The sequence below is a fragment of the Gossypium hirsutum genome, chromosome A11, assembly GCF_007990345.1.
Source record: "Gossypium hirsutum isolate 1008001.06 chromosome A11, Gossypium_hirsutum_v2.1, whole genome shotgun sequence".
Lineage (NCBI taxonomy): Eukaryota > Viridiplantae > Streptophyta > Magnoliopsida > Malvales > Malvaceae > Gossypium > Gossypium hirsutum.
In genome coordinates, this window is record NC_053434.1 from 118882024 (window position 1) to 119003138 (window position 121115).

General features: G+C 33.8%; 12 protein-coding genes and 1 long non-coding RNA gene across 20 annotated transcripts; 6 read left to right on the forward strand and 7 right to left on the reverse strand.

Moving 5' to 3' along the window:
- The first annotated feature begins 15596 nt into the window (after positions 1-15596).
- On the forward strand, positions 15597-16302 carry LOC121209439 (uncharacterized). The gene is made up of 2 exons (XR_005904586.1): positions 15597-15797; positions 16074-16302. It is a non-coding gene; the product is annotated as an uncharacterized lncRNA (long non-coding RNA).
- Positions 16303-19257: 2955 nt separating this feature from the next.
- Positions 19258-21170, reverse strand: LOC107962633 (cytochrome P450 89A2). The gene has a single exon (XM_016899095.2). It carries the CDS (start codon positions 21023-21025, stop codon positions 19496-19498), a length of 1530 nt encoding a protein of 509 aa, XP_016754584.2. The 5' UTR covers positions 21026-21170; the 3' UTR covers positions 19258-19495.
- Positions 21171-24355: 3185 nt separating this feature from the next.
- LOC121209440 (protein MAIN-LIKE 2-like) lies at positions 24356-26248 on the forward strand. Its single transcript, XM_041080083.1, has 2 exons — positions 24356-25238; positions 25328-26248. The coding sequence occupies exon 1, from the start codon at positions 24413-24415 to the stop codon at positions 25067-25069; it is 657 nt and encodes a 218-aa protein (XP_040936017.1). The 5' UTR covers positions 24356-24412; the 3' UTR covers positions 25070-25238; positions 25328-26248.
- Positions 26249-34175: 7927 nt separating this feature from the next.
- LOC107962643 (cytochrome P450 89A2) lies at positions 34176-36320 on the reverse strand. The gene has a single exon (XM_016899105.2). It carries the CDS (start codon positions 36076-36078, stop codon positions 34552-34554), a length of 1527 nt encoding a protein of 508 aa, XP_016754594.1. The 5' UTR covers positions 36079-36320; the 3' UTR covers positions 34176-34551.
- Positions 36321-44530: 8210 nt separating this feature from the next.
- Positions 44531-46496, forward strand: LOC107962663 (tubulin-folding cofactor A). The gene is made up of 4 exons (XM_016899137.2): positions 44531-44691; positions 44978-45138; positions 45464-45550; positions 46218-46496. The coding sequence occupies exons 2-4, from the start codon at positions 44986-44988 to the stop codon at positions 46317-46319; spliced, it is 342 nt and encodes a 113-aa protein (XP_016754626.1). The 5' UTR covers positions 44531-44691; positions 44978-44985; the 3' UTR covers positions 46320-46496.
- Positions 46497-46662: 166 nt separating this feature from the next.
- Positions 46663-50587, reverse strand: LOC107962651 (uncharacterized). Of its 2 annotated transcripts, XM_016899124.2 has the most exons (4): positions 49988-50390; positions 49390-49521; positions 47818-48485; positions 46663-47626 (listed from the first exon to the last, which is right to left on the reverse strand). In XM_016899124.2, the coding sequence occupies exons 3-4, from the start codon at positions 48423-48425 to the stop codon at positions 46936-46938; spliced, it is 1299 nt and encodes a 432-aa protein (XP_016754613.1). In that variant the 5' UTR covers positions 48426-48485; positions 49390-49521; positions 49988-50390; the 3' UTR covers positions 46663-46935. The 2 variants fall into 2 exon arrangements, with proteins under 2 accessions (XP_016754613.1, XP_016754606.1); XM_016899117.2 differs by lacking the exon at positions 49390-49521 and having other exon boundaries at positions 49988-50587.
- An 8314-nt stretch (positions 50588-58901) lies between these two features.
- LOC107904264 (glycine-rich protein A3) lies at positions 58902-60487 on the reverse strand. 2 transcript variants are annotated; one of them, XM_016830584.2, is made up of 3 exons: positions 60456-60487; positions 59511-59818; positions 58902-59292 (listed from the first exon to the last, which is right to left on the reverse strand). In XM_016830584.2, exons 2-3 carry the CDS (start codon positions 59788-59790, stop codon positions 59114-59116), a joined length of 459 nt encoding a protein of 152 aa, XP_016686073.1. In that variant the 5' UTR covers positions 59791-59818; positions 60456-60487; the 3' UTR covers positions 58902-59113. The 2 variants fall into 2 exon arrangements, with proteins under 2 accessions (XP_016686073.1, XP_016686065.1); XM_016830576.2 differs by having other exon boundaries at positions 58902-59295.
- A 2909-nt stretch (positions 60488-63396) lies between these two features.
- On the forward strand, positions 63397-67421 carry LOC107962673 (RNA polymerase sigma factor sigB). Its single transcript, XM_041080085.1, has 8 exons — positions 63397-63579; positions 63729-63839; positions 64817-65004; positions 65376-65981; positions 66068-66298; positions 66401-66541; positions 66659-66859; positions 66974-67421. Exons 2-8 carry the CDS (start codon positions 63761-63763, stop codon positions 67262-67264), a joined length of 1737 nt encoding a protein of 578 aa, XP_040936019.1. The 5' UTR covers positions 63397-63579; positions 63729-63760; the 3' UTR covers positions 67265-67421.
- Positions 67422-68065: 644 nt separating this feature from the next.
- On the forward strand, positions 68066-71614 carry LOC107962677 (chromo domain-containing protein LHP1). Its single transcript, XM_016899155.2, has 7 exons — positions 68066-68697; positions 68880-68905; positions 69011-69097; positions 69192-69971; positions 70797-70857; positions 70953-71156; positions 71343-71614. Exons 1-6 carry the CDS (start codon positions 68389-68391, stop codon positions 70998-71000), a joined length of 1311 nt encoding a protein of 436 aa, XP_016754644.1. The 5' UTR covers positions 68066-68388; the 3' UTR covers positions 71001-71156; positions 71343-71614.
- Positions 71615-72072: 458 nt separating this feature from the next.
- LOC121203095 (4-hydroxy-tetrahydrodipicolinate reductase 2, chloroplastic) lies at positions 72073-79874 on the forward strand. 6 transcript variants are annotated; one of them, XR_005904588.1, is made up of 11 exons: positions 72179-72494; positions 72647-72747; positions 72855-75110; positions 75809-76046; positions 76356-76489; positions 76575-76649; positions 77082-77183; positions 77376-77485; positions 77583-77670; positions 77987-78167; positions 78915-79874. XR_005904588.1 is itself a non-coding variant. In XM_041080087.1 (10 exons), the coding sequence occupies exons 2-10, from the start codon at positions 74907-74909 to the stop codon at positions 78923-78925; spliced, it is 1017 nt and encodes a 338-aa protein (XP_040936021.1). In that variant the 5' UTR covers positions 72073-72494; positions 74900-74906; the 3' UTR covers positions 78926-79874. The 6 variants fall into 6 exon arrangements, 2 of the variants coding, with proteins under 2 accessions (XP_040936021.1, XP_040936020.1); XR_005904587.1 differs by lacking the exon at positions 72647-72747 and having other exon boundaries at positions 72073-72494; positions 74900-75110; XR_005904590.1 differs by lacking the exon at positions 72647-72747 and having other exon boundaries at positions 72073-72494; positions 74900-75110; positions 77987-78140.
- Positions 79875-90602: 10728 nt separating this feature from the next.
- LOC107962704 (TMV resistance protein N) lies at positions 90603-98638 on the reverse strand. The gene is made up of 9 exons (XM_016899188.2): positions 98008-98638; positions 96625-97726; positions 96486-96526; positions 95590-95830; positions 94320-95451; positions 94051-94250; positions 93206-93954; positions 92844-92873; positions 90603-90808 (listed from the first exon to the last, which is right to left on the reverse strand). The coding sequence occupies exons 1-7, from the start codon at positions 98493-98495 to the stop codon at positions 93211-93213; spliced, it is 3948 nt and encodes a 1315-aa protein (XP_016754677.2). The 5' UTR covers positions 98496-98638; the 3' UTR covers positions 90603-90808; positions 92844-92873; positions 93206-93210.
- Positions 98639-118539: 19901 nt separating this feature from the next.
- Positions 118540-119196, reverse strand: LOC107962723 (TMV resistance protein N-like). The gene has a single exon (XM_016899209.2). It carries the CDS (start codon positions 119194-119196, stop codon positions 118540-118542), a length of 657 nt encoding a protein of 218 aa, XP_016754698.1.
- LOC107962713 (disease resistance protein RPV1) lies at positions 119036-120873 on the reverse strand. The gene is made up of 2 exons (XM_016899199.2): positions 119849-120873; positions 119036-119622 (listed from the first exon to the last, which is right to left on the reverse strand). The coding sequence occupies exons 1-2, from the start codon at positions 120334-120336 to the stop codon at positions 119337-119339; spliced, it is 774 nt and encodes a 257-aa protein (XP_016754688.1). The 5' UTR covers positions 120337-120873; the 3' UTR covers positions 119036-119336.
- Between the last annotated feature and the right edge of the window lie 242 nt (positions 120874-121115).

A 121115-nucleotide genomic window follows, 5' to 3' on the forward strand; every position in this document is an offset into this window, starting at 1 on the left:
AGAGGACCAGATGCATATCGCCACATGGAGACCGAAACAGAAAAAATCATTAAGACGCAGTGCTTGGTACGGGGCTAAATTGAAAACCTCAGAGAATTAGGTGGCCAAATTGCAAAATCATAGGAAAAAGGTAACTAAAGCACTAAATTGCAAAGCACTGGAGAGGTTGAGGGACCAGGGGGACAAATATCCTAAAAGCAGAAACATACAAATCATAGTTAGTGGCGCGTTTCCTTTTGACTTTTCAATTTTTATTTTAAAACCATTTAACCTTTATATATTTTTTCTGAAAAACTGCTCTCAAACCCCCCTTTTTATCTCTTCCTCCTTTCTTCAGTTAAGGTTTCAACACCCATCATCGCCGGCGGTTCACCGTGCCGAACGGAGAGGGGAGCGGCCACGGGGTAGATCCGGTAAGACTCTTTTCTTCCTTGATTCTTTTTCGTTTTAAAGTAAGTTAATGAAAAAAAAATAAAACAAAGCAAGATAAACAGAAAGATTGAGATAACAGAGGAAAAAAATTGAAGTTTCACCTTCTAAGCTTTTCTTTTTCTTTTGTTTTTGATACAAACTTTTTGTACATCTCCCCCTTTTTCGTTTGTTGTTTGGGTGGCTTTTATATGGCCTAATTTTTATATACTTTATTATTATTTTCTATTCTTGCTTCTGTTTTGCTTGTTTTCAGGGCATGGGCATGGACGGTGGGGTGTGTGATGGTGCTGGTGGCAGACAGCATGGGAGAGTGGGAGTGGTGCTGGTGGCAGACAGCATGGGAGAGTGGGAAGAGGCAAGTGGGAGTTTAGGGTTTTGGGATTGGGCTTGGATGTTGGGCTAGGTTAATTTTAGGTTTTGGGTTTGAGGATGGGTTAAATGGTTTAATGGGCCTGGGTATTTTGTAAACGGGCCAAAATTGGCCTACAACAGCTGCCCCTCTTTGCTTATTGTCGTGTAACGGGAATAGAGCAAAGATACAAAGAAAGGCCAATTTTGCTCGGTCTCGCTAAGTTTTGACTTCTTTTGGTGATCTTCTCATCCAGGTAGTCTCTTTTTAGTCCTCCGTATCTTGTAGCTTTGGTTCAATCCATTACCTCTTCTGATATATGCTTTGTGGCTTCAATCTACTTCAATGTAACTTCAAGGATATAAGCTTTGTAACTTCGATCTGCTTTACTGTGACTTCAGAAATATAAGATTAACAGCTTCAATTTGCTCTTCTGTTGCTTTAGTCAGATAAGGCTTGTGGTCTTCTCTTCTGTAACTTTAGAAGGACATCATCTAATATCCTTGATCAGCTCCACTGCAACTTCAAGGAAACAAATCTGGTGACTTCAATCAGCCCTAATCTTATTCTTTACTCGATATGTGATCCTGAGCTCAACTCATTCAGCGTGTCCTGAGGCTCAATTCACCTCTCGCAATATGAGTTGATTTTTGAAACATACAAAAAATTGACAATACCTAAGTATGTCTTGAAGCTCAACTCGCCTCTCGCAATACGAGTTGATTTTTTTGACAACACAATTTGAAATTACCTCAGCATGTGAACCGAGGCTCAACTCACCTCTCGCAATATGAGTTAATTTTTGAAAATAGAAATTGAAAATACCTCAATGTGTCTTGAGGCTCAACTCATTTCTCGCAATATAAGTTGATTTTTTTGAAAACAGAAATTAAAATTACCTCAGCGTGTCCTAAGGCTCAATTCATCTCTCGCAATATGAGTTGATTTTTTTAAAAATAGAAATTAAAATTACCTCAGCGTGTCCCGAGGCTCAATTCATCTCTCGCAATATGAGTTGATTTTTTTTTAAAAATAGAAATTAAAATTACCTCAGCGTGTCCCGAGGCTCAATTCATCTCTCGCAATATGAGTTGATTTTTTTTGAAAATAGAAAGTAAAATTACCTCAGCGTGTCCCGAGGCTCACCTCACCTCTCGCAATATGAGTTGGTTTTTTGAAAATAGAAATTAAAATTACCTCAGCGTGTCCCGAGGCTCAACTCACCTCTCGCAATATGAGTTGATTTTGAAAAACAAAAATTAAAAGGCTTAACTCACCTCTCGCAATATGAGTCAATTTAAAACATAAACTAAAAATACCTCGGCGTGCCCCGAGGCTCAACTCACTTCTCGCAATATGAGTTGATTTTTTTAAAAAATTTAAAAATACCTCAACGTGTCTTGAGGCTCAACTCACCTCTCGCAATATGAGTTGATTTTGAAAAACAAAAATTAAAAGGCTTAACTCACCTCTCGCAATATGAGTCAATTTAAAACATAAACTAAAAATACCTCGGCGTGCCCCGAGGCTCAACTCACTTCTCGCAATATGAGTTGATTTTTTTAAAAAATTTAAAAATACCTCAACGTGTCTTGAGGCTCAACTCATTTCTCGCAATATGAGTTGATTTTCCTTGGAAAGCATGAATATTAAACATCAAAATACCAAAACCAGTCCTTTGGTAGAACTCGGGTATCTTTTCCTTTGATTCAGTGCGACTCTCATTCAAGATTTCTTGCTTTACTGGATTACCTGTATATGCCATGCATGATGTCACCATGATATGCACATGTTTGTCTTAAATGCCTTTATGCCTACATGATTATGCAGTGCTCCTTAAGCATATTGGTCGTATGTCATTTTCGCCATGATTGTTGAGGATCTGCGTTCATTGCTTTGATTCTCGACCTTCTCTTCAGGCCTCATACCTGTCTTCGAGCTTTACGAGTAATCGACGTTTCTCAGATATCACCCTTTTTGCCCTTGGTTAAACTTTGTTCTTGCTTTGAAGATCTTGCACTTATCAAATTCTTATCCGGGTAATGCTTGACATTTCTTTTGTTTAGAGTATGTCATTTCACTATTTATCTTTAAATAAACACATAATGAGATGCATGAAAATGGTCAGGTAGGGACACAAAGGATATCTCATATTCCTTTATTTCAAGTGTGGCAAACAAAGAAAGTTAACCAATGAGAGTAAAAATGTCAAAAGAAAGAAAAGGTCGTATTCAACGGATACAAATGCTCTAGATATTCAACACATGAACTCTTCCACGTTCCTCAATCAATAATCTTTTCGAGCATGGCTTCTTGCGTAGAAAATTTCGAGCCTTCAGAAGTGCTTCAAATACTGTAGTCTCACTACTTGACCTATCATTCGACCGCCAGGTTTGTTTCATTAGGACGCCCTCTCGGGTTTTCATCCTAATCTTTTTGTACTAATCAAGACGCCCTTTTCGGGTTTTCGCCCTTTTTTTTTTAGATGCCCTTTTCGGGTTTTCATCTTAAGCATAATATTTCTTCACCGCATCCGAATTCACCGGATTCGGTAACTCCTTCCCATCCATCTCGGTAAGGATTAAAGCTCCTCCTGAGAATGCCTTTTTTACAACGTATGGTCCTTCCCACTTTGGTGCCCATTTTCCTCGCAGGTCTTTTTGTATTGGGAGAATATTTCTCAGAACGAGTTCTCCTTCATGGAACTCTCTTGGTCGTACCTTCTTGTCATGGGCTGCGATCATTCTCTTTTGGTACATTTGCCCATGACAAATTGCCCTTAGACGTTTTCTTCAATGAGATTCAACTGATCATATCGAGCTCGAACCCATTCTGCTTCTTCTAACTTTGATTCCATCAATACTCGCAGAGAGGGGATCTCAACCTCGATAGGTAGCACAGCTTCCATTCCATAGACTAGAGAGAAAGGAGTTGCTCCCGTAGATGTTCGCACAGATGTGCGATATGCAAACAAAGCAAATGGAAGTTTCTCGTGCCAATCTTTATATATCTCAGTCATTTTCCCAATGATCCTCTTAATGTTCTTGTTAGCTGCTTCAACAGCCCCATTCATCTTTGGGCGATAGGGCGAGGAATTATGATGCTTTATTTGGAACTGCTCGCACACTTCTTTCATCATCTTATTGTTCAGATTCGTGGCATTATCTGAGATGATTCTTTCAGGCAAACCATATCGGCAAATGATTTCCTTTTTCAAAAACTTGCACACTGCAGTCTTCGTCACATTGGCAAACGAAGCGGCTTCAATCCATTTTGTGAAGTAATCGATAACCACAAAAATGAATCGATGTCTATTTGAAGCTTTTGGAGAAATTGGCCCTATGACATCCATGCCCCACATAGAAAAAGGCCACGGAGAAGTCATGACATGAAGGGGTGAAGGGGCTACATGAATTTTATCGCCGTAGATTTGACATTTGTGGCATTTTCTGGCAAAATTGATGCTGTCACTTTCCATTGTCAGCCAATAATAATCGAGTCTCATGATCTTTCTGGCCATATTGAAACCATTGGCATGCGTTCCGCAAATTCCCTCATGGACCTCTTCAAGTATTTTTCTGGTTTCAACATCATCCACACATCTCAAAAGCATCTGATCCTTTCCTCTTTTATACAGGATATCCCCATCAAGAACAAATCCCGCTGCCATTCTTCTAATTGTTCTTTTATCGTTCTCATTCGCTTGTTCGGGATACCTTTGATTCTTGATATATTCTAAGATATCATGAACCAAGGCCGTCCGTCTACTTCTTTCTCAATGCTACAACAGTGTGCAGGGACCTCGTATATGCTCATTTTGAGGGGCATTATTTCTGCTTCTCTACTTGCTTTGAACATTGAAGCCAAAGTGGCTAGGGCATCAGCCAGTTGGTTCTCTTCTCGTGGGAAGAAATGAAAAGTTATTTCTTTGAATTCCTTGATCAATCCAGCCACTAAATCGCTGTACTTAATCAATTTTGAGTCCCTCACTTCTCATTCTCCACGGATTTGGTAAATCACTAGGGCTGAGTCCCCGTACACCTCCAAGATCTCGATGTTTCGTTCGATAGCTGCACGAAGCCCCATGATACAGGCCTCATATTCTGCGATATTATTGGTACAGAAGAAGTTCAGTCTTGCAGTGAACGGATAATGATTCCCGTCTGGTGATACCAGGATTGCTCTAATTCCATTCCCTAAAGCATTTGACGCACCATCAAAGCACATCTTCCATGACTTCTCTTTTGATGACTCGGATTCTATTTCTGTGATGCACATTAAGTCTTCGTCTGGGAAATCGAATCTTAAAGGCTCATATTCCTCTGTCGTTCGAGTTGCTAAGAAGTCAGCTATTGCGCTCCCTTTTATTGACTTCTGACTTACATAGGCAATGTCATATTCCGAAAGGAGGAGCTGCCATCGTGCCATTCTTCCTGATAGTGCCGGCGATTCCATCATGTATTTTATTGGGTCCAGCTTTGAAATTAGCCATGTCGTGTGATACAACATATATTGTCTGAGTCTCCGAGCTACCCAAACCAGAGCGCAACAATATTTCTCAACGGACGAATATTTTGCCTCATATTCAGTGAACTTTTTGCTGAGGTAGTAGATCACCTTTTCTTTCTTTCCTGACTCGTCATGTTGTCCCAGTACGCAACCCATTGAACTTTCGAACACTGTCAGATACAAAATTAATGGTCTTCCCGGAGTTGGCGGTACTAGCACTGGAGGACTGGACAAATATTGTTTTATCTTATCAAAGGTCACTTGGCATTCCTCGTTCCATTCTCCCGGGTTATGTTTTCGAAGAAGCCAAAAGATTGGGTCGCATTGGTTGGTAAGTTGAGCGATAAATCGGGCGATATAATTTAATCTCCCTAAAAATCCTCTAACTTCCTTTTACGTGCGCGGAGGTGGTAATTCTTGGATGGCTTTTATTTTATCTGGATCAACTTCGATACCTCTTTCACTGACAATGAAGCTTAGCAACTTTCCCGAGGTAGCCCCGAATGTACATTTGGCTGGATTAAGTTTTAGCTGAAACTTTCTCAGCCTTTCGAACAACTTCTTGAGGTTCATTACATGCTCTTCTTCTCCTCGAGATTTAGCAATCATATCATCGACGTAGACCTCTATTTCTTTATGCATCATGTCATGGAATAACGTCACCATAGCCCTCTGATATGTTGCCCCAGCATTCTTTAACCCGAATGGCATCACCTTGTAGCAGAACGTTCCCCACATTGTTATGAAGGTAGTTTTCTCCATATCCTCAGAAGCCATCTTGATCTGATTATACCCCGAGAATCCATCCATGAAAGAAAACAATGAATGTTTTGCTGTGTGGTCCACCAACGTGTCAATATGTGGCAAGGGAAAATTATCTTTTGGGCTTGCTCAATTCAGGTCACGATAATCCACGCACATTCGTACTTTTCCATCTTTCTTTGGTACCGGGACTATGTTAGCCACCCATTCTGGATATTTGGAGGCTTATAGGAAGCCAGCATCAAATTGCTTCTTGACTTCCTCTTTTATTTTCAACAGCATTTCGGGCCTCACCCGTCTTAATTTTTGCTGGATGGGCTTGCATTCTGGCTTTAATGGGAGCTTATAGACCACTAAATCTTCTTCTAGCCCTGGCATGTCCTGGTATGACCACGCGAAAACATCTTTGTATTCGCAGAGTAAAGTGATCAAACTACGCCTAGTAATTTCTGAAATAGAAGTCCCAATCTTCACTTATTGTTTCCTCTCTTCAGTGCTCAAATTTATTGTTTCTACAGATTCTTCATGAGGCAGAACCTGTTTATCCTCTTGTTCCACCATTCTTAACAATTCAGGAGACGAGACATAATCTTCAGCATTTTCTTCGGCTTCAAATTCTCCTAAGCAAACAGCCTTCTCAACATCAATTTCAAGATTCGTAACGGGCTTATTCATGTCGTCAATATCTGAGCACCTGAAAGTTGAATGGAAAAGGAAGCTATCGGGGGACATCCAAGTATTGGAAACAACAAACAAAATGTTATGTCATGGCAATGAGGCAAATGTAAGGATAGGCTATGAAATGAGAAAATGATTATGAAATTAGTGATAATGCGAAAAATCATAACAAAATACATCTTCATTGAAATTCATTTAAATGATAAAGAGCGAATGCAAACTCTTACAAAAAACTCTATTATATCTAAGGACACAGTAGAAGGTTGATGTTTGGCATTACTCTGAAGGCTTATAAACTACAAGAAGCTCCTCAGCAATCCAACTGTTCAACATGAAACCAGGAGGGCAAGGGCGTATCCTCGAGACATCTTTACTTGCACCAGCTTCTTTGCCAATGACATTTATACTAGCATTCTGAAAATCCTTTTCAATTAATCCCAGCATGTTTCGTGGATCCTCTTGTCCAGGGTACATCATTCCCGCAGATGTAAATGTTTTTGACAAAGGAGGGTACTCTATTGGTTCCCATTCTGGTTCTCGGCCCAAAGTTCTTGCAATTCTTCTCTCTTGATCTTTCTTCCACTGTCTTCTTCTTTGGCGCATGTCAGGCTGGAACCCCAAACCGTGTCGGGCCTTGTGGTGCACTGGCTTTAAAGCCCTCACTATTCCTTGCAGATGTCTCCCTAAACCTCTTCTCGCACGAGCTCCCCTTCCTACGGTCAACTTGACACCCATTCTGGTATTTCTCGACAGTTTTGGCATCGGAATTCTATTTCCCTCAGCGACGAAAGTGGCATTGATGAATTCAAGGGATCGAAAGGAACATTCCACTGCATCCTTGCTTACTTCCAGGTATGGCGCATCAGCAGAGATAGATGCGATGATGTCTTCTTCGCCCTCGACTGTGACCAAACAGCCATCCATGATGAATTTCACTTTTTGATGGAGGGATGATGGGACTGCTCCAGCAGAATGAATCCAAGGTCTTCCCAAAAGGCAGTTATAAGAGGGTGTAATGTCCATGACTTGGAATTCGACCTCATAGATGTAGGGGCCCACTTCCAAAGGGATTTCGATCTTTCCCATAACTTTACGCCTCGTCCCGTCGAATGCCCTTACCGTGGAATGACAGGGCTTTAAGTAGGACAAATCTATCGGTATTCTGGAAAGTGTAGCCAATGGCATAACATTTAATGCTGACCCATTATCGATGAGTACGTTCGGTATTATGTAGCCCTTGCAGCGGGTCGTGATATGCAGCGCTTTCACCGAACCACTACCATTTAGCGGTATCTCATCATCACTAAAAGAGATGAAGTTGTCCGCATTCAGATTGTTTACCCACCTATCAAGCTTTTCGACAGATATGTTGTTGGCCACGTAAGCTTGATTTAACACCTTCAATAAAGCGTTCCGGTGTGGCTCTGAATTTAACAGTAGAGATAGAACTGAGATTCGTGCTGGCTGCTTGCTCAGTTGTTCCACCACACTATATTCGCTGTGCTTAATAAATTTCAAGAATTCTTGAGCTTCTTCCTCATTCACAGGCTTTTTAGTTTCTTACACTGGTGGAATTTCTTGCTCGACTTCGACCTCGTGCATCACTGCTTTCCCTTTTTGCTTTGAGTCACTACTTTTCTTTACCGGTTCAACTTCTTTAGAATAGCATCGTCCACTTCGAGTAAAATGACCTACCTCCCCAACATCTTCAATTATGGCTTTGGACTTTTCAACTTCCGGTGTAACGATATTAACATCATATCTCCACGGTACTGTTTTGTTATCCTTATACGGGAAAGGAGATGGTACTTCAATTACCATCTGTGGTTTCAATGGCTCTCTCATCGCGTCGTAATAAATTACCAACGGTCGATCAGTACTATAAGGGGGCCCTGATGATTGGCTATCAGAGACGCATACTTCTCTTTCGTTGGCATCTTCACTCTTGTTAAGGACCTTGATCTCCTTATTATTCATCCGGTCTTGAAGTAACCTTTTAAAGTCCTCGCACGACTGAATGTCGTGCCCAACAATCCCATGAAAATTGCAAAAACTTTGACCTTCTTCTCCAAAAACTCTATCAGAGTGACAGAGCAATCCTTTCTTAACTAATACCTCCCAGATTTTCTGCAGAGGCGTCCTTATTTCTGCCACACATCTTCTAACCTTCCATTCATCCTCTTTCCCCACTGTGCTCACATTCCCTTCGGTATGGTTAGGGAACGAGTTCCCCGTGGTGTTACTAGCACTATCAAATCGTAGGATACCCGCGTCAATGAGTCCTTGAACTCTCCTTTTGAAAGCGAGACAGTTCTCAGTAGAGTGCCCTTGGTTCCCTGCGTGGTATGCACAACTAGCGTTTGGATCGTACCACTTTGGGTATGGAGGTTTAAGGGGTGCCATGTAATGGGGAGAAATTAGCTGTTTTTCTAAAATTTTTTGGTACAATTCCCCATACGACACAGGGATGGGGGTAAATTACGGTCTCTCGGGATTATGCCTTGATAGTCTTGGTTCGTTTCTGGGTTGGCTTTGGGCGGGTACCGTGTTTTGTGGGAAAGTGGTGACGGGTCTTTGGTTGTTCGTGGCGTATACGGGGCAGGACAGATGTGGTGCTTGGTAGTAAGGGGTTTGAGGGGGATAATAGAAATTCGAGGGTGGATAATCTCGAGGTCGGGGTTGATTAGGATACGAATTGGGAATGTAACGACTCCCAGTTCCCACCATGAGGGCTTCTGGCTCTTTCTTCCTTAAGGGTGCTGCTTTTCTTGAGCCTTCTGATCCTTCCATTCTACCGCTCTTGACGGCATTCTCTATGAGTTCACCGGATATTACAATATCCGCGAAATCTTTCGTGGCACTTCCCACTAATTTGTCATAAAACGGTGCCTTTAAAGTATTGATAAAGAGAACGGTTATCTCCGTTTTTCTTAGTGGGGGTTCCACTTGAGTTGAGACGTCTCTCCATCTCTGCGCATACTGTCTAAAGGTCTCTGATGGCTTTTTCTCCATCATTTTCAAGGTCATACGGTCTGGCACCATATCCGATACACGCTTGTACTGCTCGCAAAATGCTGACGCCAAGTCCTTCCAGGATCGAATCTTTTCTCTACTAAATTGATTGTACCACCGAAGAGCTGACCCTGTTAGACTATCTTGAAAGCAATGTATGAGTAGTTTATCCTCGTTCAAATAACCGGTCATCTTTCGACAGAACATAATGAGATGTGCTTTTGGGCACCTTGTCCCATCATACTTCTCAAAGTCAGGCACTTTGAACTTCGGAGGCAAAATTAGATCAGGTACCAAACTGAGTTCCTTGGCACCTAGTGCGGAGAAGACTTCAGTGCCTTCTATTGCTTTGAGTCTTTCCTCTAGACTCCTATATTTTGCGTCATGGTTATCCAATTTCAACTTGGCTACCTCTGCTGGGTCATCCAGATCTGGAACTAGTGGATTAGCAGGACTAGCCCCTGGGTTCGACGCTAACATTCCTTGCCCCAAATTAGTGGGTGGAGCAAGTGGCATAGGTCAATGTTCCAAGCCAGTGGGTTCCTCTTGAGTATACCCTCTTTGTATTGTATATGCGGGCGGTGGAGTGAATCCCGGGGGATAGAATGGATCCTGATCATGGTGAATTCTTGACCGAGGTTCCATAACATCGAAGTTCTGCATGGGTCCCTTTCCTTTGACCAAAGTTGTCATCATCTCCATCATTTTAGCCATCTGATCTCTTTGCTCGAGCGATTCCTCTCGAGATCTCACCATTAGGTCTCTCGTCTCTTGTTGCGATTTGGCCAGTTGCTCTTGTAATTCCTTTTGAGCCCTTTCCATCCTTTCAATTCTCTCATTGAATTCATTCTCCATTACTCTAGCTTGTCGGCGCGTTTTATACGGATGACGTGGTTCCAGTCTTGAAGTCTGGCAACTGCGAATTGTACGTTTTAATCTCAGCGAACGAGTATGGGATATGCAATGAATGAATTGATGCATGAATGAATGCATAAGTGTCAAATGAATGTAAGTTATGAATGAAATGCAAGAAATTGGTGTTGATTTCAAGATAGCCCCATATTTAGGCATTTCATTTATCAACATAGTCTATTACACAAAGTTCTCATTTTTCCAACAGTTACACAAATTTCCTAGCCACATTGCCTTGTTTCTTCACTTGCTTTAAAAACTCTGATATGCTCGATCTTTGGCTCGGAGGGAATTGGCAACTGAGAACTTCGGCTTCATCTGATAATTGAACAACTTGCATAGCCGCTTTACGAATTTCATTGATCAAGAAGTCAAGTTGCATTTCTTTTTCTTTGAGAGTTCCTTCATACGCGTGAATGTCCCTATCGTACTGCTCACTCTTTTCTTCTAGAGCCTTCAAGAGGTTATCTAATTGTTGTTGACAAGATTGCAGCATATTTTCAAGATCTCGTGTTTTCCTTTTTAATTCTTGATGTTCAGACTGACTATTCGCCAATTTTGCAGTCACTATTTCATACTTGGCGTTCTTCCTTCTTAACTCTATCACAGCGCGCGCAGCCTTTTCCTCCTCTTTCTTTGCTTTTCCCTTCCAAAACTCCATTCCTCCCTTGATATTGCTAATTTCTTCCTTCCATTCTGCTGTCGACTTGCCCAACCCGCTATTCTTTATAGTGTTTCTTAATTTCTTGTTTTCCAAATGAAGGTCCCTTAAGTCGTTTCTCACAATCTCGGCTTCTTTTTGTACTTTTTCAGTCCTGGACCTTTCAACCTGAACTTCAATCTTCAGTTGATAGTTTTCTTCTTGAAGGGCACTAAGGTCTCGAGACACCTTGGCCTTTTCTCGTTCGAATTCTTGTCTTGCCATTTCTAGCTCAGACGGCGTTTCCTCCGAGAAAGGATTCTGGATGGTGTAGTTTGTTGATGAGATTTGCTGACTATTTACCCATTGTTTCCTCCATATGTCGTAATCTTGGGTAAAGGTATCAACATACAAAGCTAATTCCATGAAATGAATTTCCTTTCAATACTTTGCAGTGTCTCGGACTCTCTTCATATATCCTTCACCCGCGAAAGCGAACTCGAACTGTGCTAATCCTCCAGTTGCGGGAAGGAATTGTCGCGAAGAAAATTGCCTTTGGACTAATAGCGGAGCATATCCAACTCCTCCCCATAACCCGAGTAAAGGTACCCAATCTTGGCTTCCACATTTGTATAGCAGAACTGAATGACGGATCCAGGGTGCTCTCCATGTTATATTCTCGGCGCGAAGATTCTGAAAAACTGATACCCAATGTTGCTCGGTGACTTCCTTCGGCCATTCTTTATTGAGGTAAGCTTCTAGCGGGGAGAATGTTTTAGAAAACATATGGAACAGAGTGCGCTCTACCTTCCAGAAGTGACTCAAAATCCAAACATTGAGCAACTACGCGCATCCGATAAATCGTCCCTCCCCTTTTCTTCGACAACTACTCAGGGACCTGAAGGTCTCGGCTAGGATGGTCGGGACAAGGTTGATTCCTTGTTTTAACCTTTCGAAGAAATCAACTACTGCAACTTCGAGATGTCCGAGAACTTTTGGGAAAATGACCAAGCCGTAAATGGCCAAAGCGAATAGATTTACCCTTTTCAGCATGTTGGGATGGTTCAGAGCCAAATCTCGTAGGGAGGACCATGGAATGCAAATGGTTTCATTCTTCTTCTTTATCTGTTTTTCGGCCCATGCATCAGTCATGTCTGTCAGTCTCACTAACTTTTTCTTGAAGGTCATCGGCTTAGGCTCCTTCACATATATTTTACCGAATTGTACATTGTCGATGCGGAGTAAAGCAGCATACTCTTCTATGGTTGGAGTCATGTCTTCTTGATTGAAGGTGAAACACTGATAAGCTGGGTCCCAGAACCGAACCATGGCTTGAATCAACTGTTCGTCTACACGGATGGTGATCAGGTGAGCTATATCTCCATACCTCTCAGTGAAAGTGTCTCTAGTGTCTGAATCCCACTGATTCCAAATTCGAACCAAATCCTCAAAGTTATTTTGGCGACCATTTACAGTTATATGTTCAGGCAAATTAGCGACACACCCTTCCACTAGACTATCCCTCTTTTCTCTCTGAATTTTTAGAGACCAGTCCCGAACCACGTCATTCTTCTCGGTTATTTGTGTAATTGACTCCTCCATCAGAAACCCGTTTTTTTGGCAACCAAATTTTAATCAACACCTTCCTAATATGATGCCTATGATACATGATGAAAATAAAAGTAAAAACAAACAAACTTGGTTAGTAAACACAACAAATATAATTTGAAAAACAAATTAAACTACCCAATCCAATTATTTTGCATAAACAGTGTAAATGAAAAGCAAAACGCATTTTCCCCGTGTACTTATTTTGATGACTATAAGCAGACAGAGGTTCGGCATGGCTCTAATTGGATAGCTCGTATGGTTCACTATATGCGGTTTTGGTTCTAGGTGGGTACTCGAATCGTCTGCACTGTCATCTACTAAGATTAGTACAGAGCCTCGGTCATGGCCCATCATAGGCTTACGAGATCAATTCGAGGGATTACATTTACTTATGCCTATGCGGAGGGACAAGTTAACTCACGAAAGCATAAGTCATATGTAACCCGAAAGTATTCACTAGCCTGTGCGGAGGAACGAGTTAACTCACGAAGGCGTAGCGTTTACTTTCTCTTAACAGGGACGGAGCCCGGGTATAGAGCTCATGTTATGCAAAAAATGCAAGTGCACGGTGTGTGGGGAGAAACTTGTAAACCTTTACGTTTTATTTAGAAAAACTAAACCAAAAATAAAACCGCAAAAATTTAAAGCTGAAAAACAACCTGATAAAACAAGTTAGAATATATACAACACGATGCAAATGCATGATTTTTTTTTGAAAACAAAAAATTTAAGGATCACGACTAAATGTTAATTTGAACAAGAAACTTTGAAAATTTTGACAACGCGAGTTTAATTCCAGACACGACTCTCAAAAAGGGTCCCCAGCGGAGTCGCCAGCTGTAGCGACCTAAAAATTGGGCACGGGCGCTAGTCGAAGTAATTATTGAAAATTTGAAAACTGAATCTCGATTTTATTTGAAAAAGGAGTCGCCACCGATCTTTTTTTTTCGAGGTGTGATCGGACACCTAATAAATTCTCTTTTTAGAAGAAAATTTTATTTTTAAATTTTCTAAAAAAGAGGTAATTTTAGGTCTACGTAAGAATCCAGAGAAAATTCGAGTTCGGGAGTCGGTTACGCGCGAGGAAGGTATTAGCACCCTCGCGACGCCCAAAATTGGTATCTTGTTAAACATGTGCTGTCTTAATTTTCAAAAATGCTAGTTCAATTTAAATTCCAATCGTGATCCAATTTAAAAGACGAGAACTTTCAATTTTTGATTTTTGAGAGGGATATACCGTTTTAACAAGAGCCGACAAATTCCATCCAACATAGCGATGAAATTTACGACTTAACGTTAAATCAGTGTATTGCCTCGATTAGTAATTAAAACATAAAAAATATTCATGAAATAAGAATTTGAAATAAATCAAATATGCAAACAGTGACATTTTCAAATGAAAAATATTAACATAATACTAGAGCAGTAGCAAAACAATAATAATATTTAAAAGGGAAATAAAAACCAAACATAAACAAATATAAAGTACATTTAGTAATAATAATATAAGGTAATATATACATAAGATAATATGCAAAAATATAATATATGACATATATACATGATGTATGAAAATATAATGCCTAATAGACATATATATGCAATATTACTAAATATATACATACTAGATACAAATACACATAGTGTAATTGAACATATACAATAATATTAGGAATACTATGGACAAGGAAAATACATTTATACTAATAATAGTAAAAGATATATATACACCAAATAATAATATAATAAGTAGCAATAGGGAAAATAATAAATACAAAATCAATAATGCAACATACACAAATAATACAAATAAGAAAGGTATATACATACGGATTATAAAATAAATGTATTAAAATTAATAATAAATACAATATGGGTAAAAATAAATATATACATGATATATACATAATGTGGTACTAAGAAAATATATATATAAATAATAGTATTAGAAATCATATAGTATAGAGATATATAACTGATAATATTAAAATATATACATAATATTATATATAAATTATTCATATAATATATATTAAAAAAATTGACTATTAATACGTATTAAAAATATATACGGGGGGTAAGCGGCATTCACTAATAAATATAATAATAACCATGTAATACAATACCAAAAGGTAAATATAATAAAATGATATTAAAATAAAGGTATTAAAAACAGTAATATATATATGTATACATCTAACAAGGATATATAATAATAATAATAATATTGAAACACAAAAGCCATTATAATAAAAATATTAAAATAAAGTAATAGAAACATTACTACATATATATACATACATGAAGATATACACTAATGTACAATAATAATAATAATAAAAATAAATAATATTATTAATAATATGAAAATAACAAGGATATTTAGATAAAAAAACGAAAAACAAAACGAAAACAGGTCTAAAATTAAACTAAAAACAAAGTTTAAAAAGAAAATAAGGAGGAGAGGACCAGATTGCAATATGCGCGCAACATGGGAGGACCGAAAACAGAAATATCCCCAATCATTAAGACGCAGTGCTTGGTACGGGGCTAAATTGAAAACCTCAGAGAATTAGGTGGCCAAATTGCAAAATCATAGGAAAAAGGTAACTAAAGCACTAAATTGCAAAGCACTGGAGAGGTTGAGGGACCAGGGGGACAAATATCCCTAAAAGCAGAAACATACAAATCATAGTTAGTGGCGCCGTTTCCTTTTGACTTTTCAATTTTTTATTTTAAAACCATTTAACCTTTATATATTTTTTCTGAAAAACTGCTCTCAAACCCCCCTTTTTATCTCTTCCTCCTTTCTTCAGCTAAGGTTTCAACACCCATCATCGCCGACGGTTCACCTTGCCGAACGAAGAGGGGAGCGGCCACGGGGTAGATCCGGTAAGACTCTTTTCTTCCTTGATTCTTTTTCGTTTTAAAGTAAGTTAATGAAAAAAAAAATAAAACAAAGCAAAGATAAACAGAAAGATTGAGATAATAGAGGAAAAAAATTGAAGTTTCACCTTCTAAGCTTTTCTTTTTTCTTTTGTTTTTGATACAAACTTTTTGTACATCCTCCCCCTTTTTCGTTTGTTGTTTGGGTGGCTTTTATATGGCCTAATTTTTACATACTTTATTATTATTTTCTATTCTTGCTTCTGTTTTGCTTGTTTTCAGGGCATGGGCATGGACGGTGGGGTGTGTGATGGTGCTGATGGCAGACAGCATGGGAGAGTGGGAAGAGGCAAGTGGGAGTTTAGGGTTTTGGGATTGGGCTTGGATGTTGGGCTAGGTTAATTTTAGGTTTTGGGTTTGAGGATGGGTTAAATGGTTTAATGGGCCTGGGTATTTTGTAAACGGGCCAAAATTGGCCTACAACAACTAATATCAAATAAATTATTTGTAATTGTGTTAAAAAAAACAAGTATTGAATAATTAAAAAAACAAGTTACTGGAAAATCGATAAACAGAAGCAGTTTTCTACCGGAAATAAAGGAAGGAATGAAGGAGGCGATAGAGAGGAGAGCACGGAAAATGTCTTACGGAAATTGAAAGGGTAAGACATTTTCCCTAAAATGTAACCCATTTTCCCTTGCTTTGGAGTTCATTTTCCAAATGGAAAATGTTTTCCGCCAATCAAACACTGGAAAAGTTGGAAATGATTTTCCGGAAAATCAATTCCGTCAATCAAACAGACCCTAAGATTCATTAATCAAACCTACTAACCTCCAACCATATGACATGTTTCAACTTATACTTGTATAGGCTTATATTCATATGTGGTCCAAATCTCGTTCTTCCAAATTGGAATGAACATTGTTGGATTTGCTTCGGCCAACCCAAGGATGTGTCTTCTAATTAATTTTGTGCCTAACTTTGAATCATCTTATGAACGAATATTTGTTACACATTTTATGTGGTTGATAGAAGTCTAATTAGATTAAGATAATTTTAGAGTTTGTGTGATTCGAATCCTGTTATTTGTTGAAGAAATAAATGCAGTGGTAATTAAATAAGTTGAAGTCTGTATAGACTTATACTTTTACTATTTAACTTTGATTAGAACAACCCTTAAATAAATGTAGTCGAAACTCCTCTTGTATCGTTATTCAACATTAGTGAATTTCTTCTCATTTGACCGTGGTTTTTTTCTTGAGAGGGTTTCCATATGAAATCTGTGTGTTCTTATTTTTCTTTTCTTATTGCTTTACGATCATTCTATTGTCATTATCGACATTTACACTTATAATGGACTATTCAACTTCAAATTCGTTAGTAGATTGCAATAAATTGATTGATATTTATCTAATATTTACTTCTCGCACTATCTCTATATCTTTTACATTACTTGAAAATCTATAATGTGTTAATTTATTTACGTGGTTGGGAGATTTGTAGGCTAATGACTTAGTAATTGAAATATAATTAAATATTGATTTAAAAATGATAACTGCAGTTTAATTTCCTTGATTTGTACTCGTGTTGTTAATTTTAAGTGGTAGATATAGGTTAACATAAATTCTAGTGGAAGGTGAGTTGAGTACCAATCATCCACTCTCCGCTAGCGATCTAATCAAGAGGTTACCCAAGATTGATTCTAGGTAAAACCCTCCAATTGAAGATCTTGATAACCAAAGGCGAAGCTGATAAATGTGATATATCACTTGGAGGAGTTAGGGAAGGTGCGACAGTGACACTTTTGCTTTTGAGCATTCCGTCCAAACTTGGTTCTAGGGAAAACGACCAACTAAGGACTACATTGCACTTCATATAAGGTTAGGTAAATTGCAATATTCTACTTGGAGGTGTTGTTGAAGATGTGCAAGAGACAACTATACTTTGCAAGCACTTTGTTTAAATATGGAGACATATCTATGTAACATAGATTATTAATTGCCATTAACCGAAGGTGAGTCTTCACCATTTCATTTTATGTATCGAGGTTGTACAAGTAAAATAGTCTTTTATTATTATATTATGTCTACTTGCAATCCAATTGTGCATTCCCTTTATTAATTGCTAACTTATATTAGTAAGTTGGTAGTTAGTGAGTCGAGTTAATTAGTTGAAGTCATTCATATGTTTTTTTCATGGATTCGATCCTCGAAATATTTCATTGTAATTATTATTTGGCAATGATATTGTACACTTGTAGTTTTCGAGCTATTAGTGGATATTTTTTTTTACGTTAAACTAAATATTTTTTTATGTTAATTTTTATATGCTAGCTGCTAATTAGCAACAACGCACTGATATGAATTGTTATATTTATGGAATTTTCACATATGTTTCCTTCGTAATTGAGTGTCCAAATTTTCAAGTTGCAATTGCAATTGACATAGAATTTTAAACACATAAATGGTTGGCATAAATTCAGTAACTTTGTAATTAGTGGCAGAGCAAAAAAGAAAATTTTTTGGGTGGAATTAAATTGTATATTTTTACTGTAGTAAAATTGTAATTTCACTATTTTAATATTCTATATCTTTATAAATTTTAAAGGATTAAATCAAATTTTTATTATTTTTTAGAAAATTAAAGTATAATTTTATTATTACTAATTCAAAATTTTATAAATTACAAAGAACCTAAATAAAAAATTTTCTATTTTAGAGAAACCGACCCCTGTTAACCCTTGGGTCCACCAGTGTCTGTAATCCATTGACTCTCTAATATTGTAGTTAAATAACAAATACTGTTTTATAAGACAACACAACTCTTTTTTTTATGACATATTCAACATTTGTTAATAACAATAATAGCATAATATTGGCTAAAATAACACTTACAAATTCACTATAAACATTTAATAAACACAATAACAACAATATTAACATAATATTAGCAAAAATAACTTATGAAAACCTTAGTAACACTCATAACATAAAAATGAAAAAGAAAAATACTTACATGATAAATCAACTTGTAGTAATTTTGAAAGTAATTGGATTCGGTTCAGGATTAATTGGTTTTGAGTTGAGTTGAGTTATATTTTTGTACATTAATATTTTGACGATTCAACTCTTAAATTTATTGATATAATTGTATTTGTCGTGCATATAAATTTTCGAATCAATTTAATATTTTTATCGTACCGATCTAAAAGATTTTATATACTAATATTTATTAAATGATTGAAAGTTTTTTTATATAAAATAATTAATTAAAAAATTTTAAAATTATATCAAATTTTAATCAATTCCTACCCAGCAAATTATATCCCAATATAAAAGCCGTTTCTACTCAACTCGACCACTGTTCAGAATGTGGTTGAAGGCTTACAGCAGTAACTGAGCAAACAAATCAAAAGCAACGTGCACCATGCCTTTGACTAAAATCATCAATTTAATCCAATCCTATGTAGCATTCAAAATAAATTAGGAGGCATACCATTGCTCATGACAATCAGTCCAAGTGGCGGTTTGATTGGCGATCAGGTTTCTTTACATGTAATAGAAAATATAAGAGAAACATACTTTTAAGTACTAATATAGAAAACAGACATACTTTACATATCAAATTGCACCCCACCCCCCCCCCCCCAAAAAAAAAATGAAAAAAAGGTTAAGTATCAATATTTTAAGTAAAAGGCCAATAACTTAACTCTTCCTTGGTGAGATGTGGGCCATCAATGGAGTCTTCATCACAATGGTAAACTCCTGCTTCTCCTCCAAGCTGATCTCATCATCATCCGTGGCTTTCCATTCAAATTTCCAAATCAAATTAGCCACAAAATACTCAAGATGAAGCAATGCCAAGCCAAGTCCAGGGCATATTCTTCTCCCTACTCCAAATGGCATCATCTTAATCTCCCTACTCCCTGTTATATCAAACACTTCCTCACCCATGAACCTCTCAGGCTTAAATGCCATTGGATCCTCCCACACCTTTGGATCCCATCCCATATCTGCCACCATGAAATTGATATTTGAATTCTTGGGGATCAAAGATCCTCCCAAGATAGTGTCTTCTGTCACACAATGAGGCACCACAAAATGTGCTGGTGGGTGCCTTCTTAGCCCTTCCAAAATCACTGCTCTCAAATAAGGCATCTTTTGTAAATCCTCTTCTTTGATATCTTCAACACCATCTCCCACTACCTGTTTGATTTCATCCAATAATCTCACTTGAATATGAGAGTATTTCACCAAATTTGCCATAACCCATTGCAAAGCAGTGGAGGTTGTATCAGTACCAGCATTGATAAACTCTGAGGCCAAAGTGACCATTTCAGCTTCATCAAGTTTCCTTTTCTCCTCTGGTAATTCCAAATCCAACAAAGTATCAACATATGCCAACACATAATCATCACTTTCCTTATTGCTCAATCTCTCATCTTTACCTTTCTTTCTTGCTCTTAACAAAGGAATCAACACATCTTCACGTTCCTTGCGTAACTGAAACAACTGTTCCCACCGCTTACGAAGCAAAATCTTGGTCACTCTAGGCCAAAAATTAAGCACACCGAATCGTCCAAAACCATTAACCGCCCTTCGTTGAAGAGCTTCAATCTCTTTAATCTGTTGTTGACTAAGTTTATCACCAAAGCACATGAAAGCCAACAAACAGAACATAGCATATCGAAAATGAACCAAAACCTCAACTGATTCTCCACTTTTAGCCTTTTGCTGTAAAGCATCAATAAGAATATCCAAAACCCATTTACGAGCATGAGAATACGACTTTATACGCGAAGGATGGAGGATTTCCGAAGTCAAGTTCCGACGAAAGAGCCGCCATGTTGGTCCATAAGAAGCGGAGTTGATGTTATGTTGGTTGCTGGTCAAGATCTTGCTAGTAGGGAGAGCTTTGGGTCGGTCTGAAAACAACGAACCGTTTTGGATTAAAGCTTGGTGCGCAAGAGAACGGTCGAATACAAAGATGGAAGGACGACGACCGATATAGAGAGTGACTATAGGACCAAGGCTTCGGCTATGGTGGCGGAGGCTTTGTTCAATATGAAAGAAGGATTTGCGGATCCATAAGAGGTTGCCGATGAAGGGAAAAGTGGGAGGAGGAGATGGAGGAAGGGGGTAGCGAAGCCTTTTGGAAGAGAATAAGAGGTTGAAGAAAGCTTTGAGAAGAAGAGAAATGGAGATAGTGAGGAGGAAGAGGAACCAAGTTTCCATTATTTTGGGGGGTAAAAGCTTTAAGTTTCAGAGATGAGAGATGATGGGAATTTCGACTGTCAGTTTGAAGACTTCTATGGCAGCAATGTCTCCGTTTTATCTTCTGTCTTGTCATGGCATTGGATCTTTTGTGAAATTCTTTAGAAGCTTCTTGTGCTTGAATTTTCATGCCATCCAAGTAAGAAAATTCTTTTTTTTAAATAGTAATAATAATAATTTAAAATAATTATATATGGAAATAAATAGCATAAATATATTTTTAAACAATAATTTCTTGGTAGTTATGGATTGATATAGAATAAAAGTTAATTTTATAGGTTAAAATGTGGTTTAGCTACTTGCAATCTTCCTCCATTTGGAAGGTAGTCTTTCTATTTTTATTAAATAAAATTCGATTATTCTAATTTAAAAATACAAGTTTAATTATTAATACGGTCGGAATTCTTTTATTCAATTCAGGTTGATTATAATAATATTTTTCTTGTTACACGGCTATTAAATGGGTATTTATTTATTACAAATATCAAAATAGTAAATTTAATAGAAGTTTAATGGGTTAATAATTAGATTAAAATTTTTAAATCTGAAAAATAAATTAACTAAATTTCTAAAAATAAAAATAGAGAGACTGCATTTTAAATCTACAAAAGCACAAAGATTTCTATCATATTTTAATCAAAATTTTATCAGAATGATCCTAGAAGATACTTTTTAGGCTTCCATAAAAAAGTTCTATTTCATTTTTTTGTTAATTTTTTTAAATTATTATAATGTACTTTCTAGGGTTTTTTTACTATAATAATATGAAAAAAAAATTAAAATGGGATATCCTTAAGATTATATACGAAAATGGATTATTAGAAGTGATGGAGGGTGGTGCATAGGCGGCACCACCTTCAAATCTGACACAATTTCAGTTAAAAAAATATTTTCAGTTAAAAAAAGAGTAGGACAAAAAAATAATAATAATAAAATATGGGTGGAGGGTACCCCACAGCTGACTCCTCTGCACCGACGGGACTCGTCACTGCCACCGACGGGACTGGTCTCAGACATTTTTTTTTATTGTGTTTGGGGACCTTAAAATAGTCCCCAATTTCTTTGTGTGCGTGAGTGAAGAAGAAGAAAGGGGGAAGGAGAAGAGAAAGAGAAGAGATGAAGAAGAAGAAGGAGTAGGCGGCATTGGTGAGGGAAGAAAAAAGAAAAAGAAAAAGAAAAAGAGCAGGAGAAGAAGAAGAAGAGGGAGGGAAGGAAAAAAAGGTAATTTTTTTAAGGAAATAATTTTTAATTGATAATTTAAGGAAATAAATGATTTATATTAATTGTTGATGTTATTATTGTTGATTGATTTTGATTTAATTTTTAAATTTAATTTTTTGCAAGGTATATTTTGGATAAAAAGAGATATTAAGGTATGTTTGTATTTATTTTAATTTTTATATATATTCATAATTTATTTTTAATTTTTATTGAAGTAAAAAAATCCTATCTATGTTATGTAGAAAAATATTTTATTATTATTTTATTTTATTTATTTGGTAAGTGTGTTTTAGGTTAATTAGATATATTTTTTATTAATTTTATTTGGCATGTTATATTTTGATTTTTTTATTTTTTTATGTGATGAGTTTTTTTACAAAAATAGTATAAAAAATATTAAAAGAATAGCTTAATAGTATATTTTAAAAAATATATTTTAAGAAATTAGAAAATAAAAAAAGGCCAAAATCAGAGTTTTTTTACTAAATTAATATAAATAAACTAAAATAATACATATGAAACATTATGTACTAAAATAATAAAAAAATAAAATACGAAAATAGTATATTTTGAAAAATAAAATCCGAAAATAAAAAAAAACGGCCAAAATCATAATTTTTTACTAAATTAATATAAAAAAACTAAAATAATACATTTGAAACATTATGTACTAAAATAATATAAAAAAATAAAATACGAAAATAGTATATTTTAAAATAAAAAATCCGAAAACAAAATAAAAAAAGGCCAAAACCACAGATTTTTACTAAATTAATATAAAAAAACTAAAATAATACATGAAACATTATGTACTAAAATAATATAAAAAACAAAATACGAAAATAATATATCTTAAAAAATAAAACCTGAAAATAAAAATAAAAAAGGCTAAAATCAGAGTTTTTTTTCTAAATTAATATAAAAAACTAAAATAATACATTTAAAACATTATATACTAAAATAATATAAAAAAATAAGATACGAAAATAGTATATTTTAAAAAATAAAATCAGAAAATAAAATAAATAAAACGGCCAAAATCACAGATTTTTACTAAATTAATATAGAAAAAACTAAAATAATAAATGAAACATTATGTACTATAATAATATAAAAAATAAAATACGAAAATAGTATATTTTAAAAAATAAAATCCGAAAATAAAAAATAAAAAGGGCCAAAATCAGAGTTTTTTTCTATATTCATATAAAAAAACTAAAATAATACATTTTAAATATTATGTACTAAAATAATATAAAAAACATAAAATACGAAAATAGTATATTTTAAAAAAATAAAATTCAAAAATAAAATAAAAAATAAACGGCCAAAATCAGAGTTTTTATTAAATTAATATAAAAAACTAAAATAATACATTTGGAACATTATGTACTAAAATAATATAAAAATAAAATATGAAAATAGTTTATTTTAAAAAGTAAAATCCGAGAATAAAATAGAAAAACAAACGGTCAAAATTAGAGTTTTTTTATTAAATTAATATAAAAAAATACAAAAATAATACATTTGAAACATTATGTACTAAAATAATATAAAAATAAAATACGAAAATAATATATTTTAAAAAATAAAATCCGAAAATAAAATAAATACCAAAATATATTGAACTACATGCCGGGTATATTATATATATTATAATTTAAACCAAAATATTTTACTTATTATCATTTTAAAATAATAATAAAAATATTTGTATTTGAATTGGGTATATTTATTTTTTTAATGTAGTATGACAAAAAATATGCTGTCGGAAAAACGGTTTGGTATTTTTTTTGTAATTAAAAGCAATATATATAAAATTTAGTTATTTTGACAAATATTTAAAATCCATCAAACATTGAAATTAATAACCGAAATTTATTTGAAATTGCAGGTATGGCAACGGCTTCATTGATTAAGGAAGATCCTCACATAGCTGACACAGTTAATAAAACGGTAATATATTGTTATTTGTTACTCACATGTTCCATTTAAAATGATTTATGTAATTTACGCAAATAAATTATGTTATTATAACTTATTTCTGCAATTTAACATTGTCAGGAATCGTACAGCGTATTAAGGGGCCGGGTGAATGGTTTAGGATATTCCCCGGATGCACAACTGATGCCGTACTTGGAGCTAGCTGGATTCGGGTCAGCAGCATTGATCCGGACGTTTGATTTGCGGTATGATTTAATATCCGCATTGGTTGAGTGTTGGTGCCCGGAGACCCACACTTTTCATTTGCCGTGTGGGGAGTGCACTGTCACTCTGGAGGATGTTGCACTGCAACTTGGGCTCCCAATCGACGGGAGTCCGGTAACGGGCGTAAGTGCGTTAGCTAAGCCGGCTGCACTTTGTTATAGCCTCCTAGGAGCCTCGCCCGGCAATGATGAGTCCACTTTATCGGGTTTGAAATTTACATGGTTGAAATCAAATTTTCAGCATTTACCAGATAATGCCATTGAAGAAGAGTTGATGTGCGCAGCTCGAGCGTACATTATGCATATTATAGGGGGTGTATTGATGCCTGATGCGAACAACAACAGGGTTCATATCATGTATTTACCTCTATTAACTGATTTGCATAATGTTCGCTCGTATAGCTGGGGCTCCGCAGTTCTGGCTATGTTGTATCGTGAGCTTTGTCGGACGACAAAGCCTCATGCTGCAGACATAGGCAGATGCCTTATATTGTTGCAGTCATGGGCTCTTTATCGGATGCCATTCTTGGCATCGGTTAGTCACCAGCCATATGTATATCCACTAGTTAACAGGTGATAAAATTTAACTTGTTATTAATTGATAGTTTCTTTATAATGATACTATTCTAACGATACTATGTTTATTTGAAATTTGTTTTCGTAAATGGAGTATTCATCCGGGTATCGGGAGGTCGTACACTGTCCCGATATATCGTTTGTTGATTGAGCAACATGCCGGAGAAGGGGTAAACTATTCCAATATTCGCGACATGTAATTACTTTATATATCTTACTCAAACCGTGTGAAATTTTAACCATGGTATTAATCGTGCAGTTTATTTGGATGCCATATCGTAGACCAGAAATTGTGGCCGTTATACCATCTTCTGCCTACATTCATTATCAATTGTGGTGCACTAACGCACTAATTATCAGTTTCAATGTAGTCGAGTGGTACCATGGGGATCGAGTATTACGACAGTTTGGTTGCATCCAGTATATCCCGGATCCGCCAAAGGAGGTGGGGAAGGTTCACGGCATCAACAAGAGAGGGAAACATGGAATGCATTGGGGGGTTGTGCACCGGAGGTATATTGCGGTGTGGGATAATCGGATGGGTCGAAGACCTCGGATGGATATGTCTTCCGATTTGCAACCATCGCCAGAGTACATGCAATGGTACTTTAGTATGGGAAAGCCATATTTACTTGGTGCCCAGTCGACTGTAGTCCCCCCACACATGCAGCGACCTGGGGCATACGAGCCAGTGGCCGATATAGAGCCCGATCCACAGCCAGATCTCAAGCCCGAGTGAGAGGTGGAACCGGAGGCACAGCCTGAGGCTGAGTCTGAGCAATCACATTCACATTCGGCTGATACTTCTTATCATTCGGATTTCTCAGACAACGACTATTTCCCGGGCTCGTCAGGGGGCGGATACCATTACGGGTTTGATATCTTTAGGTCGTCTCCATTGCAGCACAGCACTTCTCTCGGCCTGTATCCCCCTCAGTACAGCACTAGCCTCGGCCCATATCCACCGCAGTACTCCACTCCTCCTAAGATGTATCCGCTGCAGCATGGCACTCCTCCTGGCTCAAGTTCATCGATGCCATTTGAGCCATATGATTTTTCTTCCATGTATCAGACACCCTCACCTACGACTGAAGAGGATGTTGGTCGTCATGATCACCCACAACGTGAACGTCGACCTCCGAATAGGTATACCCCTAGGACCACACCATCTAACCATCAACTTTAGGGGTTTATTGGGTTTTGATATTAAAAAAGTTTGTATTTCTTTCTATATATTTAATTAGATTAATTGGAACTTTGAAAATTGTAACAAAATTTGACCATAACGTAAATAAGATTAATTTGGACATTTTGAACATTAAAACAGTAAAACTTAACAAACTTAGTATTGTAATATAAATTAAATACATTACAACATTAATCTAATTGGAACAAATTTTGCAATATAATTTTTTTATATAAATTAAATATATTACAACATAGGCTCAATTCCTACCCGATCGTGACGATTGTCCAATATGATAGTTTCGCTGCGGGCATTTACTCCGATTATGACCAGCTAACCTGCATAATCCATAACGCTTACCATCGAATTTCTCCCTAATGTCCATCTCATTACGAATTCTGGATGATTGCGGACGACCTCTCGGATTCCTGCATAACCCTCTATCTGGGACAAGTTCGAAAGTCGTCGGAGGCACCTCCCACGTAGACAAGTCAGGCAGGACGGGGAACTCATTTTTCCAGACACGTAATGTGCGCTCGAGTGTGTACACATCATCAACAAATTGTTCAACATTAAGGTTTATCTTAGCACACGCTGCCACGACATGCGCACATGGATAATGAAGTGTTCGGAACCTCCTGCAATCACACCATCTGTTACGGAGATCAACTCCATATGACCTAGGTGGTATACCGGGTCGACGACTGATGGTCTCTATAACACGAAATGTTTCATGGCGTCGTGAATATATTTCTACATTCATCGACCTCGCCATCCTACGGTTTGCAACCATTGCATCTCTGACATCTTCGACAAACACGTATCCCGCCTCTATCTGGTTGACTTGTTGCTGACCCATTCTTGGCATCAAGGTTGCCAACCTGTAAAATGTAGCCGAAAAGACAGATTAAATCGGAAGATGTCGTGTTTTCAACAACACAGCATTGACCCCCTCCACTAAGTTTGTGGTCATTTGACCATAACGAAAGCCCTCATCAAAACTTTGAGCCCATTGCCATGGCTCTATAGTACCCAACCACTGTTGGAAAGATGTGTTCGTTTGACCCTCCATGTCACTCTCAAGTCGAGCCATTCTTTGGCGAAAAATATGTGGCTCCAGCTCGTGCGCTGTATATGTATTAAAGAAAGATAAGTTACAGTATTGGCCTAAAGCATTAAAACATATGTTGAAAAGATAAGGTAATCATTTACCCATTTTTACAACTTGTCTCTTCCAATCTGCATTCTTATAATCTCGATAAAAGTTAGCCGCGATATGCCGGATACAGTAAACAGATTTCCATGGTACACTGGAACGCCTAATGGCGGCAATTAATCATTTCCCTCTATCGGAGATGATACAAATATTATCGTTGCTAATAACATACCTCCGCAAATTGGTAAGGAAGAATTCCCACGATTCCATATTCTCTTTATCTACGATGGCAAATGCTATCGGGAGCACATTCCTGTTGCCGTCTTGAGCAACCGCAAGAAGTAAGATCTGTGTATATTTTCCATATAGCCACGTCTCATCTACTTGCACAAACGGCTTGCAGTGGGGAAATGCACGCACACATGGATCAAACGTCCAGAACATCCGATGGAAAATTCTTTTTTCTGGCTGTAATTGGTCATCCGGCCCGTAATAAGATCGTGTCTGTAACTCAATGATAGTCCCAGGTACGTACTCCCGCATAGCAGCTATCCATCCTTGTAACTCGTTATACGATGCATCGAAATCCCCATACAATTGCTCTATTGCCAATTGTTTAGCTATCCACGTCTTTCGATATGATACTCGATACTAAAACCGTGCCTGCATTTCGGCAATCAGTACTGAAACTTTAATGGTCGACATGTCCTTCACCATTGGCATGATAAACGTACAGATAGTTTTAAAATCAAGTTTTCCATGGTCTTCAGTCATACATATTGATGTGTACGTGTGAGGCCCAACAAATTTACGTATCTCCCACATCTGCGATTTTTGAATAAATGCAGCTCGTACACACCAATTACAGCCTTCCGCCGACTTCCAACACTCTCCAATAAATAATGTCGGTTTAGACACTGTAACTTTGTAATCCACTGATATATTCATGTTATACTGCTTAATAGCAAATACACACTCTTCTTTGCTTTCGAATCTCTAGCCTACCAATAACTCCTCATGATTAGAATTTACCGTCAGCCGGTGAGCAGGAAGTATTTTAGGGTACTCCGGATACTCAGCCTCATGCGCCGCATCGGGGTCTATGAGCGACATGTGTGGCTCATGGTTATTGTGTATCATAATACGTCGCATCTGGTTCCCCAGTGAAGACGCGTTAATGTTTTCATCGTCATTCACATCTTCATCGTCAATATCATCAGGGACATCGTCCACATCGGGATCACTATCACTATCGACCTCTTCATCACAATGATCACTATTTCCGTATCCATCATCACCAACCACGTCAATATCAGGTGTAACATTAAGATCGATATCGATCCCACGTATAGTCGATTCACTATCAACGTACGATATTGGAGCCACCACGCACGGTTCTTTAGTTGCATGTTCTTCACCATATGCAATGAGATCTTCATTCTGCTCTATACCAGCTAACTCAGCAAATAAGTGAATCGGTGAATTTTTGTCACTCCCATTCCCACAGTAAAGAGTTATTATCGTCTCCACGTCTTCGTCGTCTACAAGTTCCATTTCGGTGAATTTGATAGGATCTGTCGAAACTGGAAACTTGTAGAAAAGTTTTGAGATCCTTCTTCCACAACGTCTAACAATTTTTGCGTTAATTCTTCCCTTCATATCATCCAATGAGACATTTCTATTAAATCTCATTGCTATTTGTTGTCGACATTCAAATATGCATCCAACGGTAGTTGTTAAGATGATTCTATCGAAATAAACGCATAAGAAAAACTGATTATCCATCTTCAATACTCAATCTTTTAAAAAAATTAACAAAATTTCTCAAAACAATTTCGAACAATAAATAAATTACTTAAATACAAAATTAATTAATCAATATGCAATTTTTTTCATTCATAAGCCCATACTTTTTCAGTTCTAATTTTGTACATGAACAACACTTATTTTTACATTTAACCACTTATATTGAGTTCTACATTTTCTTCCATCTCCGATCCCGTATCTTCATCTGGGAAATTCTCTACAATCCAATTTAGAAATTCTTGATTCTCTTCATATTCATCTTTTACAATCCAATTTGGAAATTCCTCGGGATCTTTTTCCTCTTCAATCTTTATAACTGGTATTGAATATATAAGTTCTCTTGGTAATTTCCTAACAACTAATTTATCCATCCATGGTTTGTCAAACACATTTTGCTTCCCAATTAACTTTCGTGAATCTATACTTTGTCTCGCTATTTTCCTTGCTCCATAAGATATTATAAACTTCGCGAAGTTTATAACTAGATTCCAATTGGTTCGTGGTACCGATGTCTTCCAAAGTTCGTCTAAAATGATTTGATGCTCCTGTTCTATTAATGTCCCTCTAAGGGTTAGGTATTGCACTTTATTGTTTCTAATCATTTCATGACCCATCCATAACACTTTTTGCATCTTTTGATTTACGGTAATAATGTGTTGAACAATGTCTTCTTCTGGTTTCATTCTGTAATCTTAGACTTCTCTCATCATCTTATCAACTTTCTCCCTTTGTGCTAAACTTATTATCTCATCAGGCAATACCAAATATGTTGCCATTTCTAACAATATGTATAACAAAAATATTTTTAGTTGTTATCACTAATTAACAATTACTTTATAATAGTTTTACTAACATAAAAACTTTCAAATATATTTAAAAAATTTAAAACATAAAATTTACAATAAACACATAATTAATCTAAACACAAAACTTACTAATATTTCACAATAAACAAAATAAATTTTAAAACAAAACATAAAAGTAACACTAAACAAACTATATAATACTAACAAAATAATTTTTTCTTATCATAATCTATTTTATTTTAAAAAAATAACAACAACAAAATTACCTTTTCTTTTCTTTCTTCTTCTCCTTTCTTTCTTTCTATCTTCTTCTCCTTTCTTTCTTTCTATCTTCTTCTTCTGTAAATTTTTCTTTTTTCCAATCTGATAGTCGAATGGAGGGGAGGTAGGGTGAATATATACTGAAGGGGGTCAAGGTTGTGGAAAAGGCACCACTGGTGCCGCCTGTGGGGTACCCTCCACCCATATTTTATTATTATTTTTTTTCGTCCTACTCTTTTTTTTAACTGAAAATGTTTTTTTTAACTGAAATTGTGTCAGATTTGAGGGTGGTGCCGCCTATGCACCACCCTCCATCACTTCTAATAACCCATTTTCGTATATAATCTTAAGGACATCCCATTTTGTTTTTTTTCATATTATTATAGTAAAAAACCCTACTTTCTAACACTAGATCAATTTTCCTTTAAAATATTTAAGTGTAATTAGTATTGATTAATTATGGTATAATGTGTTTAGAATTTTAAATTTTTGAGATTTATTATTTTAGGGAAAGGATTAAATTATGGTTGAGGGTTGAGGTTAATGTTTAAAGCGGTGTAAAATTTAAGATTTACTGTACGTTTGGTTCACTGTAATGGAATAAGGCTGTAACTGAATAGAGCTGTAATCAGTAATTTAATTGTTTAGTTGAATGGAATGGAATAGAACTGTAATAGTATTATTGTATTTGGTTGAATTGAATGATGTTGTAATAGCATAAGGAAAAAACTGAAATGACCAGAATACCCTTAGCAGAATTTTGTTAGGTAGATGATTATTGTTATTGTTATTAAATTTTAATAAGAATTTTATTAAAAATAATTTAATAAAAATAAATATTTTAATCATATTTTAATACAATAGTTATTAAATACAATTTAATAATAGTATTTTTATTATTTAATTCTTGTTAAATGTTTATATAAATATAATTTAATTAATATAATTCATAAAAATAATAAAAATAAAATATCTTGAAATTTGTAATATTATAATTAAATATAATAATTTAATAACATATATTATAAATATATCTAATAGTATAATTAATATAATATTTATACCCAGCCCAAGGCTAGATTGTCTCCCAAAGCTAGAAAAAACAAGAACTTCCCAGACTAATCCCAAAATTGTTGACACTTGAGAACAACAAAATCAAGGGAAAAAATGACCATCAGATTCATTTTTGAGCATCAAACAGAGCTTTCCAAAAATCTCTGCTTCCCCCTATCCTCAACCTCAATCTTGCTTCTTTAATCTGGAGCCTTTACCCATCGTTGATCATCTTCATCTATTTTTTTTCTTTGGAGTACTATTTAGTTCTCTACTTTTTTTCTTTGGTTATTTCTCTCTCTCTCTCTCCCTCCCTCCTTCTATCCCTCTATCTCTCTCCCTCCCTCCCTCCCTCCCTCCCTCCCTCCCTCTCTCTCCCTCTTTCTCTCTCTCTCTCCCTCTTTCTCTCTCTCTCTCCTCCGTTAATATCCCACCATCCATCACAAATTTTTTTTTTCTGATTTGGGTTGTTAATTTTATTTTCTAAATTTCATTACTGGGTTTTAAGTCTAGTGCAGAGATTTTGGATTGTTTTGTTTTGTTGATGCTATGGAGGAGACCTTGTGTTGATGTTGTGAAAACAACATTGTTGGATGAAATCGAAGTTGGGAAAGCATTGAATCGAAGTTTGTTTAATGATTGGGTTCCAGTTTATATTTCTTCTTGATTTTTCTTCCATAAATATAATTCATCCATGAAATTATGGTTAATATGATGTTTTTGAATTAGGGTATTTTTGGAAAAAAAAGTTGGTTGCTATTCGGTTAAAGGCTGGAATGGCTATTCTTTGGTGGTAGCATGGAATGGCTATTCCATGAGAGGCCGGAATGAGGCCGTAATACTACATAGTGGTTTCATTCATTTAGTCAAACCAAACAATGGAGTAGGACTGTTGTGCTGAATAAGGTAGGAATGGAATAGCCATTCATACCAACCAAACGTGCTGTATTTAGGGCTTAAGGTTTAAGTTTTAGATTTTTTTTAAAAAAAAGATTAATTTTATTAAATTTTCTTGGGACCTTAGTTATCTTATATCTTAAGTTTCTACTCATGTTCAAACAGCTCCTTGAATTGCATGTTTTGTCACCATGTTCTACCCTTAATTAATAACCATTCGGACAGACCTTTGGTTAACAGTTTGGATGTGGCTTCAAGATAGCTCAAGTGCAGTATAAAGTTAGTAGTTTTTACTTTGATCTTCATGATGTGGTACACTATCAACAAATGACCCTTAAACCATGCCTTATTTTATCCTTAATGATGTTGATCAAATTTGAAGAGGGAGAGGAGGAAGGATTGACTTTCATCAACTCACACCTTATTCTTATCATTTTACTTGGAAACAAAACTGGTTGTTTTACTTGGATACGAAAGAAGTTATAGGATAGTTATTAAAGATATTCTAAGAGATAAATTCAATTTTTTACTAAGATTTTTAAGGTTATCAAAATATTGTTCTTGTATCAGCCTATAAATAGGCTGGAATTGCTACACATTGTGGTGTGGTTTTTGGAGTGTCTTTTGTAATCAATTTCTTCGTTTTTCACTTGTTATTTTGTGACACTCTTGTTATGTTTTTTTCAGAGATATTATTGATTGTAAGTGAGGTTTTGGGAGAGATTTGTAATAATTTGGGTTCGACTTTAAGGATGCAATTATCTATTGTGAGGGGTTTGACTTTCAGATAAATTGTTATTAAAAATCATTCTCTAAGCAAAACTACGCAAATATAGGCCGCATCCTTTGGAAACCTCTTTAGCCATCAACTGCTATTTTTAGGCTTAAGTTTTATTGTTTTATGGTATTTAGAAATTTATTTAAGAGATTACATATTTATTCATTTATTAAATAGAGTTTGACTATAAATTAAATTGCTAATGTTGAATTTTATATTATTTTTTTAAGGATTCATATATTTTTTAAAACTTTATCATTCAACTACCTATATAAAAAAGGCTTCGCTAATCATATTGGACACAAATAAATAAAATTAAAGTTTTATATTTTATTTTGGGTGAAACAAGTTTCCTTTAAAAGTTGGGTTTTCTTTTTTTGGGTTTGTTAAGTCTTTCAAGGATATTGATCTTGGGTTCCATATCAATGTCGCTCAACCTACTCCACAATTGTGTTACGTGAAGTAGATAGTTTGACAAGTTTCTTCAACCATGTAAGTTTCATACTATTCTCATCACATTCATTTTCCTTCTTATCCAACGCAATACTCAACAATTGATAACATAAAAATTGTAGGTATGTGTTAATATTCAATTATTGTCTACCCCATTGACCCTAGAAAGCCATTTTTAAACCAACATCTTCTAGCACATTATAGTTGCTTTCGTTCATGAAAAAAGTATTTGTTCTTGGCCTCCATCTTTCTAATAAGGTGACAAACAACTCCAACATCATTTCAAATTTTATTATTGTAGATGCCTATGATAAACCATCCCTCCTTAAATTGTCTTGGATATATCTATTCAACTTTGGAAGATTAAATTATGTCGGTCACGAACAATTCAATCCATTTGTTGTTCAAAAATCATAAATTAATAATTACTTTCTTAAAATAAAAAAGAAAATTTCATAATAATAATTTTTAATTGTAACAAAATCCAATAACAACAAAATTAGGACTTTCTTTTTTAGGTGGGAGAGTGTTCAGTTTTTTTAAAATAAGATTTTCAATAAAAATAAAAAAGAATAAATGGGTATTTATAGGAGAGGAAGAAGATCTCAACACCCATGGGTGTGGAGTTACTCAGTATTAAGTAGGTTGGTTGGGTCTACATGCAATAAATATCCGTCAATTTGATTATTTTAGCGTCAACACTCATTAATATTGAGAATTTTGGAATATACTTTGATAATTAAAATACTTCTAACAATTAAGAATACATATTCCTCATAGATTTGAAGCTACATTAGCTTTGACACCCATAAATATTGAAATATATGCTCAAACTAAAATTTATTCTATAAAATAACTTCCCCATACACATATATAAGAATTTTTTTTTTTACATTATTTCAATAAAAAACCATTATTTATTGTATGACTTCTATTAGGAACCGGTATAGATATAGATATAGATATAGATATAGATATAGATATAAGAATGGTGTATATAACACCACATAGACCATATTGAAAGCTAAGATCACATATGACCAATTCATGATCACATATTCAATATTTTAAGTAGAAAGTCCAATACTTAGCTCTTCCTCGGTGAGATGTGGGCCATCAATGGAGTCTTCATCACAATGGTGAATTCATGTTTCTCCTCCAAGCTGATCTCATATCCATCCATGGCTTTCCATTCAAATTTCCAAATCAAATTAGCCACAAAATACTCGAGATGAAGCAAAGCCAAGCCAAGTCCAGGGCATATTCTTCTCCCTACTCCAAATGGCATCATCTTAATCTCCCTACTCCCTGTTATATCAAACACTTCCTCACCAATGAACCTCTCAGGCTTAAATGCCATTGGATCCTCCCACACCTTTGGATCCCACCCAATATCTGCAACCATGAAATTGATCATTCCATTTTTTGGGATCAAGTATCCTCCCAAGACAGTGTCTTCAGTCACACAATGAGGCACCACAAAGTGTGCTGGTGGGTGCCTTCTTAGCCCTTCCAAAATCACTGCTTTCAAATATGGCATCTTTTGCAAATCCTCTTCTTCGATTTCTTCCACATAATCTCCCAGAACACCTTTGATTTCAAGGAACAATCGATCTTGAATATAAGGGTATTTCACCAAATTTGCCATAATCCATTGCAAAGCTGTGGAGGTTGTATCAGTACCAGCATTTATAAACTCAGAGGCCAAGGTGACCATTTCAGCTTCATCAAGTTTCCTTTTCTCCTCTGGTAATTCCAAATCCAACAAAGTATCTACATATGCCAACTCATAATCATCACTTCCCTTGTTACTCAATCTCTCATCTTTAGCTTTCTTTCTTTGTCTTATCAAAGGGATCAATGCATCATCAAGTTCCTTGCGTAGCTGAAACAACTGATCCCACCGCTTACGAAGCAAAATCTTGGTCACTCTAGGCCAAAAGTTAAGCACATTGAATCTCGCAAAACCATTCAACACCCTTCGATGAACAGCACCAATCTCTTCAATCTGTTGTTGACTAAGTTTGTCACCAAAACACATCAAAACCAATAAACAACACATAGCATATTGAAAATGAACCAAAACCTCAACAGATTCTCCACTTTTAGCCTTTTGTTGTAAAACCCCAAAAAGAATCCCCAAAACCCATTTTCGTGCATGAGAATACGACTTTATACGTGACGGATGGAGGATCTCCGAAGTCAAGTTCCGTCGAAAGAGCCGCCATGTAGGGCCATAAGAAGCGGTGCTGATGTTATGTTGGTTGCTGTCCATGATCATGTTAGCAGGGAGAGATTTGGGTCGGTCTGAAAACAAGGAACCGTTTTGGATTAACGCCTGGTGAGCTAGGGAACGATCGAAGACAAAGATGGAAGGAAAAGGACCGACATGGAGAGTGACCATTGGACCAAGTGCTCGGCTGAGGTGACGGAGGCTTTGTTCGTTTTGTAAGAGGGATTTGCGGACCCATAATAAGTTGCTGATGATCGGAAAACTGGAAGGTGATGGAGGAAGAGTGTGACGAACAGTTTTCGAAGAGGAAAAGAAGTTGAAGAAGGCTTTGAAAAGAAGAGAACTGGAGAGTAAGAGAAGGATAAGGAACCAAATTTCCATTTTTTTTTTCGGTGACGAGGAAATGGGAAACTTCCAGCTTGGTTTTTTATAGCGGCGGTCTGTTGCATGTCGTAGGATTTTTGACCCAAATTTCAATGTTGAAAATCACATTTTGCTGAGGGGATTATACAAAAATGTTGAGTATTTTGGGTTGGATTCCGTCTTAGTTAACAACGCCATGCCTAAGGGTTTGAAGCTATCAATAATCGAGTTGTCGTCCATAGCTTGGTCGGTAGTGCAATTCCAACTCCTTTTTATCTCCTTTTTAACTTTTTCCGTAGCCACGTTAACCTCGTATGCGACGCACTAATTAAAAGTAAATTAAAGTATAAATTTTAAATTTTAAATTTTAAATTTGAATATTATAAAAAGATTATAATCAAAAATTACATAAAAAAATTTATACCTAAGACAATCATAAATTGGTATAAAAATAACATGCAAACGGAGTGTAATAGACAAAATGCTAATTTTTCTCGAATTATAATAATAATATAGTTAGAGTATTTCATCTTCAAATAACGGATTTGAACTTGAATTAATTATGTAACTACTACTCATACATTTAATTAATCTTTCAACTTGATTTAAACTTAAAATTTTTTCTTAGCTCTTTTTTTTTGCTTCTTGAACTAGCGAATGTTGAATCTCTCAATTCTACAACACTCAATTACGGTAAATCAGTTTATACATGATAGGATTTAGTTTCCATTTCCTTTTATTTGGATTTAAGCATTAGGTTGTGAGTCTAATACTCTTTAAGTTGATTAATTTAACACTAGCAATTGCATAGCATTTCCTAGTTCAATTCATCATGTTCATACAAAGCAAAGCCAAAAGAGTATGAAAGGTCAACCAAATGGATGAGCCCTCAGCCTTGACTTGCCCACTCCAATTCCATGTAGGTTGCTTGGGGAAACTCAAATCTAGAACAAATTACACTAGGAAACTAAAAAATTACCGGATACTAAATCAACAATATATAGAAGTCCATCTCTAGAGAAGAATTAGGGCTGGTAGGTGATTTCATCTCTAAATGGAAATTTTTTTTATTTATAATCTTTAAAATTTTAAAAATTTTATATTAATAAAGATAAAATTACACATTGATACCCTTAAAATAGACCTGTTTAGCCTGAAGGCCTATTCGAAAAGTGAGAAGGTTTGTGTAAAAATATAGACTCAAAAAATGGGCTTGGGCAAAAAATAAGACTTGTTCAGAAAACAAATCGGTCCTTCAGAAAGACTTTTTTTGCTTGAGCCCGGTTCGGTCCGAATATGCAAAATAAAAAAAAAGTTTGCTGTTTTTTTCTGTTTTCTTGCTCTTTTTTATTATTTTGTTACTATTTTCTTGTTTTTTTTTACTATTTTACTATTATTTCACAATTATGTTGTTATTATTTTGTTACTATTATTTTGTTGTTATTGTATAACTCTTGTTTTATTGCACCTATAGTAGTGTTATTTAAATATACAATTTTTTTAATTTATTTCAATTTGTTGGGAAAATTTATTTTAATATTTTTAGTATTTTTGATGTATTATATATATTTTTCAAAATTTATATAAAAAATAATACGGACAAGCTGGGCTCATTTTTTAGCATTTTTATCCAGGCCGGGCTTAGGTAAAAACTTAAAATGTAATAGCCTGAATTTCAACGATGTCGAAAATAGTGGTTCGAGACCATCAAATCCGAAAAATGAACTCGTAGATTATATTATTTAATATTTACGAGCCAAATGTAGTTTTTAAAAGATTTTTGGAATAGTAAATTATGTTTTATAAAGATTTATTTGGTCAAGAAATTGAGAAAAAGAGGTATCGAGATCTCGATGTTATAAACCGAGCCATAAATATTTTTATAAATATTTACGGAATGTCAATAAGGTAGTATTAAAATTTCTTAAGAAAATTTTGACGTTTGTGTGGTCAATTAAATAAAAAGGATTAAATTGGAAAATGTGTAAAAGTTGCTAAAAGGATTAAATAGCTCAATTGTCAAATGAGGAAGGACCTAAAGTGAAAATAAGCCCAAAGGAGATATTTTGGGCCGCAATAGCTGAGAAAAATCAGGGTGAAATAAGGGCAAAATTGGAAAATTGCCAAAATTAGCTAAATAAAAATGGACCTAAATTGGAATATCTAGAATTCTCTTCATTTCTCTTCATTTCATCAGCTGAAAAACAGCCATGGAAGGGGGTTCAAGCTGGTTTTCATGCTCTAGCTTCATGTAAGTTTAATTCTTGCTTTCTCCTAGAAATTTCTATGTTTTTGGAATTTTACAATTGGATCCAACTTACTATTTCATTAGTTTTTGATTCCATGGCTAATTTTTAAAGTTTTTATGGATGAGTGCTGAAATAATATGATGAATAATCATAGAATTGAAGCTTCACTTTTGGTATATGATGATTTTATCAAGTAAAATTGATGGAAATTCATTTTAGGACCTAATTAAGAAAGAGTTTGGAATTAATGTCTAATGCTAAAGTTCTGATTTTTAGGGGTTATGAAGAAGTTTAAAATGATAGACTAAAGTATTAATTGAGAAAAATTAGCTCAATTGAGGGGTTAATTGAGCAAGGACTGAATTGTATAAAATGTGAAATTTGGGGCAAAATAGAAATCAACATTTTTCACTAAAACTGTTTTGGACAGCAGCAGTAGTGTAACTTTTAAAAATCACCAAAAATTGTATAAATCTAATTATAGGATGAATCAAATATGAAATTAAAGCTTATTGAGTCTAGTTTCTTATAAAAGAAACGATGTAAGCAATGGAGTTGTGAATCATGAGATATAATAAATTTTATGAGACAAGGTCAGAATAATTTCGGGTTCCCCTGTTTTGACTTTGGAAAATCATAAAAAAATTAGAGAAAAATAATTAGGGGCTTAAATTTATATGTTTAGAATCCTTAATGAGCCTATTTTCCATAGAAACAAACGAAAACATCATTTGAATCTTGTACAAGGATATAATTAATTTTTAGTGAAGAAGAGTCGAAACTGTTAGACAACAGAACAGGGGTAACTTTAAAGAATAAACTGTACTTATTGACTGAACCAAAAATTCTGAAAATTTTATGGTATGAAGATATATGAGTCTAGTTTCAGGAAAAATTATCAGACCTTAATATAGAGTTATATAGCTCCAAATATAAATAATTTAGTGACTATGACACAGATGGACAGCTTGAATATTCATAAAAGTAAATAATAAAGATTATAGATAATGTTACTTACAAGTGTGTTATATACATTAAGGATGTGGAATGGAGAGGAGGAGCAGGAAAATATATATGAATATCCAGCTAGCATGGCTAATTTGCATGTTTTAGGCTTAAGGACTGAATTGAATAAAAGTAAAACTTTAGGGGTAATTTTGTAAAAATGTCAAAAATGACCAAATTGAAGGGAATGAATTTTTTTATTATCTATAATAAATTGAATGAAATTTTCAATTTAAGATAGGATGAAAATTGGGAAAATGATAAATTACCAAAATGCCCCTTGTAGAACCCATATTTTGCCCGGGCCTTAAAATAAATAAACCAAATTTTGAAAAAAAAATAAAGAAAAAAATCAAAATGCCCATTAAAAGTCCATTTACAAACAAAGATACCAACCCAATTACAACCCAAAAATTAAAACCTAAAAGAAGCCCAAAAGCTTAGAAACCTTAGCCCACAACCTATTTTCAGAAATTAGAAACCCTAGCCGCAAGCCTCAACCACCCACTTCCAACCACTACCAAGTGGCACATGCCTCCACCACCGTTTGCCTGTCATACAAGAAGAAGAAAAGATAGCAAATATATATAATAAAGTTTGTAAATGGCTATAAAAGCCATACTAGAACCGATTTTAAAGGAAGGGAGGGATCGATGGTATTTTGAGGAAGAATCGATTGATTTTTGGAGAGAAGAGATTGTATTAAGGGGGGTTGTATTACAGAGATTTTCGGGAGAAATCAAAAGGAGAAAACAAGTTCAAAAGGTGTTTGTCCTTATTTTTATTTTTGATCTTCTTTCTATTCGTTCATTTTATCTATTTTACAAATATTTTAACACAAAAAAAAACTTGAAAAATAAAAAAAAAAAGGAAAAGAGGGAAGGAACTTACCGGTGTTCGGTTTTCCAACATTGTGGACGACCGAGGAAGCCACCGCCAAGGATCGGTGGCCGGAATCCGAATGGATTCTTGAGTTTTATGGTGTTTCTCATTAATTTTTGAAGGTTTTTGGGTTGTTTTAACCCCAAATCCGGGCTCTACTCGAGAAGAGAAGCGAAAAAGGGCCTCGGAAAATTTTTTGCCCATCGTGGACGGCGGCGCCGCCGTCGGTGGTCGGTGACCGGCATGACGATTGATGGCCGGTCCGATAACCGGAAGAGGGGAAGGGTTGAGAAAGTTGAGAGCCTTCTCTTTATTTTGAAAAATTAATGTAGGGTGGTAAGGTGGTGTTTTAACTCTCTTTTTTGTTGTTTTTTTTCTTAAAAAAGAAAGGATTTTTTTTATGATAAAAAAAAAGAAAATAAAGTATGGTTTTAATTAATAATAAAAACAAAATAGTATGGGGGAATGGTTTTAATTAATAATAAAAACAAAATAGTATGGGGGAATAGTTTTAATTAATAATAAAACAAAATAGTATGGGGGAATAGTTTTAATTAATAATAAAACAAAGTAGCATGGGGAAGTGGAATCAACTTTTTTGCTTGGGACCATGCATGTTACCTTTAATTGGGTAATTTTCGCAATTAGTCCCCTCCTTTGTGCTAGCCTTCAATCGGGCCATATTTAAGTTTTATATTATTTTAAATTGGCCCTGCAGTCTGTGTGCTATTTCAATTTGCCCCCTTTGCGTGGTATTTTAAGATTTGGGGCATTTTTAATTTTAGATCTCGGACATTTATACGCAATTAATTTTAGCCCAAAATTCTGTTTTAATAATTTGTTTTACTTGTAAGTTATCTCTTGGATTTTGTTTCTTCTCTCAATTAAGTTTCAGTTATTCTTTTTAGAATAAACATGTTTCTACATATTATTTTGATTTCATACTTTTGTAATTATTATTTTTCTCTTTTCTTTTTTTTTTCACGTGCATACCTGTTTATATGAAATACATTTATATTATCATTACTACTATATGTATATATTTATAATATTACTAATAGTTTATTTTTTACATTATTATGTATATACCATATAAATATTTTAATATTATATTATATATACATTATATATATATATATATATATATCTTTTAATATTGTATTTTTATTGTTTTGCATATGCCCTAATATTATATCGTTTATATATTTTTTTTATTTCCCATATTATCTTACTTTATATATTTTTTAACTATATCGTGTATATGCTACTACTATATATCTATTTATGTAGTACTATTAATAGTTGTTTCTAATATTATGATTATTTCTAATATGTATATATTATGTATTTACCTTCAATATTATATATCGTATATTTCTAATACTATTACGTTATTACTACTATTACACTATTATTATATTTTTACCCATTACTCTTTAAATACACTTATTTTACCTTTTACTCTTCACTCACTATATATGTTGTTTACTTATCTATATATTCACATACATATATATAATTTCACACATCATTCCAAAATTTTTACTTGTATTATTACTATTAATATTATTATTATCTTCACTATACTATCATTATTTAGTCTTATATAATGATTGTTTATTTATTACTAGTTTTTTAATCTCGAATATTTCCTAGCTTATTCGTTATTATCTTTTTATTCGTTTTATTCATTTATTTGTTACCTCGAAATAAGATTTTTTGCAAATAAGGCAATGCTTGGTGTTTGGAAATTTCGAGAAAGCAGTGCCCTAACTTATTGGGTTGCCACTTTTCTCGTTGAATTCGAATAATTAAGTACCCTTCTAAGTTTTTTAGAGGTTTTCTAAATGCAAGCCACTATCTTGGAATTTCAAAGCAATATGTCCTAACTTATTAGATATAGCATTTTGTTGTTTCGAGATAGGAATTTCAAAAAAGGGATAACTTAATGTCAATACTTTGACGCTAGTGAATCCCAATTTTCAAAGTTAAAATATTTTAAAGAGGACTACATCTTAAATTTTTTTTTTCTTTCGACATTAAAGACATTTGATAATCAATTAGGTACCAGTTTTTGGGCGTTACGAGGGTGCTAATCCTTCCTCGTACGTAACTGACTCCCGAACCCGTTCTTTTATTTCGTGGACCAAAACTAATGATTTTAAAACAAAATGTTTTAAAGGTGATCCAATCACACCTAAAAAGATTGGTGGTGACTCCCGTTTTCGTTTTTTAAAATCAATTCCCATTTTCCAAAACTCGATTTGAAAATGGTTTCGACACCCCTTAATCTTGATATTTCTACAATTTCGCCAAGTAAGTTCGTGTAACTTGAATTATATTCTTAAATGCTTGAAATGCATGTTTTTATATGAATATGATTTGAATGTTCATTATATGGAAATTTATGAAACATTGATATATATAAAAAAAGGGAAAAAATCCCGGTTGAATGGAAGGAAAATTCGATGGATCTCTGAAAAGGAATTGACGGTAAAAAGGATCTAGCCCGGACGGGTGATCCTATCCTGATATAGCCCTCCCGAAGAATATGTGGAAAATGGATTTAGCCCGGACGGGTAATCCGAATTAGGGTCTGAATTTAGCCTGGACTGGTAATTCAGATCCAAGCTCATTAGAGTAATTGTCGTTGCAGGGGATTTAGCCTGGACTGGTAATCCCGACAATACTCTATGAGTTTATATTACAGGGGATTTAGCCTGGACTGGTAATCCCACTGTAAGGATGAGGTTCGCGGGAGTGTGCTCTCTGATATGGAATATGTAAGACCATGGTTGAAAGATACCATGGCAACCTGATATGAAATGTGTAAGACCATGGTTGAAAGATACCATGGCAACCTGATATGAAATGTGTAAGACCATGGTTGAAAGATACCATGACAACGTGATATGAAATGAATAAGACCATGGTTGAAAGATACCATGGCAACCTGATATGAAATGAGTAAGACCATGGTTGAAAGATACCATGGCAACGTGATATGAAATGTATAAGACCATGGTTGAAAGATACCATGGCAACATGATATGAAATGAATAAGACCATGGTTGAAAGATACCATGGCAACCTGACATGAAATGAGTAAGACCATGGTTGAAAGATACCATGGCAACCTGACATGAAATGAGTAAGACCATGGTTGAAAGATACCATGGCAACATGACGGGAAAATGAATAAGACCATGGTTGAAAGATACCATGGCAACATGACAGAAAACGAGTAAAACCATAGTTGAAAGATACTATGACATCATGTCGAAGATAAATAAGATCGAGGAAGAGAAACGCCAAGATATCTATTGAACAATCGATATTCAGGTAATATGTATCAGATGGAATGGTTATATGAAATGGTTGTGTGAAATGTTTACAGGAATTGGTCATATGGAAATATATGTACAAAATAGTTGTATGAAATAATTAAGAAGATAGATAAATAAAATAAGTATAGGTACATGGAATTTAATTTATGTTAAGTTTAATACGAACTATTACCGAAATAAATATATACAAGATATAAGAAAATGATGGTGCATGAAATATTGATATAACGAAATGAATGATATATGGTTATGAATAAACAGTAAGAGAATAATATATTTTGTGACATGTACATATATAATCATCTTTGATATGTTGATACAAGGAAATTATGTAAGTTGAGACTATTATTAAACTCAAGTGTGATATGTTGAGAAAATAGGTATATCAATGTTGAATTTATATGAAATATGTGCAAGTATACTAACAATGTTGTTGTTTGACGCTTAGACAAGTGCCAAGCTATTGATTGAATGGTAACATGTTTAATTATAAGGAGCATTGAAATGGTAAGTACTTAGATGAAATATAATTTAAGATATTGCGAAATTTTTTTTTATGATCTCGATTTTATTCCAGTTGGTTTCTAATGTATGTTTTGGGCTTCGAGGGCCCAATAGAGAGACGTTATGATTATTTCAAAATATGAATAATAAATGACTTAAAATTATCTGAAAATGTTCAGTAAACTCTGGTAATGCCTCGTACCCTATTCCGGAAATGAATACGGGTAGGGGGTGTTACATAAAAACTATTTTTCAAGCCTGACCCTAGCAAACAGACATAAAATTTTGATTGAATTTAACCCCAAATCAACTCAACCCGACCCATAAACACCTCTACTGCCCAAATACATCAAATGTAATATAAGTTAAAATTAACATCAATAACTCATTTTATAATTAAATCTAAATCTAATTATTAAAATTATATTAAAACTAATTCAAATGGAGTGGATCCAAATTAAAATTTACCTCATGCAAAGCCGGACTAAATACGGTCTACCGGGTCAAGTGGGGTAACCCGGCCCTGCAATTGCTATACCAAATATTTCTCATGTTCTCTTTCTTGGCCTGCTTTTTCACTTTATGAAGCTTTCATTTCTACTCCACTCTTTTTCTCATCTTCAGATCTCATCTCCTTCCCTAAGGTATGTAATTATATGTTTTTTTCTATTATTATTTTGGGTTTTTGTTTCCATTCAAACAAGAATCGATTGAACCCGTCTCTTCAAATTCCAAAACAAACCATCTGTTTGGTTCCCGAGAAAATGCAAGAAAAAACTATAGTAAAAAAGGATGATAGGGAAAAAAAAGTGCTGAAAGGATGAATAGTATTGTAGTACTACTTATTGAAACCAAAGAAATTTGGGGTTTTTTTGCGAGTGATTTATAGTGTGGAAATCAGTAAAAGAAAGCATTTTGATTTTTCTACAGGTTAACCAATGGCAACAGTTCGAAATCTGAAAATCAAGACATCCACTTGCAAACGAATTCTTAAAGAGCTTCACTCATATGAGAAGGAAGTTGAAAGAGAAGCTGCTAAAACAGCTGACATGAAAGAGAAAGGAGCTGACCCTTGTGACCTAAAGCAACAGGTATTATTATTTTTAATTTACTGCTTTTTTAAAGTTCTTCCCCGCCCCCCTTTTTAATGGTAGAAATTTGCCTGCTGTAGAGGTCTAAGTTTTTAAGAAAGACCCATTTTTTAGATTCCATGTTATTTTTCATGTTTGATCAGTTCACCCTATCTTAATTGAGACTTATTAAGTAGCCTTAGTCGACATCTATTTGAACATTGGTTTATTTATTCGGTCATGTTTGTGTTGGAACATTACTATGTTTGACAATCATAATGTAGATTTTGGAGCTACTTGATGTGAATTGTTTCATATACATATAAATTTTGATCTTCTTGGGCAGGAAAATGTGCTGGCTGAATCAAGGATGATGGTCCCTGATTGTCACAAGCGGCTAGAGGCTTCATTAGCTGACCTTAAAGCAACTTTGGTATTGTACAATAATAGTATTTGATGAAGTTACTTGTCTTACTGAATTCATCACTATTAATGAACTGTGATTTGATTGTTGTTCATTGTTTGTTCTACTAGAGCCTCCTAGATTGCCACAATCCGGTTTTATATGCTAATTACCAACTAGGTCCTGACCACATTTTGTTTGAAAGTTGGGGGATGGAGAATTGTATTCAATAGCATTTCATTAGTTCCTTTTTCAGTATTGAAATTCTTTGTTGCACCAAGGTAGGATGGTCCAGCAATCGGAGCTGGTGCACTAACCATTGTTGAAACTCGAAACATATATTGCCATGGCATATGCAAACAGATTTTAGTTCTTGTGGACTTATGTTCCGAGGGGTTGTTCCAATAGCATATATTGCCATGGCATACACGAACAGATTTACTTGAGAAATGGACGCTTATACATACACTGCCTATAACTGAGTTTGCTGGTAACTTTTAGGGATGACCAACTTCCAAATGCTTTGCACTTGCTCATGGTCATGCCATGTTCATGTTAATTTTTGTTTCATGCCTTGTTTTAGTTGTTTTTTCCCTTGTTGAGGTCATGTCATGTCTAAAATTATCAAGTCTACTTCCTACCCAAATGAAGATCAATTTACTGCATGAATTTTGATGAACTACATATTTGGCTTCAGGCTGAATTGGAGGAAGCGAATGAGAAGGAAGGCCCTGAATTCGAAGATGCTCGCAGCACCATCATCGAAGTTGAAAAGTTGTTTCAAACAACAGAGGCTTAGTGACAGCTTCTTTTAAGTGGCTGTAGTTACCATAAAAAAAATTGACATAGATGGTTATAAGTTCGTATGTTTCTATTTCTAGCTACAACCTGGTAAGATGTCTTTTGGAACTTGGAATCTTGCCTGTTATCTGAAACTGATTCTGCAAATACCAATGTTGTTTTCTTGAGTACTTAATATCTGGTTTTTTCACTTATTTGTGGAAGAAAATGGGAATCCATGCTTGTTTTTATGAGTTTATATGCAAAACTAGGCAACTGGCAGAGCTTATGTGATGAGCATCTTCTGACCCTTTAGAAGTCAGCAAAGCTCAATGCTTCTTAAACAAGATAACCTTTGAAAGTTGAATAATTAGAACCCAATGTGACTACTGGATTCCGGGAGTTCCTTAGACCAAAAATGGAAAAAGCTCAGCAGCTGTACAAAGTCCCCAGCTTGAAGACTGGATAGATTAGATAGGTGTCATTTATAGCTGTACTGACACCATAAACAATATTTTGAACAAACCTAAACCAAAATATCCTATACACAATGCCAAATTATACAGAAATGAAAGCAAATATAGAGCTATACTTTGTTCATGGAAACAAATCACCTTAGTTCTTTGTTCTTTTTTTCATAAAGAATGGCGAGAGCCTTGGGAGCCTCTCCTAAACTTTCTTCGGAAAGGCTTGCATGCCTCGATGCTTAAGTCAACAGCTGCTGCGAGGGCCATGAAGATGGCAGCATCTTCTATGCATGTCACGTGTCGCATGGCCAGTTGCACTAATGGCTTGCTGTTCTTACTTTCCCCTTGGACTCTGCAGCTCATTACAAAGCCACCAGAGATCGGACTTAGTGCTGAAAAGTCTCCACTGCTTTGTGGACTTGGTATTGGAGTTGGTGCCTGCCGCATTAATCTATCGGTGTCGATAAAAAATTCCCCACCCTTTTCAGCACTAATACGTATCTCAGACATGAGAACCTCTGCTCCATCCTGAGCTTCGGACAAGAGGTGAAATCGGCAGCATACGGCGTCTCTGATGCCACGCTCACGCCATGCCTCAAGTTTTCCCCAAGGTAGCCAGCTCTCTGGCCTGACAACATCAGGACGAAGAATCAACCAAGCTCCCGGGTTGGACTTGGCAACCCAATCACAACCTGTTGAGGGCACAAAGGGAGTGGTTATGAAGGCTGCTGCAACAGCCGAGCCGGACAGATCATGTATCTTCACCTTCCATCCTTTCCTCTCTCTTCTACTGGTCTCTATGTCTAAATTGTCAGCAGAACCTGGCCAGTAAGCGTTTAATAGGTCAACCTGTGATGCCCTGCAGTTCAAAACCATGAATACTTTCATTAACAGGTGTCCAGAAAATAACAAAGACCCATTTCTGAGTTCCATGACCCGAAAAGTCACAAGTCACCCTATTTACGGAAATCATTCCATGCAATTTTTTTAGCTAGACGTTCTTGAACATATACACACAAATGAAACAGATGAAGCAACTTGTAACATAACCTGTCTCGACTGAATTTGCAACTGAAAATCGGTTGTTTTACAGAACCTTGAAGCTGTACAATCTGAGGACTTAGCATCGTCACATCTTCAAACTGGAATACATATCTTGGATCAGGATCTAGTTGTACTCTCAAATGAAGTTCTGCTACTGGTTTTCCATTTTCATGCTTGTTTTTACCAATCCCGATCCATCCATTGAAAAGAATAACTGGCTTCCCTTCACCCCATTCAGGACCCACCGCCAACTTGAATGTCCCAATCTGCTGTCTCTTGACTCCGACACCAAAATGCGTCCCCTTTCTCCCCATGAAGACAGTGATCTCCAAATAAGCATGGTGGTTATAGAAACAGCCAGGTGTTAGCAAAGCCTTCAAATCAGACTCCTCTAAATAAAAGCTAGAGGCAATACTGTGAACGTCAGGTGTAACTTCGGAGGAGGACACTAAAGGAATTGTTGTTGTTTGGACAGGGAAACCTCGGAGCCGTATCTCACATGAACATGGGGCAGAGAATGCATGAATTCCAGCTTTTGAAGATTTCAGGGCTGGACCTGGAATCCTCAGACCTAGTGAGCCTATTGACAACCTAATGAAAGCCTGAGGATCCATTATTGTCACAAATATTTCCCCATTGTATAAAAAGCTTTAAGCTCCGACAACTCAATGAACCTGTCATTTCATCAGGCAAGTGAAGATTAGATGCCAAAAACAAACTCAGAAGCATGCTGTAACAAAGATTATTGCTTGCTAGGCGATCTGCAAATGTTGATAACTTGAATTAAGATAACTTTAATCAAACATAAAACGTGAAAGGCGGGCATATAAGCAGTGCAATCGAGTTGCCTAAGCAAGAAATTGCCAGTCGGAGCCAGTGAAGTAATTACAACAGCTTAGTTCTGTGGTTATATGTGTATGACCATATACATTATACTGGCATGTACCATATCTATCCTTTACCCAATATTTCGAACAAGAAAAACAAAAAGCTCTAGTAGTAGTAGGATTTATTGATACCATTCAAAGTTATTTACTGCAATACACAAAGAAAAGGCACCAAACTAAAAGCTTCTTATTTTAGACAAATAAGATTCAAACCCTAAGCAACAGCTAAAAGATCAGCTCGACATTACATCAAAAGCTAAATCATTCTCTTTGCCTTTTTTTCTTTGCCAAAGGTATTCCAAGCCATGATTAATATGATATAACAATTATAGTGAGATAAATGGATCTTCTCAAACGCTGGTTGGATTTCAACCGATTCATAACTGAAAATAGGGAGAGTCATCAAGTTGAAATAGATCGTAAACTATATTCCTGCCATCTATGTCACATTGAAAGCTCAAGCAAAAGTTGAAATTATTGGAAACATCAACAGGACTAAGTTACACAGATTCTAGAACTATTGGACACCTAATTTGCTGCACAGCAGCCGTAAGGACAATGCAACAGGGCTTCTAACTTGAACATATGTACATACATACATCAGCCTAGAAACAGTCATTTTCCTTACTAACATTCCATTCACCATCTATACTCATGAAAATTCATCAAACATATGTACATACATACATACATATATAGAGAGAGAGACTCCAGTGTCTCAAGCTGAAATTTCACTATCCACCTAACAATGCGACAGGGCTTCTTCAATTATCCTTTTGGCTCCTTCAAGGTTCTTTTTTCTAAAACAGCAAATTGACCTCATCTGAACCAAAAGTCACCGTAATTAAGCTTCCGAGGAAAAGTACATATAGTTTACTAAAATCCGACCTTAAAAACAAGAAATATTTTGCTTAGAATTTCCAAATTCTTCCCTTTTAGCATACTTTTCCATTGACAAACTCCCAAATATTTATATAAATATATATATGCCTTTTAACTTTAACTCAAAATGAAAAACTCAACAAGAATTCCCCCTTCAAAAGAAAATCCCACATAAAATTTCAACTTAAAATGGAATTCAACAAAAATATATATATTTGTTAGTTACTTGCAAAGCAATCAAAAACATTGAAACCCAGCTAAAAAATCTGCATCCACCAACTAACAAAAGTCAAACTCACCTAAAATAACCCAAAATTTATATCCAAGTGTTAGCAATAAACACAACACACACAAAATAGAGAGATGGAAATTCTTTAAATTAAAACAAAAAATTAAAAGAAACCCACCTTTGAATGAAGCTTTTTCTTCATACAGAAGTTGAAGGAAACAAATTTCCCAGAAACAAAAACATTAAAAATCCTTCCCTTTTTCAGCTTTTATCCCCCAAGATGAATTCTCTTTTTCTCCTTCCCCACATAAAAAGCCAAGCTTTTTATATAATGTCCAACAATGATTGTGAGTTAAAGAACAATGAATAATAATAAGGAACAAAATCAAAAGGCTTTAAAGGCAAATCTGGGTTTTCACGTAAGAGTCTTTCGCAGATCACGAGGATTAAGAAGCTCGCTTTTCCATTGTTTTTATATCATTTTATTGTTTTTCTTCCATTTCATAAAATCTCTGTCTGTCTTTCTCTTACATTTTTCAGATTTTTTTTTTGTTCTTTTCTCTAATTTATATGTATAGTAACTAAATATTGTAATTATACCCAAAAGGATTTTTTTTTCAATAATTTTCTCGAAATAAACGGCGAACGTTTCTTTGTAAATCATTTTTTAAATAGATTTTTATTTAAAAAATGAAAAGAAAATAAATTATTAGTAAAATAAATGTATTATAAAAAGGAATTTTTGAGGAAAGAGAGGACGTGAATACAGCTGTAATCCGCGGCGGGTTTTGGTTGACACAAAAGTTTTATTATGAATTTTAATTTATTTTCAAAATTAAAATTAAATTATCTCAAAAAAATCAAATAAATTTTTTAATAATTATTCATCTTACATTCTTGTCCAAAAAAAAAATTGGGAACCTGTCAATTGTCTAAATATAAAATTGTTTAATTTATTCCTTTTATTTTCTGTTCAAAATGACTTTTTAGCAGGAAAAATATATATTATCGATCTGATTATAAATTATGATTATATTTAAAAAATTTTAGATAATATTTAGAATTATTTATAGTCTTTTTTTAAATTTATAAATAAAAAATTATACATTTTAGTGCACTCGAAACTACTTTTTTTGTATTGACAGCAGTACCCATGTTAATTAAGCTGGTAATTTTGACTTGTACAAAAATAATATTGGTTATTTATACTAAGCAAAAAATAGAAGATATATTGGAAATGTTTTTTATGAGCAAGGAAATTAGATTGAAAAGAGTTTAAAGTCTTATCCAAGTGGAACGATAATCTTGAAAGGATTAGAAGTTCAACTTTCACTAGAATTTTTTATTATCTTAAACGATAAATTACTGATCAGATTTACTATAAGTAGGAGACTTATTTGTCGATCGATATTTACTTCAAGTAACATTGAACTTAATGAAGGTCGACTTATCCTAGTTTAATTTGGAGATGAAGCTATTTGAAGTCTATTTCTAGGTTATTGATTTCGTTTAGAGAGTAGTGCTTCTTAGCGAGTGTTTTTCTTGAGAATTTGAATATTGATTAAAGTGTATTTAAACACCTTTTACTTAGGTATTTATTAGAAAGTTATTCTTCATTGTATTGTGAGGCTTAGAGGGAGTGATTTTAACAATTTAGATTCGATTTTAAAACTACATTTATCAATTGTTGTAGGCATAGATTGAGTTTAAGTTAGATTAAGTTTAAGTCAATAGTTATTCTGAATAAATTGTTAAATAAAATCATTTTTGAGCGAGCCCTTACTTAAATAAAATTGATGAATCAAAATTGTATTAACAAAATCGATGTGTTGATTCTATTTCTCACTATTTTTTGGCATTAATACTTTGTTTTATTTTCCCATCCTAACTTTTACTCATAGGATTTAAAATTGTTGCATCAAATCACCAAATTAATAAAAAATTGACATATACCATTTATAAATTATAAAAATAAAATTTTATAATATTGTCGTGTCAAATAGATCCATACCATGCATGTAGTGGGGGAAATATATGGATTTTAGATTTATATATCGGTCAAACTTTGATTTTAGCCCAATTAGTATGTTTAAATCAAGATTTAATATTTATACTTTAAATTGACACATTTTGATTTATTTATTTTTACAATATTAAAAATTTATCTAAAGTCAATATTTTTACTGGTAAAAATTGACTAATGTTTTTAAATCGGATTGATAGTCGAATTGGTCAGACTATCGATTCTCTGGTCTAATTAAAAAATTATTAAAAGTTAATTTTTTTTTAAAAATATCGATTCAACTGGTTCAATAGTTGGTTCAATTGATTTTTAGTTGGTTTAATCGGTTTGTATCGATTTTTATTTAAACGGTTCAAAATTCTAGACCTATACCCCGGCCGGTGTAGAGTCTAGAAAATTCACTGATAGCATATCAAATATTTTCTTTTTCTTTTTTTTTTTCAAATAGTTTTTTTATATTCTTAAAAAAACTTGTTTCCTTCTTATATATCACTAAAAATCTTTACTTTGGAATTAAAGCTTTTTTTTTAAATATTTATAAAGCACATTTTCTCCAATTTATTTATTAGAATAAACTTATGTTGTGAGATATTTGGTTATGTGGTAATCATTTTTATACAACAATTTATGCTTCTTAAAGTCTATGAAAACAAAGATTGAAATTCAAGTCATAATTTCCTTGAAATCTTCTCTTAATTTTTCATGCCCTAAATAAACTCATTCATAAGTTGCATGAACGTCCCAAAATAGCAGTGTGAACCAACATGTGTCGACCAAAAATGTGGCCACAGAAAAAGAAAAAGAAAGGATAAGAGACAACTCCAATTGCATGTGCATGCTTTGACGGAATGGGTCCCAAAACCATTAAAATTGCACCATTCTCTTCTCAAGAACGTGCAAAAAGAGGCTAGCTACTTACTAGTACACTAGTAGGTTGTTTGTTTGTTGTTGTTGATAATTGACAAAATAAACTATTAGATATCGAAAACAATAATATATTAAAATATGAATTCTTAACCTTTTTTAATTTAAAAGATATATTACTTTAAATAAATATAAATCTCGAAGTTGGACCTTAGAACGAACATGAAAATATTCGAAAAAAAAAGTAATATGTGATTATGCAACAAATATTCTGGGGGTTTGATATGGGCAAATATTGCAATTGTCACAGCCTGTATATGAGTGTTAAGAGTAGTGACCATAGTGACAATTGTGCATGTAAGGAGACCTAGTCGAGTGGCTTCGAAAGCCTTCGAAGCCCCCTAGACGACGTTGGTGGGATACTAGGTTTTAAAAATCTCCGAACTCCTTTTAAGATGGTTTTGAATGTTCACAAGGTACACCAGAGGTGCATGTGGACTCTAAAAGTTAATGGAACTAAGTGGGCACATGGGTGAACAACAAATCACTCTAGAATACCCAAAGTGTGAGGGCAATAGGTCTAAGCCCAAAGTGGCCTCTACCTTCTAGATGGGTGGGATGAAGCTTCCTATCGACTTAGTAGGAGTCTCTAACCTTCTTTCCTTGATCTAATTCAATTTAGTCAATGTTTTTAGATCTAGAATAATCTAGAGGGTGTATCTTAGCCTTACACTAGTTGTAATATTAGCCCCTAGATGTTAAGGTGTTTGGCTGAGGCACCCCACCCTCGCTTGGAACATGAATCATCGTATAAAAGCCTTGTTTTATATAAGCTTTGTTGAGTAATACAAGCTATAGCATTCTCTTACACTCACTTTCTTTGCATATTAAGTCTTGTATTTGGTTTGTATAAAAGTCTTGTTGTACATAAGCCTTGTTGAGTAATACAAGATATAACATGGTCTTACACTCACTTTCTTTGCATATTAGCTCCTTGTATTTGGTTTGTTTGAGTGCCTGAATTTTGTTTATAAATCACTTTTCAAGAATCTTACAAGAATCTTTGTTTTTGTGAGTAGAAGATTGGTTTTCCTAGATACCATATTTTGATCTTTAGTGGAAACTTTAACTTTAAGCTTGTATTGGTTTTCCTCTACTTCAACAAGGATTTTTTGGCCTCTATTCATAACCTAAATAAAGAAAAAAAAATTGAAGGAAATCTACAAATAGAGACTACTAAAACAGATTACTAGTACATGATTTTGGAGCTTTTTATGGATTTTTTCTTGCAATCTAGTGGTTTCAAAGAGTAAAATGTGAAGGTGGAGTAAAACGGTGACGAACCATAATTGTTCTTTTAGCCAAACCCAAGCACTCCATTTGTGTGGAGTTCATTGCCACACAATCTTCTCTAACCGACGCACCCTCTCTCTCAATTTAAAAACAAAATTAGAATATTTGACGTAGGGTTTGTAACTCCTAAATCTGTAATAGTTAAACAACTGTTTTCAACCTCTAAAATCTTTAAAATAGGTTTAGAACAATAGATGAAGCTTGTAATGGGGCCGTTAGATTCCACCACTTTAGCCACTAATTGAGACGTAATCAGAAGTGAGTGAAAATATTCTCTAAAAAAAATTGAGAGTGAATTTAAAAAAAATGGTGATAAATGATATTAAAATGTAATTTACATGCAATTAAGATACGAAAATTCTACTTACAAAATAAAAATAAAATATTATAAACATTAAATAATACTACAAAACATCAAAGTGATTATAAATAAGTTATAATTAAAAGAATGCTATTATTTTGTAACATGTGAAGTTAAATCAAATTTTAAATGAAAAGTTTATCCATTTTTATTTAAGGTATGTTGATAATATAAATTTAAAAAATAAAAATTTTTAAAAGCTAAATTATATCCAAATACATTTTTTTATATAAAAATGATTTAACTTATTTATAAATCTTTATTTTTTAAATTTTATCATGAAATATATATGTAATGGCTCAAATTTCAGTGATATCGGAATAGTGATTTGAGATCACTAAATCCGACATGTGAGCTTAGATATTAGTAAGTAAAAGTTAAGTGTGATTTTAGAAATGATTTCGAGTTAGTGAAATTATGAATTAAAATAAATTATGAGCTAAAAGGAATTTGTAGATTAAATAAGATAAAAACGAGGTATCGAGACCTCAAATTCATAAAATGAGCCATAAATATTTTTATAAATATTTATGGAGTGTTAGTAAGTTAGTATTAAAGTTTCGTTAAGAAATTTTAAGGTTTCGGTAGTCAATTGGGTAAAAAGGACTAAATTGAATTAAGTACAAAATTATGAAAATGATTAAATAGCTCTAGTAATAATTAAAGGAGGACTAAATAGGCAATTAAACACCTATTATTGGGCTGGACAGCATGAGTGTGCAGGAAAAATAAAAATCAAGTGTGAAAGAGGGGCAAAATTGGAAATAGGTTAAAAATTAAATTGTAAAATATGATATATAAGGTAAAACCTAGAGTTTTCTTCATTTTTCTCCATCTTCTCCGGAAAAAAACACCATTGAAGGGTTCTTTTAAGCTGGTCTTTCATATTTTATTACATGTAAGCTCAATTCTTGATTATTTCTTGTAATTTTTGTGATTTTGAGACTTTTACAACTAGGTCCTAATATCTAATTCATTAGTTTTTGCTTTTATGAATATTTTAGAAAGTTACCATGAGTAAGTTCCGAAAGTTTATGATGATTTATCATGGAATTAAGGTTTTAATTTCATTATATGATAATTTTATGAAGAGATTTGCATAGAAATTTATTTTAGGACCTAATTGTGAAAGTTGTTGGAATTAGAATTTTGTGTTGAATCTTGGAATGTCAAAGGCTGTGAAGTAGTTTGTATAGTTTAGATAAAATGATATTTGAAAGGACTTAGTTTAATTTATGAATGAATTGAGCAAGGACTAAATTATAAAAATTGAAAAGTTTGGGATAATTGTGTAATTTTGAAAATTAAGGGCATAAATTGTGAAAAATAATGGAATTGAAATAGATGCTAATGAAGAATGATTTTATAATTATAGATCAAGAAAACGAAGTGAATCGTGGAAAGGAGAAAATTCAAGAACAGTCCCTGAATTTCTACGATTTTTGCAAATTAGCCCAGGTAAGTTCATATGGCAAAGTTCAATGTTTAATATAAAAATATTATGATTGTTAAAGTATTTTATTGTAGATGAATATTATCAAATTGTATTAACTAATGAATAATGTGTAACTAAAAGAACAAATTAGTTGGAACAATGGTTTGAGTGCTTTCATTTTATCACCATAATAAATTGACGGAAAAGATGTGATATGTGCTTCTGTATAAGACCATAGCCGGGCTATGGCATCGGTACAATGTGATTCGTGTTCCCGTATAAGACCATAGCTGGGCTATAGCATCGGTGTGATGTGATAATGTGAGTCCGTATAAGACCATATCTGGGATATGGCATCGGTATGATGTGTGTTCCGTGTAAGACCATGGCAGGGCTATGGCTTCGGTGTGTGATGTGTGACAATGTGAAAGTCCATAGTTTACTATGGCAACGTGATAATGAAGCACTTAATTCTATTATTGTTCCCTAATTTGACAATGGAAATAAATAAGAATGGGCCAAAAAAATTAAGTTCGTGAATAGCAACATGAAAATTGTTCAAACGAGTTTATTAATGAAATTGTGATTTGCAGGATGAATTAGATAAGCTAATAAATATATGATTGTATACAATATTTGGTAAGATTTGTGAAATTATGCCTATGAGCTTACTAAGCTTCTATAAGCTTACTTGTGTATGTTATTTGTTTTGTAAATTGACTTATATACATACGGAGGATCGGATCTACAACAAGGATCACACTATCCAGATTTACTCCGGTAGATTTTGTTAAACAAATTTTTGATTTATATGGCATGTATAGGATTTGATTTAGTAATGAAATTATATGAATAGTTAAGTATGAAAACTATGTTGAATGTGATGTTTTGTGATTGAAATATGAAATATACATGTTTTGGCTTGAAATAATTGATTGGTTGAATTCTATTAGTGTATAATTGTATTTAGGTACAAGAAATGGATAAAAAGAATGTTATTTGATTAAGATCTACAAGTAAATGTTTTGGGCATGAATAGGGTGTGTTTAGTATGTGAAAATAGCTTTAAAATGGTCAAAATTTATGCTTTCACACGGCCAAATCACATGGGTGTGTGCCCATGCTGTGTGGAAAAGTCAGAATCTGCCCATGGGCAGGCCACACGGGCATGTCCCAGGCCACACGGACGTGTGCCCTTATTTTGAAGGAAAATTTTCTAAAGTTCCCGGTTTAGTCTCAAATCACTTCCTAAGCATATTTTGGGCCTCGTAGGTCCATATTAAGGACTTTAAGATGAAATTTGATAAGAATTGATCTGAAATGTAAAGTTTATGACTCGATTTTGTCTAAATGTTAGTGTATAGGTCTGGTAATGCCTCGTAGCCCTATTCAGGTGACGGCTTGAGGTTAGGGGGTGTTACAATATATGGATAATTAAATTAAAAATAATATTATTAAAATTAAAAATTTCATAAAATTTAGAATTTTCATTAAATATGAAGATATTTACCCACGACAAATAATATAATTATAAAAGTTGGTTATCTTAAAAAAAATTATACAACTCAATAATTTAAATGAATTTAAGAAAACAAAAATGAAAAAAATGATTTAAGATTAATTTAAATTAAAAAAAGTCTAAGCCACATTATAAAAGTATTATCAAATTCAAGACTTAATTAAAAAAAGAAAAAAAACCTTTTATCTATGCAAGGAAAGTGAGTGCAAGGGAAAGCTATAGCTTCCATTCCTAGCATTCTGACATAGTTGGGTTTAATTTTGTTTAATTTACCTAATACGGTTAAGATGAAAAGTTTGGCTTAATTATTTAATTTAACCAATTATTCAATTAAATAAATTTTTTATTTCGATTTATTATAAGTGTTGATCATATCTGCTCTTTTTGATACAATGTTTAGAATTATTTATAGTACATCTCTAACCCATAAATAGGAGGATAATGTGCTTCAACGCACTTGAATCCACGTCCTCCTACATTAGCAACAATGCCTATGCCAATCGAGCTAAAGACTCAATTGGCTCAATGCCTATTTTTCTTTATTCTCCTACATTAGTAATAATGCCCATACCAATCGAGCTAAAACTCAATCGGCTCAATACCTAATTTTCTTTATTTACCTTTCCTGTGTAGAAAAAGAAAATATAGAGGTTTTAATTAAAGAAAATTGTGAAATTAGAGCCTAATACATTTAATGCCCATACCAATCGAGCTAAAACTCAATCGGCTCAATACCTAATTTTCTTTATTTACCATTCCTGTGTAGAAAAAGAAAATATAGAGGTTTTAATTAAAGAAATTTGTGAAATTAGAGCCTAATATATTTTATTTATCCAAATTCCAAACATAGACAGATATTATCTCATTTATCTCAATTTAAATACCTATATATAAATTTGGTTTTTTTTTTTTAGTGTTTACTTTGAAAAAATATTTCTCTAAAACTGATTCAATATTAGTTTGATAGTTTATTGTAATGATAAAATTTGTAATTAATTGAATGTATCGATTATAAATGTAACTTAAATAAAAACAATTATATAAAACTGGTTTAATATTGAAACTATGTTAGGTTTGCATGTTAGCTACAAATTTCAATTGGGGTTAAATTATTATTTAGGGTTTGAATCTGATAGCTTTTTTTATATTGATGCCTGAACTTGTAATTATTCTTATATTAGGGCTTGAACTTGATAATTATTCCCACATTGCGACCTAAATTCTAGAGTTTTCAAGAACTAACTTAAACAAAAAAAATAGTTCAAGCCCTAATGTGAGAATAATTTCTAGGTTTAGGGTCTAATTTGGATAAAAAAAAGTTCAAGCTACAATATGAAACGATTGTTAAGTCTAGGACCTAACTTAAACAAAAAGAAATTTCAAATTCCAGTATGAAAAAAATTATCAAATTCAAACCCAAAAAGTGATTTATAACTCTTACCTATTTATTGCAAAGGCTATTTTCATAAAAAAAAACGATATTAGAGACGGCAATTTTAAATATATACAAAACAGAATATTAAGATTTATATGATAAAAAATATTAATGTATTAAAAATCATAAATATACATAATAATTTAAACAATATGAAAAAAAATTACGAAAATACAAACACCAAGAATAAGGACTTTATGCACTCTAGCCCTGGCTAATGCATAGGGTAAAAAAGATGATGTGCAACTCCTCTTCCAATGGAACCAATTCATTCATATACAAAAGCAAGTATGCATATGTATGTGTGCAAAGAATTACTTCCACTTCTTGTATCGGTACCCACCATGCTTGCCATACATGCCATGCTTCCCGTGCTTAAATTTCCCATGTTTGAACTTTCCATGACAATGGCCATAGTAACCTCCATATGTTGCATAAGCACCATGTGCCATATAGTGAGGGTGAGCCCCATATGCACCACTACTACCAACAGCTGCTGTAAATTTTAACTCTTCAACTTAAATGGTGGTATATGATAGAAAGCCAAGTTTTTTTTCTAAGAAAATATTTTTTTAGAAAAAAAGTGAAATTTTATTAGGAAACAGGCATTTAAATTTGGGTAAAATATTTTTCAATAATCATTTTCAAGAAACAAGTATGTATGTATGAAATAGTCATAGGAAAATATTAATAAAGAGTTATAGAGCATACCAGGATAATTAGTTGGTGGGTAAACTATCGGAATTTGTCCTATTGATCCTGGAGGAGGATATCCTGGAAGAGGAGGAGGAGGATATCCCCCAGGTGAAGGATATGTTGTAGCGACCGGTGGAGGGTATCCATTGGGAGGAGGATATCCCCCAGGTGAAGGATATGTTGTAGCGACCGGTGGAGGATATCCGGCCGGTGTGTTCCCACCAGGAGAAGGATATCCTTGTGGTGGGTAGGGATAAGATCCAGGTGAAGCATAATAATTTTTTTTACCTCCCATGTTTCTTTAAATTAATGAATGAGAATAACTGTTTTATTATAAGATTAAAAAAATTAAAAAAATATATTTTAAAATAAATAAAAAAATTAACATATTAAAAAGATCATACACACAACTTAAGATGCTACAATTTTCAAGTTTTCAAGTAATTCATATTTAAACTACAATACTATACTCAAATTATGATATATATATGCATGAAAATAATATAATACTACATTTATTGCCATCTATATGGATGCTTCTTTGTTCAAGAAAGATTCATACACATACACACATATATGCCATGTGCATGGATGTAAATAAAGGATCCGAAGACAAATACATACATGCATGTCCACATTAATTCATATACGTAAAAAAACATGCATAGCCCTTTTGGCAACAATATTTGACAAGCCATACATGGACATGAATATCTGTATATACCATACATGATTGAACACGTTTATACATGCAAACAATCAATCATGAACCATTCTATTCAATCATGAATGGAAATTAACCCCATGGATATAATACAATATCAAAAAAATTTTACCATGAAATCACCCCCAAATGCTAAAAGATTACATGAAGAATTCAAAAAATAAAATAAAATGAAAGGTTATAATTCAAAAAATAAAGGAAAAGGAAAGATTACATGAATGACAGATTAAGATTACCTGCAGATTCTTTGGAACCTAAACTATTCTCATTTGGCTTTGAAAAGAACATAAATGATAGAAATGATTTTATAGAGGGAGAGGTTCCTTAGATTTCGCCCCATTAATTTAGCACATCTGTTTAAATGGTACAATTATAGATTTAGCCCTTTCAAATAATAATTTAATTTAATCTCCTTTATCCATTTTTTTAGGAACGAAGCTAGAGAAATTATTCGGGGATAAAAAACACGTATATTTAATGTAAAAATAATTTTAACGAAATCCTTATAAAATATATTTTATTATTGGGAAGGTAATTAACATGATTATAAAATAGAAATGAATAATATAATATATATATATTGAACCATAAGAAATTTGAGTACCAAAATATTAATTTAAATATTCTGTTTGTCACTAATATTACTCATAATAAAGTAAAGGTTTTAACATTTTAAACATGTAAAATTACATATGTAAATTTTTATACAAATTAAATATTTATTATAAAAAAATTATAGTATTAATTAATATAATTAAAATAAGCATAGAATTGTTTTATATTACAAAATAAAATATAACGTTACATGCATTAAAAAGAAAGTCAAATGCAAAATCTATATTAAATATTATAAAGGTTTATCTTACCATAATTAATGTAAAAAATGTTTATTTAATTGATCGGAAATAAAAACAATTTAAGGGGTTGAAAATTATAAAATTATAAAATGTCTATTGTTTTTACATTAACAACTATCATATTTAGGTTGGGTCAAAAATTACATTTTAAGGTAAAAAATGGTGAGAATCGATATATTGAAGTTGTTGCCCAAAACGAGTTTGTTACATTTGAGGTTATGCTTGAGAGCGGGCATGATTAGGGGTATCTAAGTGGGATGAGGTCTTAGAGACCCAGTAGGTGAAAGGCCATACCGATAACTTCACAACCAATTCCCAGTTTGATGATTCCATGATAGAGGATGTGGAAATCAAGGAGTTTGGAGTAAGGGATATTAGCGCTAGTGATTGTGGGCAAATGCGATGCCTAGCGCTCAGCAAATTTGACGAGGACTAACGAGTAATGCTAGACGTATAGTAAAATTATTTATAAAATAAACTAAAAAATAAAAGGAAAAGTTTGAATATGATTTAAGTAATATTTTGTATGTATTGTTACAAAATCTTATGTATATTTATCGGAAAAATAAACTTTTAAATATATTTTTATATTTTTTAAGTTTTAGAATTTTGAATATTTAAGAAGTAAAACTAAATTGATAGAATGTCTAACGTTGAGGGCTAGATGTGTTGAACTTTTTAAAATTAGGATTAAATTGATAAAATTTATTAATATTGGAGGGCTAAATTTATTAATTTGCTAATAAAAAGACCATTGTTAGTTATTTAACGAAAGAGTGGCCAAAATATTAAATTTAGATAATGTTAATGACTAAAATAAAAAATTTAAACCTGGATGACCAAAACAGAAAAATATTAATAATTAAGTGACTATTTTTAAATTTTATCCTATTATTTTAATGAAAAGAATTTGAATTGATTCGCAGCAATTTACCATACTCTGTATATAGAAAGAATGTCCTTAAGCGTTCATTAACCGAAACATGTCCAAATAATATAAAAATGATCAAATTTCAGTTTTAGTCCTTATGTTATGTTCAAATTTCAAATTTAATTTTTAACATAATATTATTAGTAAGTTTAAATATTTAAGCATTCTCACACTTGTCCAAATATATAATATTTTACATTTTCTTTGATTATCTAATAATGGTCAAATTTTAGTTTTGGTCCTTAAGCTATGTTTAAAATTGAAATTTAATCTTTATACTCTATTTTATAATTAATTTAGCACATTGATGTTTATAATATCATTAATTAATCTAATAATGTTAACGTGAATTTTTAAGATTGTTAATACTGTTGAAATTTTCTATTAAATTTAGGTCATTCAAATGTCATTTTTTTGTTAAACAACTATCGAGTGAGTTTTTTTAAAAAAATAACTTTAACATGTCACACTAGAGAATTTAATAGGATAATTTTAACGGTTTTAAAAATAAACCTAAATATTTAAATTCGAAAATTAATATGACTAAATTCCTAAAAATAGAAGTATATAGACTAAATTCCATATATATGAAAAGTATAAAGACTTGAAGCATATTTTGACTTTCAAATTTTTATTCAATAATTTGGTAGAGAAAATAATTAATCTTTGTACTCCGCATAAGTTGTAGAATTAGTCATTATATTTTAATTTGGTCGATTTTAATCTCTATACTTTTTTGAATTGGTCAATTTTAGTCATGTTCCAAATGGTAGCAGTTAAATTTGTTTTGTTAAATTATGTTATTAATCATATATTATGCACAGAGTTGCAGATTTTGATCCATATTTTCTAATTGGATTATTTTTAGTTCAAAATTCAAAATTTTAGTAGTGACATAAAATGACAACTGTCAAATCTATTAATTAATTTTTTGTGTGAATAATAGATGAAAATAATAAAAATTAACTTAATGAATTTAATACAACAAGTAGTTGGAAGAAGTAAAAGTGGACTTCCTTCTGAGTATTTTGGCCAAGCTCGAATTTTGTAATTAACATTATTGGTAGAGACTTTACTTGAATATCACTCTGAAGATGAGCAAAACTAGGTTCAAACCATAAAACAGGAGAGGACACCTATGGTTACACAAAAAAAATATAATGAATTTAACAGATATAGTTTGAACAATACTGAAATTTTAAAATACTAGAAGTACAAAATTATCAGATTAAAGTATAGAGATTAAAATTTATAACTTATGAATAATTCAGGGACTAATAGCAGAATTTAACCGAGAGACTAAATTCATAACTTATGCATAATTCAAGGACTAATATCGAAATTCAACCCCCCAGAAAAAGTCAGTGTCCGTTGTCTCTCTCTCAACCTCAGGCAACCCTGCTTCCCCTTATCCTCTTATTTATCACAATACATCCATTACCCTTTTTCTCAAAAGCTCTCCTTTTTCTCTGTTCTTCAATTCATTTTGTTCTTTCTTTTGATTTCCCAGCCGTGGAATCTTCTTCTTCAAAATGTCAAACACTTAAACTTTGTACAACAAGAACAGAAACAGTAAGTCTCTTTATTTTTATATTTTTTTTTTCATCCTCGGGCACAACATGGAGATAATTAAATGATAACCCATTGTTTATTTTCTGAACCATATCATTGGGCTGTTAAAGAAGAAACCGAAAGTTCACTTTTTTTTTGTTTGTTTTTAGTTAATATCCCAGTCAGAAGCTGGAAGGAGAGGATGTCTTGTTTATTGCCACAATTCAAGTGCCAACCTGACACTTTTTCTATCCAATTCAGAGCTCACCATTCTCACCATTGTAAGCTTTTAACTCTCAAAAATGGCTTTGTTTGAATTGGAATTCAAATGGATTGCTGCTATATATATATAGTTGACTTGATAGAAAGTTGGAGACTTCATTGAATCAGGACTAATTTGGGATTATGGGTTTACTTTGATTTTTGTAATAGTTTGAATTTGGATTGAAAGCTAGTGACTTTATTTTATCAAGAAGTAAAATGGGTGTTCTTTGTTTTTTGTGAAAGTTTTAAGTAGCTTCTCCAGTATTGGATTTATTTCATATGTATGTACTTTTTGCTGGTTATCTCAATGCTACAAAGTCAATGGATTTATCCCAATTACAACTATGAAGGGTGTGTAGTAGTTAATCCGGTAAACTTAATTCGGTTCTGGTAGCAAATGCCTTTTATTTTTACCAGAATTCAGATAAGGTTTTACTGGATTTGTTTATTTTTTCATGTGTTAGCCACCTTTCTTTATCTGAAACGAGTGAGAGTGTAATGTGGTTATGTCACTTTTAACAATCTAAGTTGTGCCAATATTGCATTATCGCTTTGGTCTTTTTTCGTCTTAGTGGTGTTCAATGAGTATTGCCTACATTTCTAGTGTTAATGCTTTGCATAAGAGAAAAAGAGTATACTGGAACTAATGACCTTCATTTGGATTGTTTCATTTGGGCTTTAGCATTCGAGGACATAATACAGTTTGATTTTCTCTTGGTTGCCTTTGTCTTGACTTTGCTTTAGCGGGCCTTTTTGTTGGCTTGTTAATTTCCGAGGATTTCGCCGTGTTCTCTGATAGAATTTGGTGTATTTGCTTGACATTATCAGTAAATGATCATAGATTATAATGAGAGTCGTTCTATTGTATCTGTAACATTACGGGATTGGGATGAAAATGGTTTGTAATGTTCTGTTGTATGTTCATTGTCCTAATTGTTAATGGTACCATTTGTCATTATTTGTTTTCTCATGATTTCTTCGCTGAACCCTGCAGCAAAACACAAAGAATCTATATGTTTCCGTTCACAATGTGTTTTATCGACCACTTCATCGACATCAACGGCAACAACGGCTGTGCTTGATGTAGAGAAGCTAAGATTACCATCTTTTGAAGCTCATTCGAATTCAGTTGTGACGGATAGACCATGGACATATACAGGGGCAACTGGTCCACCTTCCGAGGTCAGTCTTGTTATTTTGAGTATATAATGTCGAGAATAAGAGCGGAAAATTGCGGGGTATTTACTATTGAACTTCCGAAATTGACATGTTTTCTTTTTTTCTCGAGTTCATTACCCATAGATAAACTTATTTATATGAAGATCATGCTAGACAATGAGCCAGTAATGTTCAGGTAAACTTCATATTGTATATGAACATCATGCATTTAAAAGTCGAGACGATTCATTATCTCTGGATGATAGTCACTTCTAAATTCTCTTTTAGTTTCTTCATTACGGGTGACCAAGTTTGGTTTACTACAAATTTTGGTGCTTGTTTTGATGTCATACTATGAAGTGTGTGTGAGAGTTATAATTTCGTTGTCTTTGCAGGCAAGCTTCGGAGCAACTTTAGCAACTGAAAATCTTCTTACAAGTGATGAGGCTGTAATTGCTGCTGCTGCTGCTGAAGCAGTAGCTCTTGCACGAGCAGCTGCTAAGGTTGCTAAGGATGCTGCCATTATGGTTAAGAATCACAGTTCAGCCAAAACAGAAATGAAATCTCCAGGGTCATCTGCAACCGATACTTTAACATCAAAGTGGGGTCTGTTTACTGAAGCAGAGAGGGCCGGTATTGTTGGAGATTACGTCTCGGATGAACTTGAACTGGAAGAAGATGATTTTGAGCAAAATTCCACAAAAGAATCCGATGAACTAGAGCCCACAAATGAAGAACTTAAACTTCTTGAGGAACAATTATCCCGAAGTATAGCAGTGAGGTCAAATCGCCAACCTGAACGAAAAGCTAAAAGAACGAGAGCAGCTGAGAAGGCAGCTACCAACGTTGTTTCAGTGAAGTCCGGTTCTACCAACAGAAAACGGCGTGGTGCTTTACAAGATATAGACTACTCAGATCCACTGTGTTACTTGAGAGGGACTACCAACACTTCCAAGCTTCTCACTGCTAATGAAGAACTTGAGTTGTCGGAAGGAATACAGGTATGATGAATCGACAGGCATTTCTGAATGTGAAGCTCATCTTCTTTGTTTTGTACATAAATTTGCCATCTTATAAATGACTTCAGGACTTGCTAAAACTGGAAGGACTCCATGAGGAGCTTGCGGAGCGCTGTGGGCGACCACCTACATTTGCACAATGGGCTGCTGCTGCTGAAGTTGATCGGAAGACCCTTCGGGAACGCTTGAATTATGGCACAATTTGCAAGGACAAAATGATTAAAAGCAACATACGGCTTGTTATTTCTATTGCAAAAAATTATCAGGGGGCTGGAATGAATCTTCAAGATCTTGTTCAGGTATGTGATCTCCAGCATGCTGCTGAACAAGTTGACTTTATTGTGAAAATAGCTGATTTAGCATACGCTTTAGTGTCTGAATCTTGAGTGATTCACTCACAGGAAGGATGCCGAGGCCTTATAAGAGGTGCCGAGAAATTTGATGCTTCTAAAGGCTTCAAGTTCTCAACTTATGCGCATTGGTGGATTAAACAAGCTGTACGGAAGTCTCTATCCGATCAGTCAAGGACAATTCGCTTGCCGGTAAGTTCTAAACTGTTCTGGTCCTAAATTCATCGCCCTTTGCGATAAATGTAATAATTATCGAAGTAAAAAAGGCCAAATCTGTAACTTTCTCAACCTTTTTTTCCGGTTTTACAGTTTCACATGGTTGAGGCAACATACAGAGTGAAGGAGGCTAGAAAGCAGTTGTACAGCGAAAATGGAAGACAGCCTGACAATATCGAAGTTGCGGAGGCAACAGGACTCTCCATGAAGAGGCTCACTGCTGTTCTACTTGCACCAAAGGCTCCGAGATCTCTCGATCAAAAGATTGGGATCAACCAAAACCTTAAACCATCGGTCCGTCCTATTTCACATGCAGCAATTACTATTCCTTTCTCCCATTTTTAAACTGTCATCGATACGGCACATTTCTATTTCGTTCTAACGGGACCACATTATTTTCTTGTCCAGGAAGTAATCGCGGATCCCGAAGCAGATTCAGCTGAAGATATCTTGCTGAAACAGTTCATGAAGAAGGATCTGGAGAAGGTATTGGACAGTCTGAGTCCAAGGGAAAGGCAAGTGATTAGATGGAGGTTCGGAATGGAAGATGGAAGGATGAAAACATTGCAAGAAATCGGGGAGTCGATGGGTGTAAGCAGGGAAAGAATCCGGCAAATTGAGCTATGCGCTTTTCGGAAATTGAAGAACAAAAGGAGGACAAAACATCTACAGCAATATTTACTTTCATATGCCTCATAGATACTTCATTTCTTTCCTTCTAGTTTTCCTTTTTCATTCCTACAAGTTCAGAGAAAACATGCAATTTTTTTTACTGTATCAAACATAAAATCCAGGTACTAATAACATTTTTTTCTCATTAATTATCAAATGTAGATGAAAGTTATGTTTGATTCAACTTTCTAGGATTGTTGGCAATGTTGAAAATGATAATATAAATCAATAGATAATTAAAGTAGTCATTAAGGATAATTTTGATCAATTGGGTTTTAACTTAATTGGTATAACACATTGATTTGAAAGTACGAATGATTAAAAGAATTATATAAAAATTCACTTAATTCTTTTAAAGTTTTTTCTTTTCACTATAATAATTTTATGGTTATTAAAATTTAATTGGATTGATCGGCTAAATTGAGACTTGATGATCTATAATTGATAAAAATTTGATTGAATTACTAAAAATCCAATCGAAATAGTTAAAGAGTGTATGGATATAGATAGTAGTAGAAGTTGTATAAAAATTTAAATAAATTTTTAAAAATTCTTTTTACTATAATAAATTTTATGGTTCTCAAAATTGAACTGAATCTATTATTTAAATTGAAAATAGATGCTCTAATCAATTAAACCGATCAAAGTAAATCAATAATTTATAATCAATAATTGCTAAAAATTTGGTGCAACTAATTTATAATTGGTAAATGAAAAAGATTTAATTGAGTTTAAGTTTAAATAATTTTTTTATTGTTATTTATAAAAGATATTTAAAGATATTTTTTTTCTATTTTTTAAAATTGAATTTTCATTATTGAAGAAATTAAATAAAAAAACTAAAAATCTACTCGGTTTGACTAGACTAGAGATCTAATTCTTACAACATCGATAAATTCTAGTAAAAAAAGAGCAAGGTTTTGGCGGAAACAATTGGGAAGGCAGCAAAGGCAGGATATCCAAATCAGAAAACTTAATATTTTAGACTATGAAAAGATCATAGAATCCGGGTTTTATCAGTGAACTCGGGTCTAATTCCCCCAAAAGCAAAACCCTTTTATTTCTCGTTTCTTCAGCTCAAAAATTCACTGCAAAAAAACAAAAGAGAAGGGTTTTTACTTGAGTTGGGATTTTGGGTTTTTGTTTTAGAAATGAAAGGAGGAAGGAAAAGGGTGTCTCAGAGTGAAGGAGGAGGAAGAGGGGGGAGTGTGAAAGAGAAGAAAAAGGGAGGGACTGAAGAGGAAATAGTTGGAACTGAAGGACTTGGGGAGAAAAAGGAAGAAGAAGAGGAGCAAGAGGAGGAAGAAGATGATGATGATGATGATGATGATGAAGAAGAAGAAGAGGAAGAAGAAGAAGGAAAAGAAGGAGAAAATGGGGAAAGGAAAGAAGATGAAAGAACTAAGCTTGATGATGGGTTCTTTGAGATTGAAGCTATTCGTCGTAAAAGGGTTCGAAAGGTACGATTTTGTTTTAATGGTTATTTTTTGGGTCAATTTTCTATTGGACCAAACAGACAGCTCAACTGGGTTCTTTTGTATTCAAAATTTAAGATGCCAAATGGGGGGGGGGTTGAATTCTTTTTATTAGGTTGTTTTTAGCTTCAGTTGTTGCTAATTATAAGTGTGTTTATGTATGATAGGGTCAGCTTCAATATCTCATCAAATGGTGAGTACCCTTTCCCTGAGTATCCTTCTTTTTGTTTTTGGTTTGGCTTTAGACTGTATGAACTGTTCTCTTAAGAAAATGGTAATGAAATTATTGATTTTGAAGGCGTGGATGGCCGGAAACTGCAAATACATGGGAGCCATTGGAGAATCTACAGTCTTGTTCTGACGTAATTGATGCATTTGAGGAAAGGTAAGGTTTCACTGGTTTCGTTCAAATAAGGTGGACATAATCAATTTGTCTTTTTCCACATAAGCATGTACTTAATTTCATTTCGGGTTTGAAGCTTGCGTTCAGGGAAGCATAGTCGAAAGCGAAAACGCAAGTATGGTGGTCCTCATACACAGTCCAAGAAGAAGCAGCCTTGTTCTTCTGGTTCTACATATAATGCGACTGGTCTTGACCTTGGTGTTGTTGATAAGACTCCCTTGGTTCCCTTTGACAATTCCGGTATTGCTGATCTTTCTGCTTCAAGTCCAGTTATAGTGTTGGCACGAGAAGGAGAGCGTAATGGAAATAGCAGCAATGTCAGAAGAGCTAAAAGAGTTAAGGATAACAGTTCTACAAACGGTTCAAAAAAAGTTGACGAGACAAAGGATGAAAATGATTATGATACCAAGCTTAGTGAGCTAAAAGGTGCATTGTCTTCTAAAGGGGGCAATACAGATAAGCTTGCAATTCGGTTTCAGGAAGGCAAAGCTTCTGAAGGTGATGGGCCTGTAAATGGGTTACAAAAGGTTGATCGTGGGGAATCAGTTCAGAGTGATCGTCGCACAGGAGCTAAAAGGAGGAAGGCTGGTTCTGTTAAGAGGTTTACACAGGATCCTGCCTCATCTGGACCTAATTTGACTCAAAATGCTACAAATGTCCATGTTGGCTATGCAATTACAGATGCAGAGATGGAAATTGTAAATCTTGGTTTAGCAGCAGACGGTTCGAGTCATAGGTCCCCGATTGATAATTCTTTAAATGTACCTGTCATAACCAAGATCCTCAAGCCTGTAGGATTTTCGGCTTCTGTATCAGCTAATACTCAAGATGTGTCAGTAACCTTCTTGGCACTCAGGTTTGTTACAAACTCTATTTCGACCACCTTTGAACCAAATGAATCTCGCAGCTATATTTTGAGCATTGCTATGATTTTTCGTTCTCTTTTTTTATAAGAAGTAAATGGAATGCAAATAACTTGCAAAAATGTAAGATTGCTTGCCTTTGTACCTTAATTGGCCGACTTATGATGTCTTGAAATCATATCTATGCATTGCTTAGTACCTTTTAGGTTGAAACTTCTAGCCTTCAACATATACGCCCATTCAGATCATAATCAATTTAATTTCTCTAAAAAAGTTCTAAAGTTTTAGTTCAGCTCACTTCAAAATAATTTTGCTTTGCTATTGGTGTGTGGTGTTATTGGATTGAAGTCTGGTTCTTGCTTGTGTGAGTTATCAACTTATCATTTTGCGATGTATTAACACTTAATGTACTTTCATATCCCTGTTTAGAGTTTTGGTGGTTGTTGGAGCATTCTTTAGTTCTGGTTTATCTTTAGTTCTCAATTTTGGAGAATGTCCTACACTTCATAAGCACTATGTGCTGATTGAGTATGTATGACCTGATAATTCCTTTTGGCTTTTGGAATATATTTTTTACCTTCAAATATCTTTTTGTTTCACTCCCTAGAATTTTATTTATGAGAAATTGATAATGCTATCACTCGTGGCCCCTAACATAGCAAGTAATTCTAAGACATGAACCGCTAGAATGCTCAAGTTTTTAGCTTGCTGATCTTAGATGTGATTCTGTTGTTGTATTCTCTGAGAATCCTCAAATTAATGCTGCACTTTCTTGAAGTTCATGTCAATGATAAATTTTGTTCATCACATTTTGACAGGTCCGATGGAAAAGAGGTTATGGTGGACAACCAATATCTTAAAGCTAACAATCCACTGCTGGTAATGGATCATTTTCTTGCCTGATCTTTTCCTTCATTAAGTTGACTTAAAGAGCTGACAATTCTTGCTCTTTTTTTTTTTTTCTTCCATTGCAGTTAATCAGCTTCTATGAGCAACATCTTAAGTATAGCCCTCCATCTTGATCACCTAGGCGTATTTAGTGTATTGATGAAGCTGAAGGCCGCCATATTCATTTTGTTTGTGTTTGCATTGTTGTAACTCTATTACATTAGTCGCAGAAGATAGAGCAGGATAAGCAAGAGCTCTCATTTTCAAGTGCCAAGCTGACTGATATAACGGTAGCTCTCTCTTATAACTACCATTAGTGTGCCTTAATTGGACATTTAGCGTGGTTATAATTACCATTAGTGTTGCTTAATTGGACATTTAAGGTTGTTATAACTACCATCAAACTTTCCTCATATAAAGTGTGATGAAGCTCACTTGAAATACCGCTTTTTTTTTTGTCTTTTTTCTCCATGTAGACCACGCAAGGAGCTTGGCCTGGTGAAGAAACCTATTTTTTGTGCTGAATTTTACTATGAGGATATTTGCCTGCGATGGTAGGGTCGTTCCCTTGGTATCCTATACCTAGCAATATTGCGTTGTATGGAGTCCTATGCTGTATTAGTTTGTTTTTAGTGAATATATATTTTTCCCATTTGCAATCAGAAGTTACATTTCTAGTAGATTTAAGAAAATATGTTCTTTTTTTTGTAATTTATCATAGGGTTAATGCACTATTTTCCTTTCAAAAGTAGCATCCAATTATCATTTTGGTATCTAAAGAATTTTTTGTATCAGTTTGGTATTTGAAGTTTTTAATCAGGTATCACTTTATTCACACGTCAACTCCGTTTAAAAGTAGTCAGTTTGCCACTTAAATTAAACTGTTGTCTAAATACGTGTTTAGACGCGAGTTTGAACAGATAATTAAACAAAAACAACAATAGAAAAAGGGAGATTTGCATACAATCACTTGTTAATGCAGTTTGAGAAAATAATTTTATTCTATGTAGACTTGTTCAATGCAAGACCACAATGATGGTTTTATTTCAATCTTACGAAAGTTTAATTTCTCACAAATAAAGCTTAAGAATAGAGTGCAATAATACAAATAAAAAAAATCAGCACAACACTCCTTCAATTGATACGTCTTCTCCATGTGTGTTGTCTATTTATAGGTTTAATATAATAATTTATTTGACCAGGATAGTTGAAGATAAACTCTTCTTCTGTAATAATGTATTTTTCTAATAAATACTTTAGCCTTTTTTTAAAAAAAATAGAAGTTTATATAGTTTTGTTGAAATTATGAGGGGTCTCATTATTTTACCCAAATTAATCCAATAACCCATTTACGATTACAAGCCATATCGGGTTTGCAAGCCTGAGGGCTACATTTACAAACTGCTATTTGAGACGAAAAGAGAGTCCTTTTGATCAAAACTCCAATCTTGAATGTACAAAATTCGTAAGCCGCTCTCAAGGGTTTTGGGTTTTTAAGCTTTCCATTCCTCCTAATTTATTCCTCTTCTTGGTTGCCTTGCCTGCGCCTAGTTATCGCCATTTCTGCTTCTTTCCAGGCTCCACTCAAGGCTTCAATTTATTTCGAAGGAAATCCAAATTCATTACAGGTCAGCTAAACCTTCAATTTACCAGCCATATGTAATCATGTTTCCATTTTTTTCGTGTTTTTAATTTTGGGTCTCTGCAAGATTTGTTCTTTTTGGGGTTTTGAATTCTTTTTATTGTTATGTTAGTTAATCCTTGAATTTATGTTGTTTAGAGATGGTGAATTTAACAGAAGTAATATAGTTGATGTCAGTATTCATGTCAGTGGAAGAAATGATTAGAAGAGTTAATTATAACAAGAGAAATGGAAATAAGGTACAATTCACTGCGTTAAAAACAGTACATTTTCATTGAACAAAACTCCATCAGTAGGGTTATCTTTGTCGATAGATTTATGGATGAATGCCTTCAATTCTGGACAGTTTTCTATCTCAAGAATCTTTAAGGCTGGGAAGTCAACGGTATAATCTTCATGGCAAAATCCAATGAGTTTCTGAAGATCTTTCAATTTGAGGGAGTTCAATCGAGGGAAGCAAATTAATCCTCTGTTTTAGAATGCTTCTTTGATCTGCTTCTCCATTGATATTATCTCCTGCATGCATTTGCATTCACTTACTTCCAAGCATTTGAGCTGCTGCAAATATTTAATCATGGAGTCGGATACCACATGCTTTATGTGAGCGCAACCCTCAATGATCAAGCTTGTCAAATTGAGTTGAACAAAATGCTTGGGGAAGCCATATTCTTTCAATGCCAATTGAGGATAGTTTCAACTTCTCTAGCTTAGGAAACAATATCTGCACAGCATACTTATTTACTTACCAAATCTAATCTTATTGAGTGAAAATTCAAAAAAGAGCTCCTTAATATGATATTTTCATTAGCTCCAATAATACACAAAATATTATAAAATTTGTAATAGTTCATATAATTGAGTTTAAACAAAACATTATGAAATTGTAATAATTTGTCTAAATTGACAATGTCTTGTGTAATTGAATAATATTTTGCATAATTATAATAACGGAAAATATTACATAAATTGTAATAATTTGTGTAATTGAGTATTGTTTTGCATGATTGAGTAATTTCTGTAATTATAGTAGTGTGTTGTGTAATTAGAGTTGAAGAAAGTCTTATTTTAAGAAGCTCACCCTAGAATTCCTTCTTATTAAATTCAAATTTTTTCAAATGCTATAAAAGGGAAACCAAATATTGTTTTTTAGTTTTTATAATTGTAAGTTTCCATATAACATATACAAGAAATTATCTATATATATGTGAGTATTAATTGTCATTCAATATAGACAAAAGCCGAATTTGTAAGAAGGAAAGCATTACATGATACTCTGTTATTTTTTCTTTGTGGGGGGTATAAACACATTGTGTTCTATTCATCTTTGCTTTTTCTGGTTGACTATTTTCCTATACGTTATATAAAAACCTTAACTTAAATTAACAAAATTGGAAATGCATGCACTTGAAGAAGGAAAAAATATTAAATACCTTTTGGTTGAAAAGGGCAGTTTCTGGTGGAGATATGAAAGTCGAACCGCTGTTGCTTTAGCAAAAGTTAATGAGGTTTAGCAAAAGTTAACGAGGTTGAAGAAATTCAATTTTGCTAACAACATTATTACCTTTAATGATATATTGCATCATCGCACCATTTTGGATATGCAGATTCTTCAACTGCTGAAAATAATTCCAAACTTCTCATTCATCTAACAAAATCTCCACACCTTTCACTTCATCTATATATACATTTTCAGCTTTCTTAAATAAAACTTTCACTCCATTATTTAGAAAGCTAATGCTTGTCTGTAGGCTAAGCTTTAGTGTTCTGGCGTATTCATGAACCCAACCCCAATTCCAATCCCAATGCTATTCTTCTCCAATGAAAATAATGTATCTTTGCAACTTTTCAAAGGAGAAGTCTTTGGGGATAAATTGGCATTAGCGATATGATTAATAGGGATATATTTAAATGTAGAGAAAGCCATGGTAGAAAGGATTTCTTTTTCTTTTTTTTGTTGAGTAAAAAGGTTCTTTTATACTTGAGAATAAACAAAAGACTATTGCTGTTAGAAGAACGTAGTAATAAACTATGTTGTTTTTGTTATAATTGTTTCCACCGATTTGCCTTTGGGAAATTAATATTGTTTAAATATTCATTTGGCTTCGTAATGTTGAGCTTTGATTCTGTTTACCTACCAAACCAGCTATGGTCAACATGGTATATTTGCATTCTTTTTGAGTATAATCATATATTTTTATTTCCCTTACCTTTGTGCTTTGTGATGTGCAAACGTAGTGAATTCATGTTTGTGTTTATATGCATAAGTTGATTAACTTTTATCTATGATAGCATACAAGAACATTCATGATTTGCTTCTATTAAATTAATAAACTCTAGACTTTTACTTTTTATCTAATCAAACCATATTCATTTTTTCCTTCATTTTCACAGTTCAAAAATGGCTTCCCTCCTTAAGGCCTCATCCAACATACTTCGGTCCGAGAAGCTACCTTTCTTGTCCAGAAGCAAGACAAGACAAGGTGTTGTTCCAAAGAAAGTAACATTTCGTTTGGTTCCTATCGCATTATGCTTGTCTACGTCGATTGGAACTGTTGAACATGACCCGAGATCTAATTCTCCAGACATTGCCATCCCAATCATGGTACCCATTTTTCTTTTCTCTGTTAAAAGGAGAAAAAAAAGTTGAAATTTTCAGTTGGATTTATCTCTATGTGGTGTATGTTGCCAATGTGTTTGGTCATAAGTGAGGAAAGCTTTAAATTGATCAATGGCAAAGGAAGAGTCTTTTTCTATATGGGCATTTTGATTTTGTGTGTATTTTACCAACAGAACTTTAACTTTTAACATCTTTGTCACACGGATTTGGGGTTTGGTGACGACATGTAGATAGATAACAACTTTGGGGGTGGACAAGATTAGATCATCTAGTTTGCTTAGCTGTGTTAATATGAGCATTTGCTATGGGGAATGGACTGGGGATTACTGAAAGTTATTTCAGTTTGTTCTGGCTATTCTAATAGCTATTTTTTTGGATTCTGATTATTAAGAGTGAAAGAATTTCTCCTTAAGAGTAGGATTTAACTAAACATAACTAAAATGCCATATTAATTGGCAGTGAGTATTATTGTAAGTATGTATTATGGTTTGATCCCACATATATTATCAACCTTTTCATCTATGACAATTGTCATTTATTGTTTCTATGTCTTTACTTTCTCAGCTGGGTTGCTTTTCTGAATTTTACCTTGTTAACCTTGCTAAATGGTATGAGAAGATAGGTTAACAGATAACATTGTTTAACGTTCACCCCATTGCTTGCTGTTCCTTTTCCTGCTGCAGGTAAATGGTTGTACTGGAAAAATGGGAAAGTCTGTTATCCAAGCAGCAGATTCTGCTGGCCTTTACGTTGTTCCTGTGTCTTTTGATGCAGAGAAGAAGTCTGGACAGACTGTTGAAGTGTGTGGGAAAAAGATTCTTGTGCATGGTCCGTCTGATAGAGAAAGCATCCTTGCTTCTGTCTTTCAGGAGTATCCAAGCCTGATCGTGGTAGACTACACCGTGCCTGCCACAATTAATGGTAACCTATTCAGGAACATGCATTTAAAACTAAATCATATTTCATATTTGATGAAAAAGAAACTAAAATGAACTTGAGTGAGAAACATTTCGATAGCGTGTGGAATAATGTCTCCAAAATCTGAAGTGACATTTTGTGGTGATATTCTATACTATGATTGAATTACTTTCTTCTCAGCTTATCATTAAAAAGGTTACGACTTGTTAAATAAATTTATGCATGCCATTCAAGTCCGATGTTATGATTTGATCTCTCTATTAATATACCTTTTTAAATTGTTTATGGTATTGGGGTGTTTGATAAATATAGATAATGCTGAGCTCTATGGCAAAGTTGGAGTACCTTTTGTTATGGGCACCACTGGTGGAGACAGGGATCGACTCTATAAGACTGTTGAAGAGTCAAAGGTTTATGCTGTGATCTCGCCACAAATGGGGAAACAGGTCATCTAACCTTTAGTTAGTTGAAATACTATTTTAACAGTTGGAATTATAGATTTCCTTTTTTGGTTACTGATGGTTTTTTTAGGTTGTTGCATTTCTTGCAGCGATGGAGATCATGGCTGAGCAGTTTCCTGGAGCCTTCTCTGGATATTCCCTCCAGGTACTTCTTTAAATAAGGTTATTTGTTTTGGAAGTGCTTGAAAAAACAATATTTCAAATTAGGCTGATTAGGTATAACCAATAATGTTATTACTTGTAAACAATTGAGGCTGCAAAATACAACTGTTTGAAGCAATATCAAGAAGCCGGTTTGATACATTGTGAAGAAATAACACGACTTGGAGCAGTTAAGTTTTGGATCTTGCATTTGTGGATGGACTTATCCATTAGTGTTTACATACCATAGGGAATTTGTTTGTAACAAGTTTTCTTGGGCTTCTGTTTACAGTTGCTTATCTTGGTCTTTGGATATGATAGTCCTTTGGGATGCCTCCTTTTCTTAAATATTATTTATAATAAGTTTTCTTAGGCACCATCTTTAGTGTTTTGTCATATTGGTTGCATATTGCTAATCTTCATTAATCTTGATTAGGTGATGGAGTCCCATCAAGCAGGCAAATTGGACACTTCTGGTACTGCTAAGGCTATTATTTCTTGCTTTCAGAAATTGGGGGTGTCATTTGACATGGATCAGGTGTGTGGCTCTTACATATTCTTAATTGTAATTGAAAGAGAAATCAAGTTCTTTTTTCTTATTGGTTAGGGGCTGGGGAGGGGGGTAGGAGAAGGTTGTGAGATTTTGACCCTTAGGAATGACATAAATTCCTTTATTATATGGTTCTTTCAAGGTTTTGGACTTCTAACTTGTCTCCTTTTCTTTTTTCAGATACAAATGATCCGGGATGCCAAGCAGCAGATTGAGATGGTGGGAGTACCAGAAGAGCATCTGTCTGGTCATGCCTTTCATTTGTATCATCTAACATCACCTGATCAAACGTATTGACTTAACTTTTTCACCTATACCTTACATCTTGTTCAACATGTAACTATCAAATGACCTTTCGATGATCTCCGATTGAAAATTCTTCTTCAGAGTGTCGTTTGAGTTTCAGCATAATGTTTGCGGCAGATCGATATACGCGGAGGGAACTGTTGATGCTATTCTTTTCCTTGCTAAGAAGGTGATGTTATTTATATTTCTCTTGGCAGTTTGAATCTATCCTAGTGTTTCACCGAATGTTTTTACTGTTACTGCGTTCGATTTCTGTGAACTTAAAGTTTGAGGCACTAGTGTCTCTATATTTAAATTTCAGAGAAATTGAGCATGCAGTTTGGTTAAGTTAACAATATCCGGTTGTATTTACTGCTTAAGGGTAGGGAGAGTAGCACTTAGGGATCATAATGTTCATTATAACAAATGTCATGGCGAGACTAGGGTGTTGGTTTAGTTTTATGTTCATATCAGTGTGTTTGATTGTGGATATTGTTCAAGTGCAGGTTAAGTCGAAGGCAGACAAGCGTTTATATAATATGATTGACGTATTGCGAGAAGGTAACATGAGATAAAAGATGTTTCTTATGCATTTGTTGGAATGTATTATTTCACAGCTCAAGATATCTAGAGGACATAAAGGCAATTTTGATTTCAATGGTATGAGCGATTGCTGTTCTTTGCACGGTAAATATTATTGTAGCTTTCAGGTTCACTGATTCAGTCGAATAGTCATATTATTCAATTAAATAATAAAAATTGTAATTAGTTAATTAAAATATGGTTTTTAAAAGATAAATTTAAGATAAATTTTATTAAAATAAAATAAACTTGATTATTTTATTAATTTTAAAATTTATTCTTTTAATGTGTTCGAATGACTAGTTTTCAATATCAATCTAATTAAATGATGTGTAAGATTTAAATCAAACAAATAATCAGATAAAATATATATATAAAATAAGTAAGATTGGAAAGGTGCGTAGACTGATTCTTTTGTTGAAATTAGGAATATTTTTAAACTAACTTATTCAAGAAAAAATTCCCCCCTTGGAACAACAATTTTCAGTGGGGGGAAAGAACTGTCTGGCAAAACAGCATAGAACAAGCATATGGTCTGTATTTTTATTAGTCATGATTATGTTTACGTAATTATGAGTAAAAATTGATATGTTGAATATTTATGATTATCGTAGAATATACATACAGTATTGCCGCAATTGGTAATTTGTCAACACTATATATAGGTTGGGAACTTTAGGACTGATTTTTGGAAAACCAGGGGAAGTCATTACTCCGTTTTGGACTTTGAATGAATAGGATTAACCACATTTTGCAGCTAGCATGGGGTCTTCTCTTTTAGGCTATTTTTTAAACCCAGCAGTTTTTCTTGTTCAAGTAACCTGTTTTTAGTTCAATTTTCCAACTTTCCAGAAAGAAGATGAAAGGCAGCTTATCTTGAGTAGGAATTCTTACATAGTTCTTGGAGCCATCCAAGTTACTCCAGATGTTAATGGAGGTTCCATGGAAAATTTGTCTGGACGAGCTCTGTATAAGAAGCCATTTCGGCTTTGGAAAGGCAACCACACCACCATTGCTTCTTTCAATACGAGTTCGTCCTCAATATCCTCAACCAAACCTCTTGTAGTGGCGAAGGCGTTGCCTTTTTAATAAACGACAATTCCAGCCTACCAGACAGCAGCGTGGCTGGGGATGGTAAATGCGAACACAAATGGTTCTTCTTAAGCCAGTGTGGCGGTGGAATTTGACACCAGGAAGAGTGATGAGCAAGACATGGAGGGCAACCATATTGGGTTAAATATAAACAGAATCCAGTCAACCAAGCAAGTTTCTTTAAGCAACTACGATGTTAACATTTCAGCCGGAGGTCAAGATTTAAGGGTGCATCTGTGTTATGACGGCTGAAACCTGTCAGTTTTCATTGGGGACAGCCAGACACTTGTGCGTTCTTAGCCTGTAGATCTCTCTACTTATCTTCCGCAGGAGGTTTTCATGGGATTCTTTGGTTCAACAAGCAATGAAACTGAGCTCAACTCTGTGAAATCGTGGGCGTTTTCTGATACTGATATAGGAGGAAATGGCAATCAACTGTGGGTTTGGATCATGGTTCCAGTGGCAAGTGTGGGTATATTAGTTGGGGTTGCCATTTGCTTGTGCTTGAGGAGGCTATACAAAGAGGAAGATTTAGTGGATCAAGGTGCTCAACTTCAAGGGAACATAGAACATGAGATTAAATGGTAGCAATTAAATTCATTAAGATAGGTTTTGTTATTTTTAAAATTTGATGCGGCAAATATATTATGGCATGTGTAATACTATGTCAGCTTGTTATTTCTATATATTATTATAAAAATCAATCAATAGATTTAACTATTAACGTTTGCATTAAGATTAAAATTTAAAAAATATAATGATTAAAAATGATCTGTTAGAGAATATAATTAAATCTAACTTTATCCATAATACAAAATTATAGCAAAATTGTTACCATTTGGTCTCCAAAAACGGTAGTGTTTCCTCCTTTTCTACCACATCCATTTTTGCAATTGTACCGGGATATTTCCATGGCCATGGAATAGCCTTTGTAATCTCGCCTAACAAAGGAATTCCTGGAGCTTATCCCGTCCAGCATCTTAGTCTTCTCAATGAAACAAATAACAATGACAGCTAAAAGAGTTTAAGGATAACGATTCTGATGGTGTTGGAACAAAGCTTAGCAAGCAGAGTCGAAAGCTTGTGCAACAAGCCTCGTGACTTGGTGAAGAAACAAAAGCAGAAATTTGCTTAAGAACAAGAACAGAATAAGAAACAAGAAAATGGTGGAGCATATGAATGAAAGATGATGATTTTTCATTAAGAAAGAACATTGGTATATTGCCATTAAATATATCAAACATTTTCCTGATGAAAGTAAGGCAAACATTACCTAAACATCACCTAACTCCACTAATTACATTGAAAATTGAAAAACTAAACTTGCACACTTAGAAAAGCTGTTTTATCAGCCCAAATGTCAACAAAATACATCAAATACATCATCAAATTAGTTCTAATTCAACCAGATTACAAAATGTGACTTGTAGTAACAAAATAAGTTGAAATTGGACAGCAACATTGAACTTCAGCTGCTGCATGTATGGCTCGACTGCATGTGCTACATGGAGACCAGCTTTAACAGATTCTGCAAAGGGTTCAAAGAATATTGATGAGACAAAGCATGAAAATGATTATGATACCAACCTTAGTGAGCTAAAAGGTGCATTATCTTCTGAAGGGGGCAATACAGATAAGCTTGCAATTCGGTTTCAAGAAGGCAGAGCTTCTGAAGGTGATGGACAAAGGTTGACCGTGGGGAATCAGTTCAGCGTCGCACCGGAGCTAAAAGGAGGAAGTCTGGTTCTGTTAAGAGGTTTAAACGGGATCCAGCCTCTTCTGGACCTGATTTGACTCAAAATGCTACAAATGTCCATGTTGGCTATGCAATTACAGATGCAGAGATGGAAATCGTAAATCTTGGTTTAGCAGTAGACATTTCGAGTCATAGGTCCCCGATTGATAATTCTTTAAGTGTACCTGTCATAACCAAGATCCTCAAGCTTGTAGATTTTATCAGCCAATACTCGAGATGTGTCAGTAACCTTCTTGGGAATCAGGTTTGTTACAAACTCGATTTCAATTACCTTTGAACCGAATGAATCTCGCAGCTATATTTTGAGCATTGCTATGATTTTTCATTCTCTTTTTCTATAAGAAGTAAATGGAAAGCAAATAACTTGCAAAAATGTACGATTGCTTTCCTTTGTACCTTAATTGGCTGACGTATCATGTCTTGAAATTATATCCATGCATTGCTTAGTACCTTTTAGGCTGAAAATTCTAGCCTTCAACATATACGCCCATTCAGATCCTAATCAATTTAATTACTCTAAAAACGTTCTAAAGTTTTAGTTCAGCTGACTTCAAAATAATTTTGCTTTGCTATTGGTGTGTGGTGTTATTGGATTGAAGTCTGGTTCTTGCTTGCGTAAATTATCAACTTATCATGGTGCAATTTATTAACACTTACTGTACTTCCATGTCGCTCTTTAGAATTTCGGTTGTTGTTGGGGCATTTTATGTACTCTTTTCTGTTGTAACTATCATGTTTGCACATGTATTTGGATATAGTTTCTTAGAAATCATGATGTTGTTCTTTAGTTCTCGATTTGGGAGAATGTTCTACACTTCATAAGCACTATTTGCTGATTGAGTATGTATGACCTGATTTAGACATTTCTTTTTGGCTTTCGGAATATTATTTTTACCTTCAAATAACAGTTTTTTGTTCCATTCCCGAGGATTTTACTTACGAGAAATTGATGATGCTATCACTTGTGGCCACTAACATAGCAAGTAATTTTAGGACATGAACTTCTAGAATGCTAAAATTTTTAGCTTGCTTATCTTAGATGTGATTCTGTTGTTGGAGTCTCTGAGAGTCCTCAAATTTATGCTGCACTTTCTTGAAGTTCATGTTGTTGATGATAAATTTTGTTTGTCACATTTTGACAGGTCCGACAGAAAAGAGGTTATGGTGGACAACCAATATCTTAAAGCTAACAATCCACTGCTGGTAATGGATCATTTTCTTGCCTGATCTTTTCCTTCATTAAATTGACTCAAAAAGCTGACAATTCTTGCACTTCTTTTGTTTTTTTTTTCTTCCATTGCAGTTCATCAGCTTCTATGAGCAACATCTTAAGTATAGCCCTCCATCTTGATCACCTAGGCGTATTTAGTGTATTGATGAAGCTGAAGGCCGCCATATTCGTTTTGTTTGTGTGTGCATTGTTGTAACTCTTTTACATCAGTCGCAGAAGATAGAGCAGGATAAGCAAGAGCTCTCATTTTCAAGTTCCAAGCACTTAAAATAGTTTGGTGATGGGATTAGGTTCTCATGCAAAGCTGTATTTATTGCTTAGGGTCGCATCTGTATTTCATTTTCCCAACATTTTCTTCCACTAAGCTCAGTAATGCCGTTGATTCAATGTTTGCAGATTATAATGGGGAAACCAACTGGAGGTCCAGCGAGGAGAGATCAACCCGCAGGAATGGATGAGGTCTAAGTCTTGCACAGTATGATTGATTTCCTATCTCTTGTATCTCACCACCGTGTTCGGGCTTTGTTTAGGCATCTATTTTAGTTTTTATTTTTAGATGCTAAAACACTTGAGCTTGAAAGAATTTTGCATGTGATTTTAGAATTTTTACAGTGGGTGGTAGTGATTTATGTTTTTACTGTATCATCGTAACCTTTATTAGCGCTTGGGGTAGGGAGTCAAAAGATTGTCTTATATTTAGTATTTACAGTACGTTTGGTTGGTTGAATGGAATGGAATAGAACTGTAATAGTATTCTTGTGTTTGGTTGAATGGAATGATGTTGTAATAGTATAAGGAAAAAAACTAAAATGACCAGAATACCCTTAACAGAATTTTTTTTAAGGTAGATGATTATTGTTATTGTTATTAAATTTTAATAAGATTATTATTGAAAATAATTTAATAAAAATAATAAATAGTTTAACCATATTTTAACATAATTATTATTAAATATAATTTAATAAAAAAATATAATTTAATAACATTCTTAATATAATTATTATTATATGAATTAAAAAATCAAAATATATAATACCATAAAAATATATATAATCTACTTTATTATTTTTAGACTGCAATACATATTTAATGTGCGAAAATATCATTACTGAAACAAATAATTTAATTATTCTACAATAAAAAATAATTAAATATTAGAAGTAAGAAATAACTCATTGCTAAAAAAATAATAAATAAATTGAGAATTATATTTCACATCCAAGCATAATATTCATATATTAACAAAAAGTTACATGATTTCATTAGTTTATATGTCATAATCCATATATTTTAAAATTTTTCAACATCAAAAAGTTACATCATTGTAATAACATTCTATCATGTCATTATACCATCCAAATATTACAAACACAAAAAGTTACCAAAATATCAACACAACCATGATTTTTAATGGTCAGCAAGAAATCTTCTGACCTATTCCAATCGCACAGCAGAAGGTAAACTAAAGAAAATGAGCATTTGCGTTGGATGATCTGGAATTTTGCTCAATGCTCGATGGTGTTCATCCTCAGTTAAACCTTCCAGTTCACATAATGTTGAGTATAATTTCAGAGCACTTTCTTGAATGGTCATTTCTGACCTTTGTTGAATTACCACCTCGGATGCTATACTCTTATTGATTTCAAGGCCAACGGTCCGTATATTTTCCGCCAATAAAGCAGCAGTATCATTAAATGAAGTAGAAAAATCACTTGCATTAGAAATCTTTTTTTTCTTCTTTGAAAATGCAGAATCACCTTGGTTTTTAGCTGGTTGCGGTTCTGGTTGCAGTTGTGTAGCTGAAAGATCCATGTCATCCAAAGAAACATCAGTTTCAGATCCATGGAAATCGTTTCTTTCTTCATGAGTATTTGTAGCAGTTACATCCTTAGCATTTATTTCTTCAATAATATCAGCAGCTATTTGAGCATATTTTCTAGTGGCTCGATCTTTTGCATAGATTGCAGTAAGTTGGTCATAATAAGGGAAACTCCGATGTCTGAATTGAGCTGCTTCTTTATGACTCTATAAAAATGAGAAATTCATATTAGATATAAGTTTTGTCAAAATAAGATAATAAAGAATTGAAATAATTCTTACATTTAGATATGAGTTCCACACCGCATCTTCAGCAACAACATGCTTCCTAGGCTCATCCCAACCAAAGCCGCTATTGTTTTTTCCACTAAGCATGTCATAAACGATTGACCATTCCCTTTTCAACGTCCTAATCCTCGATTCAAAATTAGGTTTAGCCTTCAACATGGCATTGGGTAAAACTTTTTCTAACATTTTTTCTAACTCATTTAAATAACCGGCTTTGAATCCCGTATCCGCATTAAAGGTTCTGGCATTGTGCAAGTCGACCATACAAGCAACCAACGCAGCATCTTGTTCTGGAACCCATTTCCTTTTGGTTCCTCGAGAATTTTGGGAAGAAACACTTGATTGGGAAAAACCTGACATAACTACCTTAAGAAAAAATGCAAATGAAAATTAAGTTTAATATTATGCATCAAAAGGTCAACACTTTATAAAATTATAACACATGATGAATCAAAAGAAAATAAATTATCATTCAACAAGTCTAGTACAATACAAAAAAAAAAAAAATTCAAACACCACCAAAGTTTCATAAACTAGATATATGAAATAACATAAACAAACGTTTACTATTTTTACCCTAAACCTAACTAATTTCTAGATGCTTTTCATTCATCGAACATTTGGTTGGCTAGTTCCATCCTCCAAGTAGCCCATGCATCCGACGGTTGAATATTTATGATATTCGGTTCATCGTCATCTATCACATTACTAGGTAATCCTTCTCCCAACTCCTCTTCAATAGGATCTAGACTCATATAGGTTCGAATAAAATTATGGAGCAAACAACATGCAATAATAATTCTATTGTGCACCCTTACAGGATAAAATGATGGACTCCTAAGTATTCCCCATCTAAGTTTTAATAACCCAAAACGTCTTTCAATAACATTACGCGCTGAAGCATGTTTCATATTGAAAAATTCTTCTGGAGTACTTGGTTGGTAACCCTGACGCCATTCATTCAAATGATATCTTTGTCCTCTAAAAGTAGCAAGAAATCCCTCACAATTTGTGTATCCAGCATCAACAAGATAATAATAACCTATTAAAAGAAACTATTTGTCATGGTTAATTTCCCAAAAAAGTATGATTTTAAAAATTAATTCCAATTCCTCTAATTTTTGCATTTTACCATGAGGAACTTTTAGTCCATGTCTCCTACTAATGGCATCTCGAAGAACTCGTCCATCAGCAACAGAACCTTCCCAACCAGGAAGAACATAAACAAATTGCATATCAGGTGTACAAACACCTAACATATTTGTTGCTATGTCACCTTTTCGTGTTCGATATCTAGGTTTGTCAACTGTTGGAACCTTCATCTTGATGTGGGTTCCATCTAAAGCACCTAAGCAATTCTACATCACATGTATAAAATCCCAAGTTAGAATACTATATTTAAATCCAAATGTACTAAATTATATACAAGCTATATATAGAACTCACTCCAATACCTTAAACCATTTCCACCTTGGGTCTGTAGAATTAGCTGTAGTTGGCTCTGCCTTTTTAAATAACACATCTTGTAAGCGTATGATAGCATTTAAAACATTGTGAAATGATCTGCTAATAGTTTCCCCAGACCTACTAAAGTGATGCTTGATAACTCGATTTCTAAGGTGATGAGAATGATATGTAAAAACATTGCCACTTGCTCATCAACAAGCATGTTCCTTGACGATTTCAATTCTCCTAAAGTTTGTAACATCTCACATAGTTTAAAAAACGCAGTTCTATTCATCCTAACTTGTTCAATACACGTCTCGTCACTAGCATATACAAGTCTTTTCACATAATCTCGTTTTGCATAAAAATCTAAAATATAGGATCTAACCCTTGGTCTATAAGTATGTAGGCTATGAATGGCACCCATTGCAATTAAGAACTAACTCGCAACTGTACACATTTGCAACCATATTGAAATAGCAAGACCAATTCTTTTACGCCTCTCATTTTGTACTATTAAAGGCAGATGAGCCATTATTGCAAGATATTAAAGTGTTACATATCTTCAAATTGTAATAAAAGGGTCACATTTCTCCAATACTAATTTCAATAATAGTAAAACAAAATCAAAGAATTTAATTGCCAAAGAACTTACAGTGATTCAGTGAATACAAGATGCTCAACTTTAGGTGAGGAAGCAACCAAACAAGTCAAATAAGAAGAGGAAGCAATAACAAATTGTCAAAGAAAAAATGAACAATACATATTAATAAATAGGATAAGTCTATTTAAAAATATATTTGCTTATGTATAAGTAAATAATTTATCAAGCATTTAGTAGTGTATAATAGTAATATCATTTTCAAAGTTTCAAAGTTTGTTGCAATTGAAATTCGATCTTATTTTCAAAGAATTTCATGTTTATTTATATAAATACAATTATCCAAATAAATGTTTATTTGAATACTCACATATTTTAACAATAAATATAATTATTCAAATAAGTTTAAGAAGCACAACTTTTAATAACTAAGAAACATAACTCAATTCTTATACTCTTTCACTTATAATTGTTAAATCACTTATAATATTTTACATGTAGTCATTGAAACGTTATAAATATTTCACATGTAGTCGTTTGAGATTTATAAGCAATATTCTGTATGTATAGTTATGGAATTGAAAATTTTATAACAATGATATAAGTAATAAAATAAAGTACATTAGTGTAAACTTTTGAATCATGAAAAAAGATCATTATTTTTTAGATATTTTATAAATAATATTCCATAACAAAGATATGAAATAATAAAGTACTAATAAATAAATAAATATATATATGTATAACTCAATTCACAATTTTTAATAAAAATACATTTCTATAACTCAATTCATAATTTTTATAACCTATACAGATTTTGCTTTCGCTTTGGTGCAATATTTTTCTACTATGTTTTATATTCTATTGAGCACCTAATATTCTCTTTAAATGAACATAATAGAAGATTTGAGGCTGATGATGACTTTTTTTTTATGTATCAACAAAAAAATTAGTTTTTAAAGAAAAGGAGGATCAAAATATAACTTTTTATGTTAAAGTTATTTTTTATTAAAAGTAAATAAAGTAATAAAATCAGTAATAAATGGTTGAGTACAATAGTAAGGTACATCACACTCCCAACAAGAAGATTCATGTTCAAACTTTGAAAATAGCATTATTGAGAAGGACAACTATGAACCTCGAATATAAATTGTTCATAAATAATCAAAACCTAACATACTAGCACAATTTTATAGAAACAGAAAACAGAAGTGTTTCTTTCCCATGTGGATTAAGCATAAAATGTAATGCAAGTCAATTTCAATGTCAAAGTCAAAGGCTATATATTTATGAATAGAAAAATAACAGTCCAAATCTAATTAAATAACTATCATAGACCCAAAAGTATAAGAAAAGAAATGTCTTTAATTATGAACATCTTTGTCTAATTTTTAATCACAGTTACTTTTGGAACCAACTCAATTTTTAGTAATATATGGGAAATTCCATGAAGTTTGCTGGTTTAGGGGTCTATTGCTCTTTTTTTTCATTAAAATTTTAAAAAAAACTCTGTAACTGATTCAAAGCTTCTTAGAGGTAGGAGCAGCTTGTTATAGGGTATTGAAAATACCAATAAAATTACATATCTTCAAGGGATTCATTTCACCAACACTCTGTAACTCATTCCATATCTTCAAGGGATGCAATTTTATCCCAAACGCTCTCCGTCCACAAGTGCTCAGTTAACAATATAATCTGCTCATATTGTTTAAGATTCATTTAACACTATGCTCATTTAACAATAAAATCTTAATTTTATATTTCACCCTACTGTGGGAAAACAAATGATCAAAATGCAACCTATACAGATTCTATTCTTAAACAAACGAGACAGAGTATAGTGTGGGAAATTCATTTTAATTTCAAAGAAAGAATAGATACAGGATGATACATACAACACTTTTGACATGATTTTAATTTCATTTAGTAACCCACCAGCTCAAGCTCAGCCAGTTAAGAGAAAGAGGAACCATCCAGGCAATCCAAAAATGGACAATAATTTTTTTTTAGTAATAACTGAATATGGATCATTCTACCACTTCAAAAATAAAATAATAAATTCAAATTTTAAGTTTTTGTAGCAACACTTACCAAAATATTTTAACCAGATTGGTTATGGAACATATCTTAAGCGAAAACGAAAGGAACCATCACTTAGTTTCGAATTCTCGGTGAAAACTTGGTCATCGACTCATGGCAGAATCAAAATGTAAACTTGACATGCAGTATAGAAGAGAGGGAAAAAGGCACAAAAATCGGCAGAAGTATGCATCTATAGTTGAAATAACTTAATATAGCTGGTTTAGCTAGTCATAATACACTAAACCACTAAAGGGAACCTAAGCTCATCACCTAATAGGTTCCTCATGTATCACGACAACCCTTATAGACTGTATCCTACTCTCACTGTCCTTTAAACATTTCCTTTGTGACTCTAAGTTGTCTATGCCTATGACTTTATAGACTCCAACATGTATTATTTATTGAATTCCTTTAAGAGGTCTCTAAATCGGTTTATGTATGCCAAGCCATATACCAGGTGATTATGGTACAGAAAAAAAAAAGAAGCCAACAGATCAGAATCATTGTGTTCACACAACAGATAAAAATTTTCAATCTTCAGCCAAAAAAAAGAATATATAATAAGCTATTCTAAGACTCAAGCTAAAGAAACTTACTTTATCTTTAGGAATTTTGCAGGAATTTGAGGGAGGGGTACCTCTCCTACCCTAAAAGCATTGACATTTAAGTTTATTAGCAAGACAAAATAATCTTAAAATACAAAAAGCTTGAGAATTTTTTTAATACCAAAAGTTTTTTAATAAAGGTTGTAAAGTAATCCTTTATGTTGAAAGATTAAAAACAGATAATCCAGAAATGGACAAGAATGAAGGGACATGCCTGGGCTTGGAAACATCGATTTTTTTACTAGTTTTAGTGAGAACGTCGAGATACTCTACTTCTTCAAGGCTCTGCTATTGTTTCTTTTGATGAATCAGTAAGGAACACACCGTTTAACCATAAAACAAAAATGAAAAGGCAAAAGACAAAGTTCAAGTTAAGATGATGAAGGAAGATGATGTGAAGGAAGAAGAAGCAAAAATGTTTACCTGATAGGGGAGGAATGCAGAGTCGGGTATGAGAAATGGCTACCGATTAAGAGTGTTTTTGAGGTGAAATTTTTGTAAGGGTAGAATAGGGTTCTTTAAGCAACGAATGGCTAAACGGTGAAGAGGGAAAGGAATAGAAATCCCCAAAAATCTCTGCTTAAACCCGGAATGGAATACACCCGTAATAGGGTATTCCATTGAACCAAACGCCAGTTTAAGTGGGCCTGAAGAATAGGCTGGTAATAGACATGTAATGGCTTAGCCATTACCTTCAACCAAACATGCTGTTATTGTTGGGGTTTTAACAGGAACAAAAGAAGAGAATAAGACAGAGAACAAATGAGGAAGAAACAAAGAACAATTTACTTGCTCACAAACATGTAGCAAGGAAGTAATCTGCTTTACACAACTGATATGTTTGCTCATTCAATATGAAAACAATATATTTATAATCAAAATACATCATCAAATACTCAACTAATTCCACTAATCAGCATTGGGACTATTAAAACATTGCTTGTACACATGAATAAGCTGACTTATCAGTTCAATCATCCCATCAAAACATCAACAACTAAGTTCATTTTCAACTAAACTAAATTAGAATGAAACTAAAACAGAAAATATGTTGCTGCAACATGCATAATTACTGCAGTATGCGTAGTAGCTGTATGCACTCAACAAAATCATCATAGTAGCATGCACTTTAAAAAAAACATAATAGCAGCATGGTTGGCCATTTTCAACATTTATGTTCGATACATAAACACAACTTGATCACTTTTGTTGATTCCTCACTTGCATTATCCTTTGAGCCTTGCTTCTATTGGTCTAGTGGACAAACATAAAATACCAAAATTATTTTTGTTCCACTGAGAACATCTATATCACTTGTATATTATCTTACCTCAAATCGAGAAAATTTTGTTGATATCACAGAAAACACAACAGTGGACAATGTAACACCCCAAATCCGGTCTAGACGTTATGGCCGAATCTGGTGACGTTACATGGGATGGGTTTGAAAACAAAGCTAACTCAATAAAACCTTAAGCTTATAAACCCTTATTTGCTTTCATTTATTCCAAAACATTTATTCATTTGCCTTAAAATCCTTAGGTACGAAAGCTTATGAAAAACCGTGATATTTAAGCAATATAGTTCGGGATTTAGAAAACCTTGTTTAAGGAAACCGACGTTTTAAGAGAAATCATTATTAAAGCATGCATAAACGAGCAACAAAACCAAAACTATAGTTAAATTCCATACAATCCAGAAATTACCAACTCTCCAAAATAAATACCGAAACTTAAATAAAATCATAAAGCTACATAAAATAGTTCTATGACGAGTGGTCACCGTCGAGTCATCCGCTATACCGATCTGCCTAAGACTGTGGATTACCTGTGTAGAATAGACAGAAAAGAGTGAGTTTTCGTAAACTCAGTGTGTAACCCTACAGAATTAAGCATGCACACAACAAAAAAATCAGAATCAGACAGATACAAATTCAGGCTTAAGCCCATTACATATACAGATACAAAAGTACAAACCAGAATCAGAATCAGAATCAGATATCCTACCCCCATCCTCTACACACCATCTCCAACCATCCCTACACACCATGTGGGGTTTAAAACACTCACCCAACCCTACACACCATGTTGTACTGATGCAGCACATAATAGATATAATGCAGCCATACTGCCAGATAATAGGCATAGAATGCCTTTCAGAACACTTCTTCCAATATACATCATCCCCATCCCCAATATCAAATAACATAACATACATATAGAATTAACAGATATATCATACTTAACATGCTTTTATAAACAGATAACAGATATACCAACATGGCATGCTCATAACCATATTTCAGTCTAACATATCACTTGGTTTTAGGGTTATATAGCGTTTAACGACCTTACGGTAGCCTACAGTCCATTAGGATGACTTGTGCGACCCTATAAAAAATCGTAGTGTGGGCCCACATGCCTAGATTGGCCTTGCTCGTATGACCCACAAGCTTGGCCTAATAATCGAAACGCCTGTGTGTCATGGTCGTGTGGGCCCATACACCTGTGTTGTCTACACGCCCAGCTTGACCTAGCTCGTGTGGTCCACACTGCACACTCAAGCCACCACACGGCTGTATGCTGCGCACAGCCATGCCTTGGTCGATCGCACGGCCGTGTGCTATGTACAACCATGCCTTCGTCGATCACACGGCCGTGTCCTCTCACACGGCCTACCACACAGTGACTACAGGCCCGTGTGGCGTCGACAGTGGCCTTTTTCGGCTTTTGTCGAAACCTCATTTTTTTCGTTTCAGGTACACACCTGGTATCATTTTGATGTGGAAATAAACTCGAGCCTTTCAAAACCTATAATAGACATTTTCAAAGTTCAAATTTAGAAACACTAACGGAAACTTAATCGAAAAAAAAACAATTCACAACTCAAAGCTGAACAACACCGGTTAACGTACGCGAAAAATTATCGTTATCGACAGAAACCCCAACACCTAATTTGCTGCAGGAACCCCAGCCAAAGAACTGAGAGCGACAAACAACCCTTTTATCAAACACTTAACCAAAAGCGTAAGGATTAAATGAAACAGGACTTACCGAAAAGAACACAATCGGGAATTGCACACAACAACATGAATTGAATAGTCAAAAATGAGAGGAAAAAGAAGAGGAATGAAAAGGGAAGATGAGGAAAAAAAAAAGGTCAAAGGGAGAAGAATTTTTGGAAAACCTAAAGGCAGGGGGACATCACATACACAGCTAAAAGACTTAACCACTGAAGCAGATACATATTAGTGTCAAAATTTAATAGAAACAGACATAAGAAATTTGGGGGCGTTACAGACAAGAACAAAAAAATTATTAAACAAGAACAAAAAATGAATCTATTGAATTTTTTAAAAGAAAAAAAATGAATAAGTGTCTCACACAGAAAAGATTTTCAAATTGAATAAAAGAGCATACTTTATATTCATATTTGAATAAATATTAAAAATAAATGTCTAAACATAAATAATTTATAAAAAAATATAAACTGAAGAGTTGGAATAATGTTATTGGTACTTCAAGCCATGAAATTTAAATGATACTTTATTAGAAGGAATTAAATCTATTTAAGTACTATTAAGGATTTATAATTAATCTTCCAAATATATAAAAATATTTTTGACTGATTAAATTGAACACATAAGTTGATCTCCAATAAAAATAAACTGATTTTTAACTCAACTGAAATTATGATCGATCCTTATTAAAGGATTCTCACTTTATTATTACATGCTTCGTCTCTATTTTTGTCTCACAATTTTGTTTCAAGTTGCTTTGCCTTCAACATACAAATAAAATATAGATGTAAGTGAATATATATAATAGAAATAAAATTTTAATAGAATAAAAAAGTGTCTCACAATTTTGTTTCAAATTGCTTCGTCTTCAACCTACAAATAAAATATAGATGTAAGTAAATATATATAATGAAAATAAAATTTTAATAAAATAAAAAATTGAAACCAATCAAAATGTACACATTTCGATTATGTAAAAAGGAATGAATTAAGTGACTAAAATTTTAAATGGTATAAAAAAAATGTTATCAACTTTTGAGATACATACATATTCAATATGAGTATGAATAAATTTTTTTAAAATATTTTGGCATATAATGGAAGGATCATATCTCATACACAAAATAAGTGTAGAATAATTGTTTAAATGAAATACAAGATGTGTAAAAAAAAATTAATAGGACAAACTTGGTTAAGTAGTTTACCACAGTTAATGCTTATTTCTTGATTGGCCCTTTACAAAATTGAAAAAATTTTGCATCCGTTTTGGTTGCGGCTCTTCTTCCTTCGTTTCCTCATAGATATTACGTTTTCGTTTCATGTGAGAAGTGCTACCTACTGATCCATGGTTGTGAGCAGAGTGTTGGTGGATATGTTCAAAATTTGGGGAAGATTGAGTGGTATGGCACTGCAACTCTTTTATTTCTTCCAAATCTTTCTCATACACTATTCTAACACCACACTTCTTCACCTTAACACAATGGTAATTTGGTCCAAATTCGGTATTGAAACACAACTTAAGCTCATCACATATTCGATCTAAGCAATCTGTTGCCCATAAATTATTGGTTTCACAGTCACCATATTTATCCAAGGAAAATGGATATAATTGATCACGCGGAAAATAACGAAGAAAAAGGTGATCTTTCATTATGGGCTTGTCAAATTGTCGACCTACCCACCGGTTTCTCCAGCAAATTGGTCGACAATTTCTACCTCGAAAAATAGATCCATCACAGCTGATTGACTCGTTATTCCTTGAAGCATCATTATTGACAAAGATGCAGCAACAAGCAACTCCAATCCATTCACCATCTTTCCGAAGGTTGATAGGTAGGGGTATCTTAATTGAAGAGTCACTTTTTTGTTGGCTAAACCATTCTGGAATTTCACTTCCGGGCATCATAATATCAAAGATGCCGTTTTCATGCCATTTTCTTGAATTTGGAAGTGCCTGAAAAATAAAACACAAGTCATTTGGTAACTAAAACCATAAATTCTCAAGTATGAGATTTTGTAAGGGAGAAAAAAAAAAGAAAGATTGATCGACCTTAATATGTTCTTTCAGCAGTGTTAATGCATTGATTTTCTCAGCCAATTCAAAGCAGTTAATGGCTCTAATGTCACCACAACCCACTAAATTGCATACTTTTGATGGACTTGCAACTACTTCAAGTGAAGAACAACCATCTATACACAGAACTGGTATACTTGTTGGAAGCTCAGGCAACGATTTAAGCATCTTGCAACCTGACAATTTAAGCAATTTGAGCCTGGAAAGTTGAGTAAGAGCTAAAGGAATGGTGATGAAATTCTTACCACTAAGATGAAGACGTATCAAAGAGGATAGACCAGAAAGATCACAATGAGTATCTGCTTCACCAAGAGTGCACATGTTGCAATTTGACAAGTAAAGAACATGAAGCTTTGAGAGTCGAGTAAGAGATGCAGGTATGCTGATGAAATTGTTACCACTAAGATCAAGATGACCCAAAGAGGATAGACCAGAAATATCACTATGAGTATCTGCTTCACCAAGAGTGCACATGTTGCAATTTGACAATATAAGATTTGCAAGCTTTGAGAGTCGAGTAAGAGATGCAGGTATGCTGATGAAATTGTTACCACTAAGATCAAGATGCCACAAAGAGGATAGACCAGAAATATCACTATGAGTATCTGCTTCACCAAGAGTGCACATGTTGCAATTTGACAATTCAAGATATCCAAGCTTCGAGAGTCGAGTAAGAGATGCAGGCATGCTGATGAAATTGTTACCACTAAGATCAAGTTTTTCCAAACAAGATAGACCAGAAATATCACGTGGAATATCTCCTTCACAAAGATTGCAGTCCCTTAGTTTTAGCTCTGTTAAAGAACTCAAACCTGACAACAAAGGCAACATCCGAGCCATGGGATTCGTCCTTCTTCCCTGGATTACCTTGAAAAGAGAAGGCAAATTTGATAATAACTTATATGATGGTCCCTTGCGCCCATTGAGAGACAGAACTTTAAGATTTTTAAATTGACAAATGAAGGATGGTGGTTCTGTTATGGCTGTTTCACTCAAGTCGAGCTTTTCCAAAAACTTTGCTTGCTGCAAATTCTTCGATAAATTTTCCACTCTATAACAACAGGAAAGATCTAGAGTTTTTAGACGTTCCATATTTCCATCAATCTCCGGAAACCTTACAAGACTTGAGCAACCCGAAAGAATTAATATTTCAAGAGATTCCATTCCAATTTTAGTTGGAAGACTCCTAAGACTTTTGCAATCTCTTAAATTCAAAAGTATAAGGCTCTTAAGCACTCCGATTGATGGATGAACATCCACTAATTTGGTACAACCTTCCAAAATCAAAACTTCAAGATTTGACGTTGTTGTGAAGTCTGGTGTCTTGATCAGTTTTTGGGACCCTTTGAGGTTCATTATTTTCAAGTTAAGCAAAGGCTGTTGAAGACCATAATAAATTAGAAACAAATGAGAAAACATAACAGTGCTCATTTTTTTTTGTTTTGTTTTACCTTAATCAAAGTTTAATAATTTCTATTAAAATAAGCTAAAACACAAAGATAAGTTAATTCTTACTCTATTTCCCTTCCATAGTTGTTGAACGTGACTATGTGGTAAAAGAAGTGCGACAAGATTATCCGGTTGAAAGCTTGAAGGCAAGTATCTTAAAGGGTATCCTGTCCAATCTAAAAGTCGTAGTTCATTAGAAAGATATTTGAGATCATCACAATTTGAGAGGCAAAGCACTTTGAGCAATCTCAGTTTTTTCATCTTCAAGAAGGTATCCACACTCAAATTGAGCATCTTGCTCGATTCCCTAATATCCATGAGCAAAAAAAGAATGAGCTTCAAAATATACAAAAACATTTAATATCTAAAAGCTATGTTGCATCGATATTGTTTTTTAAGTACTCGTATCCAATACTTATATCTAATATTCGTATATGGGTATTAAGATATGATCCTTTAAGAACCTTTTAAATACGTGAAAAAAAAATTTAAATTATTTTTAAATATACCCATATTAAAGAGATACTTGTATCTAACAATCACATCCGATGTTAAATTACCTAATCCTAAAAAATTGAATTAATATGTTGATTTTTATTTGGTCTGCAAACAATGCATAATTTACAAGTTAATAACCCAAACAATGACACATAATTAAAAATGAAACAATTTCATTAATTTTTTTTTGATGACATGTTATAATCTAATTCATTGATATACACTTTTAGTACATTAAATATATACCATTAATTTTCACAAAAAAAAATATACCATTAATATTTCAAAAATACATACATTTCTTTTTGATTCTTTTGAAAAAGTAAATATGTTGCTAGATAAATTTCATAATTAAACATTGAAATACTGAATGTCAAAAGTTTTGCTATAGTTTTTTTTATCATATTTAAAAATAATAATTATTTATAGTACACATAGATATAAGTTTATGTGTGTCTTCTTACCTTTTATTATCGATGATTAAGCCTTCAATCATTTCTGTAGCCTAAAAAAAATCGAGAACAAACAATAAGAAAATAAAATAAATGGTGAATAATGTAGGATAAAAAAGAAATAGTATGTAACTTTTGTTGAATGACTTACAGTGTTTTTTGTTAGGACATGATGGACGTCCTTTTCCTCCCACAGTCTGCAACGTTTTCCAGGTTCATCAACACATTTTTCTTTAACAATTGTTCTTCCCATTTCTTGCAACAAGTCTTGCATCTTCAAATCTTTGTTGTGTTTATCAACTTTTACGAGAGATTTTTTAATGAGAACATCAATTCCAATATCAGGAAAAAAATCACAATCATCTAATACTTTGATTACGAAATCTTTCTTCTCCCCCTTGAAGAAGCATGCTATATCTAAAAATATATTCTTCTCCCTTTCTTCTAGTCCATCAAAACTGATTCGAAGTTTATCGAGAATTTCTTTATTAGAATCTCTTTTAAGTCTTTCAATCGTACTTCTCCATTGAGCCGCATCTCTTCCGCACAAAAAGGAACCCAAAACTTCAAGAGCTAAAGGGAGCCCACCAGCATAATTTACAACATGTATAGAAAGCTCAACGAAATCATCTTTCAGCACTGTATCACTATGGAAAGCTTTCAGACTGAAAAGTTGAAGCGCGTCTTTGGGATTCAATGTTGTGGGCTCATACACATCATCAACCGGCCAAGATCGAAGCAAATGTTCGTCTCTTGTTGTTACAACGATTCTACTCCCTAATCCGAACCAATCGTGCCTTCCAACCAAGCATTTTAAGTGTTGTATGTTATCAACATTATCAAGAACAACAAGAACCTTTTTGTGAGACAATCTATGGCTAATTATGGCACTCCCTTCATGAACATCGAAAAAGTTGAAGCATTCACCATGAAATATCTGTGAAAGAAGTTGTTTCTGTAAAGAAACTAGTCCGCATTTGTCTGAAACTTCTCGAATATCAGCAATAAAGCTTTTACCTTCAAAATGAGATGACATTTGAGTGTAAGCAACTCTTGCGAGTGTCGTTTTACCGATACCACCCATTCCGCAAATTCCTATAACGCGGACATCATCTTCCCCAATGTTTATTTTCAAATATATATCCTCCAAGCGATCACTAATTCCAACCAAGTCGATATGAGTAACTGGATATGTCTGACATAGTTTTGCTGATATCTTCTTAACAATGTCTTTAATAAATTCTGATTCATGCCTGAAAAAAAGAAGAAGGAAATTTTAATGTTTTGAATAAAATTTTGTTGATATTTCAAATTCCCTTTCTTTTTCAATGAATCATCAAACATAATATAGTTTTGAAGCAAACAAGAACCAAGAATAAGAAAGCAAGATCTGTTGCGGAGCCAGAATACAAAATTTGCTCTTTTATTGAAATATGACACTTTTCAATTAAACACATAGGATTAGAAAGAAAAACAAAAAGTAATACATATATATCCAAAAAACTAGAAAATAAAGAAGAAAAGAAAGAATTACCTGTTATTTAAATGCCATCCCTTGATTGCAGCCACTTGAATTAAAGCATTTCGCCATCTTTGGATCTTCTCACTATCTTCTTTGTATCTCTCTTTATGTCTGGCAAAGGCTTCTTCCACTTTCTCCTTTTGTTTTCTTAAATCAGAAGGATCAACATGGTAAAAAATTGGAAACACTTTATGGCCGTCGTTGTTATGTTGTTTAACAATCTCAGCAAGCTCCTCCAAGCACCAACTTGAAAAGGCATAAGTTTGTGAAAAAATGATTACCGAGCACCATGATTGCTGAATTGCTTTAAAGAGTTCAGGTGCGATCTCTTCGCCGGCCTCCAGCTTTGGATCATCTCTGAAAGTGACGATCCCACTCCTACTTAGAGCATCATAGAGATGATCGGTAAAGTTGTTGCGGGTATCTTCACCTCTGAAACTCAAGAAAACATCATATTTTTTTCTAGAAATGGAGGAAGAAGTTGAAGGTAACGACAACATGAGGGTGTATGAAAGGAGAAGGAGATTTCAATCTGGTGTTCAAAATCAGAAAATAATGAATATATGAGGAAAAACATATAAAAAATAGAAGAGAGGTGATATGTTCTTTCCATGAAGGTGAGAGTTAAAAATGTTGGAGGGTTTGTATTTTATGTACTTAACAATGAAAGATAATAATTAAAAACATTACTTGTCGAAATGAAAGGGAGTAGGTGTGGAAAGTCGGGGTTATAGATGTTGTTTCCGGGAAGACTCCAAGAAGGTGAGAGTAGACAAAATGGAGCCAACAATTATTATTAAGTAATAAGGACGGTTTGTGTTTTACTCAAATTTCTCAAATATCTACCCAACATCCTAATGATGTATGCAATATTTTTACACATATAAAACCAATCTTAAAACCAATTATTATTAAATAATAAGCATAGTGATGTTTTCCATTTCTTTAATCTTAAAACCAATCTTGAGGCATTGATGAACATTGAACTTGTCTCTTAATGATTTAAGCATCACCTAATATATTTAATATATTTTCAATGTAGTATAGTAAATGAGCATGAAGGAGAGAAATAGATCAAATTTTTCTAAGCAATTTCTCCATACATTTCCTTTGTTTCCAAATGAAAGCCCGTAGGTGTGGAAATTGGGAGATCATAAATGTTCTCTCCAGGAACAATCCAAGAAAGAGTTCACAAAATGGAGCCTACAATAATTGTAAGTAATAATTCAAGTGCTTTACATTATAATTAGTAAGTATTAACTAATTGTGTTTTACTTGTTTAACTAGTTTCTTATGTAACATGCATCTAATCATTTTGTGATAAATTCGATTTTAATTGTTGAGATTAGAAGTCCAACAATTCACTAACTTGGAGTTATATGTTGAAAAAATATGAAATCATAAACTTACTAATTTGATATAATTTTGAGTTGATTGGACTAAGCTAAATTTGATTTGGCCAATTTTTCACCTTTTTAGTACATTTTGGACTTTTCACTCATTTAGGTTTTTTTTTATGTATACAACATTTTACCATATGCTTTTTACCAAAAAAAAATACAAGAAGAACAGAAAAAAAAATCAAAAGTTAAAATATTGAATAAAAGTCCCCAAATTTTTATTAACTTTACAAACAGATCCTAATGTGTTTCTAATAGCTTGGGACAAGTGGTAGCCAGTCAATGGCAACCCATCTGCACCAGTACACCTGCCTCAGCCCCTACAGGTATCTTTGGCAGCACAAAATGCCAATTCCTTTTGTTGCTCTGCAATCACACACAACATGCTCCACTGCTTTCTGTTATAAAATCAATCTACAAAATTCAAGCGGGTAGGTTAGCAATTCTCTGTTTGGAGGCAACAATAGAAGAAAATTTCGTCTCTGAGCTAACCCAGGGGCCTTTTCACCATTCTCTCTCGATCACTCGAGGCTCCCATCTCCACCACCGACATCACCAATACACCCGGGCTTCATCACTCTCATCTTCCATTACCGACCACCATCCCAAACAGCTCCCCTCCCCTTTGAACCTCCCAAAACAACAACCTCATTGCCCTCAAGCGCGTAGGTGTGGAAATTGGGGGATGATAGATGTTCTCTCCACGAAGAGTTCACAAAATGAACCTAAACTCTAAAATACTATAAAAATAGTCACTTTTGTTTGCCACAAATTACATTTTAGTCGCTTATGTTTAAAATACTACATTTTAGTCACTTACGTTACTGTTTTGTTACAAAGTAGTCACTCTTCCGTTAAGTTCCGCTATCTTCCTAATGGCAATCCTACGTGGCAGTCCAAATTGATTTTAAATGACAACTTGAACTTCTAACTGTCCAAATTGATTTTAAATGACAACTTGAATTTCTAACTTGGATAAGAATAATTTTTTCAGTTAAAATGAAAAAGAAACTAAAAAGAAAAAAAGAGATGAATAGTTTTTCTTTTCTAGTTCAACATGTAATAAATTAAAAATTTTCAATTAATTAAATTTATTTAATTAAAAACCTATTCTCGTACCAATTAAACACCCAAGTTGGCATTTAAAACCCATTAGGACTGCTACGTAAGATTGCCGTTAGGGAGGTAATGGAACTTAATGGCAGAGTGACCACTTCGTAACAAAACGATAATATAAGTTACTAAAATGTAACATTTCAAATATAAGCGACTAAAATATAATATGAGTGAAATAAAAGTGACTATATTTATAGTTTACCCAAAAAAATCAATTATATTTTTAAAAGTTATATAATAGTAAAATACATAAATTTTCTAAAAACAGAAAATCATAAACATAGAGAAGAATTTTAAATGGTCTAAAAATACTATGTTATCAACATTTGGGATTTGCATAGATTATGAGTTCATGTTGAATATGAGTATGAATAAAAAATTTAAAATTTTTTGATATATAAGGAGGATTATATCTCATAAGCAAATAAGTTTACATATATGTGTAAAAAAAACTAATAGGACAAAATCGGCCCATTATAAAATTGAAAATTTTTTGTATCCGTTTTGGTTGGGGCTCTTCTTCCTGCTTCATCATAGACATTACGTTTTCATCATAGACATTACGTTTTCCTTTTATGTGAGAAGTGCTACCTACTGATCCATCGTTTGTTCAAAAATTGGAGAAGATTGAGTGGTATGGCACTGCAACTCTTTTATTTCTTCCAAATCTTTCTCATACACTATTCTAACACCACACTTCTTCACCTCCAAATTGCAATCACATGCATATATGAAACACATCCCAGGCTCATCGCAATATTGATCTAAGCAATATGTTGTCAATAAATTATTGAATTCACAGTCACCATATTTATCCTCCAAGGAAATTGGATATAGTTTATCACGCAACCAATAATGAAGCAAAAGGTGACCTTTCATTATTCCTTTACCCAAGAACGAGCATCTCAAACCAAACTATCCTTTACCCAAGAACGAGCATCTCAACCCAAACTATCGACAATTTCTACCTCGAAAATAAATCCTCCACAACCGATAGAATGTCCTGAAGCATCATTGTCAAAAATGCAGCAAGAAGCAACTCCAATCCATTCACTATCTTTCTGAATGTTGATAGGTAGGGGTATCTTAATTGAAGAATCACTCTTTTTGTATTAAAAAAAAATCTATAATTTAATAAGAATATTTTTTTGTCATTATGCCTAATTTAAAAGGTTTTATTGACATTACAATTAAATTACTATTTAAAAGATTTTCCAATTAATTAGAGGAGCATAATTTATTTTCATATTTGAATAAGTGTTAAAAATAAATGTCTAAGACATAAATACTTTAAAAATATATAAACTAAAGAGTTGGAATAATATTATTTCTACTTCAAGCCATGAAATTTAAATGGTACTTTTATTAGAATGAATTAAACCTATTTAAGTACCAATTCATATTTAATCTTCCAAATATATTGTTGTAGGCCAATTTTGGGCCATTTATATTTAAACCCATACATTTACAAACCAAATCCTCATTTACAGCAGACCCAATTTTAAGCCCAATTTTACCCAAACCCGAATGGCCCACTAAAGCCTAAACTCAAAACCCCTAGCCCAACTACAAACCCTAAGCCCAAATCAGAAAAAACAAAAGAGAAACCCTAATCTACCCTAGCCACCTTAGCCGCCCTAGCTTTTGACTTTTGGCCTCCCACTTGCATTGCCCTCTGACGCCGCCACTGTTGCACCGGCCACCGCCCAAGGTCACCTCCACCAACAACTTGTACCTGCAAGGGATTAGAAAGAAAAGACAGAAACAATAGAAAAATACATGTAAAAGGGTTATAAAAACCCGAATAAAATTTTGTAAAAGGGGGATTCGGCCATTTTTTACCAATACAAACAAGAAATTTTTATCCAAACAAACAACACAAACAAGAGAGCTAAATACAAAAGCAGTGAGAATCACAAAAAAGGAACACAAAAAAATGAACGGAAATCGAAATCAGAAGGTGATTTCATTATTTTTTCTATTTTCCTTTTTAGGTTTTTTTAAATCTGTTCTTCTTTCTTTTTTTTCTTTTTCTTCATTTCTCATATACATACATACATACATACATACATACATACATACATACATACATACATACATACATACATACATACATACATACATACATACATACATACATACATACATACATACATACATACATACATACATACATACATACATACATACATACATACATACATACATACATACTATATCCGTAAAACTTTTCGTGGTGTTTCCAATCATGTGAGTGATGAACGGCGCCTTCAAAGTGTTGATAAACAACATGGTCTCCTTTTCTAACAGTGGTGGTTGTACTTGCATTGCTACTTCCCTCCATCGTTGTGCGTATTGCCTAAAATTTTCATTAGGCTTTTTCTCCATGTTTTGAAGCGTGATCCTGTCCGGCGCCATATCAGTCACATGGCTGTACTGTTGCATGAAGGCTTGTGCAAGATCTCTCCATGAACCGATTCTTGCACGGCTCAAATGATTGTACCACCTAGCCACTGCTCTTACTAAGCTATCTTGAAAACAATGGATCAATAGTTGATCATTGTTCACATACCCAGTCATTCTCCTACAAAACATTGTTATGTGTACCTCTGGGCAAGTAGTCCCGTTGTGCTTTTCAAACTCCGGCATCTTGAATTTGTAAGGAAGTACCAAGTCTGGGACCAAACTTAAGTCTTTGGCATCAATATGATGATTGCCAGCACCTTCAAAACCCTAAACTTCTCCTCCAACCACTTACAACGATCCTCCAACTGTTTTGATGATTTGGTTGCCATTCTTTCCCTCTCTATCATATCCAGATCAGGAGTGATAGAGTTGATCGGGATATCGCCCAAATTATTTCCCCAACCCAGATGGGAAATTCACGGGGATTCCAGCATCAACCTGCCTATGTTGAGGCCTTACAGTGACAGATGGCCTACTAGGAGGTGCCTCGGTTTGCAGTGGCACATGAGCAGAGTAAAACCTGGAGGATGATCCTTACCTTCCTCACCAGTGATAGCCACAGGGGGTTTTCCCTTTATCAGTGGCCCTTAGCAGCTGAGCCATTTCAGCCATCATATTCCTTTGAGCCTCTAGCATTTTCTCCCTCATGTCATTCTGCATTTTGGCCAACTACTCTTGCAATTGGTCTTGCATATCCTTTTGCCATTGTTCGAACCTTTGATCCATACTCTTAGTTTTAGTGTGAGTGTCATAAGGATGTGTGATTTCTAGATTTTCTTTTCTACCTCTCTCTCTGGAAGTAAACTTTAACTAATTAGGGTCTTTCTATAACTTTGAATGCATATGATGTGATGTAATGCAAATGCATGAATGCAAAAAGGCATCGATCTCGATTCAATCTCATTTAGAAAAATTTATTTAGAAAAAGAATATCTTTACATACAAATGGATTACATATACGCCTTTGCCCTAATGCCCAAAGTTCTAACTTTATCTAATAAAAGGGCTAACTCTCGACCTTTATTAGATGCTGACTCATACATCATACTCAACGTATTAGCTTGTACTGCTAAGTCTCGAACATATTCAGCAATCTCTCGGATCTGGGCTATAGCCTCCCCAATAACGTAATCCCTGTCTCTGACCTGACCTTTAACTTGATGGAGCTCTCCTTTTATACAATCTTCTTGCGCCTCGAGCTGCTCAATCCGAAGTTCACCATCATGCAATGCCACTTCCAAATCTTCAACCTTACTTTTTAGCTCCTTTAACTCGACCGTAGGATCATAGTTTCGATGCCAACGAAGGGATCTTCCATGCTCAGTTACCTTGGTCTTCAACCCTTTATTCTCTTCCTCTAATGCCAAATTCTGTAACCGCATCTCTTGCAACTTCCTCTCCCAATCCTCGGCTCTAGCTTTTTCCACTTGAACTTCTTTTTACCACTGTTCCGAAGACCTTCCTAACCCCACTCACTTTAAAGATACCTGTGCCTTCTTATAATCCTCTTTTAAATCATCTCGGTCTTCCTCAACCTTCCTTTTTTCCTTCTTAACTTTTTCAACCTCTTTCTTTTGTAGGTCAACATCTAGACTCAAGTACATCTTCTCCTCCTCAAGCTTTTCTATCTTCTTTTCGAGTTCCAAATTCTTTCTCTTAAATTCTTGCTTCATGATATCAAGTTCCGAGGGTATCACTTGTAAATATTCCTCCATTGGTCGAACTTCCTCCATTTTTGTCATAGGGATATTATCAATAATCCTTCTACTCTTTCACTCGACATATTCTGGGGTCTTAGCAGGATTAATGGCCACTCCCTTCAACCACCAAGTCTTGTTCCAAGCACTAGAAACTTCGCTAACCTTCCTCTTGTAATCGGCTCCTCTGTATACAAACCCACTTTGAGCTAACCCATGAGTCACTGGTACGAAGTGTCTCAATCCATGCTGCCTCAGCACGAGCAAAGGGGCATAACCAATGGCACCCCAAATTCCCAACAGGGGAACCCAATCAAAGCTGCCGCATCGATAAAGTATCTCACCAGGAACCATCCATGGAGCTCTCCACTCAACATCCTTCGATTGAAGATTCCGAAGTAATGCTATCCAATTCTCTTCCAGCACATCCACTTTCCTAGATGAGGCTACTATATCTTTCAACGGGGAGTAGTTTTCAAAGAAAACTCGACAAACAATCCTATCAATCAACCGGAAGTGACTGTAGAACCAAGCCAAAAGTAACTGAGCACACCCTATAAACTTGCCTGCACCAGCCCTCCTACATGCCCCTAAGGACCTGAATGTCTCTGCCAAAATCGCAGGGACGGAAGTGACCTTTTTGCTAAGTTGATGAAAAAGATCCATGGTTGCCTTGTCCACATATCCTAAAGCCCTAGGGAAAATCATTAGTCTATACAAACTTAAGGCAAAAATGTCTACCTTCTTCGTCTCATCGGGGTGTGTCAAAATCAAATCCTTCAAAGCATCCCATGAAATGCACTTGCACTCACCCTTCTCTTTAATTCTGGCCGTGATCCACTGCTCGCTCATCCCTGTAATGGTCATTAATTTCTTCCAAAAGGTAGGGACGCAAGCAGCTCGAGAATAGATCCTATCACTCTGAAACTTGGGACAACGAAGTAAGGCAGTGTACTCCTCTACAGTAGGTACCAAGTCTACTTCCCTAAAAGTGAAACAACTGTATGTCGGGTTCCAAAACTGAGCAAGGGCTCGGAACAAGTACTCATCTACTTGAATATTGAGCAAGTAAGGTAAATCTCCGTAATTATCGTAGAATAACTACTTGGTCTCATTGCCCCACTGATTCCAAATTTTCTTAAGCTCTTGGAGATTATTCTGTGTGACACTAATACGAGTATAATCTGACAGCTCTGACACATATCCCATAGTTATACTGTCTCTCTTTTCTAGCTGAGTTTGCTCTGACCATCTATGAACATCGGCGTTGCCCTCCACTCTATCAAGAAGCCCGTTCTCCATAATAAAACTTCCTAACTTAGAAACTGACCGTAAATCGATACCTTTGGAAATGCAAAATGATTTGCAAACAAAAGTAAAGAAATAGTCAGTATCACATGATATCAATAAATCTCAACGATAATTTATAAGGGTAATATCTAAAGTTTAACTCTAACTAAGTTGGGCTCTTACGGTTTTTCGATATGAGGTTGGTTCTAAAGTTTAAGGTACCCGAACCAGCAGATTCCTCTATTCTCACCCATTATAGGCTCATTTGAAACGAGTTCAGTTCAGGGGAATACATTTCCCTATGGCTACACGGAGATGAAAATCTCACGAAACCATAGGTACAGATGTATCCCGAAAGTGATCCACTATCCTACACGGAGGCGAAAACCTCACAAAGGCGTAGTTTCTTAGTCCCACTTAAGGGTGTGACCACAACGGTTATGCAAATGCAATGCGTATCAGAATATAGCAACACATACAATAATACAAACACATGTAATGCAAAGAGGATTAAATTTTAAAATTTTTAATTTCTGACATTAAGGCAAGAGATAACCAATTACATGGCTTGACTCTCTTATTACTCCCCAGTGGAGTCACCAAGCTGTCAAAACCATTTTTACATCGTGTTTTGGAAAATGGGAATCGACTTTAAGAAAAATGAAAACGGGAGTCGCCACCAATCTTTTTAGGTGTGATTGGATCACCTTATAAAATGTTTTGTTTTAAAACATTAAATTTGGTCTACGAAAGTCAAGAAAACGATTCGGGAGTCGGTTACGTACGAGGAAGGGTTAGCACCCTCGTAACGCCCAAAAATTGGTACCTAATTGATTATCAAGTGTCTTTAATGTCAGAAGTTTAGAATTTTTAAGATGCAATCCTCTTTAGAGTTCTTTAATTTCGAGAATTAGGGTTCTCTTGTATCAAATGAATCAAAATATTATATCCAATAAGCTAGGAGGTAATATTTTTAATGCATTTGAAACTAAGCTAGCCCTTTTTTGAAAATCCCTATCTCGAAACGGCAAAACACCATATCCAGTAAGTTAGGACACAACGCTTTGAAATTCCAAGACAGTTGCTCGCATTTTTAAAACCTTAAAAACTTAGAAGGGTGCTTGACCATTCGAACTCAACGAGAAAAATTGCAACCCAGTAAGTTAGGGCACTACTTTTCTCGAAGCTTCCAAACACCAAACATTGCCTTTTTATTTTTTTGAAAACTTTGGAATCTTGTTTTTTAATAATGCATGAGGATGACATGTCATATTTAATATTATGAAACGTTAATACTAAGGCAATATGCAAAAGAAATCTAACATTTCCATATAAAAAGAAGAATAAATAATAGGATAATTATGCATATAATATAATAATTAAACTAAAGCAAATAATAGGCAAATAAGAGCATAAATACGACCTAATGATATACATGAATCATATATTAATTAATAGACATGGCAAATCTTTAACCTAAAACATATATACAAAAATATGTAACTTGCATGAAAAATAAGCAAAATAATCATATAAAATGGTGATTCAACATATATTTAAACAAATTTATTGAACAAAAATGATGCATGATATACAATTCAACATATAAACATACATACAAAAATATCATAAAAAAAGTAATAATAGCAATATGTATATATCAACATCAAAATAAAAACATCATTTAATAATGATTTTAAATCGACCTTTGGTATTTAAAAAGAATAAAAGAATTAATACATATTTTTTAAAAAAGGAGAATAAATAGGGGTTAATAATACAAACATAATGTTTTTAAAAATATATAAAAAATAATATACATATTAAATAAGATAATTATATAATATATAATATAAAAGTATATGGGTTTAAAATCACAATATATAGTATATAAGTAATTAATTAATAAAATATAATAGTTAAGGATAATAAATAATAATATAACATAATGTAAATATGTGAAATGTATAATACATGAAATAATATATGAAAAGTAATAATATAGAAAAGTAAAACAATTTTTACACTTATAAAATGATTTAGGATACAGTAAATAATATATACGAAAAATAATGAATGAAACAATATTATTAAAATAATTTAATGTAAGAAAAGGATTTAAGATAAATATATATACAATATAGTAACATAATAAATAATACAAATTTAAAAACATATTACTTAATAATAATTTCAAAATAACATTTACTAAATTATATAATAATAATAAAACTAATGTATATATATAAGGATTAATACATAATAAATAATAGGTAAAAATAATTGTATAATTATATAATTAAATATATATAGGTTTAGAATAAGACAAATAATATAATATAAAATTAATAAAAAAACATATAGGATTAAATTTAAAATTTTATAAAATTACAGGGGCGAAATTAGAAAAATAAAATTGAATCTAAGATTTAAATGAATTGGTCGTTTTGTGTTTATTGAATTAAACCAAAACGGCACCATTTCATCAGGTTTATATAAACCAAGTTTAAGGCTTTGAAATCATTTTTACATTCTGTTTTTTTAAAAAAAAAGAAAAGTCCTCTGAAAGGAGGATGTGGGTGAACCCTCAAAGTGCCATCGTGCCTCCGTCATCGGGTTCCCACGCGCCCATGCGCCACCTTTGACGCCGTCGCGTACGGCGATTGCAATCCTTTTTCAACGAAACAAAATGTATTCTTCTTTCTATTTGTCTTAACCTTCATATGCATATATTCATAAAAAGAAATTACCTTTGTTCTTTGATAATACTGCTGTCTTTATTATGTATATGTGCTCCCCAAAAAAAAACCGTAACATTTACAGATTATAAAAGGGTTTTATAGCCCTTTTGCAGATTATTGTGTTTTGGGGAAAGAAATCTTTGATTTCTTTACCTGTTTGTTTCCCTTTTTGCTGTGGTTCCTTTCCTTTCTTTGCAGGTGCTCGTGAGAAATCCGGCGATGACGAAGGCCTGACGATGGTCTAACGGTGGCATTGATCACGGCGTGACTCGGAGCCTGGAATCGTGGCCTTGATGGAGGGTAGCTAGAACGACGAAAACTGAAGGGTCGTGACGCTTTGCTTGTCTTCTGGAACTTTCAGTTTACGGCGCATAGGGTTCCCTCATCTGTTAATACATTGGGCCATTTGGGCCGTATCTGCTTGTGGGTTGGGTGTAAACGGGTTAATGGGTAGTTTTAGTATTCTGATTTAAACCCGCTGGGTGTAACCGGGTTTAGGGTCTTGGGTGAATAAAATGTATTTGGACCTATAAATGGACTGTATAAATGGACTTTTATTTATCAATTTATCAATTTTGGTTTTAAGGCCCGGACAAATTTGGGCTATTACAGTGTATGTTTAGGTTATCAATGATCACATATGCATAAAATAATGATGTATATTGTGCAGTTTAGGCCATAATTTGTTATTTTCTATACTATATTTGCATAAAATAATAAAGTATGTATGTTGTAGCTAGGTTTATTTAATTTCTTGTAATATGTAAAACACATTATTACTTTTAAAACAAAAAATCTCATTTGATACAAAAGGAATTCTAAAAAAAATGAGGCAATGTTTTGATATTTAGGAATTCGGGAAGTAGTGCCCTAACATGCTGGGTTGCAATTTCCCGTTTGACTGAATGTCTAAAATATCCTTTTAAACGAGTTTCATAAATTACAAGATGATTTCAGTTACGAAAGTTTAAAATATCGTGTCCAATCATGCTGGATGTGGTGTTTGTATTCTTTTGAAGCGAAGGAATCTTGATTCTTTTTAACTTAAAATATTACGATTTTAAAGGAAATCTCATTTCTAAATTCTTTCAAACTTCTAACATTAAGACAAAACTATTCAATTTGGTACCAATTTTGGGCGTTACAAGGGTGCTAATCCTTTCTCGTGCGTAACCGACTCCCGAACCTATTTTCTCGTAATTTCATAGACCAAAACATTTTATAAAGTGATCCAATCACACTTTAAAAGGTTGGTGGTGACTCCCGTCTTTTCAAAAATCTCGTTTTTTTTAAAAAGGAGGTTTCGACAGCTTCCTTAATCTTTGATTTATTAATTGTTTTTAATTATTTTATCTAACTTGGATTTAATTTTGTTTCAGGTTGTGTCAAAAAAAATTCAAGTTTCTTTCCGAACGTCTAGAGCCCTAAGTCAAATCCGCGACTTTGACAAACTTTACGATCCGCTTTTGCGTTCATCCTTCTCACCCTTTATCATTTAACCTACTAACACAAGAAACAAGAAAGTGTTAGAATGCATAAGGAACAAATAAAAAGGAAAAACAAATGAAAACTTAAAGCTAAGAGTCAATGAAAATTGTTGAAACGGAGGAAGTACTGAAACTGGCTTGTCCACGTACTGGAGGCTTTGCCTCAATTTACTGTTAGATGAGCGGCAAGGCTGCAACTGTGGAGTGTTGGGCTGGGTGGGTTGAGCTATTCCCCACATAGAGTGTATGGCTGGTACGGGTGAAGTGTAGTGGTTGGTGGGTTGAGTAGTCTCCCCAAATGGGATTGCATATGTTATTGATGTTGCATGTATTTTGAAATGGGCCTATGGGTCATACTGTTATCTGAATAAGGGGCTAAGGCCTAGTTTATTGTAATCTGAAAAGGGCTCTGGCCCAGTATCACTGTTACCTGAATGGGCTTAGGCTCAATGGGCTTGAGCTGACTTGGGCTTTGAATGGGTTTTCCTTACACACTGAGTTTCCCCAAACTCACCCCTTCTTTAAACTTGCAGGTGAGCCTTGATGTGGTGACTTGGAGCCGGAGGGGATTCAGAGTGGCCATGGTGAATACTTTTGGGTTTGAAAAAGAGACTGGTTTTCTTAAGTTATTTTTAATTACTATTTAATTTTTGGGTTGTAATAAGTCCATTTTAACTTTATTTTCTTCTTTGATTTTTTGGGATTATATTATTTTAAACAACTTTAAATTGATGGATAATAATTCAAATGGGCTAGACTTAGGGGCGTGATTTCAAAACGATACTTGTTTTTTTTTAAAAAATAACACGACGTCACGAATACTCGATTTACCAAAGATAACCACTCAAAGAAATTTCAACTTGTTATAACCAAGTGTGGCAATGGATGTGGACATGTCTAGGATTGGATCCAATCGGAGAGCATGGTACTTAAGCAGCCTTCATGGCTCACCTCCTCTATTATAGATTCCTACTTGGTGCCCAGCTTCCATTCACTTGGTTAGTTTAACAAAAGTCGGCTTTTAAAACACTAAAAAGGGAACACGGGTTTTTGACTTCAATGTGGCACGTTGGATTTAGCCTTAATGTCTGGGCCGGGTTTGGGGGTGCTACAGTAGCTCAGGAAACGATTTAAGCATCTTGCAATCTGACAATATAAGTGTTGTGAACTTGGAAAGTTGAGTAAGAGCCGAAGGAATAGTGATGAAATTGTTACCACTAAGATCAAGATTTGTCAAAGAGGATAGACCAGAAATATCTCTATGAATATCTGCTTCACCAAGAGTGCACATGTTGCACTTGGACTGTGAAAAAATAAAATAGAATAAAATAAATAAAATAAAGAACACACAAATTTTACGTGGAAACCCTTTTGGGAAAAAAACCACGGGCAGAGGAGAAGAAAATTCACTATGTCGAAAATTTGAATCTAATACAAGAGGAATAGACTATGTCTATTTATAGGCTTGTAAAGCCATATTCTAGTAGGATTGAAACACCTTATCCTAATCAATATAAAATAGATGGAGTTTAATAAGGTTTAAAAAACCTTATTCTAAAATAAAATAAAAGAAGTCTAGTTCTATATGGATTTTACTTTTATTTTATTTTCCATCGTATTTTATTTAAATAAGAATTTGGGTCACTTAATTCTAACAATCTCCACCTTGACACAAATTCTCAATGAACAAGTTCTTCATCGCGAACTTTCAATAAACAAGTTCTCCACCTCTTCCATAAAACCCCTTAAGGGTTTAACTTCAACAATGAACACCAACCAAGTCTAAGCAATGCTCAAACTTGGTTATAGGAAGTGACTTAGTCATCATATCTGCAAGATTTTCATGAGTACTAATTTTGCTCACAACAATATCACCACAAGCAATAATATCATGAACAAAATGATACCGAACATCAGTATGTTTTGTTCTCTCATGAAACATTTGATCTTTTGTAAGAAAGATGGCATTCTGACTGTCACAAAATACTGTGCTGATTTGAAGGTCCTCATTAAGTTCACTAAAGAGTCCCTTCAACCAAACAGCTTCTTTACAAGCCTCAGTAATCGCCATGTACTCAGCTTCGGTGGTAGACAAAGCGACTGTAGTCTGCAAAGTGGCTTTCCAACTGATTGCACAACCTCCGATTGTAAAGACATAACCTGTGAGAGATCTTCTTCTATCAAGGTCTCCAGCAAAATCAGCATCAACATACCCAATGACTTCATCTCTAGTTCTTCCAAACTGTAAGCAAACATCAGTAGTACCTCGTAAGTATCTTAAAATCCACTGAACTGCTTTCCAGTGTTCTTTACCAGGATTCGCCATGTATCTGCTAACTGCACTGACTGCATATGATAAATCTGGACGTGAACAAACCATAGCATACATGAGAGATCCTACTGCACTAGAATATGGAACATGTGACATGTACTCAATCTCATCATCTGATTGTGGAGACAAAGCTGATGAAAGTCTGAAATGAGCTGCTAAAGGAGTACTAACAGGCTTAGCATTCTGCATATTAAACCTGCAAAGAACTTTCTCAATGTACCCCTTCTGACTTAGGTACAATTTACTTGCTTTTCTATCTCTAAGAATCTCCATACCAAGTATCTTCTTTGCTGGTCCTAAATTTTTCATCTCAAATTCTTCACTTAGTTGGGCTTTGACCTTTCTTATCTCTACTTTATCTTTTGTTGCCATCAACATGTCATCAACATAAAGAAGTAGATACACAAAAGAACCATCACTGTTTTTCTTAAAGTAGACAAAACTGTCAAAACTACTTCTTTTGAAATCATGATAAGTCATAAAGGAATCAAACCTCTTGTACCACTGTCTTGGTGACTGTTTCAAACCGTAAAGGGACTTTTTCAGCAAGCAAACATAGTCCTCTTTTTTCGAGACTGTAAAACCCTCTGGTTGTTGCATGTAAATATCCTCCTCAAGTTCTCCTTGCAGAAATGCAGTTTTTACATCTAACTACTCAAGCTCCAAATCATGCATGGCCACAATACCAAGCAAAGCTCGAATCGAACTATACTTAACAACTGGGGAGAACACATCTGTGAAGTCTACTCTTGGAATTTGACTGTAACCCTTTGCAACAAGCCTTGCTTTATATCTGGGTTCTTCAACTCCTGGAGTCCCTTCTTTCTTTTTAAACACCCATTTACAACGAACAGCCTTTTTACCTTTAGGAAGTTTTACAAGATCCCATGTTCTGTTTTTGTGGAGTGATTCCATCTCCTCTTACATAGCAAACATCCACTTTTCTGAGTCTTCACAGCTAATCGCCTCAGAATAATTAAATGGCTCTTGATTCGCATCTATATCTTCAGCCACATTTAAAGCATAAGCAACTAGATCAGCCTCAGCATACTTCTTTGGAGGTTTAATTTCTCTTCTTGTTCTGTTTTTGGCGATAGAGTATTGCGGTGAAGAAGCAACTCTATTCTCAATTTTTGTACTGGCTTGAGGAGTTGATTCTGTATTAATCTGATGCTCCACCTGCTTTTGGTTTTCTTTATTGGAAGAGTCTTTAAGAGATAAGTTAGGTAGCATAGCAGTTTCATCAAAAACAACATCTCTGCTAATCACAACTTTTCTATTTTCAGGACACCATAACTTATAGCCTTTTACACCAGCTTTATAACCAAGAAAAACGCATTTAATGGATCTCGGTTCCAATTTTCCATTATCAACATGAGCATACGCAGGACACCCAAAAATCTTTAAATCAGAATAATTAGCAGGATTACCAGACCATACCTCTTGTGGAGTCTTTTTCTCAATGGCAACGGATGGAGATCGGTTGATCAAAAAACATGCAGTAGAGGCTGCTTCTGCCCAAAATGACTTCGGTAAGTTGGCATTTGACAACATACATCGAACCTTCTCCATGATCGTTCTGTTCATTCGTTCTGCAACGCTGTTTTGCTATGGAGTATGGCGAACTATCAAGTGTCTCATGATCCCTTCTGACTTGCACAATCTATTAAACTCATCAGAACAGAACTCTAAGCCATTGTCTGTACGGAGGTATTTTATTTGTTTTCCCGTCTGTTTTTCAATCATAATTTTCCAAGACTTAAATGCGGAAAACACATCGCTTTTCTACTTCAGGAAGAACGCCCAAACTTTTCTGGAAAAATCATCAATAAAGGTTAGCATATAATTAGCTCCACCTCTCGAAGGCACTCTGGATGGCCCCCACAGATCAGAATGAATATACTCCAATGTTTCCTTTGTGTTATGGATTCCTCTAGTGAATCGAACTCTCTTTTGCTTCCCAAAAACACAGTGCTCACAGAAATTCAGTTTGCAAATTCCTTGCCCATCAAGAAGTCCTCTTTTGCTTAATTCAGCCATGCCATTCTCACTCATATGCCCTAGGCGCATATGCCAAAGTTTAGTAATATCATCATCTGAAAAGGAAGAGGAAGCGACAGCTGCATCACCAATAACAGTAGAACCCTGCAAAACATATAACTTGGCAATTTTTCTCTACCCTTTCATCACAACAAGGGACCCTTTGAAAATCTTTAAAACCCCACTTTCAGCTGTGTATCTGTACCCTTTTGAATCAAGAGTACTTAACGAAATTAAATTTCTTTTGAATTCTGGAACATGCCGTACGTCGCTAAGTGTTCTGACAACTCCATCAAACATCTTAACTTTAATTGTTCCAATACCTACGATTTTACACGAAGCATTATTTCCCATCAAAACAACACCTTCAGACACTGTTTCGTAAGTTGTAAATCAATCCCGATTGGGACTCATGTGGAAGGTGCAACCTGAATCAAGTATCCACTCCTCACTTACTTTAGAATCATTGACAGAAGCGACTAGAAGTTCACCATCGCTGTAGTCTTCTACAACATCAGCTTCACCGGAATTTTCTGGTTGTTTTCCCTTTTGATTCGCAGCCTCTCTTTTAATCTTATTTTGTAGCTTATAACACTCAGATTTAATGTGTCCTTTCTTCTTGCAGAAGTTACAAGTTTTACTTCTATTTGAAGACTTCGATCTACCCTTAGATTTACCACGAGGATTCCGTTCCTGTGTCCTACCACGATCATTATCAGCATTTCGATCTTGTCTCCTACGAACAATGAGACCCTCTCCCTGAGAGTCGGGTTTAACCACAAGATGTTTCATCTTATCATACGAGGTTAAAGAATCATAAATCTCATCAACTATTAGAGACTCGCGGCTATATAAAATCGTGTCTCTAAAGGTTGAAAAAGACGGGGGCAACGAACAAAGTAGAATCAACCTTAAATCTTCCTTATCATACTGAACCTCCATGGCCTCCAAGTTTGAGAGAATTTCTTTAAACCCTATTAAGTGTTCGTGTACATGACGCACCTTCCTCCAAACGATGAGCATAAAGACGCTGCTTCATATGCAACTTGCTTGTTAGAGTTCTCGACATACATATTTGTTCTAGCCTCTTCCATAATGCAACGGCAGTTTTCTCTTTCATCACATCCTGCAAAATTTCGTTGGACAAATGCAGATGTAATTGTGTTAATGCCTTTCGATCCTTACGCTTCTTCTCTTCATCTGTTAATGTCGAAGGCATCTTATCTATCCCTAGCAGAACATCCTCCAGATCCATCTGTGCAAGAACTGCTTGCATCTTAATTTGCCACAACGCAAATCTGGTGTTGCGATCCAACAGTGAAATTTCATACTTCAAAGACGCCATTACCGTGATCGAGATGAATAACCCGGAAGCTCTGATACCAGTTTGTGAAAAAATAAAATAGAATAAAATAAATAAAATAAAGAACACACAAATTTTACGTGGAAACCCTTTCGGGAAAAAACACCACGGGCAGAGGAGAAGAAAATTCACTATGTCGAAAATTTGAATCTAATACAAGAGGAATAGACTATGTCTATTTATAGGCTTGTAAAGTCATATTCTAGTAGGATTGAAACACCTTATCCTAATCAATATAAAATAGATGGAGTTTAATAAGGTTTAAAAACCTTATTCTAAAATAAAATAAAAGAAGTCTAGTTCTATATGGATTTTACTTTTATTTTATTTTCCATCGTATTTTATTTAAATAAGAATTTGGGTAACTTAATTCTAACATGGACAATTTAAGATCTTTAAGCTTGGAGAGTCGAGTAAGAGATGTAAGCATGCTGATGAAATTGTTACCACTAAGATCAAGTCGTTCCAGATAGGATAGACCCGAATTATCACGTGGAATATCTCCTTCACAAAGATTGCAGTTCCTTAGTTTAGCATTGTTAATGAACTCAAACCTGACAATAAAGGCAACATCCGAGCCATGGGATTCGTCCTTCTACCTTGGATTACCTTGAAAAGAGAAGGTAGATTTGGTCGTAACTTAAATGATGGTCCCTTGTGCCCATTGAAAGACAAAACTTTAAGGTTTTTAAATTGAAAAATGAAGGATGGTGGTTCTATTATGGCTGTTTCACTCAAGTCGAGCTCTTCCCAAAACTTTGCTTGCTGCAAATTCTCTGATAATTTTTCAACTCTATAACAACCAGAAAGATCTAGAATTTTTAGATGTTCCATTTTTCCTTCAATCTCTGGAAACCTTATAAGACTTGAGCAACCCGAAAGAATTAATGTTTCAAGAGATTCCATTCTAATTTTGGTTGGAAGACTCCTAAGACTTTTGCAATCTCTTAAATTCAACAGTTTAAGGCTCTTAAGCAGTCCAATTGATGGATGAACATCCACTAATTTGGTATAACCTTTCAAAATGAAAACTTTTAGATTTGATGCTATTGTAAAGTCTGGTGTCTGGATCAGGTTTTGGGACCCTTCAAGGTTCACCATTTTCAACTTATACAAGTGTTGTTTAAGACAACAATAAATTAGAGAGAAAAGAGAAAACATAATCAAATTTTAATCGTTTATATTAAAATAAGCTAAAACACAATGATCAAATGAGTTAATTCTTACTCTATTTTCCTTCCATAGTTGTTCAATGCAGCTATATGGTAAGAGAAGTACGATAAGATTGTCCGATTCAAAGTTTGAAGGTAACAATCTTAAAGGACACCCTTTCCAATCTAAAAGCCATAGTTCATTAGAAAGATATTTGAGATAATCACAATTTGAGTGGCAAAGCACTTTGAGCAATCTCAATTTTTTCGTTTTCAAGAAGGTATCTACACCCAAATTGAGTATCTTGCTTGATTCCCTAATAAGAATGAGCAAAACAAAAATGAGCTTCAAAACGTACAAAGACATTCAATATCTAAAAGCTATGTCGCATCGATATTGTTAAGTACTCGTATCCAATACTTATATCTAATGCATATTCAAATATGGGTATTAATTAAGATATTATTCTTTTTCTTTTTTTCTTTTGGGTGAAATAATTTAAGAAATCTTTAAATACATAAAAAAATTCTTTCTGAAAATAAAAAAATAAACTTAACCATATTAAAAATATATATCTAGCAGTCACTTCAAATGTCAAATTACCTAATCTTACAAAAATAAAAGTTGAATTAATATTTTGATTTATATTTTATCCACAAACCATGCATAATTCTTTAATATAATAAAATATTTATTATATTTATGGTAGTATTTTTTAATATAAATACTTTTTAATGTGTTAGAAAACTTTTATTTTAATTTTTTTAGTGTATTCAATATATATATTTTAAAATTAATTTTAAATAAAATTAATCTAAAAAATTTAAATATGGACAATCTAGATTGGGCTTGAATTTACTTCTCTTAAATCGGGTCGGGATTAGGTAAAAAGTAAACTCATTTTTTGAGCTGAGCCAGAGATTGGAAAAGTGGTCTAAATACCTTGCATAGGCCCGACCCAACCCATAAACACCTATAATTAAATATATACCATTAATATTTAAAGAAGACATATTTCTCGATTCTTTTGAAAGAGTATTATGTTGCTAGATAAATTTCATAATTAAACATTGAAATATTGAGTTTAAAAAAATAAAATTATTATTTATAGTACACAAAGATACAAGTTTATACATATTACCTTTTATTATCAATGATTATGTGTTCAATCATTTTTATAGCCTAAAAAAAATTAAGAACAGAAAATAAGAAAATAAAATAAATGGTGCACAATGTAAGATAAAACTTTTGAGATTTTAATGCAATGAAATTAAATATTTATTTCTACAAATTCTTTTTAATACTTGTAAGCATCAAACACAATTTATCTCAAAATTACTAAATATCACTTTTTAAGGATTGTCATATCTACTAATTAGACTAAACTTGAATGACTTTTGTTGAATGACTTTTGTTAAAATAGTATGTAATTTTTGTTGAATGACTTACAGTATTTTTTATTAGGATATGATGGACGTCCGTTTCCTCCCACAATCTGCAACGTTTTCCAGGTTTATCAACACATTTTTCTCTAACAAATTTTCTTCCCATTTCTTGCAACAAGTCATGCATCCACAAATATTGGTTATAGACTTTACGAGAGATTTTTTAATGTGAACATCAATTCCTATATCTGGAAAAAACTCACAACCATCCAATATTTTGATTACAAACCCTTTCTCCTCCTTATTGAAGAAACATGCTATATCTAGAAATATATTCTTCTCCCTTTCTTCCAATCCATCAAAACTGATTCGAAGCTTATCAAGAATTTCTTTATTAGAATCTCTTTTAAGTCTTTCAATTGTACTTCTCCATTGAGTTGCATCTCTGCCACACAAAAAGGAACCCAAAACTTCAAGAGCTAAAGGAAGCCCACCAGCATAATTTACAACATGTTTAGAAAGTTCAATGAAATCATCTTTCGGTACCATATCACTATGGAAAGCTTTGAGATTGAAAAGTTGAAGCGCATCTTTGGGATTCAATGTTATGGGCATATACACATCATCAACTTGGCAACATTGAAGCAAATGTTCGTCTCTTGTTGTTACAATGATTCTACTCCCTAATCCGAACCAATCATGCCTTCCAACCAAGCATTTTAGGTGTTGCATGTTATCAACATTATCAATAACAACAAGAAACTTTTTGTGAGATAATCTATGACTAATTATGGCACTCCCTTCATGGACATCGAAAAAGTTGAAGCATTCACCATGAAAGATCTGTGAAAGAAGTTGTTTCTCTAAAGAAACTAGTCTGCATTTGTCTGAAACTTCTCGAATATCAGCAAGAAAGCTTTTACCTTCAAAAAGATGCGACACTGATCACAAGCAACTCTTGCTAGTGTCGTTTTACCGATGCCATCCATTCCGCAAATTCCTATAATGCAGACATCATCTTCCCCAATGTTTATTTTCAAATACAAATCCTCCAAGTGTTCACTAATTCCAACCAAGTCGTTATGAGTAACTGGATATGTTTGACATAGTTTTGCTGATATCTTCATAACAATGTCTCTAATAAATTTTGATTCGTGCCTGCGAAGAAAGAATTTTAATTTTTTTGAATAAAATTTTGTTGATATCTTTCAAATGCACTTTGTATCTCAATGAATCATGAAACATAGTATTGTTTGGAAGCAGACAAGAACCAAGAATAAGAAAGCAAGATCTGTTGCGGAACCAGAATACAAAATTTGCTCTTTTATTCAAATATGACACTTTTTACTTAAACTAGAAAGTAGAGAAGAAAAGAAAGAATTACCTGTTATTTAAATGCCATCCCTTGATGTTAGCCACTTGAGTCAAAGCGTTTCGCCAGCTTTGGATCTTGTCTCTATCTTCCTTGTATCTCTCTTCGTGTTTGGCAAAGGCCTCCTCAACTCTCTCTTTCTGTTTTCTTAAATCGGATGGATCCACATTGTAGAAAATTGGAAATACCTTATGTCCCATGTCGTTTTTTTGTTTAACAATTTCAGCAAGCTCTTCCAAGCACCAACCTGAAAAGGCATAGGTTTCAGAAAAAACGATTACCGAGCACCATGATTGCTGAATTGCATTGAAGAGTTCAGGTGCGATCTCTTCGCCAGCCTCCAGCTTTGGATCATCTCTGAAAGTGACGATCCCACTCCTCTTTAGATCATCATAAAGATGATCCGTGAAGTTCTTGCGAGTATCTTCACCTCTAAAACTCAAGAAAACATCATATTTCTTTTTAGAAATGGAGGAAGAAGTTGATGGTAACGACAACATAAGGATGTATGAAAGGACAAGAATATCTCAATCTGGTGTTCAAAATCAGAAAATAGATCGCCCAATACCCACAACGAAACTAGAAAAGTAAGTATATGAGCGTAGGGGAGGAAATTAGGGGTCAAAGATGAGCGATGGATGTTGTTTCCAAGAAGGTGAGAGTCGGCAAAGTGGATGCTAGTTTAATTATAAGTAATAATTAAAAATGTTGGACGGTTTGTATTTTACGTGTTTAATTATAAGATTATGACAATAATAATTAAAATATAATTTTAAAGTATGTGACCATCAATTTGAGCACACTCTTTACACTGTAGGTTGTTTAGTATATTAGGTGAGGAGAATACCAATGTAACCTTAAAATATGAACAAATCCAGACTGTCACCTTCGATTCACCATCAAGCTAACTCTAAGAATGACAATTATGTAATATGTTCGTCAAACCCAAAATAATTCATAGTCATTCAATCTACATTTTATTACACCTTATATTACTTGGGAGAAGTACAGAAGTTAGTGGGAATGAAACTGATAGGGATTAATGTGAATATGAGTGATCAAGTCAATAAGAACTTTGTATAGCATGGGGAATTACAAATGTATACTATATATATTTGTAAACATTTCACCCTTTGTAATTTTCGTACTCTGCTTTTTGAATAATTAAAAATAATTTTTTATACTCAACATTTAACTTGAGCTCAATTAAAATTATAATATATATTAAGGAAATAATATAACTTAATAATATAAAAATATTTAAAATGTATGTTAAAAT

Excerpts from the sequence above, each read along its gene's own strand:
- LOC107962633 (XM_016899095.2), bottom strand. The coding sequence starts at position 21,025 with ATGGAAACTTGGTTCCTCTTCCTCCTCACTATCTCCATTTCTCTTCTT.
- LOC121209440 (XM_041080083.1), top strand. The coding sequence starts at position 24,413 with ATGCCGTACTTGGAGCTAGCTGGATTCGGGTCAGCAGCATTGATCCGG.
- LOC107962643 (XM_016899105.2), bottom strand. The coding sequence starts at position 36,078 with ATGGAAATTTGGTTCCTTATCCTTCTCTTACTCTCCAGTTCTCTTCTT.
- LOC107962663 (XM_016899137.2), top strand. The coding sequence starts at position 44,986 with ATGGCAACAGTTCGAAATCTGAAAATCAAGACATCCACTTGCAAACGA. Across the intron at positions 45,139-45,463 it reads CTTGTGACCTAAAGCAACAG|GAAAATGTGCTGGCTGAATC; the intron begins GTATTATTATTT and ends CTTCTTGGGCAG. Across the intron at positions 45,551-46,217 it reads CTGACCTTAAAGCAACTTTG|GCTGAATTGGAGGAAGCGAA; the intron begins GTATTGTACAAT and ends ATTTGGCTTCAG.
- LOC107962651 (XM_016899117.2), bottom strand. The coding sequence starts at position 48,425 with ATGGATCCTCAGGCTTTCATTAGGTTGTCAATAGGCTCACTAGGTCTG. Across the intron at positions 47,627-47,817 it reads TGCAAATTCAGTCGAGACAG|GGCATCACAGGTTGACCTAT; the intron begins GTTATGTTACAA and ends TTTGAACTGCAG.
- LOC107904264 (XM_016830576.2), bottom strand. The coding sequence starts at position 59,790 with ATGGGAGGTAAAAAAAATTATTATGCTTCACCTGGATCTTATCCCTAC. Across the intron at positions 59,296-59,510 it reads CCCACCAACTAATTATCCTG|CAGCTGTTGGTAGTAGTGGT; the intron begins GTATGCTCTATA and ends TAAAATTTACAG.
- LOC107962673 (XM_041080085.1), top strand. The coding sequence starts at position 63,761 with ATGTCTTGTTTATTGCCACAATTCAAGTGCCAACCTGACACTTTTTCT. Across the intron at positions 63,840-64,816 it reads AGCTCACCATTCTCACCATT|CAAAACACAAAGAATCTATA; the intron begins GTAAGCTTTTAA and ends TGAACCCTGCAG. Across the intron at positions 65,982-66,067 it reads AGTTGTCGGAAGGAATACAG|GACTTGCTAAAACTGGAAGG; the intron begins GTATGATGAATC and ends AAATGACTTCAG.
- LOC107962677 (XM_016899155.2), top strand. The coding sequence starts at position 68,389 with ATGAAAGGAGGAAGGAAAAGGGTGTCTCAGAGTGAAGGAGGAGGAAGA. Across the intron at positions 68,698-68,879 it reads GTCGTAAAAGGGTTCGAAAG|GGTCAGCTTCAATATCTCAT; the intron begins GTACGATTTTGT and ends TATGTATGATAG. Across the intron at positions 68,906-69,010 it reads CTTCAATATCTCATCAAATG|GCGTGGATGGCCGGAAACTG; the intron begins GTGAGTACCCTT and ends TTGATTTTGAAG.
- LOC121203095 (XM_041080086.1), top strand. The coding sequence starts at position 74,907 with ATGGCTTCCCTCCTTAAGGCCTCATCCAACATACTTCGGTCCGAGAAG. Across the intron at positions 76,490-76,574 it reads CGCCACAAATGGGGAAACAG|GTTGTTGCATTTCTTGCAGC; the intron begins GTCATCTAACCT and ends TGGTTTTTTTAG. Across the intron at positions 77,671-77,986 it reads TTCTTTTCCTTGCTAAGAAG|GTTAAGTCGAAGGCAGACAA; the intron begins GTGATGTTATTT and ends GTTCAAGTGCAG.
- LOC107962704 (XM_016899188.2), bottom strand. The coding sequence starts at position 98,495 with ATGTTGTCGTTACCTTCAACTTCTTCCTCCATTTCTAGAAAAAAATAT. Across the intron at positions 95,831-96,485 it reads TTAATCATCGATAATAAAAG|GGAATCGAGCAAGATGCTCA; the intron begins GTAAGAAGACAC and ends CATGGATATTAG. Across the intron at positions 94,251-94,319 it reads GATACGTCTTCATCTTAGTG|GTTGCAAGATGCTTAAATCG; the intron begins GTAAGAATTTCA and ends TTAAATTGTCAG.
- LOC107962723 (XM_016899209.2), bottom strand. The coding sequence starts at position 119,196 with ATGCAACACCTAAAATGCTTGGTTGGAAGGCATGATTGGTTCGGATTA.
- LOC107962713 (XM_016899199.2), bottom strand. The coding sequence starts at position 120,336 with ATGTTGTCGTTACCATCAACTTCTTCCTCCATTTCTAAAAAGAAATAT. Across the intron at positions 119,623-119,848 it reads GGATGGCATTTAAATAACAG|GCACGAATCAAAATTTATTA; the intron begins GTAATTCTTTCT and ends CTTTCTTCGCAG.